The sequence below is a fragment of the Pteronotus mesoamericanus genome, unplaced genomic scaffold (assembly GCF_021234165.1).
Source record: "Pteronotus mesoamericanus isolate MK-2021 breed Mesoamerican mustached bat unplaced genomic scaffold, CSHL_Meso_final contig_94, whole genome shotgun sequence".
Lineage (NCBI taxonomy): Eukaryota > Metazoa > Chordata > Mammalia > Chiroptera > Mormoopidae > Pteronotus > Pteronotus mesoamericanus.
The window spans coordinates 52096915-52211603 of NW_026555285.1; the positions used below are offsets into that span (position 1 = coordinate 52096915).

The 114689-nt window shown below is 61.8% G+C and overlaps 8 protein-coding genes and 3 non-coding genes across 11 annotated transcripts; 5 read left to right on the forward strand and 6 right to left on the reverse strand.

The window, feature by feature from the left end:
• Positions 1-10173: 10173 nt before the first annotated feature.
• AMER3 (APC membrane recruitment protein 3) lies at positions 10174-18881 on the reverse strand. The gene is made up of 2 exons (XM_054586684.1): positions 18798-18881; positions 10174-13874 (listed from the first exon to the last, which is right to left on the reverse strand). Exon 2 carries the CDS (start codon positions 13853-13855, stop codon positions 11600-11602), a length of 2256 nt encoding a protein of 751 aa, XP_054442659.1. The 5' UTR covers positions 13856-13874; positions 18798-18881; the 3' UTR covers positions 10174-11599.
• Positions 18882-23537: 4656 nt separating this feature from the next.
• Positions 23538-31278, forward strand: LOC129081187 (inactive serine protease 39-like). The gene is made up of 6 exons (XM_054586711.1): positions 23538-23685; positions 24342-24504; positions 26132-26406; positions 28051-28205; positions 30449-30634; positions 30970-31278. The coding sequence occupies exons 1-6, from the start codon at positions 23538-23540 to the stop codon at positions 31276-31278; spliced, it is 1236 nt and encodes a 411-aa protein (XP_054442686.1).
• Positions 31279-32372: 1094 nt separating this feature from the next.
• Positions 32373-50958, reverse strand: LOC129081188 (cryptic protein-like). The gene is given in 7 exon segments (XM_054586712.1): positions 32373-32434; positions 37094-37237; positions 40018-40127; positions 40282-40396; positions 41080-41241; positions 41333-41402; positions 50878-50958. Coding segments are annotated over 7 exon segments (744 nt in total).
• Positions 50959-53725: 2767 nt separating this feature from the next.
• PTPN18 (protein tyrosine phosphatase non-receptor type 18) lies at positions 53726-54908 on the reverse strand. The gene is made up of 3 exons (XM_054586685.1): positions 54735-54908; positions 54329-54403; positions 53726-54160 (listed from the first exon to the last, which is right to left on the reverse strand). Exons 1-3 carry the CDS (start codon positions 54901-54903, stop codon positions 54093-54095), a joined length of 312 nt encoding a protein of 103 aa, XP_054442660.1. The 5' UTR covers positions 54904-54908; the 3' UTR covers positions 53726-54092.
• Positions 54909-59169: 4261 nt separating this feature from the next.
• Positions 59170-59333, reverse strand: LOC129081194 (U1 spliceosomal RNA). The gene has a single exon (XR_008530266.1). It is a non-coding gene; the product is annotated as a U1 spliceosomal RNA (small nuclear RNA).
• Positions 59334-61644: 2311 nt separating this feature from the next.
• Positions 61645-61734, forward strand: TRNAY-GUA (transfer RNA tyrosine (anticodon GUA)). Its single transcript is given in 2 exon segments — positions 61645-61681; positions 61699-61734. It is a non-coding gene; the product is annotated as a tRNA-Tyr (tRNA).
• A 2183-nt stretch (positions 61735-63917) lies between these two features.
• Positions 63918-64081, forward strand: LOC129081195 (U1 spliceosomal RNA). Its single transcript, XR_008530267.1, has one exon. It is a non-coding gene; the product is annotated as a U1 spliceosomal RNA (small nuclear RNA).
• Positions 64082-64824: 743 nt separating this feature from the next.
• Positions 64825-69795, reverse strand: IMP4 (IMP U3 small nucleolar ribonucleoprotein 4). The gene is made up of 9 exons (XM_054586686.1): positions 69584-69795; positions 69336-69444; positions 67499-67582; positions 66711-66820; positions 66505-66637; positions 66259-66413; positions 66078-66172; positions 65905-65978; positions 64825-65815 (listed from the first exon to the last, which is right to left on the reverse strand). Exons 1-9 carry the CDS (start codon positions 69584-69586, stop codon positions 65703-65705), a joined length of 876 nt encoding a protein of 291 aa, XP_054442661.1. The 5' UTR covers positions 69587-69795; the 3' UTR covers positions 64825-65702.
• A 638-nt stretch (positions 69796-70433) lies between these two features.
• CCDC115 (coiled-coil domain containing 115) lies at positions 70434-73975 on the forward strand. The gene is made up of 5 exons (XM_054586687.1): positions 70434-70553; positions 70634-70737; positions 70824-70906; positions 71450-71581; positions 73115-73975. The coding sequence occupies exons 1-5, from the start codon at positions 70443-70445 to the stop codon at positions 73225-73227; spliced, it is 543 nt and encodes a 180-aa protein (XP_054442662.1). The 5' UTR covers positions 70434-70442; the 3' UTR covers positions 73228-73975.
• A 7641-nt stretch (positions 73976-81616) lies between these two features.
• On the forward strand, positions 81617-97041 carry IL17RA (interleukin 17 receptor A). Its single transcript, XM_054586582.1, has 13 exons — positions 81617-81754; positions 86245-86269; positions 87082-87228; positions 88233-88345; positions 89278-89404; positions 89582-89629; positions 89717-89883; positions 90699-90782; positions 91061-91145; positions 91767-91778; positions 92033-92134; positions 93763-93804; positions 94462-97041. The coding sequence occupies exons 1-13, from the start codon at positions 81617-81619 to the stop codon at positions 95961-95963; spliced, it is 2592 nt and encodes an 863-aa protein (XP_054442557.1). The 3' UTR covers positions 95964-97041.
• Positions 97042-104709: 7668 nt separating this feature from the next.
• TMEM121B (transmembrane protein 121B) lies at positions 104710-106374 on the reverse strand. Its single transcript, XM_054586688.1, has one exon. The coding sequence runs from the start codon at positions 106372-106374 to the stop codon at positions 104710-104712; it is 1665 nt and encodes a 554-aa protein (XP_054442663.1).
• Between the last annotated feature and the right edge of the window lie 8315 nt (positions 106375-114689).

A 114689-nucleotide genomic window follows, 5' to 3' on the forward strand; every position in this document is an offset into this window, starting at 1 on the left:
CTCTGGAGTCTGGAAGGGCAAGGAGAGAGCGTCAGGGAGAGGCCGGAGGCCCTGTGCGCACGCGTCTCCGGGGAGGAGAAGGTTCGGAGACACCTCATTAGCTCCCCGCGTGCCCCTAGGAAAAGACTGGGGCTGATTCAACAGGAAGAGCGCTGTGTTACTAACAAAGAAGAGCGACCCAGCCAAACCCTACAGTAGGGGGCGTGGCGCACGCCGTCAAAGCGGCCCCGCGGCAGCGCAGACGGAACCGCAGGAGCCCGGCAGTTTGTAAATGTGGCGTGTGAGTCACGCCCAAGATCCTCTCTCTGCCTCAGGTTCCCAGCAAGAAAGAACAAAGTCGCGTTTGCTCTGTGTGCTGCCTGTTCTTATGCAACCAGCTGGATGGAAGTCAAGGCTCTTGCACGGAGAAGCGTTTTCCGAGTTAGCTTTGCTAGAGGCCCTGCGCCCCCCCGCCCCCGCAAAGAAAAGAAAAAGAAAAACAAGAATTCGTGAACTTGCAGACACGGGTGTAGACGTTATAAAAGCCCGAGACAGCTGTGAGCACAGAAAGAAAACCAGAACTGTGCCAGATTTGCAGGTTTTCCTTGTCTCGTTTCCTAATCACCCTGTTATGTACAAATGGATATGCGTGCCGGGTGACGGGGGAGCTGCAGATCGACCGGGCCGTAGCAGCATGAATAGGCACGTGTGCCAGATGCCTCCATCCGGGCACTTTGAGTGGATGCAGCGTCTGCCCTGGTGTGTGAGTGAACTCCAAGAAGCATCACTACCACCCTTACAATGTGCAAGTCAAATTAGCTTCAAATTCACAGCTTTGGGGGGGGGGGTCATGGGAGAGCTGAGGTGCAGAACGAACAAGGGGCCCGGCAGGTGAAGACAGAACGGCATCTGCAGGGAGAGGGAACCCCAGCGCCGTAGACCAGCGTCAAGTGATCTACGTGGGCATAACTGGAGCCCTGGGAGGGGGGGGGGGGAGAGAGAGAATAGGCAAGAAGAAATATTTGAAGCAGTGAGTCCAGGAAGGTCCCCAAACTGGCGACAGACATTAAACTACAGAGACGTGAAGTTCAGAGAGGGAATTGGCGTCCAGCAGACCCTGGGCATAAAGGACACCGAAGTTCTTCAGGCAGCAGGCACGGAGGGCGGCCTGGACCTTGGCTCCACACAAGGGAACGAAGAGCGTGAACGGGAGAGAGAAGCCGTGCAGCTGACCGCGGCGCCCGACAAAACCAGCCACCCGGCCAGCCACCCGGCCACCCACCCGGCCAGCCACCCAACCAGCCGGCCAGAGCTAACGCGGTGAAAACCGAACACTTTCTCCTGAAGACCGCGACAAGGCCAGGATGTTTTCTCTCACCGCTCTCTCTTCCTCAAGGCTGAACGTTGACATCCTAGTGGAATACAACGATTAAAAAAAAAAAAAAAGGAATACGGATTAAAGTGAAAGAAATGAAATAGTTTGTGTATGATTTTCTATGTAGAAAATCCCAAAAAAGCTTTAAAAAAAAAAACCCCGCTAGAATTAACAGGTGAGTTTAGTAAGGGTTGCAGGGCACAAGGTCAAGAAACAAACAGAAAATTGCATGTCTACATACGAGGGGTAAACAATTAGAATTTGAGATGAAAAATAGCCAAAAATATATCCCTAGGTATAAATCTCATGAAATATATTAGATCCGTATTCTGGTATTTCATCTGCGTGGGTTTTTGATCAGCGGTGGTAAAAAAAAATCAAAGACGACCTAAATAAATGAAGAGAATATGCTGCTTATGAACTTAAAGACTTAATAGTGCCTAATAATTACTCAATAGTAAGTAATACTATTGCTTAATATTACAAAGAATCCAATTCTTCCACTTCTTTACCCAAATTGTTTGTTTATAATTAATTTATTGAATTTTATTTACGCCAAATAATCATCGGGTTTTTGATAACACAAGAATCAAGAAGTTACCCATAAGCCCACACTGATAGGAGTAAGTGACTCATAATAAATAAAAAACAGGGAGAAGGGGAAACCCTTCCTCCCAGAATAGTTGCCGTTACCAAATGCGGAAAGAACGACAGACACAGAGACGGACCATGAGAACACGCACCACAGCAGCGGCCTCAGGGACGGCCCGCTGATGACCGCGAAAATCGTGTGTCCAGGAGGATCCAAGACCCCTATTCTGAGTCAGCTCACATGGGAGGCTCTCCCTTAAGGAAAGATTCTGCCAAGGAACGTGCTTTTTGAAGTTCTATTTGCAAAACTTAAACGAGGGCAAGTGTGTCCACCAGGAGGGCGACGGTGGAGCAAATGAAGCGCAGGCACTCCGTGGGGAATCAGACATCGGGTGACAGAGAGGAAACATACAAAAACGTGGACTAGAGAATTTCATGTGTCCTGTAATCACGAAACATTTTAAAAATGCGAAGAAGCCAAAATTAAACATACCAAAGAAACCGCGTCGTTATGGTCAAAACTACTTCTTTTCTACTTGCCACCTGAGGTGGTTACATTCCTGTAGAATAGGAAAATGTTTGGAAATAACTTAGTTCCTTATATAAGTACGGATTGTAGGTCGTGTTGTTAACAATTCCAGAAGGACGTCAACCCCAGGACAAGGGCCCAGGTCAGTGACTTCTCTGTTCTCCCGAAGCGCTCAACTTCAAGTCCTCATACGCAGGGCGATCGCGGGCAGTGTTTGCCTCCTGATAGATTTTCCACGATCACAGCTCTAGCTGTCACATCCAGGTACATGCAGTGTTTGTTTCTCTTCAGGAGACAGCTGTTATTTTACTAATGGGGAGCCGAGACCCCACCCCCGCCGGCCCCACCGCCCTGCGGGAGCAGCGCCCCAAAGGCCTCCGAGTCACCCGATTTAAATATGGCCCGGAGACCCGCACTGCGGTGGCAGAAGTGTGCGGGGTAAGACAGAAAATCGCTCCCCGGACCGAGAGGCAGGACGGTGGCTCCTGGAAGAGGAGCAGACAGTCCGACAGGCGCCGGCACAGTGCGGCGGGGGGAGCGGCACACCCGCGGGGCCGGCCTGGCGGTTGTTGGTAAGGTTGTACCGATGTTACCATGCGGCCCAGCGGCCCTGCTCCTGGGTTTTTATCAGGAAAATATAAAGCACGTGCCCACACAAAGATCTGCAAGCGAGTGTTCATAAGAGAAGAGCTGGGGAGCGAGCTGGCCCGATGGCAACGTGCTGCGCCTGGTGCGTGGTCGCCCCGAGCACCGAGGACAGCGTCCCTCCCGTCTGCCGTGGGGGAGGGGTCTGCCATGCAGGGACGCTCCTGAGCCTCCAGAGCCGCCTGCTAAGCGAGAGAACCCGGCACCAAAGGCTACGTGCTCCACCACCTCATTTATGTGAAACTCTCCTTTATTTTAAAATCCTGCCTCTGGGATGTGTTTATTGATTTGCGAGAGAGAGAAACATCGATCGGTCGTCTCCTGTAGGTCGATCCCCCAGCCTTTTGGTGCACGGGAGACACTCCACCCAACGGAGCCACCCTGCCAGGGCCATTCGTGGGAAAGTGTTGCGTAAAGGGAACCGGACGGGAAGCAGAGGCCTCGCTCCTGCAGGCGGGGGAGGGGACCCGCGCGGAAGAGGCCCAGGGGCGCTTCTGCAGGGAACAGACAGTGCTGTATAAAAACTGGGGTGCTAGTTCTACGGCTGCACAGTGCACATGCCCGAAAACTCCCGGACCCGAACCCGCGAAGGCAGTGAGTCCTGTTGGCGTGTGCAGGGCACCAGGATAAAGCCCATCTCAAACGGTCACGCTGTGGTCTCCAGGAGAACCGGGAAAAGAACCAGCGAGGAGGCTAAAGGATGGGGATAGAGACCCTCGGACAGCGGCACGCCCGGGAGGGGAGGCCGTGGGGGGCCAGCAGGGCGTGGGGGGAGCAGGATGTCCCCAGTTAGGGCTCTTACCAGCCTTCCCTCCAGAGAGATACCACTTTTTAAAAATATCAGAAAGGCAACAGAGGCTTCGTTATGCAAACAACGCGAAGGGCGTGGGGGGATATAAATCACCGTGCAAACCACCCCCGCCCCCGCACGCCCCCGTCCCCCGTCCCACCGCAGGCCCCCCCACCCGCCCTCGCCCACGCCGAGCTCCTGCGACCTCTTCAGGGGGCTCACGGTTCTGCAGTGAGAAGAGGCTGAAAGCCACTCCCCGCCCGTCTGAGCGGCGGGTGTTCAGAATTCACGCACTGGCCCTTTGTCTTTACAAAATCCCCTCCCTGGGGGGGCGGGGTGCCCCGCCTGGCCACGCGGTCGTGGACACCGAGCAGCCATCGGGGCGCAGACTGGCATCGTTCCCCGCATTTTGGCTGAAGCTCCACGAACAGCCTTCACCGAAAACCGTCACACCCATTGTGAGCAGACGGGCCCGTCCATCGCTTGAAGCTCACAGGCCAGGGTCAAAACGCTGACGCTATGCCCACAGATCAGACATGTCCACGGAGCGTCTGCCCGCGCCCTGCCACGACCCCAGGTCCAGCCCGGGCAGGGCGGGCTGTGTCCCGAGAACAGCGACAGGTCCACCCGGAGCTCATCGGAAAGTCCCTTCCCAGCCCTGGCTGGGTGACTCAGCGGGTCGAGTGTCAGCCCAAAGACTGAAAGGTCACAGGTTCGATTCCCTTCAGGGCATATACCCAAGCTGTGGGTTCAGTCCCTGGTCGAGGTGCATATGGGAGGCAACCGATCGCCGTTTCTCTCTCTCTCTGTCTCCCCCCGCACCCCCCCTCTCTCTAAGAGCAATGAAAACATGTCCTCGGCGAGGATTAAAACAAAAGTCCCTTCCCTGACAGAAGACTGCTCCCCCCGGTTACAAGTGCCACAGCCCTTCTTACCTGCGGGGCCGCTCTGTGCTGGGACACAGGGAAGCCAAGGTGCGGCTTCCCCTGGCGGAGTGTCTCCCCGGGGACGGAGGAACATGCCCGGACTGGGTTGGGAGGGAGGGCCCAGAGTGTGGAAAGAGGCTCCAGGTATTCGCAGCGCCGACATGTGCTTTCTTAGGCCCGCTCTGTTTGGGCTGATTCACCAGGTGGGGCCCGTGCACCTACAGAGCGGACCAGAAGCGCGGGCCTCCCTCCCTCCGCTCCACCCTCACGCTCCCTGGGCCGTGGGAAGGAGCCCGCGTCTTCCCAGCCTGCTCAGGGCGCCCTGGCCAACGAGGCCAACCAAGCAGCTCGGCACAACCCAACCGGCTCGTTCCCGTGGCCGCGCTCTGTCCCCCGCCCTGGGCCGGGCGGCACGAACGGCCAGCACAGAGCCAACCGCAGGAGCTGAGATTGGCACACAGCAAACTCTCAGAAAACAGTGCAAGAAAGCTTAGCCGGGAGGTCTGTGCATTCTCCCTTCTTCCAACATTTCTGTCTTGGGCGCCTCCTCTCAGCCTGGCTCTGTGCCGGGACTTGGAGACAAGACCGTGCTCACACTCAGGGAGGCTGGCCGGGAAGGTGACGCAGAAACAAGTGGAGTTCAGGCCCCTGGGGCGGGTGGGAAGGGCTTTCCGGAGGGGGAGAGGTGTGAGCTAACCTTTGCAAGGTGAGTCAAGGCCACCAGGCAGGAGGAGGGAGGCAGGACAGAGAGGGCGTCTGGTGTCAATGGTGTGCTTGCAAGATGAGACATGGCACGAAGCGATGGGCAATTAACCGCAGCTGAAGCCCTGGGCCCGACTCCAAACACGTCATTCCCAGGCCGCACCAGCCGGCAGGAACCCGGACGGAAAGGGCCGCACGTGCCACGCTCAGGCCTCTGGTCTTAGCCCACCGGCCGCTGACCAGGAAGCCGCCGCCTTTAAGCAGGGAAGTGATCCAACCCGGTGCTGAGCGAGAAGGTGAGCCCTGGCAGGGAAGGGCCCTCAGGACGCAGGGACAGAAGTGACCTCATGGCTGAGGAGGCTTCCCAGAGCGGGCGGCCAGCGGGCCATGAGTGCGGGTGGGGCCTGCAGCGGCGGAGGAGAGCCAGGGGCTGGGAGGGGCCGGGAGGGGCCGGGAGGGGCCGGCGGGCCGGCGGGCCTGGGCGCAGCTGCCTGTGTGCTGCTCCAGAGGCCAGAGGCGGGGGCGGGGGGGGGGTGCGGTGCGGGAGACAGACCGGCTGCAGGCAGGCTTCGCCCAGGCATCGTCCCCAGCCGGCCGCCGTGAGCAGGGCAGCTCCGGGTCAGCCTGCAGGCCCGGAGCTGGGTGTCCTCCTGAAAACCACAGGCTGGAGGCGACCGTAGTCAGTAACCTTCACCGTGTGACTCGGGTTCGGGCACAGTAAAGCCAGGAGAAGGGACTGGCTCAAAATCACCGCAGAGGGCAACGCTGGGAGGAAGAGACGGCTCTTCTGGGATCTGCCGATCTCTGCGCTGCATCCTAACAATATGTCCCCTGTGGTCTGCGGCCCGCTCCTCCCATGCCGCACGGGGTGACAGGGTGGGGCCACCTCTGCCCTACTGTCTCCTGGAGACACCAAGATGCGGAGCCTCCGCCTCTGCTGTCCTTCTCCTGATGCGCTGGGGCCACCTCAAGGGGACACCCTTTTCTCAAAGTGCTTTCCCAGGGACAGGGCGGCCAGCCTGTCAGAGCTGCCGGCACGTCCTCGTGAGCCCCTCTGTAGGCCTGTCCAGGCCCAGGCCAAGGCTGTCCCTGAGGATGACAGGTGCCTCTCCGTGTCTCTCTGTGCAGCCTTTGTCACCGAGGACACGTTTGCGGATTTGAGAGAGAGAGGAAGTGGCGGGGAGGGACTCTGACAAGGGTGTCTTTGTCTTGTTCCTGACCTTAGAGGACAAGCTTCCCATCTTTTGGCACCAAGAATGACACTAACTGTTGAGTTCTCAATCCATTATCATTTGGAGAAAGATTCCTTCTATTTCTACTTGACTAAGTATGTTTCATCATGAAAGCGTGGTGGGTTTTGTCAAGTACTTTTTCTGCCTTGAGATATTCATGTGCTCTTTTCCCTTCCTCTTATTCTTGTGATGGATTCCACTGTTGTGATCGTTGTGTGTTAAAGCAGCGAGAAGAACGCTTGGTTCGCAGGTGGCTCCCAGCGTTCTGAGCCACACCAGCCAGCGCTGGGCTCCGCAGCTTCACCCGGTCATTCCAGCGCCTGTGAGTCTGACTGTGGTGACCGCGTTAGGCTTCAGGCTTTGTTTCTTCTTGCCTTTAGCAGGTTGTTGGTTTTTTTTTTTTTAACAAAACATAATTATTTCAATGCCCAACTTCTGTCCAACCAAAAAATAAACCACCATACAAAAATAAGGAAAAAACATGGTATGTCATTTATGATGCACGACACATGGTTAACATCTTCGGTCCTCAATGAGCTCTTGGAAACCAGGGACACAGACACAAACAAGCCAAGGGAACCGGAGAGAAAGCAAAGGAAATAATACAAGCGACAGGTCGGCATGAAGGACACACGAGGGCCGAGCTGGACAAGGACAGCAGAACAATGTCCCCGTGACATCACGCTGGCAACGACCAGAAACACGGACGTCTAATGTCCTTCTGTTTTGAACAGCGTTGTCCAGTCTCACCTGCCAAACACACAGGAGGAGACAGGCCGACGAGTATCTACAATGAGGGGCAAAGTGACAGGTTTTGTAATTCTTTGGTTGAAACCAGACATGTTACCCAGGGTAATAGCCTCTGAAGTGAACAAGCGTCTGGTGCAAGAATTTAGGTTAAACTGGCTAAGAGCTGGGCTGTTTAACACCGGCTGTGGGTAGAAGCGCCAGAGGCTTCCCTGCCCTTGAGTGGGTTCCTTTTTCCCTTTCTTGTGGCTTTTGTCTTCGGGTCTCAGAGAGAATCTTTGTCTCTTTTGGTTGTGATCCAGCCTTGTTTTTACTGGAGGCTTGTGATGTGGGGACAGGTGAAGGCGCGGGCAGGGAGGGCCGGCCACTCCGTTGTCCTCGGCGGCCGACGTGCGCCTCAGTCTGCCCTGAGCCTGTGCCTTGGGGGCGGGGACAAGCCCTCAGGAGCCCGCGGGGTGTCGAACCCGGGTCCAAGGCCCCCTGCGGCCCAGGATGGCCCTCAAATTTACGATCGTAAATTTACATAAAACTTTATGAGGTTTTAAAATTTTTCGTTAGTGTTTGTGTGTTGAATGTGGGGCCCAAGACAACTCGCCTTCTTCCAGGGCGGCCCAGAGACGCCCCGGGGCCGGCGCGGTGGGGGACGCCCCTGCTCCTGCCGCTTCCAGCCCGTTCCCTGGGAGTGCCCCCCGCTGCCCACCCCCTGCGTGCTGACCCACCGATGTCCTCACGTGGGACAGGAGGGTTCAAAATGACTGTGGAGCGCGGGTGCCCATCAGTGGGAAAGGCCTCAGGACAGCCCTGCGGGACACCCCCTCGGCCCCTCCCATCAGGGCGCAGGCTCTGAGGGTGTCCCCGGGCTCACCTCGCGCGCCCCCTGCCAGGCCGGGGCGCGGGTCGTTTCTGTCCTCGCCCTGGACACGTGGCTTGGCTCCTGGAGGGGAAGCCTGTAACAGCACAAGCCCCACCCCCCGCCGTTTCCTGTCCAGCCCCCCGATTCTTACTCGGCCTGCACGGATGTTAAAGTGGGGGAGGGAAGGAGAGAAACGTCGGTGTGGGAAACACACGCACCCCGACCCGGGGCCGACCCTTCAGCCCTTCGGGGGTTCGCAGGAAGACATTCCAGGCGGCCGGGCGCGGCCTCTGGCCCCCGCGGCCCCTGCTCCCGGCCGCAGCTGTCGCGCTTCTCCGGGCGCGCCTGTCGCCCCAGGTTCCAGGGAAGCGCGTGCCCCGCAGCCTCAGACGGGCCGAGAAGAGCTGTTGATGTTCCGTTTTGTCCGGACTGTTCTTGTGGTAAGGACGGGAATGACCACATCTGAGGTCTCCCGTGCAACAAAAATAAATGAAAATAAAAATAAATACGAAATAAAAACCCACCTTTCCCCTCCCCCGCACGGAGGTGTGTGATCTGTCAGCCTGGACCCCAGGCCCCGAGAGTCAGAACTCTTCCGCCCGTGGGCCCGACCCGGCCCCACCCGGGTCCGCCCACAGCCCCGCCCCGCCCCGCCCGCGGCCCCGCCCCGCCCCGTCCGAGGCCCCGCCCCCGCCCGCGGCCCCGCCCCCCCCACTGCAGAGCCCAGGGCCCCACTGTTCACCGCCTACCCCGCTTCCCCAGCCGGACACTGGAGGCCTGGCTCCTGCCGGCGCCCCCCTGTCCCCAGCACAGCAGCGAACGCCTGGAAGGCCCAGCGCCCAGCCCCCAGCTGGCCCTGGTGTGACCCCGGGGTGAGTAGCCCAGGCTGCGGGGGGCAGCTGTGTGCCAGGGGTAACTTGTGGGATGGCCTTTACAGGCCACGAAACCTCCTGTGACCCCTAGGGCCATGTGGGAACGAGAGGGTCAGAGGTGACCAGAGTTACGGAAACGCCGGGGCCAGGCCCCTTCCCCTCCTGCCCGAGCAGGTCCTCAAGGCCGCGGAGCCCACCGCTGCCTGGACCCCTCTCGCGGAGGCGGGGAGGACGGGCAGCCTACGAAGTGGGTGTGAAGAGAGACGGACGAGGAGCTCGGCCCAGGGGATGCAGCGGAGGGTCGCAGTTCCGGCCTCATCCTCCCAGCAGGTGCCGGCCGGCTACTGCTAGGACCTCCCCGCCATCGCAGAGAACAAGAGCCTCCGGTGCTGTCTAAGGGGCTCCCGCGCCTGGGACCTCTGGGCCACTTCCCGGTGGACACGGCCGCTGCCGCCTGGTCCCCAGAGCGGGTCACCGCAGAGCAAGGCCCGGGCCACCTCGGCTGCCGCCCGTCCTGGTGCTCTGCCTGGCCCGGCTCTCCCGGCCCTCGCCGGTTGGGGACCCCGCGCCCCGACACGCTCCCAGAGAGTTGCCCCAAGGTGGACCCTGGACCCGCGACTCTGCGGACGCCAAGGCTCGCGGTCAAAAAGGAGTCACAAAACCACGCACCGCCTGTTGCCATTTCATTCTTTCCACCAGTGTTTACTGAACGCCTGCTTTGCTGGGCGCAGTGCAGAGGGACAGGGCCGCGCCTGGGCGAGGCGCGGCCCCTGCCCTCCGGGGTTTGAGCCTGCTCACGGGCAGACAGAGGGGCGCCCACGCCTGTTCTGCGGGAGGAGGGGGCAGGGGAGGCTCTGAGACAGGTGGTCGCAGCAGCCGGCGCTCCCACAGTCAGCTGTGAGGGGCCCGAGGGCCGGGGCCAGGTGGCTTCTGGGCAGGCTGGCCCTGGCTGTCGTCCTCGTGGTCCGGGTCTGGGTGGGCCTGCAGGGAGCCTTGATGGAAGCCTTTGCGGTGACCGGTGCCACCTGCGTCCCGCACACAGCCAGCCCCGCCAAGGACTTTCTACCGAGGGCTGCAGGCGTTTCCTCACCTGAAACAAAGCCTCGGGCGGGCCTTGGGTCTGCGGCGCCCCGCTGTGTCCCGGACCGGACCCACACCCCGGCCTGCGCTGGCCACCCTGGATAGAAACCCGCTCCCGGGCTGCCTGCGGCGGCGACCTACCCTTCACGTCCCACCGCGTGTGTTGGCCAAGGGGGGCTCCGTGCCTCGCATCCCAAACACAGGCCAGGACTGAGGCCTGCCCTCCCAGGGGCCCCGGACCCCCTTCCCTCCCCTGTTCTGAGGGCCCGGTGCCCTGTGTGTGTCGGGGCTTTTGGGGACGGGGGACGAGGGCAATGCCTGTTGTTCCCAAACAGCATTCTGTGTCGTGGCTCCCCTTGGAGCGCCGGCTGGGCGAAGACATTGTTTTCAGGGGTAGCCTTTGACAGACGCTTCGGCAACACCTGCTGGCCAGGACGGGAGGCCGGGCGGCGCAGAGACGGTGGGCCTGGCTCTGTCAAGGCTCTCACTGAGACGGAGCTGGTTCTGCTTCGTGTCCCCATGAAGAAGCCCCTTGAGGCTCCCAGGCCACTGCGGCTGCGGGGTCCGGGCGGAGAGCGGGCCGGCGGGCACTCCCAGGCTCACCCGCGGCCGCCCCTCACCTGGCGTCCACCCTGAGCATCCGCCACCCCGAGCCTCGGACCCCACACTCACCCACTGATGATTCCCGCCCCCCATCCAGCTCCTCGGCAGCTGCCCTCCCCGTTCCCGGCACGCAGAGTTTCCTTCCCGTCAGCTCCAAGCCCAGGCTCCTCTCCGGCCTGCGGTGGCGGCACCGCCAGGCGCAGCTGCTTCTCAGGCAGCCTGGCTCCGGGCTCCTCCATGCCTTGTGGGGACACCAGCGGGCACTTGGGAGGGCCCTTGGCCTTGGGCTGCTGAGCCTGCTCTGCCTGAGCCCAGGGGTTCCGGCGCAGTTTCCTCCGAGACAAAACACCGTGCCCCACTCTCCTGGGCTCTGCCCTGCCACCGTGTCCCCCAACACAGTTGTCACGTTGGGGACAAAAGATGAGATTTTGGTCTTAGGTTCTCCTGATGGTGGCCTTGAAGATGCAGCTCCTGGTGACCACAAGGCCAGCCTGAGAGCCCCTGCCTCGGGCTGGCTGCAGGGACGCCCCAGGGGGACAGGAAGCTGCTGCCGCTTTGCGGGGGGCTCTCTCCTCCTGCTTTGGAGGGGGTCCTGGCCGGCGGCCCCAGGGGCCCAGGCAGGGCGGCGGCTGAGGGCATTCCGAGTCCCCTGGCCCCCGGGGCCGTCCAGGGCAGCTACAGGTGCTGGCCCTGCGCGGAGGCCCGGGACTGGGCAGGCCGCTCTCCCGGCCGCGGCAGGTCCAGGACGAGGCCGGGGCGCTTGGGAGCCTGCGGGCCATGGGGCGGGCTGGCCACGGAGGGGCTGTCGGGCCACTGCGGCTGCACTGCGTGTGTGTCCCCGTCCTGAGGCCGCCCGCACGGTGGTCCACAGCAGCTGCTAGTGTCCGGCCGAGGGGGCTGCGCGGCCCGGGGCTCGCTATCCGGGCGGATCTGCAGGGCCGCGACCTGGGCCGCGCAGCCTGCCAGTGCGGCCTCCACCTGCGGAGGGCCTCCCCCGAGACCAGGCCTCCGCCAGTCTCGGGGACACCCCGCGTTCCCAGGTGGCTCCTGGGAGTGTGGCCAGGCGAGGGGAGTTATGACCTCGTCCTTGCTGGCAGCGTCTGGCGTCACCGAGGCTGCAGGCCCCGCGGGAGAGAACTGGCCTTCAAGGCCGCCTCGGGCCCCTGCTTCCCCAGAGACCCACACACACCTCGCCGGCGGGTCCCTGGGCGGAGAGCCGGCACCCCGCGCGGCCGCTGCTAGCGCCTCGCTCTCTCCAGCGAGGGGGCCCCTGGTACCCGAGCGCCCCCACGGCTCCTGCCCGCCCGGCGCCGAGCCCGCTGCGGCCGCACCTGCACCGGCGTCCGGGGCCCCAGCCGCCCCGCCCTCCCGCCCTGGACTCAGCCCTTTCTTCTCCGAGTCCGCTCCCGGCCTCGCCGCCGGCCGCCGCAGCAGGGGCGCCGCGCAGGTGGGCGGGGCCCGGAGCTCGGGGCCGCGTCGCAGCCAGTTGACCACGCCCATGGTGACTGCGAGCTCCGTGTCGCAGAGCTTCAGCAGGCACTCCTTGCCCCTCCAGGAGCTCTGCGAGAAGCCCTGGCTGAGCAGGTCGGGGCCCGGCCCTGGGGCCAGGTTCTCGTCCGCCCCCACGTGGAAGCTGCACATGGACCGCGGCGCCCCCAGGGCCGGCCCCGACAGGCTCTCCGACACACAGAGGTCCCCATCGTCCAGGCCGGGGCCCGCGGGGCCCTCACTGGGGTCGCAGAAGAGCTCGTAGAGGGCGTCTCCGCTGTAGCTCTCCCGCGGGAAGGCGGCGGCGGGGGTGCCGGGGCTCGGGGCGCCCTGCCTGTCCTCCTCCAGGCTCGGGGAGAAGGCGTCGTAGTAGCCCTCGTCACTCGTGGACAGGGACTCTGGCTGGTCGCTCTTGGGGGTGCCCGTGTCTGTGGAACTGGCTTTGGAGCCGCCCAGGAGGTCCCGGCAGGGCCACAGTGGGAGCTGGGCCAGTCCCGTCCCCGGGGGCCCCTCAGGCCGCGGGCCCAGCAGGGCACGCCGCTGCTGCCTCACGGAGTGATTCACGTTGTCCCAGAACTTGGCCAAGTCGGCCACCTCGTTCGGGGCGGGTGGCGGCAGCTGGTCCTGCGCGGGGCCCCTGGGCGCCTTGCTCTCCGCAGCCTGCGACGCCCGGGCTGCGCCCGGCAGGCCCCCGTCCAGCTCCAGCGGCGGCAGCGAGCTCTCGTCCGCGAAGATCTCCCCACAGCCCGTGAGGGAGTCGAAGCTCTTGAGCGAGGCCACGTCCTCACAGAGGGCCCTGCAGAGGTCATAAGGGGCGTCGGGCAGGACCTCGCCGTCGGACAGGTCCTGGCACAGGCCCTCGCCCCAGGGGAAGGCCTGGCCCCGCCGCCCTCCGGACCCCGAAGGGCTCCCGGGCGAGGGCGGGCTCTTTCCCGGCGAGGCCGGCGTCTCCGTCTTGCTTCTGCGGAGGTGGAACAGGCTCCGGAAGCACTTCTTGGGCCTTTTCAGGGAGACCCTCTTCCTCGGCAGGCTCTTGGCCACGGCCGGCACGAAGGGCGCCTGCGGCACCGAGTGGCGGTAATCGATCATGCGCTGGCTGCCCGAGGGCCCCGGGAAGCTGGCACTGCCCACCAGGTGCCCCGGCGGTGCTGCCCTGCCGGCCCCCGGCCCACTGTCGGGGGTCTTGCTCTTCCGCAGCAGTTTGAAAGGGGCTGCCCCCTCGGGGTCTGGCTGTGCCGCCTTGCTGGAGCCCCTGAGGCACGCGTGGGCGCTGGGACCGGCGTGGGGGCCTCGCCCGCCCGGGGCCTGCTGCTGCGTCCCCAGCGAGACCGAGTCGGGGCCTGCGTCGTGCCGGGCGGGGGCGGGGGCGGCTGGGCCCGCGGGCTGCTCGTGGGAGACGTGCAGGCTGGATTTGATGAAAGTCTTTCCCCTCTTCAGCTCCATGCTGCCTGCACCGCGGCTGCTGCGGGGGAAGCAGAGGCGCTTAGTATCCCTGGGTCCGGCCCGGCTGCTCCCACGCGGGGCTGGGCCCTCCCTGGCAGTGGGGGACAGGGGACCAAGCAGCCCACCCCTGCTGGCTTTCCAGCCTCTACAGGCAGCTGACGCCCAGAGAAGATCAGCCACATGACTAAAGGCAACAGCAGGGCCTGGGTGGGAGCCCAGCGTCCGGTGCCCCTGCACCGGGGGCCTCTAGGCCCACCCAAGCCCCCTCTCAGAGACTGTCTGGCCCGGCCGGACCCCTGTCTTCAGGCCCAGGCGCTGTGCCGGGGGCACCCCATCCTGACCGGGGCATACCATGGCCCCCGTACGTGTGTGGAGCAGAGAACTCGAACGTAAGTTGCCTCCTTCCCCTAAGAGACAAGTTCAAAGGGAAACCCAGCCTGCCTCCTGGCTGCCCCGAAGGACCAGCCGCACCCGCGGGAGCGGGGGCGGGGGCGGGGACGTAGGGCTCGGCCCACACAGACGCCACCAGGCAAGAGGCTGCCAAGCATCCGATGGCGTGTGCAGCGCTGGGCCCCTGAGGTGAGTGAGCGCTGTGGCAGAGGGTCAAGGACAGGCAGCAAGCCCAGGGCCCGGCAGATGGCAGAGACGCAGGACGTCGTGGGCGGGGAGCGCTGCCAGGTGTCACCTTTTGCTCGTGGCCTGACTGAGGATGCGGGTGCTTGGAGAGCCGGGCAGGGAGGGTCCCCGATGCCCAGCCTGGGCTCGGAGTGGGGGGAGGGCGCCCGGGGGCTCCCAGCGTCCATCCCCGGGGGTCCAGGCGGGCAGTGAGAGCCAGTAGAGGGAGCGTGTGTGCCTGGCCGGGGAGGGTGGCCGTGCCCCGAGATCAGGGGAGCTCTGCAGGGTTCCCCAGGTGAGGGGGTGGGAGCCGCACAGAAGGAGGTAGGTGGTCTCAGACCCCTCATCTGCCGTCTGCGTAGAGGACAGAATGAAGTAAGAGAGAGGCTCTGAGCAGAGGACTGGAAAGAGGCAGCAGAATGGGCTGTGTGTATCCACACACGTATGTTTATATATGTATATACACGCATATATGTTTGATGCATGGGTGTACGTGCATGTGTACCCACGCCCGGATGGAGCTGCAGCCCTGGGCACCGGAAGGGGAGTCCAGCTGCCGGGCCTCTCAAAGGAACAGACACCCGACTGGGCTCCTCGGTGGGAAGGAGAGGCCGGCCAGGAGCCACTGCGCGGGGACAAGGGGACAGGGGACAAGGGGAGGCGGCGGAGGGATCGGCGGGACAGGGCGGGGCCTGTGCTTGGAGTGGGTTTGAGGCAGAGAGAAGAGTCCCGTGTTCACGACGCAGCCTTTGGGGTGAGCCGGGAGACCCAGGGGACCCACACCCCTGAAGAAGGCAAAGCCCGAGGACAGCCCCCACCCCCGCGCTGCGTCCTCGCCCGCTCAGGCCATCCGGCCTCCTCCTCTCCCTCCGGGGCGGTGGCGACCTGCGGGCGGGACCCCTGTCAGTCGGGGGGGACCAGAGGAGAGCACCGGAGGCTGGTGTCCGACGCGGCACAGGGAGCCCTGGACGCACGAGGCCCAGGCGGCCTGCTCCCCGCGCACGCGCGCTGCCCAAGCTCCTGCCGGGCCCCAGGCGCTTTGATCTGAGGAGCCAGGTGTGGGCAGAGGGGCGGCCTCATCGCCCGGGGGTGACCCTAAAGCCGGAAGGACGAGCGGGGCGGACCGCGCTTGGGCCCCCCGCCCCGCGCCCATAGCAGGCTGCCCGCCCCCCACCCCCGGCAGCTGGGCACCCGGGACTCTCAACAGCAGCTCACCTCCGGGGGGTGAGGGGGCGCCCCCCAGGCAGGGGACAGGCCTCAGGCCACTTCCTCTTTCCTGCCGGGGGGCTGTGCAGACCCCGGTCCACTCCCCACAATCCTCTGTGGCCTTGACAAGGTCTCTCAGCTCGGGGGGATTTCACTGCACAAAACGTCGTCGTTACTGTCTGGGGTTTGGGGTAGGAGGACCCGGATTTGAGTTTTGATTGCTGCACCTCGCGAGGCAGAGCGCTTGGCCCCCCCTTCATCAGGGGCCCGTTTTATAAAGGGAAGGGAAGGCCCAGGAAAGTCAACGCACTGGCCTGGGCCACACACGTGGTAAGTCCGGGGCCGTGGCAGGAACCCACGTCTGTGAGACTCTGAGCCCTCGCTCTCAACCCTGACAGACATTTTATGAGCCAGTAGTTCAAACTCCCCTTCATGGCAAATCTACCGATCAAATACTAAATGTGTCTTCGTGAGGGATTTTGGAAAGCATAGTGGAAAGGAAGGTTAATAGCACACAGGGAGCTAACACAGATTTAGATGTTGTTATCGAAGGCCACGCCATTTCTGTGGCAATGAACTTTGGAGATTTCCATGACAAGAGCTCTACTGAACTTATTCTCTTCTGTTTTAGAAAAATGTGTTTATGACCATATTCTTGAGCCTAACTTGAACCAGGCACGATAAAGATGATTTGTGTGCAGAATTTTGCAGCCACGAGGACTAAGATGATTCATTTGCTATTGATCTCTACGAATAAACTTACTGGCTTATTAATGATTGGAACAGCTGATTTAAAACCATGAATAGCTGGACATTTCAGTGCCCTCTGAACTTGGAAAAGGATCACTCAAAATAGCTGGCACGGGTACACATGGCTGGATTGTCTCTAGCATGGACAGCGCTGTGTCCTGAGCTAACTAAACTTTGCGAGAGCGGCCAGTCGGCCCTAAGGCCCAGAGCAGTGACCCAGAGGCTTGCACAATCCTGGAGCGATCACGTGAAGCCCAGTGCGCGCTCCGCCCAGTAGGTCTCCCCGTTACATACAATACTCTCTCCAAGCCTGGCTCTTTGGAAACGTCCAGTCTGTGTGGGATGCGGGTGGGAACTCCCTGCGGGCTCAGAGGGTCCGCCCCTCAACAGACACGGGCTGAGCAGTCACCCTCCAGGACAGCTTCGGGGTCCGAGTGGGATTCGCCTGGACAGCCCGGCGCTGGCACAGCCGCTGCACCAGGAGGAGGCCAAACGTGACCAGGGTCTCGGCTGCCACCAGGCACGTTCCGCTTTGAGATCCTGTAGCAACAGCCCCATCAGTGGGGCCCAGCGTGAAACTACGTGGCGCATCCCTCCGCCAAGGACGGAGCCGACCTGCCCTGTCCCCGCGGGCGGCTCCTTGGCCGGAGCCCTCGCTGGCCCTGACGCTTCCCTCCACCACCTGCTCGGGCCTCTGGCTCCTTCGGGAGGCTGAAGACTCGCAAGGGCTCCGGACTCCAGCCATGGCAGACCAGAGCTACTGCTTCTCTAAGCAGAGGGTTCCGTGTTCGAGGCGCCTTAGCCACAGGGTTCCGTTTGCGCGTCCTAAACAAGATGCTGGCTCTGGGATTGTTCATTCTACCGCTGACGCGCGCCCGGTTCCCAGATGGGTCCCCGTGGCACAGAGGGCCCCGCCTGAGCCTCTTTCCTCTCTGCCCTGAGCTTGCATAGCCCATGAGAACAAGCCACTCCGTGTATTTATGTAACCAATTCTGATTCAGGGACGTGGTCCATGGAGACGTAAAAGACATGTGGAGACCGCCAGGCCCCAGAGGCGGGAAGCGCATTCCAGGCACAGGGAGCATCCGCGAGGAGCAAGGGAGGGAGAGCGAGCAGGGGAAGGTCTAACCGCAGCGCAGAGGCCAGGGCAGCGAGCGGCGGGATGGGGCTGGGCGGTGGGCAGGCAGCCGCACGCGGCAGGCAGGGTCCTGGCCTTCATCCTGTGTGCCACGGGGAGCCGGGCACGAAGGGTGAGAGGCAGGAGCCCACGTCCAGGTTTAACGGGTCGCTCCAGCTGTAGCTGAGAAGGGGCAGAGGCAGGAGCCCTAGGCAGGAGCCCGAGGCAGGAGCCCGAGGCAGGAGCCGCAGCCGTGGCCGGTGGGAAAAGAGGCGGCAGGGGAGTCCCACGTGCACAGGCCTTCCTTCCCGGGGCCTGACACGGCGAACGCGCGTGCGCGGATGCACTGCAAGGGGAGCGAGGCGGGTCATTGCGCTGGCTGCTTCTCTGTGGGGCGACGCATTGTCGCCTCCATGGGCTGGGGTTCTCTTTGCCCTGGGGCGGGGCGATTCTGTGCTCTTTTTTTCCTTTTTTAACACGAATGGGACTGGGCATCCCACCGAGCGAAATAAAAGGCTCAAGGTGCAGATATGCTCTGGAAATGGTTTCAAGGTACAAAAACCTGGACTCACAGGCTTGATGTTGGTCACGCTCTGCCTAGCCCCGCCCCCACCACCCAGGACCACCAGGAGCGGTGAAGTCCAAGGGGGTGGGTGGTGGTAAGAAAGCAGGGGTCGCTTAGGGGAGATGCCCCAGGCGCTGCCTGGGCACGGGGTCAGGGTGCGACAGTAGACAGGGGGCCAGAGGGTCCTTCTGCAGGCTGCCCAAAGCCTCGGACGGATGGCGTGAGCGCCACCGCGGGAGGGGACGCCTCCGTGGTTTGGGTGGGTGTGGGGTCGGGAACAAAGCAGGGACGGGACTTGCAGTGGGCATCGCTGGCCACTCAGCCCCCGCGCTGGGGAGACAAAGGGCCTTTGCGGCGCAAGGCTCTGGCCCAGCTCCCCTGCGGGAGCCTTGGGTGGTCCTGGCTGCGCAGGCAGGCGGGAGGGTCGGTCTCCCCTCCCACCCGTTCTCCGCCAGCTCCCGCACCCGCCACCGCGGGCCGCGCGTTCCTTCCCTTCCCAGCCCAGACCTGCGGGGGTCACCGCCCCCCGACTCCAGGCCCCGCCATCCGCGAAGGGCGCCACGCGGCAGAGAGCGTGGACCTTCGTCCCTCCACGCGGCCCTCCCGTGACGCCACAGGATGCACACAAATTCCCGAACCAGCGCCCACCCGTTCCCCCCGCCGACATCCTAGGGGCCCTGGCGACTCACCGCGGGGGCCGGGAGTGTCGCAAGACGCGGCCTCAGCCAGGCCTGGAGCCGCGCCGACGCCGAGCCGCGCGCTCAGCACCACGGCCAGCTCCCGGCGCCGCGCGCCCCCGCCCGCGCGCGGGTGGGGGACCGAGGGCCCGCGTCCGCGCGCCGCCGCCGCCGGGCCGGCTGAGCGGCCGGCCGGGCCGGGCTGGGCTGGGCTCCCGGCGGGAGGGCGGCGGGGCGGGGCGCGCGGTGACGCTCCCGGGGCCGGAACGCAGGAGACCGGGAGCCGCAGCTCGCGTGCGCCGCCGCCGCCGCTGCCTCAGTGGGTCTCGCTTTGTTCGTGTTGCTACGCGTCTCCGTGTCCGCGGGTCTCTGCCTCCTCTCAGGGGTGCGGTGCAGCCTCCCTCAGGCCCCTCCGCCCGTGCCGCCGACAAGGGCAGCCGCGCGGAGGCCTCCCGCCGCCCCGCCCGCGCCCCCGCGCCGCGGTCCGCGCTCCTGGGAGCGCATGGGTGCAGGGGTCCGTGCCCGCGGCCCCGAGCGCCGGGCCGAGTTAACCGCCACCCTCGCAAGGGCGCGGTCACCCGGGGCCTCGCCTCGAGTCCTACCCGGATTCGGAAAGGGCTTGGAAGACGGGGCAGGCCAACCTCGGGATGCAGGGCAGCCTTCCAGAACCTTCTTCCCAGGGTGCCTTTCTTGGACCCGATGATACTGTTAATGGGAACGAGGGAGGCGCTTCCCCTCCAGGTACGCGTTGGCCGGGGTCTGCGGGCGCGGAACCCTGCCGCAGTCTTGGGGGAGGAGCGGAGGACCGAGGGTCCGCGCGCTGGGGGACGGAGGGACCGGGGGCTGCCGTGTGTGGCCGGGGGAGCAAAGCAGGAGCAGGAGGCGGGGGAGCAGCGAGCGCGCAGAGCCGGTGCCAGTGAGGCGCCGACCCCAAAGGGCAGGTGGGGGGGGGGCGCTGATCCTGGAGAAGACGGAGAAGGGAGGGGTCGCGCGGTCGAGGCTGGGGCTGAGAGGGGCCGGACGCAGGCAGGTACTCGCTCAGGCGAATGACAAAGGCCACGCCTTCTCTTGAGCCTAAGGGGCTTCCTGCCTGTGCCCATCTCAAATTTAATTAATAATCAAAACAAAAAATAAAACACCTGGACACATAAGGTGTGCCACCTTGACTGGGACTGGCTTTGCCCTGACCTTTGTACAGAGTCCCCTCCTGGGGACTCGGCTGCAGGCCCCGCCTCCAGCGAGCACCGCCCTCCCTCGTCCAAGCCGCCTGACCTCATTTCTTGCAGCTGCACCGTTTCTGCCCCCTCCTGTTGGCTGCCCCTCTGTCCTGGTTTCGGTGTAGCCGGTAGATCTACGAGCCTCCCAGTCTTGGCGCGGTGGCCTTGGGCCATAGGCGTCCTGCGGGGCTCGGTGGCCAGGCGCTCCAGGAGGGTCCCTGTGGGGGTCACAGCAGCTTTCCTGTTGTACTTGAGTCTGGATTGGTGTTGACCCACACGTGCACGAGGATCGACCGCCAGCACCAGGTCCAAGCTGCGGGCGGGTGCTCACCACCCAAAGCGGAGCTCGCCCCAGCCGGGCCTGCCCCGGCCCGGAGCGCCCTTGTGCAACTAATTGGGTGCTGCGCTGCTGGGCTCTAACTGCCAGGCGTGTTGTTCCTAAACCCTCTTGGGAGGGACTCTGGTGCCGGTCTGTGTCAGGTGCTGCCCGTCACGGGCCCTGGGCTACCTGTGTGGAGACACAAAGGGGCCTGCAGTGCGTGGCTGCCCCTGAGGGCGAGCGTGGGAGCGGCTGGGCGCGCACCAAGGCAGCCGGAGATCTGCCCCCGCCTGCCCCCGCCCGCCAGCCGCCTGTTAGGCCCAGTCGCGGAGGAGCTGGGACGGAGCGCAAGTGTCTTGAGGTGGGTTCCCAGTGGGTCGCCAGGTGGGCAGAGGCTGTGTTCGCCAGACCGACGGGGCTTCACGTTTGTTGCTAGTGCGGGTCTGAGGCCACTCGGCAAAAGTCTCAGGGAACACCAAGGCCAGCTGCCACCTGCCAGGTGTCCGAAGACCTCTGTGGTTTGGCAAGGTCTCGGGGAGCGGTCACAGAGAGGCCAGCAGACATCATCAGGCCGAAAGAGACCACTGTTTGGCTGCGTGAAGCGAGGGCTGTGCAGGGGGACAGCGGCCTCAGCTGGGCTGCGAGGGGAACACGGCCCTGACTGAGAGCCGCACCACCCAGGCCCTCCTCACACGGCCCGAGGTGCCCTCCCTCCTCCGGAGCCCCAGGCAAGCGCTGGCCCTTGACGGCGGCACCCAGATTCCCAGCACAATCCTGCCTCGCCCTGGCAGACAGAGTCCCCGCTAATTTTCACAGCCAGATGTTATGTGGGCGCCTCTCCCAGCCCTGGTGCCCCGGGCTGGGAAGCTCTGTGTGGCGTTAAAACCCAACGCTCCTCATGGGGGGCCCTCGCAGCTGAGATACCTCCCCGGATTCTCGGCTGCCACTGTGGGGCGGGGCCGGCGCTTTTCACGGCTCTGCCCTTCCTACCGGCCTCCACGTGGCTTCTCCTGTGAATCCTCGGTGATAAGACTTCTGTTCCGCGGGTCCACGCTTCACTACTCAGGTTGATTTTTCTACATTTTAGCTGTAATTCCCGTTGGCCCTGGGAGGAGGGAGGTGTCACTTCCACCTACTCTGCCGCCCTCCTGAGCTCCCCCAGGGGGTGGAGAATTTCAGCCCCAGGCCCTGAGACCTAATCAAGTTTGCCCAGAAAGACAGAGACACTTCCTGCCAATTGTGGGGCGAAGGGGTCGTGGCCGCCATTACGAGGGGGATATTCAGACCCAAAGATGAAGCAGGCAACTTCGCGGGACGTAACTGAAGTTATCACCAGGCCACCCAAGGAAAGGCTGGGCCGGAGTGGACATGCGGCCTTGCGATAGATGATTACTTATAATTGATACGCTTACCGGTTGGATATGAGGCTGCGTTGCCATGCCATTCCGGCTGTGGCTAACAGCAATATTTGTGGCTACATTGCAAAGAACGCAGATTGTCCTCAACCGGAAGCCTTCCTAACTAAGGACAGTGAAGGTGGTCAAAGGTCACAGCATGAAACTTGAAGTCTGGGACACAGAGATAGAATTGGTTTTGTTCACATACACAGCTATACACTTATGAACCAGTGACTCCTTTTTTTTAAAAAAAGATTTCATTTATTTATTTTTAGAGAGAGGGGAAGGGAGCGAGAAAGAGGAAGAGAAAGACCCATGTGTGGTTACCTCTCGCACGCCCCCTACTGGGGACCAGCCCCACAACCCAGGCCTGTGCCCTGATTGGGAATCGAACCGGTGACCCTTTGGTTCACAGTCTGGCGCTCAGTCCACTGAGCCACACCAGCCAGGGCCCCTCCCCCCTTTTTTGTTAGTATTATTAGTTTTAATCCTCATCCTAGGATATGTTTATTGCTTTTAGCGAGAGAGGAAGAGGAAGAGAGACATCGATGTGAGAGAGAAACATTGATTGGTTGCCTCTCCTGCGCACCCCGACTGGGGACTGAACCTGAACCCAGGCCTGTGCCCCGCCCGGAATCAAACGCACAGCCTCCTGGTGTACGAGACAATGGTCCAACCACCTGAGCCACCCCGCCCACACACACTTTTTTAAGCAGAAATGTGTGTGGCTATTACCCCGGTCTGGCCCACCACTGTGTGCTGGGAATGGGGTGGGGTGCGCATTTCTGCAGTTTCAGGGGTCCGCAGATGGAGCTTCAGAACTATGTTTAAAGGGTCGCAGGTAGAAACATCACCCTCACTCTCCTCACCCGAGGCTGAGGCCTTGGGCTGCAGGCGACACTTTAGCCGGTGGCTCACAAAGCAGCTCGCGCAGGCAGAGCGCAGGAAGCGATGGAAGGCGGAGGCGGGGCACTCCAGCTCGGCCGGTGGTGGGTTCATCCGCCAGGCGCCTCCTTGGCAACCAGAAGGCGCGCGCCTGCCGGAACCTCTGCGGAGGCCTCACCCGAGCTCGAGCTCGGCGCTCACAGTCCGGGTGGTCCCAACGGCGCCTGTCTCGCACATGCGCATCCCTGGAGCAGCTGCCACTTGGGGGGAGCTGGGCAGAGCCACGAGGACGTGGCGGGGGGGGGGGGAGGCTGAGGACCCGCCCATGCAGGGGTCCAGCTTCGCGGCCATCGGGAAGTCACGTCCTACCGATGACCCCCACCAGCAGGTGGGAATTCGGATTTTGTCTTGATGTTGCCATGGGGGTGGGGGAATCGAGAACCGTGGGGCGCAGTGAAGGATCTTGCTTTGGGGAGGACAGCGGTTCTCCGAGGGCCGAGGGCCGACGCTTTCCCTGACCAGGCGCTTGTACATGGCCCTCGGCCCAGGCCCAGCTCCGCGGCCTCGGAGGCCGCACCGCTTCTCGCTCCCCTGCGGGCCGCTGCGCCGGCAGCTGAAGACGGTGGTGCTCCCTCATGGGCCCAGGAGCAGGAGGGGCGCGGAGGGCAGCCTCCGGCCTGGAAATCAAGCTGGCAGTGCACGGTGACACTATGTAAGCAACTGGCCTCTGACCCCCCCGAGTCTCATCCTGGGCGCAGGGCATTGTTCCTCCTGGAAGAGGAACCCTGCGGGCCTCCTGCTTCCCTATTAGCCCGGGGGCTCCCAAGGGGGGCGCCCTGTTGGACCTGCCCGGCCCCCGCTTCTGCAGCTGCCCGCGCGCAGGGCCGCCCCGCATCCGGGCGGCGGTTTCCCAGCTGCCCCGCGTCGGGCGGCGATGGCGAGTGCATGGGCGCGGGGCGCAGGCCCAGGCCGGCGGACGGCCCTCTCCCTGGCCGTGGCGCTGCTCTGGCTGTGGCCGCCGCTGCGCGCCCAGCGCCGCGGGGCCACGGCAACGCCCACGACCACCGTGAACACTTCAGCCGGTGAGCGGGCAAACAGCGCGTCCCGTCCTCGCCCCGCCCTCGGCCACGGCCAGGGGCACCCCGACCAGCTGGGGTGAGCTCTGGGGTCCAGGGCTTGGGCGGGGAGACCCAGGTGCCCCCGCTCCCGGGTGCCTTCCCACCGATGTCAGCCTCCCTGGGTCCTGCCCCCCACCCTCCTCATTTCAAGAATGGCAGGCGCTACTTTGGGAGCCCGACTGTCCAGCAAAGTGCGCTGCGTGGGGCCTCGGCTCCCTAGAATGTGGGGCTGAGGCACGACCGCTCTCCCTGAGCACACAGCACCCCCCCACCCCCCCGGAGCCCCCCAGAGCCCCCCGGAGCCGGGACCTCAAACCTGTTCAGAGGAGCAGGTCCCAGGAAGGGCCAGGACCGCGCTGGGCCCTGGTTTGGCCCCCTCGCTCCCTGCCCCCCCCGCCCCTCCCCCCCCACCGCTGCTGCCGGACCCACAGGCTGCGACCTCCCCGCTGCCACCTCCCGTGACGCCGGGCGGTCCCTTGTCGCAGGGGCCATGTCGCTTGCCCCGGGCCCTGGGTTCCCAGCCGTGAAGGGCGAGAAGGGGACACGGCGGCCCAGGCCCCCGCGACGCTGGCCCGCGGAGGGCGCCCTAACCCGGAGCCGTGGCTGGGCTGTCTCTGCAGGGTGCGGGAGGCCTGTGGGGTCCGGGAAGATCCTCGGTGGCAGCGACGCGCCGGACCAGCGGTGGCCGTGGCAGGCCAGCCTCCTCTACCACGGAGCGCACCTCTGCGGGGCGGCCCTGGTCGACGCCCTCTGGGTGGTCTCCGCTGCCCACTGCTTCCAGAAGTGAGCCTCGGCCGGGGGCACGGGGCGGCGGCACCAAGCGGCCAGACAGTGGGGCGGGGGGTGCTGGGGGCCACGGGCTTCCCCGCCCCGCAGGCTTCGTTCTGGGACAGCCGGCCGCCCCCGGGCAGCCCCGGCCGGGGTAGCAGCCCCACTACCGGCAGTCCCGTCGTGGCTCAGCGCCCGGCTCCAGTCTGGGTCGCCGGACACTCTGGGGAGTCCCTCCAGGCCCCGCCTCACACGGCAGCGCGGCCAGCGCGGCTCCATGCTCGTTGCTTTTAGGTAGCTCCACGGAAACCGGCTCTAAATATGACGATCAGTAAACTGGGGGGGTGCGGGGGGAAGACTTCAGTTCCAACGTCATTGCCTCCAGTTCTCTGCTTATCGTCCCTAAACGTCAGGCATCTAAGCCCTGCTCCCACCCCAGGTGGACTCTGGCTTCTGCACCTTGCAGAGCTTGAGGTAGCCCCGCAGGACCCCAGGAGGCCTCGGTTTCCCCTGGTGCACACGGTGCCCCTCGCCACACGCCCGGCTCAGGCTTCCGGCTCTCTGCCAGAGGGACGGTCTGGGGCCCCCACTCCCCAAGGCTGGGGGCGGGGAGCATTGGCCAGGGCCCCATGCCGCCGGGATGCCCAAAGGCCGTCTGAGCACGCGTGTGGAGGAGGCTTCTCTGGGTCCTGCGCACCTGCCCGCGCGGCAGCTCCCTCTCGCGAGGCTGCTGGGCTTCTGCAGAGCCAGCCTGCGCCCAGCTCTCCTTTCCCTTCCGGCGCGCTGAGTAAGGAACACGAGTAAAGCCAATAGCCCCTGTGCCGGGCGGCGGGCGCCAGACGGCAGGAGGGCGGCCTTCCTCTGTGCGGGGGGAGTGGCGAGGACAGCGCGCTCCGCAGCGAGCAGGCAGAGCGGCCGGCATCAGCCGGCTCCGAGACTCCACTTGGGTTCTCTTCGTTTATTCCACACCCCCGGCTGCCAGGCCCCACGTGAAGCCCACCGGGGGGGAGGGTGGAGATGCAAGACCCACCTTGAAACTTCTCATCTGACGAGGAAAGTGACGCCAGTGGCCCAGGACGGGGGGGGGGGGGCGGGGGCGAGGGGTGCGCCCTGAGCAGGTGCAGGAGGAGCTGCGGGTCCGCCCGCTGCAGGGCCTCAGGGAGGAAGGACTCAGGCGGGGCGGTCTGGGCGGGGGCGGCCCCGCGGGACATGTGAGCTGGGAAGCCGCCCACGAGGAGCCCTTGCTGCCCCCTCACGCTCCACCGAGACCTGCTGAGCACCTGTCCCCAGGCGAGGACCAGCCTTTCCAGGGGCTGGCGGGCGTGGACTGGGAAGGGCGGGGGAGGGGGCCTTGGCAGTCACTCCAGACTGGACCTTCCCAGGGTCCCGGCCCAGCCGGGACTGGGCCAAGCCTCCCGCCCTCTAAAATGAAGGGGTGGTTCTCTGCCCCTTTGCTTCCGGGTGTGCGGGGTGGGGACGGGGGACCCAGGGGGAACTTTCAAAGACACGTGTGCCGAGGCTTCGGACAGCGCCAGACGCCCTGGAGGGGACACCTGGGAGGAGGCAGACAGGAGCCCCCGGGATAGACAGTGGGGCGGCTGCTGAGGGGCAGCCGGGCGACCACGTGGCCTCTCCGCAACAGGTCCCACCACCCGGGCGACTACCGGGTCCTGCTGGGGTACCACAAGCTGCACGAAGCCACCCCGCACACCCTGCAGATGGCTGTGAACCGAGTCATCGTCCACAGGGACTTTAACAAGAACCACTACATGGCGAACGATGTGGCGCTGCTGCAGCTGCGGCAGCCGGTGACCTTCACGGCCCACGTCCTGCCCGCCTGCCTCCCCGGGCCGCGCGTGACGCTGCCCCCGCGAACTGCCTGCTGGATCACCGGCTGGGGGATGGTCACCGAGGACAGTGAGCAGGGCCGCCCCGCGGGACGGGGGGAGGGAGGCGGGGGGCGGGAGCTGTGGCGGAGCAGGGCCCTCCGGCTCTGAGGGCGTGTCCTCCTAAAATTTTGAGTTCCCTTTGGTTCGCGGCTCAAACACTCTGAGCGTCTCCAACTCTCCGAGTCAGGACCGTGGGCCATGTGACGCCACGCCAGTCGGGGCTCCACGCGGAGCCCACGCAGGTGCTCCTGGGGCCAGGCCCTTCAGAGCCCCCTTCGCCAGACACCCCGAGCTCCCACAGCCACCGCGGGGTCGGAGCTGCCCTCTGGCCTGGGGGCCGAAGTGGGGCGTCCATGGCTTCGGCACAGCCCCCTCTGTGACCTGCGCTTCCCTGGGCCCTAATCAATAACGGCAGCCCCTTCTGGCAGCTCGCTGAGCTTGTGCGTGTTTAGATGGAGCAGGGAGACACACGGGGCAAAGGTTTTGAGGCGTTTGCTCTGTGAAAACATACCATCGGGGGAAAACGCGGAGTGTAAATTCAGCAGGATGTGCGGGGCCGGGGCCGGGACCGGGCACTGGCGGCCGGGCGCCCTTTGCCGGGCAGCCCGGTGCCCACTTCCCCGCCCCGTCCTCCAGGTGCCCGGCCCCCCACCGCCAGCCAGGAGAACAGCGTGCCACCACTTCCAAAGACACCCCCCTGGGGGGGCTCCTTGAGAACCACCCCCTGGGCAGTGTGGCTCCGCCGGCCGGGGGGAGCATCCGCCCACGATCGAAGGGTTTCAGGTTCCACACCCAGGTGGGGCACAGACGGGTAAAGCAGCCGCCTCCCTTCCTCTCTCTAAAGGCGACGGACGCTTGTCCACGGGTGAGGACTGAACAAAAGAGCCACTGGGAGAGCCAAGAAGACTCTCCGGGAAGGGCCGGGGGCCGGGGCAGGGGCAGGAAGGGAGGGGAGGGGAGGGGCTGGAGCAGCCGCCCCAGGGAGACGCAGCCTGCGGAGGGGTCCTCCCCGGCCGCCCCACCTGGGCCTGGGTCTCCCTTGACGATGGGGACGGCGATGGTGACACCGGTGACGGCGTGTCAGAGCCACACCCGGCTCGCGGGCCGGACCCTGTGCTGCCACCCAGGGGCTGGGCCAGACTGCGGGGATCCACGTGGAGCCCATCTGCGCACCAGACGCCCCCGGGGGCCGGCCTCGCCTTTGCCAAAGCGCCCAGCGCCGCCTGCTCCTGTCAGGCGGTCCCTGCCGCACCCAGACCGAGCAGGCGGCGCCCGCCCCACACCCCGGTTCTGTGCCTCCGGAGCGGCCTAGTGAACTGTTCCCGAACGTGGGCAGCTTCCCGGGCGCTTGGGGTGCAGTGCAGACTCCACGCGCGGGAGGGGGCCCTGCTTGCTCGGGGTCCCGCAGGACGTTGGCCCCGTGGACACGCCGGACTCCCGCCCTGCCGCCCTCGCCGCGGCGCTGGCCTCCCTCCCGGTTCCGCCCACGGTGCGCTGCTCGCCGCGGCCCCTTGTCTGCCGCGAACAGCTTTCCCCTCATCCTCACACAAGCCCTGCGAGGCTGCCCAATCCTCTCGGCCAGAATCGGCGGCCCCTCCTCAGCCGGCAGGTCAGGGAGGGCGCTGGCGGCTCTCCAGCCTCCGCCCCGGCCTGACCCACCCCCACCCCGCAGCCCTCCTGCCTCGCCCTTTCCAGCTGCAGGAGGCGCAGGTCAGCGTGCTGGAGAGACGGATCTGCCAGATGTTGTACCCCAGCAACAGCCAGTACGGCGTCCACGATGACGCGCTGTGTGCGGGGACCATGACGGACAACAAGTCCATCTGCCGAGTAAGTGAGGGCTCCGGGCTCCGGGCTCCGGGCTCCGGGCGGGGCTGCCGCTCCCTCCTCTCCTGCGGCCTCTGTCCCTCCATCCCCTGTCTTCCCGAGACTCTTCCTCTGCGCCTGACCTCTCATTTCTAAGTCCCCCCCCCACCCCGGCCAGAAGTGTCAGAACCAAAGGGCAGACGCCACCATATTTTTTCAGAAAGCTTGGTTGAGCTCTGGCTGGTGGGGCCCAGGGGACTGAGCGCCGGCCTGCGAACCAAAGGGTCACCGGTTCGACTCCCAGTCAGGGCACCTGCCTCGGTGGCAGGCCAGGTCCCCAGCAGGGGGCGCGGGACAGGCAGCCATACAGCGCTGTTTCTCTCCCTCTCTTTGTCCTTCCCGTCCCCTCTCTCTAAAAATAAATAAATAAATACTATCAAAAAAAAAAAAAAAAAAGCTTTGTCGAAGTGCAGCGTCCCTAGGGGAGGGCGCCATTTACAGGCGCACGACGTGATGCACTTGAGAAATTGAGACACTCACGGAGCCAGCCCCCAGGGGCCCCCTGGCACCCCCACACTGCACCGCCTCCCCCCAGACGGCCTGGCCCGGCCTCTCGCGCCCCCTGAGCGGGAGCCGCGGCTCCTCCGCGCGGAACCCTAAGGGACGCCCGCGCCCCCGGCCTCCTTCAGGCTCCGTCGCGCTTCTGGCACGGAGCCCCCTGCTGCGTGGCTTTGTTGTCCATCCTGCCGCTGAAGAGGACGCACTGGCTGCCGTTGTATTTTCCACGCGGGTGTTGGTGGCCTTTAGGCAGTTTCCCCTGGGGACCCTCACAAACGGCATTTCTGTGACCGCCCGCCCCGTGCATGACCTTGGCTGCACGAACCCGGGACGGGGAGTCCCGTGCCCAATGACACAGACACAGAGACCCAGGCAGCAGGCTGGCCCGGCCGCGGGCACCGAGCGGACGCCCCCGGGGCGGGCAGAGCTGAGGCTGCAAGGCTGCTCCGCGGCCACAGTTCTCGCTGCAAACCCTGCAGCGGTTTTCGTTTGCGTCCCTCGGGGAGCCAGGGCCGCCAGGCGCCTTTGTTTCCTGTGCGTTGCCTTTTTATGTGGAGGGTGCACGCGAGCGTTTTGCCTTGGTTTCTGGGGAGCTGTCTGTCGTTCCCCCACGTCGCGAGGAGTGTGTGCGGGGTCTATATGCTGCATGAGGTCTCCTCTATCCTGTGCGATCCCTCCTGGCTCGGGGCAGAGGAGCCGAGGCCCAGAGGGGGAAGGAGCCAGCCCAGGTGAGGCCGCGAGGCCGTGGTCAAACTCAGGAAGCCAGGCCCCCTCCGTGGGGGCTGTGGCCGCCGCCCGCTTCCTCCCACAGCCTCCTCTTGCCTCCTGCGCGTTCTTTTTCACTCTTTCTCCCTTTCCCTGGTCACCTCCCGGCAGCTCAGAGACCCGCCGCCAGGACTCCCATCCCCTTCTCCCCTCCCCAAACCCCTGCCCAAGCAGGGCCCACCCGGGGCTGTGCGCCCCAGCCCCTCCCGCGCCCACACTTCCCTCTCTGGCCTCAGTCTGGCCCGCGAGGCTCCTGGGCCTCTGTGCACGGGGCTCCGGTCCGACCCCAGCCCTCCTCCCCTGCCCTGAGCGCTCAGCACCGCCCAGGGCTGCCCGCACGTAACTGGGGTCCACTCTCCTCCTCCGCTGACCCCCGCACACCAAGGACCCAGCCCTCGCTTGGCACTTGCTGGTTTGCTTGTCTTGCGCGGTTTTTCCCTTCGATGGAGAGAAGGCTTGGGTTTCGCCCTCTGGGCCTCGCCGCTCCTCGCCCCCGTCAGCCTCTCCGCTGCGACCCGTCTCCGGGCGCGGCTCCCAGCCCGGAGCCCTCCTGCTACCCTTTATTGTTTCCTTATTTTTCAGCCCTCACCCACGGAGGGTGCGCTGGCTGGTTTTAGGGGGCGAGGGAGGGAGAGAAGCGTGGGCCGGTGGCCTCCTGCATGAGCCCCAACCTGGGCCGGAGCCGCACCTCAGGTGCGCGCCCCCGACTGGGAATCAAACCCGCAACCGTTCACTCTGCGGGGCGACGCCCCAGCCCACGGAGCCACCCAGCCAGGGCCGCCCTACCTTTCTTCTAGAGCCGTATCAAGTCACATCACTTCCCTGCTGAGCGTCACTTTGTGTTCCCTCCACACGCGCACACACGCACCCCTGGGCAGGCCCGGCCCTCGCACCGCTCGGCCCCCCAAGCCAAGCGCGCCCGCCCCCTCGGCCTGTTCTCGCAGGGCCCGGCCTCGCCGACCTTCGGGCTGGACCCAGAGAAGCTCCCTGGGGGCCAGGAGAGCGGCCGGCCCGCCGCCCCCACCCCCGGGCGCTTCTGCTCCCCGCTGGCACCTGCAGAAGTGGGGGGCTGCCCGCCACCCCTCTGTGTCCTGCACACAGGGCGCTCGGCCTCGGTTATGAAACAGGAGGTTTGGGGGTGCTGCGTGGCTTTGCTCCCCACATGTTCGCCTTGGAGATGGCAGCCCCGGTCTGCGGCCGCCAGCCGGCAGGGATTCTCGGGGTGCCCTCCGAAACCTCGCGAACGGGCTCCAGGGCCCTCCCTGGACTTTTGGCCCCAAGAGGTCGGCGGTGGGGCCCGGCGTCCGCACTTTGCAAATTGCCCAGGTGACTCTGACTGGAACAACTTGCTCGTGACTCTGCCCAGGCTCGCCGCCGCCTGAGCCCCGCTCTGGGGGGGACGGGGGCGGCCTCTTGGCGCCGCCTGCGTCCCGCGGCCCACGAACCCGCCCCTCTTTTCGCTCAGGGAGACTCCGGGGGTCCCCTGAGCTGCCAGCTGAACGACACCTGGTTCGTGCTGGGGCTGGCCAGCTGGAGCCTGCCCTGCCGCACACCCGTGAGCCCCAGCGTCTTCACCAGCCTCTCCCACTTCTCCGGCTGGATCCGCCAGCAGCAGAGCGCCGCGCCGCCCCCCGCCCGGCCTCCGCACCAGCCGGCCGTCGGGCCCAGCAACCCCGCCCCGGGCACCGGCCACCGGCCCCGCAGCCGCGCGGCCCTGCTGCTGTCGCAGGCCTTCCCGCTGCTGATGCTGCTGCCGCCCCCCGGGGCTCCGTGAGGGACCCCCGGGGCCCTCCGCCCGCCCTGTGGGCCCCGCCTTCCCGAAACGTGGCGTCTCTGGGCCCCCCGGTCCATCGGAGGCCTGTCTGGGGCCAACAACAAAGTAAAAATAATTCAACAAGCTTCCTGCTCCTGTTTCTGACCAGCCGCGCCCACCCCCACCCGCTGGGCTGCAAGCTCCTCCCTGCAGGGCGGTCGCCCTCCGCCCGGGGCTAAAGAGGAGGAGCAGGATGAGGACTGCGAGGGGCTGGCCAGCTGCAGATGAGTCCCTGTCTTTGGGGAATCTTCTAGAAGACCTGGCTGCCTCGGGGGCCGGGGCCTCGCCGGGGAGGGGGGTGGCAGGCCCTGGGGCCCACGGGGCACTGCCGGCCAACACGATGGGACAGGGTCCTCCCGGACACAGGCCGGCCTCCCTGCAGGAAGTGGCCGTGCGGGGCCTGGCCCACCATTTGGAGAGCTCGGCTCGGGGGACCAGCTCGGAGCCAGCCGCCCCTCAGCGCGCAGCACCTTGTCCTCGCTGGTCCCCAGGGCCTGGCCACCGTCCCTGTGCACTGGTCCTAGCAGCCGAGGTGTAGCTCGCCCGGGACCTGCTGGTCCAGCACTGAGGCTGCAGCCACCTCCCGGGCTGCCCCCTGCAAACAGGCCTGCATGACGGTCCCCCCGCCCCCCGCCCCCTTGCCGATGAGGGAGCAGCCCCCAGCCGTTGCAGCATCCAATGTGCCACCGAGTGCAAATTCTCTGTGCAAATTCTCTCCCTTCCTGTTGACACCGAGACAAGGCAGACCCTTGCCCGGGGGCGAGGGCCAGCGAAGCCAGGGGTCCCCTCGAGGTTTGACGCCCCCCCCCCAGTCCCGCCCTGCCGCGCAGAGGCGCCCGCTCAGCTGCGTCTGGAAATGAGAAGAGACGCGTCCCTCCCTCGGTTCAGGCTCCGCAGCCGCGGGGCAGCACACGGGGCTGGGGCCGGGGCCGGGGTTGGGGCTGGGGGCGGTCACCGCTTGGTCACTTCAGATTTGGAGCATCAGCCTCATCGCCAGGGTACGACTCGGGGCGAGAAGGAGAGAAGGCCGGTGCAGGGCCTGGACCAAGTGTCGGTCACAGGGCGTCTGCCAGCCGGGGTCCCAGGGGCAGGGATGGGCGCTGTGGGGAGAAGGCTCCTGGAAAGATGTGGGGGCTCAGCAGGCTGAGGAAAACCGGCAGAAGGAGCCTCTGTGGATGGAAACGCCCTTATTCCCGTCCACATCTTGGGTGGGGGCTCCTGCTGGCGGGACCCCCGCAGCCAGTGGCCGGGGGGAGCCTGTGGGCCCCGTCCCACAGGTGGGGCGCCCGGCCGGAGAGCACCCCGGAGGGACCGAGGCACCCGAATGGCGGCAGGTGGTGTAGGTCACTTAGATCAACTCCCGGCTCTAAAAATAATAATAAACTAAGGTTTGGGGTTAATTCGTTTTTAAAACACCTTCCTGAAGGCAAGCCGGTGACGCCGCAGAAGCAGCCCTTCCGTCACCGGCCTCGGCGGGCGGCCGGATCCCGCCGTTCGAGTCAAAGCGCGGGGGTTCTTAGCGCCCCTCGCTCAGCCTGTGGTCCAGCCGCTGGGACTCGGCGCCTCCACAGCCACAGGCCTTCCTAAGGTCCGGCCGGCCCATCGGGGTCCCGCAGCTGGTCAGGAGCTCGGGGGGCGCCCGGCCGTTCTCAGCGGAGGAGACACTGCCCCTCGTTTCCCTTTCCCAAGAGCAGACAGTCCGTGTGAAAGGAGAGAAGCTTCTAGAACTTCAACTACTCGAAGCTGAACTCAGCGGGAAGGCAGTGCTGCCTGTGTGGCGCGGAGCCGGACTGATTCCCGCAGGCCACAGAGGCCCTGGGATGCCCCCGCCGGCCACGAGGGCACACGGCTCCCAGGCCAGAAGCGGGAGACGGCGGTATGGCAGGGGGCGGGGGGGGCGCGGGCTGTCTCCCCACAGGCATCCGGTGTGACCTCGGATGCGGGAGCGGGCTGGGAGGTCCGGGCAGACAGGGCGCAGAGCCCTGTGGCCTCCCCCGTTCCTCCTCAGTGTCCTGGGCAGTGGGGCCCCTCAGTGACAGCCCCGCTGGAAACAGTCGGACACCCAGAGCCCGTGACTGCCTCCTGCAAAGGCCGGCCCCCCGCTGTCCGCGTGAGCAAAGCCAGGCGGGGAGGAGGCGGGCGGGCGGGGACAGGGGACGGGAGCCAGGGGCCCCTCCAGGCTGCCTCCATCGGCCGGCCGCTCAGATAACATCGGCCACACGTTTGGGGGAAGGGCCCTCTCTTGCCGCCTGGGGAGTCTCTGCTCTTTATCGCTCTCTCTGGGCACCTGGGGGCGGTGGACAAGGGAAGTCCCTTTATCTGCAGCACAAGAGGAGCCAGCAGCTTCCTTTTCAGTTTGTGGGCGGGATTTTACGTCGTTCTTTCCAGAGACGGGCAGGTGAACGGTTCCCGGTTAGTTGGTTCCTTCGTTATGCAGGTGAATGGATGCGTAGGTTAGATAGACAGATACAGAAAGATAACGTGGTTATTTGGGCTTTTCCCTTATAACCAGGAATTATTCTCTTCGGAGGACCCATGATCCTGGCTCCTAATTTTCTACCTAAAGTGTGAACGCGTGTCTGCGGCCTGGATATATTCCCAGGAATAGTCAGCGTGTACTCGATTGTCCCTTGTGCCAGAACCGCGGCCCCTCAGGGGTGGGTGTCCCCGCAGCCCCGTTTCCTCGGTGCGGCCGCGGAAAAGAGGACAGCATGCCGCCGGCCCCGCGCCGCGTCTCAGCGCCTCACACTGGTATGAAGTGCAGGCGCGGTGACCCTTCTACACGGAGAACAAACACAGGCAGCGAGCTCTTAGGGTACATTCGCGAAGCCCCTCGGTGGTTTGTTTCCATAACGGTGAAGCCGCCATACAAGGTGCTGCTCAGAACGCACTGGAAACTACTCAAGACAACTGGGCTATCAACTAGGGCCCAGAAGTACTTGTCTCAAAATTGGAATAATTGTTTTTCACGCCGACCCTTTACTGGGTCTACCTTTCTTTCTCTTTAACACTTATTTAATACGACCCTGAATTCTCACTTTCATAACCAATGGTTGAAAAGTTTAAAGGGGCCAATAAACTATTTTACAACGTGGATTTTTAAAATAATTGTATTTCAGAGGCTTATGAACTAAAGTGGATTTAAAGAGCCGAAAAGGGCCCTGACAGGTGTGGCTCCGTTGGTGAACCCAAAGGTCCCCGGTTCGATTCCCGGTCGGGGCACGTGCCTGCGTTGCCAGTTTGGTCCATTTGGGAAGCAACAGCTCTTTCTCCCTCCCTCCTTCTCTCCCTAAAATCAGTAAACATATCCTCGGGATTTTATTGTTAAAAGCTGGAAAACCAAAGGGAAATGCCATCCATCCGAAGGGCGTGGCTCCGTCCACAGGCCCCTCTTCTGTCTCCTGGAGTCTCCCTGCCGCGCCCCCGCCCCGGGACGCCAAGCCGCCGCCAACGTTCGCGCCGGTGCACTTCTCTCCCTAGTGCCTGCTTAGCGGGTCTGCCGCCCAGCCCCGCCTCCAGCTGGGTGCGTTGAGTCATGCGTGCCCCCCGCCCCACGCGGCCCCCGCAGAGCGCAGAGGGAGCACGCAGCCCGCGGAGGCCGGCCTGACCTTCCCCTCGGCGCCGACGGTGAGCGCCCTCTGGTCGCCTGGAGGCCTGGTGGCCCGCACCCAGGCGCAGTCAAAACCACCCTCGCGGCAGCACGTCCCAGCTGAGCCCCGGACAGCTGCCCGCGGGCAGGCGGCTCCCAGGGTCGATGGGAAAACGCTTCCTGCCCGCAGACCCTGTCCGGTCCACGACGGGCTTCCTATCCCATGGGCGAGAACCCTGCATCGGCGTTTCCATGGAAGTCAGCGGTGAACATTTTTCTTTTGCTTTCTTTTTTTTTTTTAATCCTCACCTGAAGACATTTCTTCATTGCTTTTTTAGAGGGAGGAAGGAAGACAGAGAAACATTGATGTGAACGAGAAGCATCGACTGGTTGGCTCTGTGCCCGGCCGGATGGGGACGAGACCCTCAGTCCTTCCGTTGCAGGCCGACGCTCCAACCAACGGAGCCACCCGGCCCGGGCTCCGCTGCGAACGTTTTAAATGAAATCCTGTGAGGTTTGTAAAATATCAATATTCTGATCAGTTGGTGTGCGAATTCAGGCTGTGTTGTCTCTTTCAGAGCCCTTTTTTCTCTCTAGTTCACTCTTACTCGTCGTATTCTTGCCTTTGGGCCTCTCGGGCCCGTGTCCAAGCGGGGCTGACTGAGACACTTGACAGACGCCGCTCAGAAACGCCCGAGCCCAGTCACGGTGTGATGGGCGGGGAGGCCGGCCATTCAGGCCCCACACGTTTCCCGAGCTCTTCCCAGGGTCGGCCGCGGGCGGCAGCTCCCGGGCAGCGGCTGACCCGCTGCCGCAGGCCCGCCGGCCGACACAGTGGGGGGGCCGCGGGACCTCCTGGGTTGGCTTCTCCCTCCCTGTGTCGCCTTTCCTGCGGGTCCTGCTGTGTAGAATCTTCCCCTTTTAAGGGGGTGTTGGGGAGAACCCCCAGAACTGCTCCCTGTCCTGGAAGGGCATGACAGAGGAGCACCCGCAGAGGGAGCCGCAGAGAAGGAGGCAGGTCCCTCCGCCCCCCACCCGCACCGCCCCCTTCCCGCCTTCCTGCGTCTGTGAGGCATGGGGCGGGGCAGCCGCTCCTTGCCGGGCACGGAGCACAGCTGGGCACACCTGCGATGCTGGCCCTGGCCCTCTCCCGCCCCCGGACCTAGGCACTAGCGGGGAGATGGACAGTGAACCAACGAAAGACAGGCGGCGCTGCGGCGGCGTTAGCCAGGACCGCGTCCAGTGGCTCCGTGTCTCCGGCCAAGGGACAACCCCAAGATTTCAGGAGAAGGAATGCAGTTTACAGCCAGCCGACAGGTAAGGGTGCACGAGGGAGAGGAGGCGCTCCCCTCAAAGCCGCTGTCCCCGAACGAAGGGTCAGGTTTGTTTTTATCCAGGAGAGTCACGCATAACCCTGAGGGCAGCCTCCTCCCCGCAGCTGCGGTGGGGACATAGCAGCGTGTGCAGTTAGAACACAGGCCTAGAAATCTGACGTTCCAGCGCCGCGGAGAATCCCCGCCCCTGGGCTGGGAGGAGACCTTAGGATTATAAACGGGGTATAACGAGAATAGTTTGGGAAGAGTCAAGAGGTCGGTATAAAGTCCTCGGGGCCTCTCGGGCTGGCCCCTGGTGACGCGAATCACCTGGGGCTTGTCGCTGAGTCGCCGCAGGCAGAGCACAGGTGTGGAAGGAAGTTCAACCCGTGAAGTGGCTGCGGTTCAGTTCTTAGCAGAGCCTGGGACGCGGTTACACAAACCTTATGCAGCCTGGAGTGTTCCAAGTGGGTTTGCAGGTTAACCTAAGCCGGGTGACAAACCCTGAGTGAACCCATCAGCGCCAGGCTGCCTGCACGCTGAGCCCTCGACAGCCTCCCGGATCAGCCGCGTGTGGGGCAGGGGGGCTGGGAGGCGGGAGCTGGGGGAGGGGGCGCCGGCCCAGCCGGCCAGACGCCAGCACAGGCCCCGTGCGGTTGAGGCCGCCGGGCCGGCAGCATTTGCTCTTGTGCGGCCAGGTCGTGTGCCCTGAAGCAACGCTTAGGGAAGCAAGAAACGCTCTTTCCTGAAAACGTTTATTAACAAAAACACTGATGTGATGCTCAGTTCACAGAAAGGCAACAAATACATTACTTACAACATAGGGAACTAAAGAGGACGCACGGACACGTGGGCCCGGCAGCTCCGGGGCCACCGCGCGGGGTCCCCACGGGCCGGGCGGCGGGCTCAGCCTCGCGGCCCACGCCGGGCAGGAGGAGGCAGGGCAGGAGGCCGAGGAGCAGCAGCAGGCGGCCGGCGGGCAGGCCTGGCGAGCGGGAGGGCAGGAAGTCTCTCCGGTCTGAAAGAAAGCCCCGCGGCACGTGAGAAAGACACGCTCTAAGGGTGGCGCACACGCGTGCAGCTGCTCCCACAGAGGCCCTTCTCAGGCCGCCTCCTCCCGGGCTCTGCGCCCAGGCCCGCGGCCCCGCCTGGGGCGCGGCGCAGGGAAGGTGCGCGTGCCTTTCGCCTTTCTGTCCCTTTCTCTGCCGTCCCAAACGCGGGATGTTGGTGGACCCTGGAGCTGAAGGCTTTGCTGTCATTACGGCAGAGGAGACCTGGCCCCTCTCATTTAGCACCTGAGTGACCAAAGGGGCCTTTCTGAGCCCCACACCAAGTCCTGTGACAACAGGGGGCAAATATATCTGACTTAAAATAGAAGGCAGCCTTGCCCTGCCTGATGTCGCTCCGTGGGCAGAGCGCCGGCCTGCAAACCAAAGGGTGGCCGGTTCGATTCCCAGTCGGGGCACAGGCCTGGGTTGCAGGCCAGGTCCCCAGTTAGGGGCCTGCGAGAAGCACCCACACATGGATGTTTCTCTCCCTCTTTCTCCTTCCCTGCCCTTCTCTCTAAAAAAAGAAAATCTTTTAAAAAAGAAGGCATCAAGTTGTTAGCATCTACCTCGTTCAAGGAAGGACCACCTTTCCCCCATATTAGTCCTAACGCTATTATTTGACTGGGGACAGTTTATCAAACAGGAAAGCGCCCACCCCCAAAGCAATGGCAACAACCCCACAAGGAGGCTGGGAGCCTCCCCCCCCCGGGCTCACCCCCCCCTGCTCCACGGGGGCCTCACTCTGAGCTCCGAGCGCCCGCGGCTCCCGCCTCCCGCGTGGCTGGGCCGCTAGCCCAGATGCGCTGAGTAGGAAGGGCTGTCACTGCCCCTGGTCGGGGACACTGAGGCTGGGCAGGGGACGTGGCGAAAGCCCTGGCCACAAGCGAGTACCATCGGCCGCGCCCGGCGGGGACGTCCAGGCAGGGAGTACAGCTCTGCCACTGCGTTCTTGAGAGCATTCAGCGGGTTCTGCATGCTAACGGAATACTTAGCTGTTTGGGGCCACAGGTAGGAAGAACCGCCCTCCTAGTATAAGGAGATCTCGGGCTGGCTCAAGGGCTGGCAAAGACCCCTGCTCGCCGACCTGACCGCTTCCCTCTTTTTTTTTTGTACCCTAATTAACTTAGTGCCCACCAAGTATTAGCGGGTAGTGTTCACAACCTTCAAAAACACATTTCAGGAAATTGGCATAGACATGCTAGATAATGAAATAATTCTAACCTCACTGCATTAATTTGAATACTTTGGTGCAAAATGTAACGATTTATTTTTGTGCTTAACATGTAACAGATGCAGTGCCTTTTCATCTTAACAGGAGACCGGCAAATATGTGGAGTCCAACATGTGGAGTCCGAGTCCTCTAACCTTTCCTAAAGATCATAAACATTGTAACAAGTAATTGAGGGGATTTTTCTGCTTTTTCTATTATGACACATTGTCTCTTTAAATTTTCTTTTAATTTCTTTCTTTTAAAGATTTTGTTTATTTATTTTTAGAGAGAGGGGAAGAGAGAGAGAAAGAGAGGGAGAGAAACATCAATGTGCGAGAGATACATTGATTGATTGCCTCTCATGTGCCCCCAGCTGGGGACCTGGCCTGCAACCCAGGCCTGTGCCCTGACTGGGAATCGAACCCACAGCCCTTTGGTTCACAGGCCGGCGCTCAGTCCACTGAGCCCCCCAGCCAGGCCTCTGCTTAGTTTTATACTGATAATCACTCTTACAGGCAGAGCACAGAAATGGCGCAGTGGCTGAGAAGCGGACCCTGGGCCCTCCCGCACTGTTGGTGGGAATGTAAACTGATGCAGCCACTCTGGGAAACGATACGGAGAGTCCCCAGAAAATTAAAAGTAGAACTTCCATACAAACCAGCAATTCCACTTCTGGGTATTTAGCGCAAGAAATCCAAACCACTAATTCAAAAAAAGCTATGGGCATCCCTACGTTTATTGCAGCATTACGTACAAATAGCCAAGGTAGGTAAGCACCCAAGTGTACCTCGCTGGGTAAATGAATAAAGAAAATGTGATATATATGTAATTTTATATATACAGGGTCTGGCACTACGAACGCCCCTTTTTATTACAAAATCATGAGCATGTAATTCTGAACCATAACAATATCACGCTCAAGCAACACCGCATGACATTTTAGGTGAAATGTTCAGAGTTAAAACTATGAATTATTGCACCCATATTATTACCCTACCAACCACACTCAAGTAGGCCTTACTTCTGCCGGACCCTGTATAACACATTTATAATTATTCAGCTATTATAAAAGGGGAGTCTTGCCATCTTTAACAACATGGGTGGACTTTGAGGGCTTCGTGCTAAGTGAATTAAGTCAGACAGAAAAAATGCCATATGATGTCACTTATATGTAGAATCGTATATGAAGAAAGGAACTAAAACTTACACATACAGAAGACAGGTGTGTGGTTGGCAAACGTGCGGGGGGCGGTAGGGGGAGGGGTGAAACGGGTGAAGGCGCTCAAAAGGTGCAAGCTCCCAGGCGTGAAGGTCGTCCGTGGGAGGTAACATATGCTGGGCACTAATACTGTGTTGCAAGTTTTAAAAGGATAATACACTATGTGATTCACAGCTGACGTGACTTTCCTGAGGGATGACTCGACCCAGTTTGCTCATTTCTGTGTCGCCTGGCACAGGCGGATCTCTAAGGACCGAAGGGCATAAAGCAGCAACTGCATGCGTGTGTGGACTGTGCGCACAGGACGCGAGTCCCCTTACCGCAGCGGCCGGGTGTCTGGCGGGGGAGGCAGTGCAGGACCCCGAAGACGCACCTGCACAGCCGGCAGCCGCGGAAGGTCCAGGATCCGTGCACCAGGGCGCCGCACTCGCTATGAGGCCGAGACAGCGCGTGAGGGCAGCCGCCCCGCGCGCCCCCGCCCCGCCTCCCCGGCTCCGCGCGCCCCGCCCCCAGCTCCGCCCCGCGCGCCCCGGCTCCGCGCGCGCCCCCGCCCCGGGCCCGCCGGCCGCCGCGCCCGCGCCCACCTGTGCCTCTGGTCGTGCTCGCAGTAGCGGCCGGTGAAGTGGGCGGAGCACACGCAGAAGCTGCCCAGCACGCAGGTGCCGCCGTTCCTGCAGCAGAGCGGCCGCGGGAGCGCACCTGGGGGGGCGGCTCGGGCGTCAGCTCGGCGCGCGGGCGCCCCCTCCGCGCGCATCGGCCGGCGGAGGGCGGGGAGCCCGCCCCGCAGGCAATAACATTAGCCCCCTGCCGAGCGTGTTTGCTCGGGTAAACCCCGCTCGTTCCTTAGAGGAGGGAAGACGAGCTGCCGGGGCGGGGCGGGGCGGGGCGGACCGCGTCCGAGGACGGGACGTGAAACCCTGCCCCCAGCGAGGACGGTTTTCTTTCTTTCACATGTTAAGTCCAGGCTGTGACTTAGTGACAGTGACTGAAGACAGGCCTCCCGGGCGAGGACCACCCACGGGTGCAAGGACGCCCCCCTTCCCCCCGCCGCCCCCCTCCCCCGCCAAAGGACTCCATGGGGACGTGGGGTCTGGAGCCCGAGAGGGTTGAGATGTGTGTTTTAAATGCATTTCAGTCAGCTCTCTGGGCCATTGAAGAGCGGATGCAGCGTTTACCAAGGAAAGCAGGAAACTTCAGGGCACAAGAGCACCTCGCTAGGAAATAGTTTTGCTTTATAGTGTATCGCCCTTGGAAGATGATCGAATTTTCTCTTGGGTTTCTCGTTTGATCCTTGGCGTAGCCCAGGCTTTCCCGGGCCCTAACTTTGGAGTCTGGCGGCGGGGTGACGGGCCGCGAAGGGGTTAAGGCGGTGTGGGACTCACGCTCTCCTCGCGAAGCCCCCACGTGGGGAAGCAGGTCCTGCGCGCTCGCGTTCGCGCCCCGGAAACCGGGCCACGTCCCGCTGAACGTTTTCCGCGGGAGCCTCTGGTCTGTAGCGTTGCTGATTTCCTCACCGCCGCCTTCATGGTCCTCCCCCCAGCAGCCTTTTAAAAACATCGGAAATAGGCGACTGAGGATGACTGAAAAACAACTACGCAATAAAAACTAAACGACTGCTAGAAAAACGCTTCTTACTGTCTCCCAAAGGAATGGTCTGCAACGCCAAACCGATCACAAACAGAAGCCTAGAAATTTAAAGAAAAACCTTGAAATTTAAAATGAAAAAAAAAAAAGCATAAGCAGAAATGTACGTACGTGTGCAAGCAATGCAATCACACATAAATATAAAGGCATATACAATGTTTAAGGCATAATAACTATTATGCGATCATTGTGTAACCTGCAGACTTTGATTGCCATATTTTGCCATGTAAAATGCGCACCTTTCTGCCCAGATTGTTGAGGGAAAATAAGAATGCGCATTATACACGGGAATAATAGTGGGTGCAATAATCCCGTGTATAATGCGCACAAAACCGTGGGTGCACATCATACACGGGAGCAATTGTGTTGTCATCACTTGGAAGCATTTCGAGACCAAGGCGGCGCAGAGTGTCTCAATGAGGAGGAGCGCTCTTGCCTGCATCGCAACTTACTCTGGAGGCTTTTAACCTCCCCCTTGGCTCTAAGACCTGGAGGATTTCTGTCCTTACCTCACAGCGCAGCTCCGGGCCATTTTCTCCCCGACTCCGCTGGTAGGAGAGCCTGCTGCTCTCTCTCATCAATACATTCAAGATCGGTCTGCAGGGCCGTGGAGTCTGAGGTGCTCGTATTTGAAAGTTGGAATAACCGCCGGAGGAGACCGGACAGGGAAGAGCAGAAGATGCAGGTATTTCCCGCCTCGGCCTGGGCCACAGGAAACCGCCAGGAGAGGGACGCCTGTGCTCTGCCGTGGAAGCCGTTGGCAGTGGCCCGCGGTGACTGTCCCCTCAGGAGACTCCGCTGGGGGCAGGGGGTGGAGACACGGGGCGGATCCTGTCCCCAGCCCTGGCAGCCAGAGCAGCAGGACCGGTCAACCCTGACATAAAACATCGGTAACCAAGGCAACGGCTCTTCCCCTCACTGAAAAAAACAAAAAACAATTAAAATCCCAACAGGAACAAATATGTGTTGGTAGGAAAATGGAGATGCTATGTTGCTAACTGTATCCCGGGGGGTGGGCGGGGACCCAGCTGGCGAAGGGACGGCCCAGCAGACGCCGGCCCCAGAGGTCTTGAGTGGGGGCGCCGCTGGGCACCCCGTTCCCACAGGCAGAGCCTTTCCTCCCTGCCCAGCGGCGTGCTAAACACATCGTGCCCTGCGCTCAGGTCATAGAGCCCTGCTCCGGGGAGGCACTGGTCTCCGCCCCCACGTAGAGGCACAGAAGGCACAGAGATTAATGCCCTAGTGGCGGGTAGACCTTTGCAAAACACGAAGCGCACGGAGAGTGGGAGAAGGCCCAGGGTGCTGGGTGCCCAGAGCTCCGGGGCACAGGGGAACGGCGACCACGCCCCCGCCTTGGCCGAGCCACCCTGAGGCCAAGAGGGGGTTATTGGGGAGGCCTCTTCTGAGACTGTCTGAGTCTCTATTTTTCTTGTTGCCAAAGCAGCGCCTGGAGCCCTCTTCTGGGCACCAAAGAGGACCCCTCGGCAGGTGGGTACCTTCGGGCCTGAGATTTTAATATAAAAACTGCTTTCTAAAAATAGCATGCTTCCTCCAAGGACGGTACTGCCTCTGTTACCGATTTAAACTGTTAAGCCTTTAAAGGCGAGGTTGGCTGAGGAGGCTGTTAAAGAGACCAATGGCGCCTGACTCAGCCTGGCTGCAGGGAGGCCCCGGGGGCGGTTCTGGGAGCCGCCGGGACCTGAGAGGGACCTGAGCGGGACCCGCGGGACCCGCGGGCAGGGCAGGCAGAGCCGGACGCCCGGCCCGGCGCCTTCGCGAAGGCAGCTGGAATCAGGAGCAACACGCTTTCACCTTAGTGCCTCCTACCTGTTAATTCCACAAGTCGGTTACACGTAAAAGTGAGTGCACTTTATGACTTTAAATCACTAGAAACGTCTCGACGACCTAAATGGCTTATACATGAAAATGAAATCCTCTTTAAGCTCGAGGAACGTATTATTTGAGTAAGAAGTGTAAAAGCGGTTCAGTTCACAGGATGATACTGAATCCAAACCTTGCTAATAATATTTTAAAATGTTAAAGTGGTATCTAAAGTCTACCTTCCCCCACAGTCATTTTTAATTAAGGGTGCAGGGCGGACATTTTCAAACTTGCACAAAAGCTGGCGCCGTGACCGCGTCAACCTGCCTGGGTTCCACAATTAAATATCCACCTTTGCCAACCTTATCTCATTTATTTTCCCCCATACGTCTTTTCCTTGGAGTTGTTTTTTTTTTTTAAAGCAAATCCAAGGCATCATGATATTTTCTATGTCAAGTGAGGCTTTGAAAATAGGCACTTAATAAAGGGAAACTATAGACATCAGGAGGGAATGAGAGGCTAGAAGTAGCCGTGGAATGTCCCACCTCTGGCTGTTTGCTTAAGATCTAAGTCGGCTCAGAGAAAAGGCTGGGGGTAGGGGGTGGGGTGGGGGCGTCAGGGGGGTGGCGATAAAGTTGCTAAACCTCTTTCTCAGCAGCCTGTCACTTGCTCTCATTGACTTAAAGGTCGCATAAAGAACTTTGCATTTCACGGCGAGAGCCCAGGTTTGCTTGGCTAAGGAGGCCCAGCTGGCCGGGGGGCTCGGGAGCAGCTGGTGCCGGAGGCTGGACCCCGGCTCCAGGGCGCAGCCTCCTTCTCCTTATCAGCTGCGAACAGATAAGGCTGGAGCCAGGGCCGCCGCCGCCAGAACCTCCCGCTCCTCTCGAGCTGGGGAGCTGGGCCGCATGGAGGTGCGTGGGGACGGGACACCCTGTCTCAGGACGGGAGGCAGCCCCACCTCCGCGTCCTTCGTACATCAAACAGTCGCTGGTGAAAATGTTCTGCAACAAATTAGGTGCAAAGGAGTCATCCGAGAAGGACTTTGTTGCTCAATGTGCGCTGCCCCCTGCGTTCTCACCCCGGGCCTTTGGCTCAGAAACCGGGCGGGGCTGGGCGCCGAAGGGTGGTTGTGTTTTATTTCTCACCAGCCCAGGGGACCCTGGTGTGCAGCCGCAGCTGTGACCCTAAGCCTGTGTTCTGCGGGGCTGTGTGTCCCCAAGGATGGGACGCCCCTTTGGAGACGTTGCGCGCCACCTCCAAGCACAGAGCCGGATGCGCCTGCCACACAGCAAAGTGCTGTTTCTGTGAATGAAAGAATAAATGGATGATCCTGCTTACACCCCCTTTTCAGTGAGGAAAGTGAAATCAAAGAAGCCCCAGCTGGTGTGGCTCTGTGGGTTGAGCGCCGGCCTGCGAACCAAAGGGTCACTGGTTCGATTCCCAGTCAGGGCACAGGCCCGGGTTGCAGGCCAGGTCCCCAGCAGGGGGCGCGCGAGAGGCACCCACACATGGATGTTTCCCTCTTTCTCCCTCCCTTCTCCTCTCTCTAAAACCAAATAACATCTTTTAAAAAAAAGAAGACGACGAAGCTGGCTTCGGGATGTATGATCTGGGGGGAGGAACAACCTTCTCTCTCCCAAGTTCTTCTGTCTGCTTGAATCAAAAGGACAGGGAAGAGATGAGCAAGAGAAAAATGACCAAATTTAAGAATTTCGTCATGGGAATTGTGGGCAGGGCAGAGCCGGAGGCCCCACGCACCGGAGGAGCAGGGGTGGGAAGGGGATGGGGGTACCAGACGGCGGGAGCTGGGCCTGAGGCCACGCGCCCCGGGGTCACGGCAGCATCAGAGAGCAGATGCTCAGTAAGCAGGCGGCTGTTCTGCCTTCCATACAGATCCCAAGAGGTAACCTCTCTCTCCTCACGGCCTGTGGTGGACAGCGGGGGGCAGAAGTCCCCCCCGAGCGGAAAGCTGCCTTTAGCTCCAATCTGCCTCCACCGAGGGACACCGAGGGGTGACTCGTTCTGAACCCCCAACGTCCCCGCCTTGGAAACCCGCCTGGAAATTTCACATTTCAGAAGTTAGGTTGTTAGATTGTTCTTAAAAAAAAAAAAAGAAAAAGATTTTATTTATTTATTTTTAGACAGAGAGAAAGGGAGGGAGAGAGGGAGAGAAACCTCCGTGTGCGGCTGCCTCTCACGCGCCCCCTACTGAGGGCCCGGCCCGCAACCCAGGCCTGTGCCCCAACTGGGAATCGAACCAGCGACCCTTTGGTTTGCAGGCCGGCGCTCTGCCCACTGAGCCATGCCAGCCAGGGTGGGCCTTGTTTTCTTATCCACGCAGCCACCGTGGCTCTTCTGATGAGAACATTTCATTCATTTCCACTTAAAATGATTGTTGATAGATACGTATTTATTGCCACTGTATTATTCATGCATTTTTCCTTCTTAAACAAGACCCTTTAATATTTCTTGTAATGCCGGTTTGGTGGTGATGAACTCCTTTAGCTTTTTCTTGTCTGGGAAGCTCTTTACCTGTCCTTCAGTTCTAAACGACAGCTCTGCTGCGTAGAGCAGTCTTGGTTTGGGGCCCTTCCTTTTCCTCACTTCCAATATTTTGTGCCATTTCCTTCCGGCCGGAGAAGGTTCCGCTGAGAAATCAGCTGACAGTCTTATGGGCGCTCCCTCGTGGGCAGCGAACTGCTCGTCTCTTGCTGTTTTTAAGGTTCTCCCGTTCTCTTTAACCTTTGCCGTGTGGATTGCGGTGTGCCGTCGGGTTCACCTGGTTTAAAACTCTCTGCTCTCCCGCGACCTGTGTGTCTGTGTCCCTGCACCAGGTGAGGGGGTTCAGTCATCATTTCCCTCACACGGGTCCTCGATCCCTTGCTCGCTCCCCCTTCTCCCTCTGGGGCCCCTATGACGTGGGTGCCGTCACACCTGATGTCCCACAGGTCCCTTCAACTATCCTCATTGTTTTTTAAATCTTCACCTGACAATGTGTTTTTATTGATTTTAGAGAGAGGAAGGGGGAGAGAAAGAGAAGGGGAAAAACATTGATCAGTTGCCTCCCCTACACGCCCTGACCAGGGATCAAACCTAGAACCGAAGTATGTGCCCTGCCTGGAGAGCGAACCTGCAGCCTTTTTGGGGTGTGGGTCGATGCTTCAACCCACGGAGCCGCCCAGCGAGGACTAAACTATCCTCATTTTTTTTAAATTATTTTTTCTCTTCATTGTTCCAGTTGGGTATTTCTGCTACCTTATAACTTCAATAGCTCTGATTTGACCCTCTGCTTCTCCTCATCTGCTACTGATTTCGGTGGCATATTCGCCATCTCATTTAGCATATTCTGCGTTTCTGGACTGCGTCTCCATGGTTTCTCTGTCCTTCACCCTAATGCTGAAGCTCTAAGTTCCTCGCGCACCCTCATAACCACTGTTCTGAACCCTGTATCTGGTGGTTGGCTTGCCTCCCATTATAGTTGGCTCGGTTTTTTTGGCGCTCTCTCCTCTTCTCTCATCTGGGCCGTGTTTCTCTGTCTCCCCAAGCTGGCTGCCTCCCTGTGCACGTTTCTGTGTATTAGGTGGAGCTGCTGCGTCTCCAGTCCAGGCAGAGGGGCTGGGGGTTGAGCCATTGGCGCAGCCTTGCCGGTAACCCAAGCTGGTACAGCGCCCGCCTGGTGGCTCAGGGGGTTGGTGAGGAGCTCAGCAAAGGAGCAGCGGCCTCTGCCAGCTCTTCTGTCTGGGAGAAGGGTGCTCCCGCCCCGGCTCTCACCCTGACGTCTGATGCTTCAGTTCCTCCTGCAGGTCCCCGGTGCCTTCCGAGCTGCTGCCCCGGCACTGGGCTCAGAGGGGCCAGTCTGTCGGTAAGTCTGCGGCTCTTTAAGAAGGACGCCTGGGACCCCAGCCCTGGCCTGGCTCAGCCTCAGCCCTGCGGGCGTTCACAGCCAGGAGGGATGGGGACTCTCTTCCCGGCCCTCGAACCCTGGACTGGGGCCCAGCGTGGGGCCGGGACTTTCTGATCCTCGGGAGGGACTTGTGCAGCCGAGCCGTCCCTCCCAATTTTGGTCTGACACACGTGGGCGTGGGACCAGCCTGTGCTGCGTCTCCACCGCTCCTCCCGGCCTGGACGCGGCTAATTCTGTGCGTCCTTACCTACAGGCCTCCAGCGGCCAGGCCTCAGGTGGCCCTCTGTGGGGCCGGTCGGCAGGTTAGTTGCGACTCCTAGGTGATCATGGAGGCGGCGAGTACTGCGTCCTCCTAGGCGGCGCCTTGACCGCAAGCCGGGCGTGGATTGGATTGTCCTTCCTCCCGTTAAATCCCTTTCAGTCTTGAGACAGCGCAGTGTGAGGTCTTTCCTTCGTCTTCCAGTAGGTGGTACCAAAGCGCAAATCCAGTTCTATTCAATCCTATTCATTATTCTATTCTATTCTGTTCTGTTCTGTTCTATTCTATTCTATCCTATCCTATCCTATTCCATTCCATGTTTATTCTATTTTTACCCACACTGCTGGAGTCTTCGAGGTTCCTGTGGGGCGGTGTCCCTCCGGCTGTGGAAACGCTCCCATCCCCGGGCGCCTCGGGCACAGGGTACCGGGTGGGAAGGGCTGTCTTGGCCGCCCCTCTCCCTCCCCCTCCGTCCGGGGCTTTCCAGAACCCCCCCCTCCGCCACCCATGTTGTGTTTCCTCGGCTCGAGTCTGCACACGAGTCTGAGTGCGTCTGTGGTATTGGAGGGAAACAGAAATGTGGCTGAGTCTCCTCTGTGAGGCTGGCTGTCTGGTCCGGAAGGTCTCGCCTCCCCACAGAACAAACCCGCGGTGAGGGCCACTCAGTGGCAGGGGCGACAGTGTGGTGTGGGCCAGAGGGACGGGGGACCGGCGCCGGGGTGCGGGCAGAGGCGGGCAGAACGGGGGCATCTGTCATAGCGCAAACAATAAACATAAAGGGAAAAAAGCAACAAAAGGAAAATAAATAAAGAAATTGATGTGTAAAAATAAAAAGGTTGCAGTGATGACTTGAACCTGCCAAGCCCCGGAGGGCAGCCACCGATGTCAAAAAATAAGAAGAAGAAAATAAAAAGAAATAAAAACAAAGGGAGAAACCGGAAGCCCACTGAAATATCCAGGGTACTGTATTTTGCCATGAATAATGCACACGGTTTTGCTCACCCATTTGAAGGAAAAACAAGGAAAAACAAGGACCTGAAATACATGGTCTCTGTTCTTGTGTTTTGTAATTACTTGTTACATAAAATTCATTGTACCATAATATGTTCAAAAATAAATGTTAAAACTCCTTTATAGTACCAAAAACAAGGATCTAAATATAACTAAATAATTGAGTTTATAAATTAAAATGAAAGATTTTGTTTCTTGAGAGTTTGGCCCCAAAACATGGGCACACGGTATGCACAGCAAAACGCGTAAAGGGTCCCCAGGAGTTTTTCCCGCCAGCGCAGCCAGGCAGCCCCCAGCGCTCAGCAGACATTGATCGGGTGCCCCACAAACTTAGCTGCGCCCGGACATCGACCTTCTGGGAGCGCGCGGCCCCCAGGGCAAGGGCTCAGCCCCACAGCGCAGCTCCCACTTGGGACCCCAACCGCAAGTGCAGGTGCTTCTGAGCGGCTGGCTGCAGGCCGGGGGTCCCCACACCCCGCTCCTCGGGCTTCGCCGATTGGCTGGAGCGGCTCACAGGGCTCAGGAGACCCATCCCCATCCTCCACTGGCGGTTTATTACAAAGACTGTTGGGGGTGCAAACGAACTCTCAGTGGGGAGAGGCCTTGGGGGAGACCTGGAAACACAGGCGCCTCTGTCCGTCTGGGGTTGGCCGGGGCCCCTCCCGGCACGGTGGCTGCATTGGGGCACCAAGCTGGACACACTTCCCACGGGGAGTTCGGGGTCCGTGGAGGCCTCCTCACTGCCCACGACCAACGACGCCGCTGGCCCTGGTGACTGAGCTCCATCCGCAGGCCCCACCCCACACCCGAGGGGAGGGGGCATGAAGGGGCGCGTTCCCACCTCTAACCTTGGGGCGGGTTCCCCTGGCAACCAGGCTCCCCTCGGTGCTGTCCAGAAGTCGCCTCATTAACATAAACCAGGCAGAGCAGACAGGGGTTTGTATAAATGACAGGCTCTGAAGTGATTCAGGAATGGAGGACAAAGGTCAAATATAATAACAAAACACGCTTCAGAAATTCTGGGGGGAGGGTTGGGAGCTAGGAGCCAGGGACTGCAGACAAAGCCCGAAACATGTTTTATAAACCAGGATGTCTCACAGTGTGGGTAGCTTTTAAAATTGATTTAAAATGCAGGTTGAAAACACGACCTGGCCGCTTCCCCACACTCTGGGCTCTTGGGAGGGGGTCAGGGTGGAGAAAGGGTTACAGGACAGACAGAAATCATGCGCCCGGCGCCGCTGGACCAAACAGCACCCTCGAGGGTCTCAGGGGACTAAGACCAGCTATTTATTTGACTGTGATCGGCGCCGCCTGGGAGAACGGGAAGCTAATGCTCACAGTCCCAACTCCTGGATCCAGGGTGCAGGGAGGGCGGAAAGGGGTTGCGGGGAACACGCGTGTGGAAGCGCCGGCACCGCAACGTTCCACAGGAGGGAGCCTGGAGCTTGGCCGTTTAGGGCAAAGGGGCTCCAGCCCCGGCTCCCCGGACAGCAGGCGCTTCCGGCGTTCGCTGTTCGGCTCCGTCCTGGTCCTTGGATTCTGTGTGTTGGGGGTGGGAGGTGACTTTGGTTCCTGGCGCAGCTAGAGGTCGAAGTTCTCTCCTCTGCGCCTGCTTTGGCTACGCGGTTTGCGGTTTTGGTCGCTGCCTCTGAAAACCAGCTGCGTCTCTTTAAATGAGACGGGCCCATTCGGGCAGGTTCTGCAGTTATAAAAGCTCCACTTCAGGCTTCTGGGCATGCCACACGTTAAACTTTTAAAACAGATTTTATTTATTTACTTTCAGAGAGAGGGAGGGAGAGAGGGAGAGAGACATCCATGTGTGGCTGCCCCTCACACGCCCCGCGCTGGGGACCTGGCCCGCAGCCCAGGCCTGCGCTCTGACCGGGAATCAACCGGCCACGCTTTTCCACTGAGCTGCACCAGCTAGGGCTCCACATTAAATTTTTTTTTAATGATTTATTGTTAAATTCAACAAATAGTTACTGACCCAAAACTCTGCCAAATCCACGGGGGACCCCAAAGACTGTAAAAACTGGGCCCTGCTCCCAGAGGTCGCCGGGGATCGGGGCCGAGGGCGAATTCCTTGCTCTGCGCCCTGCGGGAGCGGGAGCGCGGCTCCGGCATCGCTGGGGGCGAGGAGACCCGTGTGCACGGGGCCCGTGGGAAGAGCCCCGAGTGACGGAGCTGAAACGATTTCATCGCGGCGCAAACGGCTCTGTGCCGCCGGCAGGGCCGTTTTCTCTCGAAGGCCGCGCAGTCCCGCGGCGGACAGGCCGGCTGCGCTGGGCCGGAGCCCGGCCGCCTGCAGCCCATCGGCCCGGGGGCTGAACGCGCTGCCGTCCGGGGGGGTTGACTCCGGTCGCGTGCCCTTTGCTCGCACATGTGCGACGACAGGACAGACTGTCCTTTCGGCGACCCTGCTGCATTTTACTGCCAAAAAACGAAGCCTTGGGTGGCTTAACACGCTAATGAGACGGGCGAAGCACGAAGACGCCTGTCGTTCCACCGCGCAGGCGCCGGAGAGCCCCAGCCTCTGCGCACTCGACGGCGCCGTTCCCGCTTCAGCAACTTTAAAGCGGCTCCCAGCCCTCGCTCGGGGAGCGGCCCGTTCTTCCTTTCCATCGCGCCTAACTCCCTCTTGCGCGCGAAGGTTTGCTTGTTTGTTTGTTTGTTTGTTTTTAGGATTTTATTGGTTTAAAGATTATTAGAAAGCAGGGAAGGGAGGGAGATAAATAAAACACTGATGTGGAAGAGAAGCATCAATCGGCCCCTTCCCGTACGTGCCCCAAACGGGGACCGAACCGCAGCCCAGGCCTGTGCCCTGGCCGGGGATCCAACCGCGGCCTTTCGCTTTGCAGGACGGCGCCCAACCAGCGAAGCCCCACCAGTCAGGGCGCACAAGAGTTTCTTAATAAGCCTCTTGCCTGGGTACTCATCCTAGGGGAACGCTCTTGATTTCCGTCTCGGGAGTTCCTCAGGGCCCTGGGCCCCGGTTGACAAAGCAAACGCCCTGTAGAGAAGAGAAGAAAGGCGGGAAACAGGGGCCAGGCCTCGCATTCTCCACACACCCAGCATATGCTGTAGCCGCCATAACAAATGATATAAGCCGGGTGTTTTCAAACAACATCTCAGGGAGCCAGAGGTCTTCCACTGAGGAGTCGGCAGGGCCGGCTCCTCCTGGAGGCTGGGGGGCGGCGGGCGGGCGGGCGGGGAGCCCTGTCCCAGGCTCTCGGCCAGCCTTGGGCGGTTTGCTGGCCGTGCCTGGGCCCCCACACCCCACGGGTGGCTGGGCGCAGCCCCTGCACCCATCCCCGCCGCCCTCCCCTCTGCCCCTGGGTCTCCAACGTTCTGCTACAAGTTCAAGGTTTGCGTGCCTGACACTTCAAAACAAAGGTTCAATGCATCACAGTTTGTAGCAAGAAGGAGGGGTTATTGATTAAAAGGCCTACCTCGAGAAGGTGAGAAAACTAGTTCTCAAATCCAGCTTAACAGACCTCAAAATCCAGGAGTCTCGTGAGCCAAGGAGAGGGAGGATGAGGGAGGTGGAGAGACAGCCAGGCCCCAAAAAGGGGTCCCAGAAAAGCTTGAAATTTCTACCTCCCTTTGTTCTTGGTGGACGCCCACTGATTGGTTTGGTTCTAGAGTCGCTCCTTTGTGCCTATTTCCCCACTTTGCCCACAAAGGGGCTGCGCGGCTCACGCCGGGGGCTGGGTTTCTCCAGCGAACGAGCATTTCAGCAGCAGGCGCTGTTGGCCTGAAAGTCGTCAGAGACCCCCAGCGCCTCACGCCCTCCTCTCTTTTATTAGGACCTAAGTCACTGGACGGGAGGCCCATCCTCAACGCAGGATGATCTCCGTGCGGAGGTCGGCAGTCCTTTTTCCCAAATTGGGTCACCGGCGCAACACCCCGGGGCCGAGACACCGGTGGGGGGCAACAGTGGACTCACCGTGGGAACAGCGGAGTCAGACCTCCGTCCTCGAGTTCGTAAGAATTGAGAGCCAAGAACTCTGGCCTAAGAAATTTATTTAGAAAGTCACGGAGGTAGGAGAGAGCCAGCTGAGCTGTGCAGACTCAGGGAATAAGTTACAGAAACAAAAGAAGGGCGCTGGGAGCTGAGGAGAAAGGCAAAGGTACGCACTGGAGGAGAGGAAGGGGGGAGGGAGAGAGCAAGCGCGAACACGGGAAGGCTGGGCTCTTCATCTTTTTTAAGATTTTGTTTTTTAGAGAGGGGGAGGCAGAGTTGCCTCTGTGTGGTCCCCCCTTGTGCACCCCCTACTGGGGACCTGGCCCACACCCCGGGCGGATGCCCCGACTGGGAATCGGACCGCTGACCCTTCTGTTCCCAGGCCGGCGCTCAGCCCACCGAGCCCCACCAGCCAGGGCTGGGTCCTTCATCTTATCGGCTCTGGTCCGTTTTCCAAAGGCAGGGATGTGAGGGGAGGTCTCAGGAATCTCGGGATACTCATCAGCTTTCCAGAGGTGTCCCCAAAAGGCCATGGTCTCTATTGGTTTGGGGTGTGTCTCGGCATCTAGCCGGTCAGTTGGCTTGGAGCTCATCTTTCCCCCTGCTGAGGATAGTCCCGCTGTCGAACTGGGGGGCCCACCTGTCTATTTAACGGTTCTTTCGTCTGACGGGGTCCGACCCGAGAGGCAGGAGGTCCACCCGGCCAGCAGGGAGCCTGTCCGAAGGACCTGCTGACCTGCACCGTACACCCAGCTGGCAGGTAGCCTGGGTTGCAGGGACTCTGCCTGGTCATCTCCAGCAAGAGGTGCAGCAATGTGTCTGCAAAACGTGGGCTCTGAGGGTGGCCACGTGGTGGAGTCTGTCCGCCTGTCTGGAGGTCCACCGACCTGCCTGGTCTGGCCGGCTGACTAGGGCGTGCAGCCAAGGACCTATGTGGCTGGTGTCTCTCTGGCCGAGGGGCCACCTAGCTAGCTGGGGGTCTGCCCATCTAGGAGAGGCTGGCTAGCCAGGAGGATGTTTGTTTGTCCACTCAGCTGGCGGGTCTGTCCAGCTAGTGACCCACCTGCCTGGAATCTGACTAGCTTCCTAGTGGGGCAGAAGGGGGGGGTGTCTATTGTTTTGCTGGTCTCTCTTACTTGGGGCGGGGGTCTGTCAGGTCGTTTGTTGGCCTGTCTCTGGCTGGAGATGGACCACCAGCTGCAAACTGTCCTCTGAAGGGTTGGCTGTTCGGGGGGACAGCCACCTGCCTAGCCACGTTGGGGGTCTGTCCGCATGTCCGTCTGAAGATCTTTCCACCTGTCTGCCCGACACCAGCCTACCTGGATGTTGTTGAGCCCAGTCTGGATCTGTCTGAATGGTGGGCGAGCCCATTTTTCCGTGGCATCAGCTGAATGAGGGAGAGAGGCTCAGATGTTGAGTGGAACTCATCTTTATTACGTGGTGATGGGGTCAGTTTCCACATCTGTGCCCATCTGTGCACCTTCCTCTTCACAACTGGGAGGCAGCTGGGGCTCCAAGCCATTCCTGGCGTTCGTCCCTGACCGCCTGGCGCAGCCTGGCCAACTCTCGGCTCCCAGCTCCCTCCCCTGGCTCCAGCCTTGAATTCTACAGTCACCGGGCGAAGTCCCCACTTTCCCACCCTGAGAAACTTTATTTTGGTCCAGGCCTAGCCTTTCCATTCCCAGCACTTCACACAGCAGAGCACAGCCTCCCATGGTCCAGGCGCCCGCGCGGAGCAGCAGGTGGGCTGGGCACAGCAGGCGGCGGACGCAGCAAGCGGGCGGTGCAGCCCTCACGCCTGGGTCCACTCCGCAGGAGGGTCGCGTGGCCCTTTAGGCTTCCCAACGCGCACGTTGAAGCCTGCGGAAGGAGGGGCGCCAGGGGTCTCAGGGAGGAGCTAAGATGCGCACAGGTAGGCGCCTTGGGTGAGGCCGCCCCGAGCCTTCAGGCTCTCCCGGTGCCCTGCAGCCCCTCCGGAATTCAGTCCGCGCTGCAGAGTCCCAGCCACCTGGGCTTTGTCTGACTTACCCAGGCCACCGGTCTGAGCTACACTGGCCACGTCCTCGTAGGTGCCAGGCCCAGCAAGGCCGGGGTCAGCAGGTGCTGCAGGCAGGAAGCCAGCCCCAACGCGTCAGCTCCGGCGGGGACTGGGGGAAAGGGTTAGGGAAGGGGAGGGGAGGGCAGGGGAGGGGAGGGGAGGAGGGCGGGAGGGCGGGTCCCCGACTTCGGCTGAGATGAGGCGGCTTCCCGGGGAAGCGCCCCCAGCCATGGGCCTGCAGTCTGAACTGGGACACTTCCTGTCGCGACTAGCGCGGGGGCAGCAGCCGGGCGGGGAGCCAGGCCGGCTGTTGCGGGGGGGGGGGGGGGGCGCGGAGGCCCGGCAGGGGGTCCCGAGAAGGAGGTGGGGTCGGCCCTCCCCAGCCTCCCGACTCACCGCAGCCCGGGAGCGCCCACTGCGCGTCCTCCGCGGGTGCCTGCGGCCGGCGGGCGCGCGGCATCACCTGGCTGTAGACCGGTCTCTCCTCCGGGCTGGGCGCCGCGGCCCCCGCCCCAGTGCTCGGAGGGGCCCTGCGCTTCTGCACCACCGCGTACGTGTCGGCCATGGCGAGGGCTGGGGGCACGGAGGAAGGCCTGCTCCTTCCCGAGACACGCCTGCCCGAGGGGCGGAGGGGAGGAAGTGAAACCGCTGCGGGAGGGAGGGCCTGGGGGGACCGCGCTAACCGCGGGCTTCCGCACCGCCGGGGCCGGCGAGCGGAGAAGGGGACGGTCCTTGAGGAGAGGGCGGGGTCTCCGGGTAGGGGCCTCGCCTTGGCGTGTCCCCACTGCGGCGGGGGCGAGGGGAAGGCTAGCCTAGAAGGGGGTGGGGGCGAGTGGTTGGTGTGCAGGGGCGATCATTCCGGGGTGCGAACCCTGAGAAAGCAGGCACATACTCAGACAGTCTCCCGGGGCCCAGACTTAAAAAGAACAAAGCCTAGCAACCGTCTCAGCCCCGGGGCCCCCTACAAACTGCACCGGGGGTGGGGCAGTTGAGTGGCCCTTATAGAGGACTTCCTGGAATCCTGTTTCAGCCAATGGGAGCGAGGCATCCCACAAACGGAGTGGCTCTATTTTACTGGTTCAGGTGGGTCCCCCTCTGAACCAATCCGAGAGTGAGGATTTGGAGCCCTCATTTGCATGAGGACCGACCCAGCACGGTCCGGGTGTGCGAGCTCCTGCGTGTAGAAGCCAGATGTCCGCCAGCCCTGGGAGCGCGTCTTTGCGCCGACGCTCAAGGCTGGCTCTCCCCAGGTGGCCTGAAGGCGCGGAGCGGAGCCACAACGTGCCACTGGGCCGAGTTCGCGACCTGGGGGCGAGAAAAGTGTCAGGGCGGGATCGCAGGGCGACCTCAGCCGCAGACGCAGTGGCACCTCTGCGGTTAAGGAGTCCCCGTGGCGCGTCGGTTCCCAAAGCTCAACGCAAAGAAAGGGCCAGTGAACTTGAACTAAACAGCAAGAAGGGCTCGGGTGTTTTCAGAGTGAGGGGAGGGTTAGCCTCCGAGCACGCAAGAGAAATGGGACAGGAGGCGTGAGGGCGGGAGCTGGCGACCTGGGGATGCTCCCCGTCCCGCGGGGCGCGAGTCTGGAGAGCGGGGCACAGCTGTGGGGACGGGCACGCGGCTTCGAGAGACTGGCCAGCCTCCTACTGGAGGTCCCGCTGGGCTCTGTGGGGTAAGGCGAAGAGGGGACAGTCTGGGAAGGGAGCGGGACAGAAGGAGACTACATGGTAGTGAGTGGGTCCTGCCGCCAGAGGAGGCCGGGGCTGGCTGTGCGAAGGTGCGGTCGTGCGCCTGTGCTCTGGATCCTGGTCTGAGCAGAGGCCTCAGAAGAGCCCGGACCTGCCAACCCCTTGGCCTTGGAGTTCCAGCCTCGGGAGCTAAGGGAGGATCCCGTCGAAGCCACAGCCCGTGGTGTTTCAGGGCAGGCCGAGCCAGCTTTGCAGTCCGGCCTAATGTTTTTTCAGCAGAAGAAGGGGAAGCTGTAGGCCATTCGTGCAAGAAGCCAGGGCGCTGGACGAAGCATTGCAGAAAGAGGCTGGAGAGTGTCGAAATTTCAGGAAGAGCGAATCACAACAAAACCCTCGGGCAGGGACCAACTGGCACATTGCTCGAGGTTGGCAGGTAGAGGGAACCTCAGGGGCGCGGCCGGGTGAGCCGACCACGTGTCAGAAACGTTCCTCCACCTAATCGTGGCCTTACCCTTTCTGGTACCTGCTGGCGCTTATTTTTCTCCGCGGTTCTTAGGTTCTCCGACGTAGGAACGTGTGTGCTTTCTCTCGCGTCTCCTGTAATGTGCGGGGGCGGGGGGCGGGGTGGGGACATGTCGTGCAAACGGAAGACTCTCGCTCTGTGCTGGACACGGGATGTGTGTGGCGCTTCCCGGAGAAAAAGGCCCGGGTTTGGCAGCTGCCCGCCTCTGGGAGTAATGACACCCATTTCCTTAGAGAACCAATGAAAATGACTCACCAAAAGGACAAGCCATGGTCAAGTGTAAGACATTATCATCGGTTGTAAAAAACTCAATGAGAAGGAATACAACCAGTCATGAAAGAATTAGAAAAAAGATTTTTTTAAAGAGCACTCAACTCGTCCTGTAAAGATAATGTATCTTTGATAAAATGACCAATATGCAGATTTGTACAAGATCTTAGAAAAATAAATAAGTGTGTTATTCCATTAACATTTATCACCGTAGTCCCTACCTCCGCAATTACCCTATTTCCTCCACCTGGTCATCGGCAGTTTCTCTCAGTAGTTGATCTACAGTCCGCTTTTTTTTTTTTCCTTTTCTATCCTTCTTGCAGATAAGTCTAAATTCTTGTTTGTTTTCATTTATGGAGTGCCATAGTTGTGGTGAAGGATTCCCCAAGGATTTGCGGCCTCTCCTTTTTCTCTAGGAATTTATAGGAAAACTGAGAGAAGTGAGTCTCACAGAGGACCCACATTACTCTGCACGTGGATTGGCTGGTAGCCGCCCAAACGAAAGCACAGTGTGAAATCCATGCCTTGGCTTTGTTCCAGTTCCTTGCTTTTCAGGGACGCAAGGCTTCTCCAAGCAGATTGCAGTACTGTGAAACCGAAGCAAAATACTTAGGGCATGTTGTCAGCTGAAGGCTGCAAAGTGCTACAGTCTTGAAGTCGCCTGGTGTTTAGTGAGCTGTCCTTAGACAATTGAGGGGACTAGTTGGGTATTGCAGGTGTCAGTTTTCACAGAAAGGCAAAGCTGCTGACGTCGCGGGACAGTGTCCCCAGATCTCTGGTTGGGTGCCCTAGAAAAAAAATATTTGAATAAATGAAGTCAGCCTCGGGGATTCCAAAATTTGGAAAACCTTCCCACTTTGTCATGGAAATAAAGATGCTGCTAGTGGAATTTTAACTCAAATACTGGGGTTAGAACATAAACCATTAGCAAATTTCTGTTGTGGATGCTGATGTCCACGGGTCATTTCTTTGCTATCGAAAGGAAAAAGGAGCTGGACCAATGCCCCCGGGGGGAGCCAGCACCTCAGGAGGACTGGACTGCGGTTGTCACAAGGGCTGGACCCCAGTTCCCACTTGCGCTCTTGCTGTATCGGCACGTCTGGACTCAGTCCAACAATTCAATTATTGGTAATTATTGGTAGAGCAAAAGCAGGACTATCTTTGTTACTGATTTTTTAAAAAAATAATACCAAGATAAAGCTAATATGTATCCAGGTATTCAGCCCCTAAAGTGGACAAAAGTATCTTGTTAACTGGCTTGACTGGAAGAATCTACAGGAGAAAGGAATCTATCCGTTCACTGTGCGAGAGAAGTGTAGGAGTAAACCCACTAGCAAATTCTCTTGCCTTCACCATGGTAGGAGTTTGAGTCCATAATCACATAGTTGTAAAGATGGTGATGACAAATTATATCCAAAGTGGTGGGGATTCTGTTGGGGCCTTTGCTTCTTTTTCACTTATTTATTTTTGTTACTTTTTAAAGTTATGCATTAGTTTCAGGTGTACAGGGTAGTGGTTACATACTTCACAAAGCCTTCCCCTTGGTATTTCCAGCCTCCCAGCCGCCACCGCATTTAGTCATCACGCTGTTACTGCCTCTATTTACTGTACTGTACTTCCTTCCCCAGGGCTGTTTGGGGACAAGCAGTTCGTGCCTCTCAGCCCCACACCCCTCGCCCAGTGCCCCACCGCGCCCTTCCTTTCGTTCGTTCCTTTTATTTTGTTCTTTTGGTTGCACATGTAAGTGAAATCATACGGCGCTTATCTTTCTATGACTGATTGCACCGGGCACCATACCCTCTGTGTCCATTCGTGCTGCTGCACGTAGTAGGATTTCCTCCGGGTGGAATAACCTTTAAGGCTGCTATGAACATCAGGCTGGTTATGCTCTCTTTCAAAGTAGTGTTTTTTCGGTTCCTTTGGAAATCCCCAAAAGCGCAACCCGTGGGTTGTAATAAGCTCGTTTTTAATTTTTCCGTGTAAACTCCGCACCGCGTTCTCGGCACAGTGGCTCTGCCAGTCTGCATTCCCACCAACGTGTCCCAAGAGATCCTCACCATCACGTGTCGCTTGTGAATGCATTGATCACAGCCGTTCCCGCAGGTGTTAAACAACACGTAACTGACTTTAGCTTACAATTCTCATGAATAACAAACCCCATTTTCGTATATTTTCGAGCCACTTTTCATTAAAAATTAGCGCGAAAAATGAAAAGACACGCTTCCCCAACCCCACCGTGTGGAATTGTACTGTAACTCCAACATGATTGATTAAGACATACCCCAAAACTGAACTCACTAAGATTAACATGTAAACCCCACAACTTTCAATCTGTCTTTGTGACCGTAAAAATCAGGGGAGAGCGCGAACGCAGTCCCCCACTACCACAAATTATGCAGTCGAGTTTCCCACATTTGGGGAAATCGCAGGGGTCAGCACATCCGGAGTGCAATGGATAAGCCTCGCCCTGGGAAAACCACCTTCGTGATCATGGTATCTCCCCTGCCAGGTAAGTATGAGTTGCTCGCTCGCCCTCCGCCGGACCCTCGCGCTCGCCTCACTTTGCACGCACGGCGACTGGCCTCGCGCCGCCGCCGCCCCGCCCCGCCGCCTCAGCGCCCCGCGCCGCAGCCTCGCCCGCCGCGGCCACAGCCTCGGGGCGTTTGCGTTCGGGACTCGGGGAGGGGGCGCGGGCGGAGCGGGCCCGTCAGCCTCTGCGCGCATGCTCATCTGCATACGCCACGCCCCCACCGTGACGTCCTCTTTGCACAGTCTCCCGGCGCCAGCGGCAGCCGCGGGCCCAGCGAAGGTGTGGGTCAGGGCTCCGGCTTGGCCTCGCCTTCCTTCCAGCAAAAGCAACTTCCCTCCCATTTTTGTCCTCGCCTGCTCAGCTCATCACGTAACCGAAAGTTCAGGAAAGGCGTTTTTGCAGGTTGACGTTAGTGCTGAGTGGCTCGATCAGAAATCGTGGTCCTGCTTATTCATGGGATCTTTTTGAGCCAAAGTGACACAACAGGCTTCGGAATACGTGGCGGCCTGACCTAGTAACGCGAACGAAAACCCAGGATGCTAAATTCTGTAGGAAGGAAACCAGGTCCCCCCGCAGCTGGGCGGGGTCGCCACGGAGGCCCGCGGTCCGCGCCAGGCGACCTCCCGTCTTCTCTGCGCGCCCTGCCTCGAGCCCCCAGTCCTCTCTGACTTGGACGGACTCCGTCAAGGGTGAAAGCAGCAGACAAGGGTGAAAGTGGTGGAGCAGATTCTGCCCAGTAACTACCGACAGAGTGGGAAAAGCTGCGCTCCGTTCGTGCAGCAGTGATGGGGGCGTTTTAGAGGAAGAATGCGGCGGGGGAGGTGCGCTCAATGGAGTCAGAGGAGTGAAAACCCGCAAAGGGTTGGTACGCATCAAAGCAGCCAGGCCAGCTGCATTTGTGGGCAGGCAGTGTGAAGTTAGGAGGTTGTCCCCACCCGCACCCCCAGCCTAGGAGGCGGGCTCTGTCCTCCTCGGCTCCATTTCAAAGGAATAAGCATTTCTAGGAAAGGTCAGGCGTTGACCTTTCTCAGGCCAGCATTTAGTGAGCTCAGGAGGTCGCTCCTAAGGACCTGACGCTGCTACCGCACGCTGGGGTCTGGCCCCGTCTCTGGGCACAGGGAGCGGCTTGGGTGGGTTGCTCCGTGCTTCGTGATAGTCCTGCAGTTGTCAACCTGAGAAATTCCGTCTCGTGATCCAACCAGATGACTGCACCGCCCCCCTCCCCGAACCCTGGCCCCTTCTTTTGTATCCTGATCTCTGCGAGGACAGTGAGCATTTCTCCATTCAGCAATGGCGCATTGAGGGCACACTCCGTGCCAGACAGCGCTCAGGAATTTGGGAACAAAAGCCTTCCTAGTGCTTCCAGGAGGAGTTGGGTGGGAGAAAATTGACAAGGGACACAGTAGGTAATTTTATTGGTATGCTAGGTGTTAGGACCTGGCGGGGGTGGGGAGTGGGGGATGGGGAGAAAAATAGGAAGGGGATGGGGACTCGCAGCAAGGGGCGGGGGCTGTGCCCAACAAGCAGGCGGGGAGGAGCCGTGCGAGCTGAGACCTGCGGGAGCGGAGGGGGCCGTCTCGGGTTCCTGAGGGAAGGGCGTCCTCGGCGCGCACTGCAGGGGGAGGAAAGCCCGGTGGGGCCGGGTGGGACTGCGTTCGTGGCCGGGTCGGGGCGCGGTCACGCGGGCCTTGCAGACACACTACTGTAAGGCTTTCAACCTGAGCGAGCCAGAGGTTCTGAGCAGAGGAATGGCGGGAGCGGATTCCTCGTCCCGCTCCCACCCAAGAAACCACTACGGTCGCCAGGGTGGCGAGGACTGCCGCGGGAAAATTGATCAGGAGACTTAAGGCTGGCTCACGCATTTTTGGCAGAAGAGTAATTTTGAACTAAAGACACTAAAAATCCAGCAGGCGGCCAGGCTGTTCGCCGCCACAGACCCGGTGCCGGTGATCCTCCCCAGCCTGCCCCGGACAGCCAGTTCGCCAGCGCCCCTCCCCTCCCCTTCCTACCCGCTTCCTGCCCACGCGTCGCTGTCATTTCCCCACCCCCGCACAGAGGGGCACAAGAAGGGCAAATGAGGCAACAGGTAAGGCCCGGACGGGCGTTCTGAAAATCACTGTCGCGGGCCGGGGCCACCGCCTACCCGCGTTAGTCCGCCCAGAAAGGGGGCGGTGGCGGCTGCCGGCGCCCATCAAAGGGGCCTTCGGCCACCCCAGTGCCTGTTTGCCTTCTGGGCACCAGCGTCTTGGCGTCGGTCATTTTAAGAAATAGCCAAGACCCAGACTTGGCAGCGTGCGCCCTTCGATAGCTCAGCTGGTAGAGCGGAGGACTGTAGGCCATGTGCACGCGGACATCCTTAGGTCGCTGGTTCGAGTCCGGCTCGAAGGAGGTGCCTGGCCCTTTTTGCGCTCCGCGGAAGGGCGCCCCCGCCTGGCGCCCAGGCCCGTTCTAGGCTGCGGCTTCCGCGAAGCCAACAGCGGGGCCTCAACGGGAGGATGCTGAGGCCCAACTGGAGAGAGCACCCGGGAAGTGAGGGGCCGGGCCGGGTGGTCAGCTGCTGAGAGCAGCGGTCCTACGCGCCTAGGTTGCGGGTTCCATCCTCGCTCAGGACACATACAAGAAGCAACCAAGGAATGCATCAGGAAGTGGGACAGCAAATAAACACCTGTTTCTTTCTCTCTCTCTCTCTCTCTCTCTCTCTCTCTCGTCAATCAATAAAATTTTTCAAAGAGAAAGGATTATTTTTTAAAAAAGAATATAAGGAGCCGTCTACACTTTGGGGACAAAGCCAAAGCGGGGCGAGCAGGGGCGGGACTGTGTATACACAAAAGGTGCCCGGGGAGGGTCCTTGCCCTCTTCCCTTCTAAGACTCCGGAGATTAGAGGCGCATGCGCGGGGAATCACCTCCCCTGCGGACTGGCGGGGAGCCGCCGCGGAGGTGGCCCTCTGAAGCCTCGGGTGCCCAGCGGGTGCCCTGCCCTGCCCCTGAGGCCGCAGTCACTTTTCCTGTCCGGTTCTGCCTCTCAAACTGGAAGCAGCGTGTCCCGTCTTCTGCCCTCGCCCTGCCCCCCGCCCCCGGCAGCGGGCGCTCCCGGTGCCCCCTCCCACGCCCCGCAGTGTCGGCCTCCCCCGGCTGTCCCCCATGAAGACCAGCAGCCCCGGGGCTGTGGTCCCCGGGTTCCCAGGAGGCCGGACCATGGCCGTCTGACGGGGGCCTTCGGGAAGATTCCATTCTGTGCAGCTGCAGAGAACCCCAGCCTCGAATGTCCCCATCTGCGGAGACCAGCAGCTCAGGACCAAAGAGAAACCTTAGACTATCATTGCCTTTGGCCCCCGAGGGACGTGGGGGTGTGGGGTCCTCGGAAACCGGGCTTGGGTTCTCGGGGAGAATGAGGGGCGGGGAGGCTGTGGGGTTTGGTGACCAGCGCACGTGCCCGTGAGCCCCAGTGTGGCCGACCCTTCCCGTCTGGGGTGCACCTCACTCTCAGAGGTGCCGGCGCCGAGCGTGGCGACATACTTCGCCGTGGCTTGCTGCGCTTCTGCGGGACTTTAGCCGGGCGAGTGGGCGGGCTGTGGTGGGGGGTCCACGCCAGGTGGGATAGGAAATGCTTGTGAAATACACGGGGCCGGAGCAAGGAGCCCAGCCCGGATGCCGGCGTTTCCTCCCTGTCCACCTTGGGCTCCAGTGCCTCCTGGGGAGGCCACGAAACCGGGCCCATTTCAGGAAGCTGCCGCCTCCGCCAAAGGAATCAGGGTGACTGGGCAAGGGGAGCATGGTGCCTGTCTGTCCGCCTCACGGAGCCCTGCAACTGGTCTCCCGTCTGGCCCCCTGTCCTCTCTCCGTCGCTTTCCAGTAAGCGTCGCTGCGCCACTGTGGGCAGGAGGGCGGAGCCGCTGCTTTCAGACGCTGGACCACAGGCAGGAGTGATCTCTGAGTCAGGGAAGACGGGGTTGGCACGCTGTGTCTGCCGCGCTCCCCACCGCGGGCTGCAGGACGCAAGACCCTGGGGAACCCACTGCGCTGAGCAGCGGACGCGGAGGCTCCGGGAGGCCATGGCAGCTGGGGGGCTGCGGGCAGAGTCCTGGAAGGAACAGCCTATGCTCACAAGAGCAAGCACAGAGGTTCCCCTGGAGTCTTTAGCTGGTTAAGAACGTGAAACCCCAGGAGGCAAGAATGACTTCCCATCAAAGGGCAGTAACTAGGGATTTGTAGAAGGAACATGTCCCAGAGCTCGCAATGAAACAGAAATGATGTACCTTCCAGCCATAGTGCACAGTCCCGCACGACTGCAAAACGGCATTCAGTAGGGAACGCCGGCGGAGCGCCGTGACATCACGGCGGGGCGGGGCGTATGCAGATGAGCATGCGCGCAGAGGCTGACGGGCCCGCTCCGCCCGCGCCCCCTCCCCGAGTCCCGAACGCAAACGCCCCGAGGCTGTGGCCGCGGCGGGCGAGGCTGCGGCGCGGGGCGCTGAGGCGGCGGGGCGGGGCGGCGGCGGCGCGAGGCCAGTCGCCGTGCGTGCAAAGTGAGGCGAGCGCGAGGGTCCGGCGGAGGGCGAGCGAGCAACTCATACTTACCTGGCAGGGGAGATACCATGATCACGAAGGTGGTTTTCCCAGGGCGAGGCTTATCCATTGCACTCCGGATGTGCTGACCCCTGCGATTTCCCCAAATGTGGGAAACTCGACTGCATAATTTGTGGTAGTGGGGGACTGCGTTCGCGCTCTCCCCTGATATCTAAGGTTCTTAATACTAGACAAAAAAATGAAGACTAGATTTGCGTGAAACTTAGTGAGTAGTACTAACAGTGAATTTGTATAATAACCAGTGCGACTGCAAAAAGTTCGTCGTAAGGTGTTTTTTTTTGGAATTTTGAAGAGGAACCTTGTTTTTCTACGTGTTGGTAGGTGGTTTTCGTCGTTCTTGATTTTGCTTTATCTGGTTTTGTGTTGTGGATTGTGTTCCGCTGGGTTGTGTATGAAATGCCTTGTCAAACCTGCGAGGTTGCGTTCTCCGGTCAAGTGTGGAGCTTAAAACAGTGGTGACCGGAAAAACCGAGCCTATTTTAAACGCACAACACGCTGCTGACTTACCACGAGCCAGAGTTTTACATCTCGTTCCCCCACGAGCATAGAGGGGGCTTTTTATACAAAAAAAAGCATTGATTCGTTTGGCGCAAGTGTGTCTTCAGTTCATGCTGGGGGCGGGGGCTCCAGCCACCCACCCACCCACCCGCGGCAGGTTCGGGCAGTGCCGTCACCAGCGGCGCTGCCGTCCCATTTACTTCCGGGAAGTGTTACTCCCGTGGAACCCCACCCGCCCTGCAGGCTGCAGGCAACCGCCGAGGAAGCCTGGGCGCTGGAATCCCACGGCGCCGCGGAGCCTCGCACGCGGGGTTCTTCAAGGACCCGGGAAGAATTAAATACTTAAAATGCTTCAACACAGTGGAGGCCGCGGGACAGTGCATAGTAAATCGTTTGTATGTTGCTTATTTTCTTTTTATTAAGATTTTCTTTTAGAGGGTGACGAGGAAGGGAGGAGGAGAAATATCCATCAGTTGCTGCTGTTTGTTTTACAAAAAACTTAACGGTGTCTTCATCGGTGAAGTGAGGCTGTGGGAGGCTGCAGGAGCCCCAGAACCAACTGGACTCGCGGGCATGTGCGAGGTCAGTTGGTCCCGTGGGTCTTGCCCCTGGGACCCCGATGAGACTGCCTGCCTCGGTCTTTGCGTGGGTCATCCAGGTGGCCCTGCTGCCCCATGTACCTGTCAGGCTCCTGCAGAGGCTTCCCCATCCCCCACCCGACCTTTGTCTTAAGAGCCCTGTCCCCACCTGCCCTTGCCCCCCATCAGCTTGTGCGCATTATACAGGCTGTCGACACCCACTCTGGGTGCCACCAGAGCCCGGGTGCAAGCGAGGCAAGCGGGCAGAGGAGGGGCAAAAGGAGCGAGTACGGGGAGTCCCTGCGCTGCCCCATGGCCTGCTGAATGGATGGGAGGCGCGCCGGGTGCTGGGCAGGCAGAGAGGCCTGGGAGCACCGACCAGGTCCTGCCCCTGCGTCAGCCCCCAGCAGATGGGCTCTCACGGGGCCCAGGTTCCCCGAGGACCGGGCCCCCCGCCCCCCACGGCCCTGGGGAAGGCCGGCACACCCTGCATTGTCTTGGGCGGTGTCCACACCAGGCCTGAGAGCGTCCAGCGCTGCAAGGTCGCTGCATGGGGAGACCCCGCGCACACTGTCCGGCACACGTCCCCAGACAGCAGAGCGGTCGGGCCACTCGGAGGCAGGTGGGCTGGGGTGGCAGGCTTCGTTCTGACCTGCCCAGGCCGGTCCACAGCAGAGGGCGCTCGCGCGGGCTCACTGGGCGCTCAGGAAGACCCTCTTGCGAGCGGTGTTGGTGTAGGGGTGCCAGCGCCACTCCACATCTGCAGTGGCCTCCTGCCCCAGTGTGCCGAGGCGGATCATGTACACTGGTGAAGTGGGGGAGGGGAGGGGGGCACCGTCACCCACACAGACAGCACGCACCCCCACCAGCCCTGGGTCGAGGCCCCAAACTCACACTTCAGCTCAAAGCGAGGCCCGACCTCTGTCAGCTCCACGTCGCGATGGCTGGTCTTCTTGTACACGTGGTGCCTGGGGCAAGGGCAGGCGGGCGCGGGCGCAGGTCAGCCACAGACAGCGCAGGGACACGGAGGTCAGGAGGCCAGCCCAGGGCCCAGCCCACACACTCACCGGAAGGAGATGTAGTCGTCCTGGTTGGCGAAGGTGATGACCCGGCGGCTGTCGTCTTTGGGCACGGGGAACAGATAACGAAGTATATCGGACACCTGGGGCAGAGCAGGGGAGAACGAGAATAACGGGAATGCCCGCCTGGCGCCCTGGCCCAGCCCGCGCCCCGCGGCCCCGCACTCACCCGCTTGCCCAGGCGGGAGGAGAAGCCATGCACGATGAGGTGAGGCTTGGCTTCCGACACGGTGCCGAGGTCAGGGACGTCATGCCGCATGACCACGTTGCACAGCGTGAAGTAAGCGGTGGGGCCGAAGGGCAGGTGGCTGACGATGAGCCCCACTGGGGGCCAGGCAGGCCGTCAGGGGCCATGCCCGCCCGCGGACGGCCGCCCCGGCCGCGGCTGCTCCCACCCCCTGCCCCCCCGCCTTACCGGGCGTGCCTCGGTGCTCGTGGACCACCAGCAGGTCGGTGACCCCGTTAGCTTTGCAGGCTTGCACCAGCGCCCCCACCTCATGTCGGCCGCGGTTCATGCGCTGGGCTCCCGGAAACACCAGCTTCAGCTCCTGCACCGGCACACGCACGGGTCAGGCTTGGGCCGCTGGTTCCCGGGCGCCGCGCACTCCCCGCTACGGGTACCTTTGCAAACATCTTGAGGCGGGAGCTGGGGTCTCGGGAAGTAGTGATCATGACCTTGGGGTCCTCGACCCCTGCCCATCGATACTCATCATCCACGTGGCTGGTTACACCTGTCAGCAGCAAGAGGGGCAAGAACGTCGGGACATTATCCTGGGAAGGGAAGTGCTAACGGGGGCGGTCAAACCCGCCCCGAGCTGCACCACCTGACCGCACCCTCGATGACAGGCCGCTCCGCGCCCACGCTGGGCTACAGGGTGCCACCCAAGCTACAGGGGCTACAAGGACAAGCGCAGACGAGGAACTGAATTTGTAAATTTAACTTCAGCTATTTGGACTGTGCCAGTCACACAAGGCTAGTGGCTATCGTGTTAGCGTTAATTCCAGGCCCTGTAAAGACCAGTGGTGACAGGCTCCCACCTCTCATGACAGTGCTCACAGCCTCTGTGATTCCTTAAACACGTGCATGCCAGGGAAGCGCTGAGAGCTGGGGACACAGCAGCGACCGCGGTGGACACTGTCCTGTCCCAGCAGCACTCACATTCCAGCAAGGGGGACAGTTAACAACCCAAAGTGGAAGCCAGCGGAGTCACACCGCACGTGCGCCGCGTCTCCGCCGAACCAGAGCGCTCAGGCCGGGCTCCCGAGGTGTGGTCGGTGCCGGTGCGAGCCAGGAGGGCGCACGGGGCGGGGGGGGGGGGCACCTTCCCTGCCATGTCTCAGGAAGGCTGTGGGGCCCGGCAGCTCGCGTGCAGGGAGAAGGGGTGGCCCCGAGCACCCAGGAAGGTTACCTTCACCGCCAGCGTCGTCAAACTCCAGGGAGCTCTGTAAGGCTAGGGCCTCCCGGCGTAACTCAGTGGGGATCAGGTGGTTCTCTGCAGGGAGAGACAGGAGCGACTGAGGCTCGGGCAGGGAGCCCTCAGCACAGCGCCGTGGCTGAGGAACCTGCCCAGGCTTGGTGGGAGAATACCTTTCTTCCTCCTTTCTGAGCAGGCAGACGATCCGTAACTATTAGGGGTGGGAGGTGGGGAACTCTTCCTGCCTACGGGCTACCCTGTTAACCATGGTTCCAGGAGACTTAATTTTCTGGGGTTCCGAGTCTCATGGCCTGAAGGCTTTAGGCTGCGCGTTCCATGAAAAGGTGGACCAGAAATCCGGAAGCCCTCGGACCACGAAACCGCTAATCATGATGCGCTGGGTAAGAGGCTCCCCCTGCGGACTGAAGCGAGGCCTGGCAGACGGGCTCTCAGCGCGGCCGCGCGGGGAATGCGGGCTCTTCCAAGGCGCCCCGCAGGAGATCCTGCCCGCGGGACACACCCCCCTGACTGAAGGAAACCTCCGCTATACGCAACAGACCTTAGAAATGATGCTGAACAAAAACACAAAGCTGCCAAGAATACGCACAACCTCATACCACCTCTAAAACTGAAAACTGACCAGTTTGAGTTAGGGATAAAATCAGTGCTGCATAAGCACACACAAAAGCTAGGAAACAGGTTACTTTTGAACAATATTCAATACTGTAGTTTCCTAAGTTGTGGAAAATATTCCTGAATTTCAATACGAGGGTGGGAGAAAGTAGGCTTACAGTTTCCTTGTGACGTTCTTTAGCGTTAATAAGGCTCCTTAATAATGCCCCACGTCTTTCTCCATACAAACTATAAACCACCCCAGAATCCTGACCATTTCATTTTTCTTTCTTTTTTTAAATTCCCACAGAGGATATGTTCATTGATTTTTGAGAGAGAGAGACATCGATCAGCTGCCTCCCATCCGCGTCCAGACCGGGGACTGACTGCGCAACCTCCTGATGCCCCAAACTGCGCTTCCACCACCGCGCCCGCGGCGTGGGCCTGACCGCTTCCGGGTTAAGGCGGGCGGAGAGGTCGCAGCTCTTCCCACGCTGCCCAGTATAAACATGCGCACGCGTGACCACAGACAAACCTCACACATCTGACACCCAGGAACGTCAGAGTGAGGTTAAAATAGCTGGAAGTACTAAGTGACGCCCCCTCCGATAAGAAACAGCTTCCCCGACACAAGCACTAACACAACAGGACAGAAAAACATGTCACTTCCAGTCAGGCATGTGGGACCCACTCTTCATGTGTAAGGCAAATGAAAAGCGGGGGAAACATTGCAAAGTTAGTTAGAATCCTCATTTATAACGGCAATTAAGTTCTACACAGATTAACACTCTAAAAATGAAAGGGACTCAGAATACCGCTAAAGGGCTGGAAGACGTGCGCGATCACTGCCTTGAACGAAAGACGGGAGCACGAGGGAAACCCACCGGGGGCGGGGATGCCTAGAGGACCACGGTGCAAGCTTTAAATCGGAACTAGGCGCACTATAAGCAACACTGAGAGTCAAGCTGTAAAACCTGGATACCGCAGCGTAAATGGCAAGTAATTTACCACCCTACGGAGGGGCACTTGCAGGCCAAGAGGAAAACGCAACAGGCAAGGAAAATGGACAGCAAGTACCGGAAAAGATGCCCAACCGCACTGCCAGAGAAATGCTAAGTAAACACGTTCTATACACCCCCCCCCCCCACGTCTTTACTTACGCTGGGTTTTAAAACGCCAACCCACAGCCCTAAATAAGCCTGGGCAGCTGGGGCCGTACCTTCGAGCGCGCGCCGCACCTTCTCCTTCTTCTCCTGGGCGGTGCGCTGCGCCTCCTCGCGGGCCTTGCGGTACAGGTACTCGCGGCGCAGGCGGGCCTCGCGGCGCAGCTGGGGGACAGTGGGGCCGGTCAGCGCCCCTCACCACGCGCACCCGGGGCCCGGGTACCACCCACCCCGAGCCCAGGGACCACGCCCCCTGCCCTTCGCGAGCCCCCAACCTCCCAAACAGGAGCTCAGACATCCCTACCATCCTGAGCGCCGCTACCACGAGGGTCTAGAACGTGTGACCGCCGCCTGCGCTACGCAGACCTCGCTTCCGCCCTCAACCAAGAAGGCGATTAGAGGCTTCGCTAAACTCAAGAAGGCGATTAGAAGCTGGGATGGTCGAGCATGACCAAAGTTAAGATGGCGGACAGCGGGTGGGAGCCGCGAGGCGACTGGCCAGTCCGGAAGCGCTGCCCTTAGAGCATCCAATAAGCGGAGGGAGTGTTAGGACGTTGTGACGACTGCCATCAACAAAGATGTCCGCCCTTGGCGTCACCCTCTGTCGCCGCTCTGCAGGATGTCCAATTTTAAGATGATGTACCGCTAAAATTGTAATGGGCGGCATGAAATAGTGCAGCAACTGTTTAAAAGCAGCACAACGGCTGACCGTAGGGTCGGCTACCGGCTCCTTCTCAAACTCAATTTAGAGCCACTTCTCCCTTAAAATGGTCGCTACGCCTCCTTCCATCACCGTAGCAATAGCCCTACTTCTAAAACGCGGCCGCTTCCAGAAGCGACTCCGAACCACCCACAGCCCTCGCCGACGCTCCAGCTGTGACCCGCTTCCGGGGGCTGAGCGCTGCGGGCTCCTCAGCCCCAACGCGTCCCTGGTCTAAAGACGCCAGCCCTGGGAGCCGAGACCCCGCTGCTTCAGCGCCCGCAGCTGGAAACGCCCATTGGCTAGAACCCGGCACGGTGGGAGGTGATTGGCGACCGGAAGGAGACCTGGGATCGCCCCTTGAGGGCGGACCTCGCGCGCCCATTGGCTATAACCTCAGCACCATAGGCGGTGATTGGGCAACCGGAAAGAGGCTGGCTCCGGACCAGAGAGCGGAGGAGCCATGGCGGCGGCTGACGTCCGGGCGGAGCTCGATTCGCTGCTCTTGCAGCTGCTCGGGGACCTGGAGGAGCTAGAGGCGAAGCGGGCGGCGCTGAACGCCCGGGTGGAGGAGGTGGGAGCCGGGGGCACGCGGGAGGGCGGGCGGGGACACGCCGGGTAAGCCGAGTCTCAGCGCTTCCCTCTCCTGCGCAGGGCTGGCTCTCGCTGTCCAAAGCTCGCTACGCCATGGGCGCCAAGTCGGTGGGGCCCCTGCAGTACGCCTCCCACATGGAGCCTCAGGTGTGCGTGTGCACCAGGTGAGGAGCCTTGCGCGCTGGGACGGGGGGGTCGGTGGTGTCCGGGCCGTGCTGTCAGCGATCCCCGTCCCCTTCTCGTTCTGCAGCGAGGAGCGGGATGGACTGCAGAAGTTCCGGGTGGTGAGAGCCGGGGCCCAGGCTCCGGAGGAGGTGGGGCCCCGCGAGGCAGGTGAGCCCCCCGCTTCCCTCCGGGGACCCCTCCCCATGTCGAAGACAAAGTACAGTCGTGGAGATTATTTTGTTCAGGCTGTTGCGGAAGAGAGAGCACCCCAGATATGGAGATCAGATGTCTCAGCACAGTGGCTTTGCCTTAGACTTTTAAAGTAGACGACTTGTAAGTGAAGTCTCTTACGTTGGGGGTTGGTGTGCAATCAGGGAAAGTCCCCGTCAGTTGAAAAGAAAATGTTTATGCTAGCTTCAGGGGGACAGACTTGCCAATCTCAGGTAGTCACTCATGAGACAGCGCGGGGAGGTGGAGAGTCCGGCCTTTCAGCATGTTCGGGGAAAACAGCGGTTGGTTTTATGAGAGTCACGAGAAACTGTGCAGAGACTCACACCTGAATCACAAGTGGAGGGAGAAGTGCCTTTTGTGGTCAGCTGGAGAGTTTCCAACCGTCAATATTTTCCAGGATCATGAGCTCAGAGTTCAGCATTGTCACTTGGAAGACAAGGCATGTGATAAGACCCCAACCTCTACCCTTTCTCTTTCCAGGTCTGCGCAGGCGCAAGGGCCTCACCAGGAGCCCAGAGCCAGAGCCCCCTTCCGCACCCCCGGACCCTCTGAACTGGTTTGGGATCCTGGTCCCTCACAGCCTGCGGCAGGCCCAAGCCAGCTTCCGGGAGGGTGAGTGGGCCCTGGGACCCTCCGCCTGCGGGAGCGCTCGCGCAGTCACGCGGAGCTGCGATGCGTCTGCAGGGGGCTCTGCAGGTTTCTCCTTTGCAGGCTTTGGTTGCATGGCTGCTTTTTTCCCCTGAAATTGTTAACGAGCTGTTGCTAGCGAGGTAGGAGCAATGTTCTGGGTTCATGGTAGGTGCTTGAGATACAGCAGGAAACGAAAGAGACCAGCCTCCCTCGTGCAGTGTTTTGCTGTGGAGGGAGAAAGGCAGCCTGCGAATTCGTAAGTGATGAGGACTGTGAGAAGAGAGAGCGCAGGGTGTGCTGGATGCAGTGGGACCAGGGGTGGGGGAGGCCCGCAGAGGCCTCTTGGTAGGAGGGAGTTCCATGGGCGCCCTGGGGCAGCAGTGTTCCAGGCAGAGGGGCCGGCAAGGACGGGAACCCAGAGGAGAGGCCAGTGGGCGGCAGGGAGAGCCAGGCACTGGGATCCGCGGGGTCCGGGCCCAGGAGGCCTGAGAGCACAGAGTGACGGGGTTGGCGCGCGGTTTGAGAGGAATCCCGTGGATCCCGGCTGGGCCAGACGGGAGCAGCCGGGCCTAGGCTACAGCTGGAGGAGTGAGCACGCGGTGGGACCTGCAGGCTTTGAGCGTAGAACCCCCAGCATTTGCTGACACGGCAGCTGGGGAGCAAGGCGAGGAGGGATGAAGACGGAGCCCACGTGGCCCGCACCTGGCGAGCGAGGGCATCCGGTGCTGGGTGTGGTGCGTCCCCCGTGAGCGTGGAGGAGTCGGAGTGAACAGTTGGGCGCGCACATCTGCAGCCTGGAGTCAGGAAGAGGCCTGAGCCGGGGCGAGAGAGGCGGGAGCCCAGCCACCGCGAAACTGGTGTTTCAGTTCCCGCGGTGCTGGCGTCTTAAAGCTGCAATGGGGTGAGGCCAGCGGAGCCCGGAGTGCGGGCAGAAGTGCGGGCAGGAAGGGGAGGAGACCAGGAGCTCAGCCCAGGGGCGCGGTGTCCCAGGAGCCAAAGGAGAGCACATTTCCTGGACAGAGCGGGTCAGACGTGTGGCCAGCTCCACTGTGGGACAGGCCGGTTGCAGACAGCGCTGGCCGGGGACTGGGCAGCAGCTGACCCAGCGGAGGCACTGGGGGAAAGCCACCAAGAGGTGGGCCCAGAGCATGGGATGCTGTTGGGGGTGAGGAAGCGGGTGGAAGGAAGGAGCGTGGGAGCCGTGAGGGACCGTGACAGTGAAGGACGGGGGAAGAGAGGGAGGGCGTGAGGCGGCAGAACCACCTGTGGGTTTTTAGTTCCTGGGGGGCAGTGCAACAGAAGGGGGTCTAGGAAGTCTCTAGGAGCGGCGATGCTTTAGCAAAGACCTGGCGGGGGTGGGTGGTTCGGAGCCACCATCACAGGGCTGACCCTGGGGTGTTGCAGGAGCAGCGGAAGAGCCCAGGGGCCGGGAGCCTCTTCGGGCTCTGGGATGTGCAGATGGGAGTCACGTGTCCCGCTGCAGGCCCGCGGTGACCCTCTCTCCCCCTCCCCTAGGCCTGCAGCTGGCCGCAGATATGGCCAGCCTTCAGAGCCACATCAGCTGGGGTCGCAGCCGGCTTCGGGAGCTCCAGGAGAAAGCCAAGCAGCTCGAGCCCGGGGCCGCCTGATGTGTGGCCAAGGGGGAGGCCCGCAGGTCGGCTGCTCTTTCTTCGCAGACTGTCCCTGCCCTGCCACCTCCGCCCCACCCCCACCGGCTAATCCCCGCCTTAAAGTTCCTGCGGTCACACGTTTTCAGCTTTGTCAGGTGTGAAAGTTTGTTTGAAGAGGAGAACGAGGTAATGTTCAGAGTCGCTCCTCCTGGGTCCCCCTCCCAGTCCTTGTTTGGGGACCTGCTGATGTGGGGAGGCCCAAAGCTGTCAGCTCAGTTCACGCTGGGGAGCAGCAGGGCCGTGTCCGCAGAGTCGCTGCCGGCGAAGCGCTGCAGAGCCTGCGGGCGGAAGGACAAGGCGCTGCTGCAGGTGCCCTCGATCCTGGGGGCTGATTTGAGGGGGAGGGGGCCGCCCACGGCTAACAGACCAGGTGAGAACGATCCCAGGTCGAAAACAGCAAACGCCTGTGTGGACGGGGGTCCTGGGCAGGTTTCAGGTGAAAAAGTAAAAAGGACCTGCCCTCGATTTTGAAGTGACCTCTGGGGAGAGAGCTCTCGGGGGTTTAACAGCCCACCTGGGTCCAGGAGGGAGGCTGGACCTTCGCGATTCGTGGAGCAGCCAGTTGTTTCCCTGGTCTGGGAGCCCCGTGTCCTCCTCGGTTGTCCTGCTGGGCTGCTGCCGTTCACAGTGGCTTCTAAGGAGCTGATTTTTATGCTGGGGGAAAATCGGTCCTTTGTTCATAGTATCGGTGATATAAATATTTTTTCCCAGTTTGTCTTTTAACTTTCTGGTGTTTTTTTAAAAAAACAAAACACTTTACTGTGAAATAAAACACATTCCATTACTGAACCACACAGAACAACTGAATAGCTCAATGAATAATTCAGGTGAAAGCCGTAGTGACCGTTGCCCAACTCGCGGTTTTTTAGTCAGTTTTCTTTTTCCCCCCCTAAATTTTCTTGGTAGTGTTGAACGCATGAGTCAGCTCTTCCCTGATTCCTGCAGTTGGGGTGGCGACTGACGCGATGGTAAGGGAGCCCTCCAGTTGTCTCAAGAGCTGGCGGGGTTTGGCGGAGGACTGGGCTGGGCCCCGCGTCCTGCCCGCGGATGCGGGGCGCCCTGTTCTCCTTTGGCCGCATCCCAGCGTCCTGTCCCACACCGTTGCCTTGATCTCGCTGTCAGGGAACACGCAGGTGCCACCCCCTCAAGCCTGGACCGTTCGCGTTCTCTGTCACCGCGGCCGGGCAGAGTGGCAGCTGGGTGGGGGGTCGTTTCTCAGGGAAGAGCCCGGTGGAGTCGCGCAGCGGAAACCACGTGACGAGGAAGAGAGGCCCTCCCCCCACGCAGGCCGAATCTCAGAACAGGCGCTGCTATCAGCGAAGCACTAACCGGTTTAGAAGTGCACCCCGGATTCTAGATGTGCACCCCGGATTCTAGACGTCAGCGGATCTCGAAGGCCAAGCAACAGCCTCTCGCGCTTCGCCACTCGAAGCCTCGGGCGCGGCCCCGCGCGCGGTGCCAAGGTCTGCCGGTGCGCACAGCGGCCACACGCCGCGCTCGGCCCCGCGCCAGGGCCCCAGGCTGGGGGCGCCGGCTGCGGTCGCGCGAGGCCCGCGTGCCCCCCCAGGCCCCGTCGGGGCGAGGGGGCCCGAGGCTGGGGCCCCCGCAGCCGCAGTCGGGACAGGTGTGCACTGGGGCAGAAGGAACAGGAGCGCGGCGCCCCGACCGGTGGGCGCTGCCGGCTCAGGCAGTGTTGTCCCGCACGGAGAAGCCCCGACTCCCAGGAGTTCCCGTGTGGCCCGGGGGCTGGGCTTCCTGGCTCGCCCAGGCAGCCCCGGTCAGACCCCGGGCCTGGGGGCAGAGGGGGATTGTCGTTTGGGCGCTTCGCCTAAGACCCAGGTCTATCCGCTGGAACCTAGAGGAACGGAGGCCTGGGAAGCCCAGCCCCCTTGCTCTGTGTTTTGATTGAAGTGTGAATTTTCACATGAACAATACTTCGGTTATGTTAGGTACCATACACATTATGCACGTAGGCAACATTATAAATATTTAAATGTTAAAGAAGAGCCCTGGTTGGTGCGGCTCAGCGGACTGAGCCCCGGCCTGTGAGCTTACAGGTCGGTGGCGCTGGTGCCCAGGCAGGGCACAGGCCCGGGTTGTGCGCCGGACCCCCAGCAGGGGGCGCGCGAGAGGCAGCCACACAGGGATGTTCCTCGCTTTCTGCCCCCCACCCCGCCCCCGTCTAAAAATAAAATCTTTTAAAAAAATATTGAAGAAGATATTTAAAATATTAAAACTGACCCAGGCTAGGTGGCTCAGTTGGTTGGCAAAGAAAACAACACCCGTACATAGACTGTCTGCAATAGACCCACCTCAGAACGAAGGATACACACAGACTAAAAGTAAAAGGATAAAAATAAACAGTCTAAAAAACAACCCAAGAGATCGGTGAGACCAAGAGCTGGTTCTTTGAAAAGATAAACAAGACTTAGAAACTTTTAACCACACTCCTGAAGGAAAAGAGAGGTGACCCAAATAAATCAGAAATGAAAGAAGACATAACAGCTGGCAGCACAGAGTACAAAGGACGGTAAGAATACGTTACAAACACCTCTTTGCCAACCAATGGGGCAATCCGGACAAAGCTGATGAAGTTGTAGAAAAATTCAGCGTTCAAAAACTGAAAGGAAGAACCAGAGAATCTGAATAGACATTACCAATAGTGAAATTGAAGCAGTAATTTTAAAACTCCCAGTAAACAAAAGCCCTGAACCAGATGGCTTCACAGGGAAATTTTACCAAACATTCAAAGAAGAACTAACACCCTCCTATCTCAAACTACTTCAAAAAATTTAGGAGAGAAGAGTCCCAAACTCATGAGGCCAGCAATATCAGAAGTTTAAAACTAGATACAGACACTACAAAGAAAATTACAGGCCCATATGCCTGATAAGCATGGGTGCTAAAATTCTAAACAAAATATTAGCAAATATTTTGGATTTATTTGGATTGAGCAACACATTAAAAAGATCATACACCATGATCAAGTCAGATTTATCCCAGGATGCAAGGCTGGTACAACATCTGCAAATCAATAAGTGTGATTTCACCACAGAAACAAAGATAAAAATCACATGATTGTATCAGTAGATGCAGAAAAAGCATTTGATAAAATCCACCACCTAGAGATAATTTCAAAAATTCTCAGGAAAGTGGGAATGGAGGGAACATATCTCAACATATTAAAGACCATACATGACAAGCCAATAGCCAACATACTGAATGAGCAAAAACTAAAAGCATTTCCCTTAAGATCAAAAGCAAGAAAGGGATGTCTGCTTTTACCACTCTTATTCAATATAGTACTGGAAGTGCTAGCACAGCAATTAGACAAGAAGAAATAGAAGACACCGAATTAGAAATGAAAAAGTAAAACTGTCATTACTTGCAGATGACATGGTACTCTATATAAAAACCTGAAGATTCCATCAGAAACCTACTAAAACGGATAAGTAAATTTATTGAAGTATCAGGAAACAAAATAAACATCCAGAAATAAGTTGCATTCTCACACACCAACAATAAACTATCAGAAAGAAAAACTCAGAAAACAAGCCCACTCACAGTTGCTTCCAAAAGAATAAAATACCTAGGGATGAATTTAGCCAAGGATGTAAAAGACCTGCACTCAGAAAATTATCAAACACCACAGAAAGAAACTAAAGAAGATATAAATGGGAGCGTATACCGTGCTCATAGACAGGAAGAACGAACACTGTTAAGATGCCCAGCCCTGGCTGGTGTGGCTCAGTGAATTAGACACCAGACTGTGAACCAAAGTGTTGCAGTTCTATTCCCAGTCAGGACACGTGCCTGGGTGCGGGCCAGGCCCCCAGCAGGGGGCGTGGGAGAGGCAACCGCAGGGATGTTTCTCTCTCTCTCTCCCTTCCCCTCTCTAAAAATAAATACAATTTTTTAAAAATGACCATACTACCCACAGCAATCTGTAGATTCAACACAGTTCCTATCCAGATACCAATGGCATATTTCACAGAATGAGAACAAATACTCCAAATGTGTATATGGAACCACAAAAGGCCCCACATAGCCACAGCAATCTCTACAATGGAGAACGAGGTTGGAGGAGTCACACTACCTGATACCAAACTACACTGCAAGGCTACGGTGATCAAAACAGCATGGTACTGGCACAAACACACACATAGAGCAGTACAACAGAATAGAGCGCCCAGAAATAAACCCATGCCGTTGTCAATTAATATTGGACAAAGGCAAGAACATACAATACGGTAAAGAGTCTATTCAATAAATGGTGAAATTGGACCACCTTTTTACACCGAGTGCAAGAGTAAACTCAAAATGGATTAAAGACTTCAAATCCTAGAAGAAAACACAGACAAGTAAAATCTTGGACATTTCTCATGGCAATATTCTGATGTATCGCCTTGGGCAAGGGAAACAAGAAAAGAACAAGCAGGACTACGTCGCACTAGGAAGCTTTCACACAGCAAAGGAAATCCAAGACAAAACGAAAAGACAACCCAGCGAATGGGAGAACACGTCGGCCCAGGATACCTCTGATGAGGGTTACTCTCCAAAGTTTATGAGGAGCTCATACAGCTGACGCCTAAAGAACAAACAATCCACCTTAAAAACGGGGCGAAGGCTTTTTTAGACTCTTCTCCAAAGAGGACTCGCAGGCGGACAACAGGCATATGAATAGATGCTCAACGTCCCCGATATCAGAGAGACGCAGACTAAAGCCACAGTGAGATAAGCGTCAACCCCCACGGGGAGCAGTGGACCCACTCCACGAGGGTGGGCTAGGAGCACTCAAAGAACTGCGTGGGAGCAGACCAAATCGTGCTAAGGGGCACGGCAGGGAAACCATCGGGCCACCGCCGCGCGGGCCAGGAGCCGCCGCCTGGTCCGCGGAGGGGGCACCACACCCGCGCGGCCCGGTCCTGCGGAGCCGAGGGCGGGCCCCGTCTGCCCGGCCGCCGCCTGGCCACCGCTGCCCCAGCTGACCGGTGCGTTCACTGGAGATGCATGCGAGAGAGGAGGCTCTGTGTCCCCGGGACCCGTGAGCCTCAAAGCGGCAGGCCTGTGCCCCCGGGTCCCCACGGCCTGGCACTCTGCGCACGCGGCGGGGAAGACGGAGCTGCAGACAGGCCCCGGTGAGGGGCAAGGACGCACCACGCGGCCAGGGCCCAGCGCGCTGGCTGTGACCTCCATCTCACGCGTGCCCTGCCCACGTCTTGTTTGCTGGTTCCATCCTGAAAAAAAGGAAAAAGGAGGGGAGGAGGGAGAAACCCAGCCGGGGCCCGGCGTTCAGGGGCTTGCGCTGTGCGCCGCGCACGCCAGGACACACGGCTCCTGCAGATTCCACACTGAACAGTGCGCAGCGCGGGCCCTGACCTGCGCGGGGCGCACGGGGGCGTGACCCAGCCCAGGCCCCGTCAGTGGGCTGGGCCTGCCTGGCTCGGTGTTGGGGCGGGTCCGTGTGCCCAGCCTGGATTCAGACTGAGTGGAGGCGCGAGGGAGGCCAAAAAGGGCCGTGAGACCCGGGAGAAAGGAAGAAGGGTTCCGGGACCGGAGACCCCCAGGAGGCCCAAGAACAGGGGTGGGGAGGGGCTCAGGGAGCAGGGAGAACTTTCCCACCGTCCTGAGAACCGACATTTAGGCCTAATTCTCGTGCACACACAACGCCTGCTGTATCATGTTGGGTAAATTACTTAATCTCTGCAGGCTTGTTTGCTCTGCTGTAAACCACCACCTCCCAGGTGGCTGTGAGGGTTCCGCCAGGTAACGCGCGCGAAGTCCGGCTGCGGCCTGGCGGCCGGTCGATGCTCAGCAAACACCGCTTCCCTCCCCTCCCCTCCCCTCTCACCTGGGCTTCCGATTTCCAGAGCTCGTCCGCCAAGCTGTTCGGAACAAACCCAGAGCCACAGTGCGGGCGGCTGGAAGGGGTGCGCGCGGGGCAGAGAGCGCGGGCACAGGCGTGCGGAGGGAGGGCACAGGCCACTCACCCCGCCGGCCCCGCTCGCCGTCCTAACCCTCACGCATCAAGCCTGCGCCCGGGGGACCGCGCTTGCCCACCGCCCGCTCCCTCCACGAGACCAGCCTTCAGCCCCACCCTCACCGGGCTGCGCTCTCGAAGTTCACGCGGGACCTCTTAAAACGCCCAGTCCCACTGCCTTTCCGACGCGTCGGATGCCCATCCAGGCTTTGGCTCATGGGGCGCGACACATGTTAACGACGTTCAAACGTCCCTCTCCTCTGGCGGCCACCACTGTGACCAGGTGACCAAGCAGTCGCGACAGTAGCGAGCGAGGTCGCCGTGGCCTGTTTCCGACCCTGTGACTGCCAAGCCACGTCGAGCTGTGCCCTTTCAACGGCAACTTGTGTGGCCTGTGAATGATACTTAAGGAAGAACAGGGAAAGTAAGTAGCCCTCCCTGGCGTGGCTCCGTGGGTTGAGTGTTGCCCAGCAAAGCAAAAGGTCGCAGGTTCAATTCCAGGGCAGGGCACAGGCCTGGGCTGTGGGTTAGGTCCCTGGCTGGGGTGTATGCGAGAGGCAACCAATCAATATTTCTCTCTCTTCCTTCTCATCTCTCTAAAAATAAATAAATAAAATCATTAACCAAAATAATAATAATAATAATAATAATAATAGTGGGAACAACCTGGCCATACAGGCGCTGGATGTGACGTCTTCTGAAACTTCCAGCAGCACCTGACGGGTGTTCCTGCCGAGAATGTTTCTCCTGAATCAGGCCAAGCCCCTAGACCGCACTTCAGGCTCCAGGACCTGCAGGGACGAGAAGGACTGATGCTAAAATACGCGTCCGGGAAAACGTGGTGCATTCAATGTCACTTTAAAAGAGGGAGCCCTGGCTGGTGCGGCTCAGCAGACTGAGCACCGGCCTGTGAACTTAAAGGTCGCGGCCCCGATTCCCAGCCAGGGCCCAGGCCCTGGTTGCGGGCCAGGCCCCCAGCAGGGGACACATGAGAGGCAGCCACACGTTGATGTTTCTCTCCCTCTCTTTCTCCCTCCCTTCCCTTCTCTCTAAAAATAAATAAAATCTTTTAAAAATTATATTTATTGATTTTCAGAGACAGAAACACTGATTTGTTGTTCTGCTTATTTGTGCATCTGTTGGCGGATGCTTGTATGTAGTCTGACCAGGAAGTGGAACCCCTGACCTTGACATATGGGGACCACGCTCTGCTGCGCCACGAGGCCAGGGTGGGTTGATTCTCCCGTGCGCCCTGATAGGGGATCCAACCCCGCAACCTTGGTGGGACAACGCTCTAGACAACTGAGCTACTCAGCCAGGGTTCCAAGGTCTTTTAGAAATAAACCAGTGAAGACGTTCGTAGGCCATGGAGCTTCAGGCCTCATGCGGGGGCGGGGCAGCGCGGTCGACCCGCAGAGATGGTCCCCAGAGTCTGCCAGCAGCTGGAAAAGCAGGGGGAGCTTGGGACAGTGAGACTCTCCACCGCCCAGACCGGGAGCTCCACCCCAGGCGTGTGGAACGCACAGGGAGAAGCCAAGTGCACCTAGGATTCCCCGGGAGTAACGGCGGGTGGTGGGTTTAGGATGGAGGGAGAAAGGCGATAAAAATGGTTTTCAAACGCGTGTTGTGTTTGGAGCGTGTAGGATGAAAAGGGCCGGCGTCCGGCAGGAGGGGTGGCGGGAACGCGGGACAGGGGAGGACAGGACGCAGGTGGCGCCCGTTCTAAGCGCGGCTGAGATATCGAGGCCCGAAGACAGCCCTTCAGCCGACGGGGAGGAAGTCTCTTGGGAAACACGGCACTCGGGGCGCCGTGGGGTCACAGAACAGCGCAACCCCGCGTCCAAGTTCGCGTAGCCAAGTAGCGTTAGGGAAAGGGCTGCTCCGGCCCCGCCGCTGGAGCGGGGCGGCGGGAGGCGCGGCGCCCGGTCCGCCGGAGACCGGGAGGAGGGCGCGCGGAGGGACCGGGACGGGGCGGCGCGGGGGGGCAGGCTTCCTCTGAGGCTCGAGTTGGGGCCTGATGTCGAAGGACCGAGAAAAAAGTCTGTGCAGCGGCGACGGCGAAGGCTGAAAAGTTCGGTTTTCCTCGCGTAAGAGGGCATGAAAGGCGGGGCGGCCTGGGGCTCCCAGAGGGGCGGGCGGCAGGCCCCCGGGCGGGGAGCGCGCACCTGGCCGCGCGGGCGGGGGCGGGGCGGGGCGGGGCGCGCCGGGCTCGGAGCCCTCCCCTCGGCGCGGCCCGCCCCCCGGCCGGGCTGGGAGCCGGAAGCGGGCGAAGTCGGCCGACTGGAGACCGCGGAGCCGGGCGAGGGCCGCGCGTTTCCCCGCTGCGCTCCCCGCTCCTGGACGCTCGCCCCGCCGCGGAGCCGGACCATGGGCGCCGCGCGCCGCCGGCCCCTCTGCCTCCTCGGGCCCCCGCTGGGGCTGCTGCTCCTGATCCTGAGCCGGCCGGCGCCGGGCTGCGCTACCCTGTGGCTCTTGGACCACCCGGCCCCCGTCTGCTCCCAGGAGGTGAGAGCCCTCCCCCTCCCCCCCCCCGCGGTGCCGCGCAGGGCGCGGGGCGGGCAGGAAGTACGTGCCGGGGTCCCCGAGGGCTCCGCGGCTCAGCACGAGGAGCGGGCGCCCGGGGGAGGACAGTCGGCGGGCGGGAGGGGCACTGTGGACCCGGCACAAGACGGAGTTTGCCGGGAAAAGAGGTCGCGCGGCGCATGTTGCACAACTGACCGGCGTCCCGGGCGGGCGGGGCACCTCCGCCGGGCCCCACTGTTTGGGGAAGTTGACCGAGGCCCGCGGCCCGGCCCGGGAGACGGGGTGGGCCTGGTTAGACGGCGGGTGCGGGAGGGGCTGGCGGGGAACCGGGCTGGGCCGCACCCCCCCCCCACCCCGCCCCGCGCCGTGCACCCTGCGGACCCCGCCTCGTCCGGGGCTTCCCCTCCCGAGGGGCCCGGCCAGCCCGCAGCAGCCAGGGCAGACGTGCGGTCCCGGCGGGTGTCAACCCGGCCCGAACCTCCGGAGAGACGTGGCGGACGGGCTTCCGGGCGGCCGCGCGGGGAGCGCGGCGCCATCTCCCCGCGAGGGCGAAGCCCCGGGAGTTGGCAGATGATGAGGACGCTGCGCCCTGCCCCGCACCGCCACCTCCGCCCTCTGAGGTCGCCACGGCTCGCTTCTGTCGAATGGGACTCGCGCGGTGACCACGGGAAGTGACACCTCGCCCTCGGGGTGGTGGCACCGGGGTGGGGGACCAGCCGAAGGGGAAAAAAGGAAACAGCAAAACAGCGTCCGCTCCGCAGCCTCTCTCTCCGCTCCACCTTCCCTCCGTTCGCGGCCCCTCGCGGTACCAGCGGCGCCCCGGGACCAGGGAGCGGTGTTTGAGTCAAAGGATGTGAGACACCCTCCCTCATCTAGTGCTGAGCCCGGTTTACCGAAGGGAGCCACAGAGCAGCGGCGCGGGGCTGGCAGGGGAAAGCGTTTCAGGGCGAACGTGTTCAGGGCCGCCCGCGGGGCACCGCTGGGGACAGAGCCCCGCAGGTCCTTCCTGCCGGCCGCCTGGCGCGGGGCTTCTCTGCCGCAGGATCCCGAGCTCACGCTTCGGTGGCCATTTGTCAGGTGTCTGCGAAGTGCGAAGCGCTGTTGCTGGGAACCGAGGCTGCAGAAACCCCGCTGTCCCAGCGACTGAAGCCGCCCCCAAGGGAAGGCGCTTGGAGGGGCAGCCGCGGCACAAGGTGGCCTGAAGCCAGCGCTCGCTTTGTACGACCACGGAGTGGGCAGACTTTGGGGGAAAAAGAAAACTCGCGCCCCCTGGGGAGTTCTTTGTGGCAGAGAGGACAGCAGGGAGCCCCGAGGCGGAGCAGTGGGCCCCGCCGTGGGGTGGAAGGGGCTGAGCCGCAGCCCTGGGGTGGGCAGGGAGAGAGGAGGCTGCAGAGCTGGGCGGGCACTCCCGTGGCTGGCGGGGGGAGCCGGGCGGAGAAGATGCCGTTGACTTGAGCAGGTAGGCGGGCCCCGTGCACCTGCGGCCTCCACGCTGTCCCTCCTCCCCCTCCCTCGGCCCCCACCGGCGCTCCGACAGGGCACCTGCCTGCCCAGCGCTGCCCTGTGCCACTGGCAGGTGCTTGGAAAGGAAGGAAACCACACCCCTCAGAGCTCTCTGTCCCTGTGGGTGCTTCAGGGAGGCAACACCCCGTAGTGATGAGGGCCCAGGTTCGCACCCTGACCCGGCCTTTTACGGTTTCTGCAGCCTTGGCCGTCCACGGCTGGGCAGAGCTCAGGGTCGGCGCGCTCGGCGGCAGAGGGCGCCTCCCCGCCCCGGTGGCACCGTGCTCCCTGAGAGGGCCCTGCCTGGGCTGCATCCCAGCTCCCCCTTGGCCGCCCGCCCAGAGGAAAGCCAGCAGAGACTTGGGCTTGGTCAGCGGCTGTGGAGACATGTGTGGCATCCGGACCTGGGCTTTGGCCTGAGCGCTCGCGGGTTTGACTTGCAGCAGAGCAAGCGGCCGCGCTTCCCTGGCGTGAAAGGGCGTGACCGGGGCCCCCGGGCGCCGCAAAGGCTCGTGGCGGCCCAGGGACAGCCCGCTGCCCCGGCTGCGAGCCGCGCTGAGGCTGCAGGCCCTGCCGGGGCTCCAGGGCTCGCGTCCCGCCACTGCGCCGTCGGTCGTGGGCATCGAGGGCGCACGGTGACAACAGGCGTTTGTTTCTTCCTTCTCGCCACTGAGGCTGGACCTGCTCTCCCGCCCCTTTATTCCGAGGCGCCGGACGCTGGCGATGCGGGGCCCTGAGCCCCTGCGCTGACCTGCCGGGGCCTCCGGTTTGCAGTCACTGAAAACGAGAGAATGGTCCGTGCCCCGGGGGCCGTTGTGGAGCTTCCGTGAGATGTGTGCGCACAGCACTGAGCACAAGGCCTGGACCCTCGACGGAGGGGAAAGGCCACGAGGTCACGCTGACCAGGGCTGCAGAGGCATCTGCTCAGATTCGGAGCTCTGGGGGGGAGGGGGGCGGTTAACACATTCTTTTTTTTATTATTATTATTTTTTATTTATTTAATTTTAAAGAGAGGGGAAGGGAGGGAGAAAGGGAGAGGAACATCGACGTGTCGTTGCCTCTCACGCCGCCCCTACTGGGGGCCTGGCCCCCCCTCCCAGGCGTGCGCCCCGACTGGGAATCGAACCGGCGGCCCTTGGTTTGCATGTCAGCATTCAGTCCACGGAGCCACACCCGCCAGGGCTTGGGACCTGTTTTATATGAAAACTATAAGGAAAATAATAACAGAAGGAAAATACGTGCATACAGCAACAGCTATCAAAAACCAGGATCAAAAACAGTACTAAATACCGAGGGGTTTCCATCCATCACAGCAACTAGAGGAGGAGCCCGGGGTGTCGGGGCGGGTCAGCTGAGTGCGCGCCCTCGGGGTCCCCGTGAAGACCGTGTGGGCCGCCTCGCCAGGGGTTTGAGGAGCTACCAGGGGGCTGTGGGGAGTCGCTCACAGCGGGTGTCTGTCCGCGTTTTCTAGCAGAGCTTCTGCATCTCAAGGAGGGAAAAGGTTCCCTCTCCATTCAGGAACCGGGGGACGCAAGTTGGCGCGCAGGGGCAGCGAGGGGGTCTTGCCAACGTGTGCGGAGCATGGGCAGGGCTGCGGCGCCTCTGCGGCCACACGGCAGACTCACCGGAGAAGCTGGGCAGGATGCGCGCAGCCCGGCCCCGGGGAACCGGCGTCCCCGCCAGGCGGGCTGCGGACGGCCGCCCGCTCAGACGCGCTCCTGGCGCCTGCCGGAGGGCACTGTCCCTTCCCCCGCCCCAGGGCACGGAGGGAGTAGGGCTGAGTAAGGATGGCGTCATCCCCGCGCGCTGCCCGCCCCGCCGCCCCGCCCTGAGGGAAGGCAGGTGCCGCCCTGGCGCCCCTTCACATGCGGACATCAGACCTCTCGGTCCGAAAACCCCGTTTCTCGCGCCCATCAGCGCAGGCTTTCTGCCCCGCAGGGTGCGTTTGGTCCCCTTGCTCCACTGCCCAGTGTGGACGTGCGGCGGTCACCCCGTGTAATAATAGCTCCCACTCACTGAGCACTTACTACACGCCAGGCTCTAAAGAAGGGGACCCCATAAGGCAAGGACAGCCGTTAGGGGCCAGACGCGGGACACAGCCTCGTCACCAGCTGCAGCAGCAGCAGCGAGGTGCCCTCTGGGCAGGGCAGCCGCCAGCGTCCCTCCTGCTGATCCTCCGGGGGCGGGGGGCCAGCACCCTGTCTCAGGGGGTGGGCGCGTGCGCTGTTTCTGCTGTCTCTCTTAATGGCATCAGCTGGTGCACGAGTCCACCGCCGTCGTTCGAAATTTTTCATGATATGGACACATCAGAAGCGACAGTGTCCCACACACACCGCCGTCCTGACCCCAAGATCACGGCTTCCCTTTGTGCTGTTCAATTCTCGACAACACGGGGATGTGGGCACTGTGGTTATTCTGATCTTGCAGCTGAGGAAACCGAGGCCTGGCCATGTTCGATGTCTCGGGGCGACTCAACGCCAGGGCCGTCGTGAGCATTCGCGAGACCGCGTATCAGGCGCCTCGTGTGGCCCAGGGTCTGGCCCGGCGACCCCGGGAACTCGTAGGCACTTTGTGAAACTTCGGGGGCAGGCGCGGGGTTTTGTTCCCCCTCTGCCAGCGCTGCTTCCAGGCTGAAGGTTGGGGGTCTCCGAGGCGAGAGGCCCGCCCCAGGGCCCCCATAGGGCCCTCCCAGCGTCGCCTAACGCTGGAGGTTCCCAGCTCTGAAGGCTACTCAGAAAGCACCAGTTCCCCTCGGCTGTCCACTGTCCCCGCGTCTCATCCGGATCCTCCTCCGTGGGGCAGGATGGGACAAGTGCAAGGATAATCTGGTCCCCTCCCCAGGTGGACCCCAAAAGTGGGAGGGCAGGGCTGGGGGGCCCTGTCCTTGAGAAGGAGGCAGAGAAGCGGGGCCCCCGCCTGTGAGTGGAAGCCCTCCCCATCGGTAATTCCCTCCTTCTTTTTTCCCGCAGGGGCTAAGCTGCCAAGTCAAGAACAGTAAGTGGTCTCTTTCGTGCTTGTTGCTGTTTTGATAGTGAAGCTCCAGCCTCGCGCTGATGGCCGATAGGCGAGGGCCACACCTCCAGCAGGAGGCGCCCCAGGGAAGCGAGCATGCGCACATCTGCACTTCCAGGCAAGGGTGTGCATCGCCCCGAGTCAGGCAGGGAGGACCAGAGCCCCCTTTGCTCTCAGAGAGGATCTTGGGGTGCTGCCTGTGCATTAGCAACCCTGCTGTGAAGTGAGACACGTCCGTGCTGTTGATTTTGTCCTGTGTTTTTTTAAAAAAAGATCTTACTTATTTTTAGAGAGGGGGAGGGAGGAGAAAGAGGGGGAGAAACATCCCTGTGTGGTTGCCTCTCGCGCGCCCCAGGCCTGTGCCCTGACTGGGACTCAAACCGGCGACCCTTGGGTTCACAAGCCGGTGCTCCGTCCTCTGACCTGCCCCAGCCTGGGCTGTTCTGTGTTTTAATTCAGGAAGGAGGCATCGTTTCAAATGTCTGTGCTCACTGGGGGCCCTGGCGTCTAAAATTAAAGCAGCTGCAACCAGTGCCCCGTCCTTCCGGGCCCCCGTTCCCAACCACTGCCTCATCTCCCAGCCAGGCCGTGCGCTTTGTGTCCCCCCTGAGGCGCCCTTTAGGCCTCAGAGCTTCGCAGGGGCCCCGGGCGAGTGCGAGGGTGGGGGGGCGGCTCCCAAGAGCCCCCCCGTCCGAGAGTCGAGGGCGGCTCGCTCGCACGCTCCCGCTCCTTGCGGTTTCCCCAGAGTCCCGCGGACCACGCACACCCCTGACTCTGCATTTCCTGGCCGCCAGGTACCTGCCTGGATGACAGCTGGATCCAACCTCGCAATCTGACCCCCTCGTCCCCGAAGGATGTCCAGGTGAAGGTGCAGGTGGCCCACACCGAGGACGGAGGCCGCGTCCCTGTGGTCCACGTCACGTGGGCCCTGCAGACAGATGGTGAGTGGGCCTGTCCGCGTGACCTGGGGGCCCCGCGCCCTCCAGGCGCACCCGCAGGCTGGGCCCTCGGGCCCCCCGCCCCAAACTCAGAGTGAGGCTCCCATCCTGTGCTCAGCACAAGGGCCCAGTTCAGTGCTGAAAGGGTCCCGCCTGTCGCTCAGCAGATGCTTTTTCCCATGGTTTTTTTTTTAAATGATTTATTTATTTTTAGAGAGAGGGGAGGGAAAAAGAAAGAAAGAGAAACATCCCTGTGTGGTTGCCTCCTGCACGCCCCCCACTGGGGACCTGGCCCCCAACCCAGGCCTCTGGCCCAACTGAGAATTGAACCAGCGACTCAGGTTCTCAGGCCGGCGCTCAGTCCACTGAGCTGCACCAGCCGGGGCTTTTTCAGTGTTTCAGGTGTCAGACCCCAACAGTATGTCCTCATCCCGCCGTTGGTGAAGGGCTGTTCCTTCAGCCCAACACCTTTATCACCCCAGGAGAAAAGGCCGTGTGGTGGACTCTGCGCCTGACCGCAGCACCAAATATTTACTGGAAGAAGGGCCACACATTGGCCAGTCTGCTTTGCCCCTTAACCTAGAGGCTGCCGCCCCTGAAATGACACCCCCAAACCTCTTAGGGATAGATGGTTGCATTACACACTCGAGAGGAGTGGGGCGAACAAGAGCCAGCCCTAGATGTGTGAACAAGGCGGGCCGGTGCGGTGGGGGGCTTCTCTCTCGATGGCCCTGGCTGCTCTTTCAGGACGGTGGCGGTGGCCCCGTTCGGCCCCCACACCTGTTGCCAGCGCCTCAGCCACACGCTGGCAGAGCCTTTGCTCCGGTGCAGGAGCCGCTCTGCAGGGCAGGCTCGGGCCCCGGAGCGAGCTGGGAGGAGCAGGAAGTGGAGGGTTGGGTGAGATGCTCTCTGCTCTCTATGAGCTTTGAGAGCCAGCAGCCTCGCCCCACGGAAGTGACACGCCCGCGCGGCTGGTCTTGCTCACCGGCTCCTCTGCTCGCCCGCAGCCAGCATCCTCTACTTGGAGGGGGCGGAGCTCTCTGTCCTGCAGCTGAACACCAACGAGCGCCTGTGTGTGAAGTTCGAGTTCCTCTCCAGGCTGCAGCACCACCGCCGGCCGGTGAGACCCTGGCTCCTGGGCGGCTCCCGCTGCCATGAGGAGCTGGGCGGGTTTTGGGGAACTCCCCTGTGCTGCACAACCCGTGTGTTTCCTTCCAACCTTGTGCAGCCGGTCATAGTGCAGGAAGTGGAAGGGACTGCGGGCTTCCCCGGCCCGGTCCCCTGCCACCTGGATTTGTTGCTGAGACTCTTTGCAGCCTCCGGAAGGAACCTGCTGTGCCCAGACCAGAGGACTGCAGCGGGCGGGGTACAGGCAGATGAGTTCTGCACCATTTTGGCTCCAAGGGATTCTGATGCCAGTTTGAAAGCCGCTGGTTTAAATCTGCAAAAAGCGGCCATTTGCGCATCTCCCACAGACAGGCCGCAAAGACAGGCCCCCTCCCGCGTGTGACCAGGGCCCCCAAACTTGAGTGGTAGGTGCACCCTGAGGACCGGGTGCCGAGGCACTTAGAAGCCAAGGACCCCACCCCCACCACCGCGGTAAGCACAACGGAAGTTGGTGTCAGTGTCTGTCGCCTGCACCGTGCAGAAGTCCCTCCCCTGAAACCGGCAGCTGTGCCACCAAGGGACCTGCAGGCCCAGGAGACAGCGCCTCTCTGGCCGTCCCCCTGCACTCGAGGGCTCCAGAACGTTCTTGGGAGGTCTCGGCTCTCCCAGGGAAAGAGGAAGAGTCATTTAACACATAGTTTTTAGCTGCCTCTTGGGAACCAGCTCTCCAATGACCCCAAGCCCCCAAGTCGGGTCCAGGCGCTTTGAAATAGGCAGGGGAGACCAGAGGCAACAGAGCCAAGAGACAGGAGCCGCTGATTTGGGATCTTGTTGCGATGGGTATTCCTTCTTCTTCACTGAACTTTAGGGGGTGGAGAGGATGGGGCACTCGGGGCGCAGCTGTGTGGGGCGACCTGCCCAACTGCCCTTCCCTCTTCTCTTCAGTGGCGCTTTAACTTCAGCCACTTTGTGGTGGAACCTGGCCGGGAGTACGAGGTGACTGTTCACCACCTGCCCAAACCCATCCCTGACGGGGACCCGAACCACCAGTCCAGGACCGTCCTCGTGCCGAGTACGTGCGCCTTGCCCTTCGCCGCAAGACCAGCCGGCCAGCCCGGGGCTCCCAGGACGTGGGGCCGCCCTTGACCAGGCTTCCCCAAAGGGAAAGGTGTTGCCTGGGGTGCCTGTGGCTGGGGCGAGGAGCCAAAGCGATGAGCACTAACGCTTGCGCGTGTCTCTGGGTCTGCAGGCTGCGGCGACCGCGTGATGAAGGAGACCCTGCCGTGCGTGCGCTCAGGTAAGGGAGGCAGGCTGCCCGGCGGGGGGCGCTCCCTGGGGGTGCAGGTGCGCCCCTCACGCCCCGCTCCTGTGTGCGCCGAGGCAGGCAGCCTGTGGGAGCCCGACATCGCCGTGGGCCTCCTGGAAGGCGCCCGGCAGCTGAAGCTCAGCTTCACCCCGTGGAGTGAGCCCGCCCACTACCAGATCCTGCTGGAGAGCTTCCCGCGCGAGGAGAACCAGACGTGCTTCCAGCACACGGCAGATGTGCCTGTGGTAACGCCCCCCGAGTCCCCCACGCAGCTGGGGGCCGCCCCCTGCCCCTCCCTGGTCCGCACTCAGAGCCTGGCCCCAGGGCTGCCCTCTTTTCCCTGCCTCTAGGGCATAGTTGATACAGAGTAGTTGTTCTGCGGTTGAGGTTTCCTTTGCTGTCACTCTCTGTAGATAGAATGTAGCCGCCTCTGCCCTGCTCAGCAACCCTGTCTTTTTTTTTTTTTTTTTCAAATCCTCACCCAAGGACATGCTCGTTGGTTTAGAGAGAGGGGAAGGGAGGGAGACAGAGAGGAACATCGATGGGTTGCCTCTCGTACACGCCCCGACTGGGGATCAAACCCGCAGCCTAGGCCCGTGCCCTGACCGGAAATCGAGCCCACTGCCCTTCAGTTAACGGGACGACGCTCCAACCCGCTGAACCACTCGACAGGTGTCCCCCCATCCTTCCCTCCCACACATCCACCCTCCCCCCTTGTTGGGTTTTGTTGATTCTGCTTATTTCAAAGAGGATCTGAAGGCCTGTAAAGTGTTGAAATGCAGATGAAGGGTAACTAAAGATGCAATGAGGTGAAGCCGTGGATGAGCACAGAGAACAGGGGCGCGGGGTGCGGGCACCGTCGGCCACCACCCCCGCAGCCGCCGAAGCCGCGAGGGAAGCGGGGTCGCTGGCTGTGTCCTGCATTCCCAGGAGGCCCAGGCGCCGGGAAACGCAGTTCTGTGGGCGCAGAGCCTGGGAGGCGACTGCCCAGGCCTCCCGGCCCCCCAGGCCCCCGGCCCCCCAGGCCCCCGGCCTCACAGCCTGTCCCCTACCCCCGCAGCCCGCCCCGGAGGACCTCCCCCTGCGGGCCAACGTCACGTTCCTGCTGCCCAGCGCGGACTGGTGCTGCCGCCACCGGCTGAAGGTGGGCGAGCGAGGAGCGGTGGGGAGGGCATGCACGGGCGGCGCCCCTCCCACAGGGACGGGGACGGGGACGGGGACGGGGATGGGGAAGGACGGCCCGACAGGCGCGCTCTGGAGACCCCGCGTCACTGGTCGCTGCCGCCTGGGACTCCCGGCCTCCGCCGGGCACGGGGCCCACCTGGCAGCCGGGCGCAGCACCCCGCAGTCGGAAGGGCGGCGGGGGAGCCCCGGGTCCCCAGCCTCTCAGCGCCCCCTCTCCTCCCTGCTCCCCGCTCTCAGATCCAGCCCTTCTTCAGCAGCTGCCTGAATGACTGTGACCGACGGACTGTGAACCTCAGCTGCCCGAAAACCCTAGACCTTCCAGGTGGGAGGCCACCCTGGCACCCGGTGGGGGTGGGGGCAGGTCCAGTCAAAAGCTTGCGCTGGACCCTGACCTGGTCCTGAGGGTGGGGCCCAACCGAGGTGAGTCAGGCCTGCGATGCGGGGCGTCACAGAGACTCTCGGCTGCGTGGGACTCCGGCCTGCCCGTCTTAGCCGTCCGTGCAGCCTTGGGCAAAGGACGTGGCCGCTCCGGCCTCCGCGTCTGTGCCGCGGGGTGGGGTTGTCACCCACACGCCCAGGGCCGAGCGCGCAGCCCACGCCGTCCCAGTCCTCACAAGTGGGGAACCATAGCACCAGGAAGGGGAGGCCCCTCCCCCGGGTTCACAGAGGAAGAAACTGAGGCACAGAGGTGGTGTAGCCCATCCGAGATCACTCCCCGGGGAGGCGGCAGCACCTGTCCACGGGTCTGGGGTCTGGGCCCCTCAGGAGACCAGAGGAAAACGCCATCTAGGCGTTTCGTGTGGACGGTCCCACCCAGCGTCCCCCGCGTCCAAAGTGCTCAGTGTTGGGCCACGGGCATCTGCAGGCCCTCGGCGGGTGGCGGCGGTGGTTCGGGAGTTCTTGTTAGCAAGTAACATGCGGTTCCCCTCTGTTCCCGTTGCAGGCCCGATAGCAGGTGAGGCCAGCTCTCCTTCCCAGCGCAGGCCGCCGGGGGCTGGGCGCCCACTTCGCGGAGCCAGGCTCACAGGCCAGGCCAGAGGCCTGCCCCTGGGGGAGGGCGGGGGGTGCGGATGAGGCCTCGGGCGTGTCACGGTGCAGGCTGGGCCTCGGTGCAGGCTGGGCCTCGGGCCTGGGGGGCCTCAGGGCAGGGCACCTTGGGCTGGCTTCGCAGGCCTCCCGACCGTACCCCACGCTGCTCTGCTCCCGCAGACTACGTGCCCCTGTGGGCCTACATATTCATCACAGGCGTCGCCATCCTGCTGGTGGGCTCCGCCATCCTGCTGATCCTGTGCATGACCTGGAGGCTGTCGGGTAAGGTCCGCGGCCGGGGTTTCCACTGTTCCTCTCTTCCTCCCCCGCCCCCGCTTGCCTCTGCTCCGAGGGCAGCCTTCCGCCTCTGTGGAGCTGCAACCTTGCCTCTGGCATCCAGAACTCTGAGCCTGAGCTTGGTTCCTTCTCTTACCCCTGGGGCACATCACTTAACCCTCCGAGCCTTGGTTTCCTCTTTTGTAAAAGAGAAATGATCTTGATTGCCAGGCCATGAACCTATCGCAAAGATTATGTGAGGTGATGCTCGTGGATTCTTAGTATCATGTCTGGCACATGTCTGCTCTCTCAGGTGCCAGCCACAGTGAGATTTTTTTTTTTTTTTTTAAGATTTTATTTACTTTCAGAGAGGAGGAGGGAGGGAAAGAAACATCCTTGTGTGGTTGCCTCTCGGGCACCCCCTGCTGGCGACCTGGTGCCACGATCCATGCAGGTGCCCTGACGAGGAATCAAACTGGCAACCCTTTGGTTCGCAGGTCGGCACTCAGTCCACTGGGCCGCACCAGCCAGGGCAGATTTTTTTTAAGACAAAGAAAATAAATAAACATTGGTCCCCGTCCGCATCACAGCCCTCTCTGGCCAGGCCCCAAGCAGAAGAGAGCGTGGTCTGTAGGTCAGGGCCCGGCTTTGCCCGGCCTGGCCCTGCACCGCCCCCGGCTCCTTCGCCGCTGCTGCCGGGGGCCGTGTGCACACTGGCGGGGCCCTCGGGATCAGGCCTCCGGTGCATGTTGGCGTTACTGGGTGGTGGGAAGGACCCCAGCCCAGGCGCCGGGAGACCACAGCGGGTGTCCTCCGCCGGAGGCCTCCGCCAGCACCCTGTAAACCGCAGAGCGCCCTGTGCACGTTGCAGATGCTCCTTGCCGCCTCTGAGCTGGCAGCGTGCGGTGCGGGGCGGACAGGAGCCCACGCTCGGCGGGCTGTGTCCCACAGTCCCGGGGAGGCCTGGTGGGGGCGGTGCAGGGGGCTGAAATGTAGGCTTTGCCACGCCCCTCCATGTCCCTGGGGCCCCTGCGAGGGGCTTTCTTCTTTGTGTCCCTGAGGGGAGCCGTTGCTCAAGGATGTTGCTTTCCTTTCCTCACCCCGAAACTGCCAGGAAAGATGTACACACACCGGGCCGAGCCTCCTTCCGCAGACATGCGGCTTCTGTTCCCGTGGGAACGTCTGTCAGGAAGAGCTTTGCCTCCAGTGCAGAGTCTCCTGGGCGGGGGGGGCCAGGCTGTGGGGGGGCCACTGGCACTGCCATGAGGGAGCAGAGGGGGCCTTGGCCACCGCTCTAGGGGCCCCAGCAGGGACAGCTCCCAAAACACCTGCCCCCCCTCCAACTGCGTGTGTCCAGTGCGCCGGCACGTCACACCCATGAGCTCATGGGCCCCCTCCCCCGGCCCATTTTACAGAGGAACAGGCTGATCTTCTAAGGCCTCAGTACCATCCCCAGGTCTCGGGGCTCCTCTGGCCGACCGGGGGGCGCAGCGGAGTGCCTGACCCCCACTCCGGCCGCCTTCCCTCCTCAGGGGCCCCGGGGGAGGGCTGGGGGCAGTGCTCCCCTCAGGTGCCTCTGTGAGCCGGTCCCTGTTTCTCTTCCGAAGAAGCCAGTCCAGTGTTGTTCCTTTCAGGGTCTCATCATGAGAAACGGGGCGCCGGCGCCGGGGACCCAGGTCAGTATTTCCTGATGCGGGCACACAGCTGGGGGGCGGGGGCCGGGAACGTGGGCTGGAGCGTTCTCCTGAGACACCTGGGTGGGTCACCTTCTGCAGCCTGACTCCTGCATCCCTCCAGGGGCCCTCACGTTTTGGGGGCCCGCCTTCTGTGCCCCCTTACAAGGCAAGGCCGGGGGAATGTTCTTTAAATCTCTCAGACCGGGGGAAGGATGCCAGGGACCCACCGTATTTTGTGAAAAGAGGTCCGCCCATAGCACTTCAGTCCCGTGGCTGGGCCTTTGCACCCTTTTCTTCTTTTAGAAAGATTTTATTTATTTTTAGAGAGGGGGGAAGAGAGGGAGAAAGAGGGAGAAAAACATCAACATGTGGTTGCCTCTCGTGCGCCCCCTGCTGGGGACCTGGCTCGCAGGCCAGCACCCAATCCACTGAGCCTCACCGCCCTTTTCTCCTTTTTGATAAGAAGTGGACTGAAGGCCAGAGAGCACGTGAGAGGCGGGGGTTCTCTCTCCTGGGAGGCTGCAGACTGGTTCTTTCCATGCAGCCAGGGCAGGTCAGACAGCAACACTTGCGCACACACACCCCCCCGACCCCCCACAGTGCGAGGGTCCGCGCAGACGCATATGACCCGGGCGCTGGGCCGGCCTTTTCCCCCAGGTGCCCTGCCCCCCGCCGGCCTGACGCCGCCGCCCCTGAAGCCCAGGAAGGTCTGGGTCGTCTACTCGGCCGACCACCCCCTCTACGTGGACGTGGTCCTGAAGTTCGCCCAGTTCCTGCTCACCGTCTGCGGCACCGAGGTGGCCCTCGACCTGCTGGAGGAGCAGGTCATTGCGGAGATGGGGGTCATGACCTGGGTGGGCCGCCAGAAGCAGGAGATGGTGGACAGCAACTCCAAGATCGTCATCCTGTGCTCCCGAGGCACCCGGGCCAAGTGGCAGGCCATCCTCGGCTGGGAGGAGCCGGCCGTCCAGCTCCGCTGCGACCACCAGCGGCTCGCCGGGGACCTCTTCACCGCCGCCATGAACATGATCCTGCCGGACTTCGAGAAGCCGGCCTGCTTCGGCACCTACATCGTCTGCTACTTCAGCACCATCAGCAGCGAGGACGACATCCCCGACCTGTTCCACATCGCGCCCCACTACCCGCTCATGGACCGGTTCGAGGAGGTCTACTTCCGGATCCAGGACCTGGAGATGTTTGAGCCGGGCCGAATGCACCGCGTCGGGGAGCTCGCCGGCGACGGCTACCTGCAGAGCCCCAGCGGCCGGCAGCTCAGGCAGGCCGTGGACCGCTTCCGCGACTGGCAGGCGCAGTGCCCCGACTGGTTCGAGCGCCAGAAGCTCTGCGCGGCGGACGACCAGGACGTCCAGTCTCTGGATGAAGAGGTGTTTGAGGAGCCGCTGCTGCCCCAGGGGAGTGGGATCACCAAGCAGACGCCGCTGGTGCGGGAGCCCGCCGCCGGGGGCCTCCTGGTGGTGGAGCCGCTGCTGGCCGGGGGGAGCCCGGGGGTGGCCCTGCTGCAGCCCCAGGGGCGGCTGGAGGCCCAGGCCCTGCAGACAGCGGTGCTGCCCCTGGAGGCGGCCCCTCCCGCCCAGGCCCTGGAGCCCGTCTGCCCCACGGTCGAGGTCGTGGGCAGCATGGCCCAGCAGGTGGCCGTGGTGGAGGGGGGTGAGGCCTGCCCGCTGCTGGAGGGCGCCGGCCCCCGGCGGAACAGTGTCCTCTTCCTCCCTGTGGCCCCGGAGGACCCCCTGCTCTGCAGCACCCCCCAGGCTCCATCAGGCGACCTCCCCAAGGCCGTCAGGGGGCAGCTGGAAAGCTTGATGCTCTCGCTCTTCCAGCAGAGCCTGAGCGGCCCGACCGCGGAGCCGTGGCAGCGGCCGGCACTGGCCGCCCCCGAGCCACACACGCCCTACGGGGAGGGGCAGCGGGAGTCCGTGCAGTCTGACCAGGGCTACATCTCCAGGAGCTCCCCGCAGCCCCCCGACGGGCTGCTGGAAGTCGGGGAGGAGGACGTGGCGCAGGACCTGGGGCCCCCGGCCAAGCAGCTGTCGCCGGAGGCGCTGGAGAGCCTGAGGGGCCTGCAGAGGCGGCTGCTGTTCGAGGAGCTTCAGAGGGACTCGGGCTGGGAGAGCATGGAGCCCGGGGAGCCAGCCACGTAAGGCCTGCGCCCGAGCACAGGCGCCCGGGTGTGCACGCGGGCTGTGTGTGTGTGTGTGCATGTGTATATACTCACGCGTAAGGTTCTTTTCCAATGTAGACGCCCTGAGTTTGACGCCTGGACGCCATCATTTCTTTCTGGGACCCTCTGCTCATCTGCCACCCCCACAAAAGTCTGCTGTTCCCAAGCTGGCGGCAGTGCCCTGGAGTCTCCATCATTCACTCATTTATCCAAAGTTGATTTTGTCCCTACTGTGCGCCAGGCGCCCGAGATACAGAGAGAAGTGGCACCTGTCATGGGCCCTGGCCGCTAAGGAGCAGGTTCGCAAGTAAAGGACGCAGTCGGGCTGGCTGTGAAGGCTGAACAGAGGCTGCCTGGGAGCCAGGACAGCCCCCGGGGGCCCCCGGCCCAGGGAGCAGTCCTGGAGTGGGAGCCGAGGGGGACGCTGGTGCCCTGGGCCGAGAACCTGTGCTGGGGGGGTGGGGGTGGCGCGGCTGGGAGGTGAGCGGGAGCCAGTCCACCCGCAAACTGCGAGCCGAGCCTGGAGCGCTGTGGGGGGGAGCTGGCCGCTGCCCGGGCTGGGAGCTGCCCGGGGCTGCTCTCGCTCTGCAGAGGCGATGGCTGAGGGCCAAGCATAGCTGGGAGCCACCACAGGTCACTTTGGAGGGACGGCTGCAATGTGAAAGCGACCGGCATCCACCGGAGAAGAGCCCGAAGCCCTGAGCCCCGTCAGCCCTGGGGGAGCACGCAGGCTGCGGGCGGCCACCCCTGCCCCGCGGGTCCTGCAACAAGGCGAATTGAGTGGGCTGCACAGGGTCCACACAGTGGGCAGCGAGATCCTGGGCAGGCCCTTTGGGGGACAGGGAGTGTGCCGTGCTGCTGTTACAGGTGTGGGGTTCAAAGGCAGCATTTGAGGAGGCGCTCGGGGCCAGCGTTTGAATGTGGCCCTGGGGGAGACCCTGGGGCTCCGTCGGCCCCTGTGGCGGGGGCTGCCCCTCGCCCGCAGCGTCCGTGTCGGGTGGGGGAGGGTTCAGCAACGGGACTGGAGACCGGGTACCAGAGGCCCCTGTGTGTGGCAGAGACGGTCAATAAAAGAGTGGATGAATTTGTTGACTCTGAGAAGACATCCTGGTCGTTATTTTTGGGTCCCATACTGCCTATAGGTCGTGAATTCTGTAGTGAGAATTTTCCGAGGAGAAGCACAACTATCAACGTCCCCGGCGGCTGCACAGGACCCGCGAGGGGCACTCTGGACGGGATATCTGTGTCCCCGCAAAACCCTTAAATGGAAATCCTGACCCCCACGGGGGTGGATCAGGGCCCTTACGAGACCCCAGAGAGCTCCCTCCTCCGGTCGCTGGAGGACGCAGCAAGGCGGGCACCTGGGCACCTGGCTGTCACCCGACCCGGCATCTGCTCGACACAGACCTGGGAGCCCGGACTGCAGGGCTCCGGAAAGCAAACTCTGCTGGTGATAACCTGCCCTGCCTGGGGGGCCGTCACAGCCCCCCGGGGGACTCAGGCGGGGAGAAGAGGCACGGAGCCGCCCCAGCCACCAGCCTCTCGGTCCGTCCCCTCCGTGGCAGGGAGGTGGGCCTCCTGGTGTTGGGACGCTCCCCACGCTCTCCAAGAACGAGCGCTTGTCAAGCGTGCGTGGCGTGGCGGCCACGCTGGCCCTGTCCCTTGCCGGAGCAGGGCGCGGCCTGGCAGCCGCGTGGCCCGGCCAGTGCGGTCCTGGCTCCCGCAGGCCGGCCGACGCCCGCAGCGCATACCCCAGCGTTGCTGCTTCCGTTGCCCACTCCGCCCCCTTGCTGACCAGGGCTGCTGCCTGTGTCGCTGACAGCTTGGTCACTGAGCTGTAACTCCCATACTGTACCATCCACAGCTGACCCCGCGCAGTGCAATGGCTTTTAGGAGTTCAGAGGTCAGCAATCATCAGCATAAGCGATTCTGGAACGTTTTCTTACCCACAGAGAAACATGGCACCGCTCGATCACCCCCGAACCCTCCCCGCCTACTCCCAGGCAGCCACCGACCTCCTCTCGGTCCACGGACTGGCCTGCAGCGGCCACGTCCTGTGTGAACGCAGTCAGGGAGTTCCTGGGGCTGCTTGGCCCCCCCTTTGCTGTCACTCCTTTGCTGCCTCCATACGCCCTTCCCCTTCCCCAGAGCTCCCCCCCACCCCCTTCTCACACAGTCACCCTAGGAAATCCCAGTGTGGTGTCTGCCATCGACCAAATGCCAGGAGCTTCCAGAGCCCGTACACAGCGCGCCAGGCCTTCTCACCGCATGGTTCTGAGCCAGGGCTAAGGGGCTCCTGCTTTTCCCAGGGGAGCCCCTCCAAGAACAGGGGTCCTGAGAGCTGTGACACCCCCCAGCCACCGGCCAGCAGCCTGCAGCAGAGGTGGCTCAGGGAGGCAGAGACGGCCCAGACACGCAGGGAGCAGCTGCCTGGGCCTCCCGCCCACGCAGCCTGCGCTCGGACCACCTGCTGCCTCCATCCTGGTCGGGAGTGAAAAAGAAAAAAGACCTGATGAGCTGGCGGGCCACTTGGACGCTGCTTGATACACCGCCGCTCACGCTGCAGTTTTAACCCAGATTCTCGTCCTGCCTGGAGGTTCCTCAGCGGCGTTTCCACCTTGAGGGCTTTGTTCACTCCGTGCGGGGATCTCCGAACGCCAGGATGTGACAGATTTCCCGTATTTCCCGCTGACCATGGGAGATTAAATAAAGCTGTGCCACGGGCGAGTTTCACTCAGCGGCCTTTAGGCCTGGGGCGGGGGGCGGTCTTCTCCTTCCCAGGGGAGCAAGGGCAGCGCCAGCGCCCCCAGAGACCTGCCGGGGAAGGGCCACGCGGGACAGCGGGGCCCAGGGAGGCGTGAGCTGAGAGTAGAGCACACAGCGGGCAGCCCAGCCCTGGCCACCAAGTCAGGCGTGCGCCGGAGTTTTCTTAAAAAGAGGCTGCGCCCGGCAACGCCACGTGGGACCCCGGCTCTGCTCCGGGCCAGCAGCGCGACCGGGACCGAGTTCCCTCCCTTAGGCCTGTCAACGGAGAGTCGGGGTCCTCGGCCCCAACTCAACACCCACGGGAGTCCCCGACGCGGGGCGTGGCGAAGAAGAAAACTGTATTCAGTGCAGAACAGCTCAGGCTGGGCAGCGCACCTCCCACTAGACGGCTCTGCTGCAGCAAGACAGCCTCGCGCCTCCGCTCAGCCAACTGTAAACCCGAGATTCAGCAGGAAAGGAAAGTGCGCCCCACCCCCGCGGAGAGCGGACTTACCCCGCGCAAGTCCCCGCCCCGTCTGCCGTCATGCAAATAAGGGCCTCAACCCTTGAAGTCTGATTGGTCCAAAGAGCGCTGCCCTCATGGGTGAAAATGGAAGTTCTGATTGGGTGGGGCTGCAGCTCTGATTGGGCGGGGGGTGAAGCCCCACTCCCATTGGCTGAAACAGGATCCCAGGCAGTCCTTTATAAGGGCCGCTCCGCGGGCGGAAGCCTAGTGTGTGCTGCTCCCCGAGTGTGGTTTGTGTTTGAGGTCTTTAGGCGGAAATGGTTGCCAGGTTCTTGTGTGTTGCTTTATTTTGTTGGTTTTGCCTTTTTCAATTTAAGCCCAGTTAGCGACCAGGAGACCGTCTGGGAAGGCGTCTTCTGTCCTGGGGTTCGCAGGCCTCACCGTGCTTGTCTGTGAAATGCGCCCAGCGGGAACTCCTGCATCCCCGAGGGCTGGGGCGAGCAGGTGCAGCGCACCTGTGAAGCGCCCAGGGCGCTCCGCGGCTCCAAGCGGGCCCGGGAGTTTCTGCCCCCCGCGCCCCGCCCACTGCTGCCTTCGTAGGGGCCCCGGGCTCCCTTAGGCCCCGCCTCAGCACGGCGGGGTACTCGCACCCGATTCTGCGCCAGGGCGGCTTAGGAAGCGGGCGCTGTTTGCCCTGCCCCCTTCTCTGTTCTCTCCGCTTTCCTCATCAACTATAAAGTAACGTGTGGTCCAACACTTGGCACATATTAAGAGCTCAATAAATGTGTCGTCTGAGTGAAGTGCCCATTTTAGGAGAATAGAAACACTATGCGTTCTATAGATTACAGGTTTGGAAGAAGGCAAAATAAAGAAACTGCCCCAGCTCATGGGGACAGGCTGTGAAGGCGGGGTGCCCCACTGCTCCCCACTCAGCGCCTCCGGCATTGCTCCCAGAAGGCTTCCAGGCCCCTCTGCTTCCTCTTGGCCTCTCCACAGCTCCCCAGGCCCTGCAGCCTCGCCCAGACCTTGGCGCACATCCTGTGCCTTTCGGTTGGCTCAGGCAGGCGGGGACCCTGCAAGCCAGCTTGCCTGCAGGAGGAACACAGAGTCCCCTCTCTCAGGATCTGAAGGATGCCAAGAAGTGGCATCCAGCTGCATTCTGCCGGGCCTGTTCCCCATATGCCTTTCCCGGGAGGAATAGCCCCTTGGGGTGTTAACCCTTGAGTACAAGTGAGTTTACTGGCTCCTTCCTTTGTGAACAGAGGAGAAGAAGACGCAACAGTGCCCTGGGAGGACAGGAGGGAGCAGGAAGCGGGGTGCGGGGGAAGCCCGCAGTTGGCCGGAACATGGCACCTCTCCCATGGCGCATGCCCCTGAAAACAATCCCCTGCTCTTTCGCCAGATGTGCTCCGCTTCAGTGAGGGCTACCTGAACCTGCTAACAGCTGGAGCCGGAGGGTGCCTGGGTCCAGGCTTCGGAAGCACACACACCTGGGTTGGGTCTGCATTCCCTTCCCGCCTACAGGCTGGCCTTCAGCGAGCGTCTCCATCTTTCCAGACCTCGGGCAATGAATGTGAAGCGACCTTGAGGTGGCTGTGAGGACGGCATGAACCAGGGAGCCCCAAGGGTGCAGCTGCCCTAGCCAAGCCCTGGACAGGATTCCTGCAGGGTCAGCCCCAGCCCCTGCAACACGGCCCGCGGGGCTCCCCACGCTGCCCGGTCACCCCGATCGTGCGGACACGTCTTCCTTGCCTTCCACAGGAGCCGTCCTGGGCACCGGAGCTGGCCGAGACCCGCGCCAGGTCTGGCTGGCTTGCTTAACCCTGAGATAGGTATGCATGTTTATGAAATGCTTAGTCAAATTTATCACCTCACCTTACACTCAGATTTAGGAAGAAACAAAATCACGGCCTTAGGCTGTTCTGCAACTATCTCCCATGTAAACTTTGTTCCCTCGTTATGACGATAAATGTCTTAAGGAAAAGGACCCCCTTAGGCTCATGTCATTCTCATCACAGGCTTGGCAGGCAGGCAACGTCTCTCCTGTTTTGTAAGTGAGGGAGGCGCCCCAGGAGGTCAGGCGAGGGCGCAAAGCCGCCGCGGGCTGGAGGCAAAGGCAGCCTGCGGCCGGTGCTGGTGGTGTGGACCTTCGGGAGACCAGAAGCCTCGTCGGGCAAGAGCACAGAGCGGGCGGGAGGTGCTGGCTGTCCCCGTGCTGAAGAAAAACGTACCCGCACATACAAAGCTTTATTCTGATGCCGACTCAATGCCCTGCCTCAGACGCCGCACTTCCCATTGCGTTAAAATAATAATGAGGAAAACAAAACCAAACCCCCACGGCTTTGCGCTTCTCATCCATACGTAAGAATTCATGCTTCTGAAGCAGTCAGAGCAATAGAAGAGGACAGAGTATTTAAAAATCAGATCTCAGCCCTGGCCGGTATGGCTCAGTGGATTGAGTGCTGCCTGCAAACGGAAAGGTCACAGGTTCGATCCCCAGTTGGGGCAGAGGCCTGGGTTGCCGGCCGGGCCCCCAGTTGGGGGCGTGCAAAAGACAACCAATCAATGTTTCTCTCCCTCACTTCCCCTCTCTAAAAATAAATAAAGAAAATGTTAAAAAAAAAAATTAGTTCTCAGTCTTTCCCCCTTTGGCGAGTTATTTTTAGAAAAAAATGGGTGAGAAAACTCTGGGCGGCTGGGAGCCTCCGGCCGCATCTGCGACCACCTGCCTGCAGAAGGCCTGGCCAGACCCCACCAGGTCCCGACCGCGGCCACGGCCTCCCTGAGTGGCACGCGCTGTCCCGGAGGACGTGCCCATGGTACACGCGTCATGTTAACACAGATACATAAAAAAATGGTGACAAATGTCACAGTGACATTTAAGAATTTAGTAAGGAAACCAGGACAGGAAAGATCTCAAAACAGACCGCACAGGAAGCCTGTCACAAGTCTCAAGTTTTTTATGTTCAGAACAGAAGCTGGTTTTATTTTTAAAAAGAGAAGGGGAGGAAAACGTGATAAATGCTAGTGAGGTGCCACTTCCCCCCTCCGGGCTCAGGCTGCCGCTCGCTCCCCCCAAAGCACAGTCAGGCCCGTCCTGCCGGGGCCGCTTCGCGGGGGCCTGGTCCAGCGCCTTCTGGAAGCAGAGGAGTCAGTGGCTGAGAGCAGGACTCGCGGACTTGCTCGCATGCTGGAGGCGGGCAGCCTCGATTCCGAAGCGCGTTCCTGCCTGCGAGCTGTGCTTCTGGCGGCAGCCTCACGAGGCAGCGCACCTGCTTCCTGACCCTCGGGCGCACCTCCAGTCTGACCCCCGCACTCCCGTCGCCCCTAGGAGGCAAGGGGAGTGAAGTTTTATAAAGGGGCCATTTCTTCTCATGCCCCGGGCAAAGGGACTCAAGGAGAACACAGCCGAAGGGGGGTGGGGCTGAGCCCCTGAGCAGGGGGGTCGCACGCAGTGTTTGGCAGATGACAGCAGGAGGGAGGGGCGAATCCACCTGAATGGCCCCGGCGCGGTGGCCAGGGCAGCGGTAGCTCCTGCAAGCCTCTCGCAGCCTCCCTCCAGGAAACCCGGCAGCACCAGACGGTCCCGGTCAGTCACCCAGCGGGGGGCGGGGGGGGCCGCCATCCAAACACACGCGGGGTGGGGCGGGGCCAGCCCGAACCCGAAGTCCTTTCCCATCAGGGACCCCAGGCAGCAGGGAAGCCGCAAAGCTGGAGGGAGGGTGTGGGAACAGATGGAGCAGCTCTGGGGGCCCCCTGGGCCTGGCCCCAGAACTCGGAGCGCAAGGGATTCCACAGGAAAGACGAGGAGTCTGCACAGGAGAGAGAAAAGGCAGGAAGCAGCCCAATTACCTGCTAAACTCAGGCGGCCTGCAAGGGACCTGGTGGGCGAGGGGCTGAGTGTGAATATTTTCCCTCCGTGGCTCCCACTGTGGGGGGCGGGGGGGAAGGCCCGAGGGAGCTCTGGCTAAGCCATCAGCCCCTCCTGGTCTCTGTTTACATGGATGTCTTTTGTCAGCAAGCCCCCAAAAGGCTGGGGCAGAGAACGGCCCAAGCAAAAAACGGAGGCCCAGGAAGCAAAAATGAGTGACAATCAAAACTAAACTCCACGACTTTTCTGGTCCTTTGTCCAGGGTTTATTACACCACACAAAACTCCCCGAGCATAAGAACGGAGAAGGGGAAGCAAAACAAAAATACTTACAAATTCACCACCCCACCCACCCAGGCGCCAGGCGGAAGGGTTACCTCCTGGTCCCGTTCCCAGCCGCACGCTTCCCTCCCTGAAAAGACCCACCACGCCTGCAAGGCTCCAGGGGGTGAGCAGGAGACCCTGGGTGTCCCCTCGTCAGGCTCAACAAGAGGCCCCGGGGGGCAGGCCGCGCAGCGCCGGCTTCGCCCCGGTCATGAACCTGCCCTTCCCCGGGAGAGGCTCCTGACCAGAGCACAGGGCAAGGGTCGGCGCCGCCATCGGTGAGGGCAGCTGGGCCCATGGAGGCCCAGCCTCACCTCTGTCCAGGAGCCCCACCAAAGCCGCTCTTCGGACCCAGCCAGCCACCAGCCTGAGGGAGGGTGAGGGCCCTGGGGGGGCGGGGAGGGCAGGCCAATGGCCGGCGCTCCACAGACCCTGCAGTAACCTTGACAGCGAACTCCAGGTGGATCCCGGGGCCGTGTCGAATGCAACTTCTGGGTAGTTTGTCTTTATTTTTTGCAAGCGGCATCGGTGCATGATGCAACCAAAGTCAAAAACATGGAGGTAGAAAAGTCCGCCACCCACGAAAGGGTGCGGTTTGGTCCTCGGGGCGCCAGCCCCCCCCTCGGAGAGGAGTCGGACTGAGGACGGTCCTGGGGAGCCTCTCGCGTGAAGAAGGGCCAGGGGCAGCTCCCAGGAGCCCAGCTCCTTCTGGGACTTCCCGGCCGCGGGTCTAGGCAGGAACGAGGAGAGCGGTGGCGTGGGGGGCGGGGCGGCAGGGCCTCCCCAGTTTCCTGCTGACTGCGAGGAGCCACACGGTGGACACGAGAGAACAACACGACACAGACATAGAGACGTGGACTTCGCATCTGCCACTTGGAAGAAATCCCGTTGAGACATCGGGGGTGGCTTCTGAGTCGATTTCAAGGCATGGGACAATGGCCACTAACCACAGCCTAAAAAAGCTGGCACTTCCGAGCAGGAGGGGAGGCCCAGGGCCCGGGACCCCATTCCTGGGCCTCTCCTTCCCTCCATCCCCTATACAGTGGACAGGAATTCGGGTGGAGGCGGGAGAGCCGGAAGCAGAGGCACCCAGACCCTTGGGGGCTGGGACGAGGGTCAGGCATGGAGAAGGGAGACGAGAGGGAGTGGACCTTCCTCCCTCACTTGTAGCTGCTGGTCTTCATCCAAGCCGGACACACCGGCCCATCGCCCTATGGCCATGACCTCTTCCAAACAGAGCTTCGTATCGTCAGGGTGAGAGAAGGTCAGAGGACAAGGGAGCGGAGGTCTCGCAACCGAAAAGCAAGCCCCCTTATTCCCCTCAACTCTGGGACGCCACAGCAAGGGTGTTGACATAGCCGTGGGCCCCCCCTTCATTCTCTGAGACGCAGTGAGTCAGCTGGGAGCCCCCCTGCAGCGGTGGCGGGGCCGGCGGGGCAGAGGGGGGAGCGCCATAGCCCCCTCTGGCCCGACTCGGGGACGCCCGGCTCCCCGCGTCCCAACAGCCCTCCAGGGCCTCCAGGCCGCGGCATCCGAGGAAGAAGAGGTTCTTGAGCATGAAAATGGAGAGGGGCTGCTGGTAGCTCACCACCAGGAGGCAGCGCAGCGCCAGCAGGGGCACGTCCACCAGGCAGCCACCCAGCAGGCGCAGGAGGCGGCTGCAGCTGCTGGGCCCCGGGGCCTGGCCCCAGGCCACGTTGAGCTCGTAGAGCCAGAGCACGGGCGACGAGAGCGTGAGGAAGTAGACGGCGATGAGCAGGTAGCGCAGGTGCGCGGGCAGCGGTACGCGGCCCTCAAGCATCAGCTCCACCAGGGTGAAGCTGTCCAGCAGGTCCAGGCACGTGCCCAGGAAGCAGCCGGCGGCGCGGTGCCGCTGGGGCTGCAGGACCAGCGGGCCCGCCGAGCCCGGCGGGGCGCCCGCCTCGCTGATGGCGCGCACCAGGCTGTAGAGCAGCGGCACCGACAGCGCCATGGTGAGGCGGAAGCCCGTGGTGCCGAAGGGCGCGCGCAGCTCGATGAGGTCCAGGATGGACGTGCCCAGGATGAGCACCACCTTGGGCGTGAAGGCGATGGAGTAGATGAGCCAGGCCAGGTAAGCGAAGGCGAACTCGCCCGCCGCCGCGGCCGCCCCCGGGCCGCCCCCAGGGCCTCCGGCGCCCCCGCGGGCCCCGCGCGCCTTGGCCCCGGCGGAGGCGGCGTGGTGGTGGTGCGGGGGGTGGCCGTGCGCGCCGCCCCGACGGCCCCGGCTGTTCTTAGCGAAGAAGATGGCCCAGCCGACCACCACCACCAGGTCGGTGGCGATCCAGGAGCACCAGTACAGGTCGGTGACGGCGATGAGGTACAGGTCCAGCAGCCCGCCCTGCGCCAGCAGCAGCACCACGGACAGCGCCTGGTAGCCCCAGCCGCACCCGGAGCCCGAGCGGCAGCCGGAGCGCCGACTTCTGCGGGCCGCCGGGGCCGGGCGGCCGCCGCAGCAGCAGCAGCAGGAGGCGCCGCCGCCGGTGCCCGTGCCGCCCGCCACCCCGGCCGTGCGGCCCGCGGCGCCCCCGACGCCCCCGGCCGCGGCGCCCCCGCCGAAGTCCGCCGCCGTCATGCTGCCGGAGGAGGTGGGCGTGGACGAGGGGGCGGCGGCGGCGAAGGCGGCGCGCGCGGGGTCGGCGGTCGGGGCGCCCCCTAAGGCCAGGGGCCCTGGGGTCCCCGCGGCGGCGGCGCCGGGCACCAGCGGCTTGCTAACACTGACGCTGTCGTCGTCGTCGTCGTCCTCCTCGCGCTCTGCTCCGGTGCTGCTGCCGCCGCCGCTGCTGCTGCCGTGGGAGCCGCCGCCCCCGCCGCGGCTGGCGCCGGCGCTGCTGTCGCCCGAGCCGCTGCCGCCACGGGGGGCGCCCCCCCGGAGGCTCAGGGGCTGCGCCCGCGCGGCGGCCGGGCGAGGCGGGCAGGAGCCGGACGAGGACGAGACAGAGCGGGGGTGGCCGCGCGCCGGGTGCATTGTCCTCCGGGGCCGCCCGCCCGCGGCTCCCCGCCCGCCGCCCCCGGGCTGGCGGGGCGGCCGAGGGAAGCCGGGCCGGCCACCGCCTCCTCCCCAGCGGCGGGAGCCGGACCGGGCCGGGCTGCAGCGAGATCCGGACTGGAGCCGCCGGACTGGACGAGCCGAGCCCGGGTGCCTGGGCGCCTGGGCGGTGCTGCGGGGCGGGGGCGCCGGCAGGAAGGAGGGCCGCCGGCTGCGGGGAAACCAGGACTGGATTCGCAGGGAAGGGGCGGAGGGGAGCGCCGAGCAGGGAAAGCGCGGCGGGCTGGATCCGCCGGGAAGCGGGGCAGGAGGTGCTGGGGGGCGTCCGGGGCGGGGCTGTCCCACCGAGCGGGGGCCGGGGGAGCGGCCCGACGCCCGGACCTGAAGGGGCGCCTGGTTCCCAGAGGCGCAGCGCGGGCCCCGCGCAGGATCCGCGGGACCAGGGGTTCGGGCCCACAGCCTCACGCGCGGGGCTGCGGGGTCGGGGGTGGTGCTCAGGGCCCTTCCCGCTCCGCTGGTCTCCGGCGCCCTTGCCACCGGGGCCTCCTGCCTCCCTTGCAGGGGGTCCAAACTGCGGCCCAGGAAGACCATGGATGCGGCCCAACACAAAATTGTAAATTTAGTTAAAACATGATGAGATTTTTTGTGATGATGTGTTGCAATGTGTTTCATGTGTGGCTCAAGAGGACTCTTCTTCCTCCAGTGTGGCCCAGAGGCGCCCAAAGGCTGGACGCCCCCGCGAGGCATTTAAAAACTGACGGGGGAGCCGGGTCCCTCTGAGCCCTGGGACCGGGACCGGAGGGCAGTGTGGCCTGAGTCCGTGCAGGTTCCCCGGGCGCCCTGGGGAGCAGCCCCCCCCCCCCCCCCCCCCCCCCGGAATCCTCTGTGCTTCTGGGAAACGGACTGTCAGCCGCCAGATTAACTTTCTGCAAGACCTTCTTCAGCCCAGTTTTCCCAGGTCCGAGGCCTTGACTAAAAAGGCCACAGGCGGCCCTGCCCAGGCAGCTCGGTTGGTTGGAGCATCATCTGGAGGAGTCGAGGTTGTGGGCTCAGTCCCTGGTCCGGGCACAGGCAGGAAGCAACGCACGAGCGCCTGGATGGGTGGAGTGACGGGTGGCTGCTTCTCTCCCTCTCTCATCAGTTAAATAAATAAACACAGAAGAAGGACCACAGACACAAAGGATGAGAAAAGCGGGTCCACAACGGAGTCAGTTGGTAGCCTGCGGGCTGAAGGGATGTCCCCTTTGCACGGGGTTCTTTTCTTGTCTTCTGAGCCCACGCGCACGTGGACAGCTTTGCGTTGGCCTGGAAAGTCTTCACAACGATGTGACGAGGATGAGAAGGAACACAAGAGATTTTCTCACCTATAAAGCAAGTTCACACATCCCAGAAGGGCCTAGAAGAGGGAGGACGCAGTCACTGAGCTCCCCGTAGGCACCTGGGGTGCACGCCAGGTGTCTTAGTTCGGTGACCCTGAGAGACACTGACTCTGACACTGAGAGACCGAGGCGAAGCGGATCACTCCGAGCCAGGCCGCTGCTTCAGGGCCCAGTTCGGGGGGTAGCTCGGCTCCCGGTGCTCCGTCCGGCACGCCTTCCCACCGGCCACTCCTTCCGCAAGCCTAGGGAGGCAGCAGCTCACAGGCATCCTGGGACACAGGGACAAGCCAAGCATGTTTTAACCCCCCGCGCCCCCCCCAAAAAAAACTTCCCTCAGCGCCTGTTAAGTGCTGGGCTCACTGGGGACCTAATACTCTCACTCCCCTGGGACCGCAAAGCCAAGGGTCCACGGCTCCTGGAGCAGCAGCCGGCAGACGCCAGGAGGGAGGAGGAGGAGCCCCTCTGGAGGGCCCGTCCTCTCCCTCAGCACCGCGTCTCTCGGCTCCCCAGCGAGCCCGAAGGGCAGTCCTCGGGAAGCTGTCGGAGGGCGCGTGGGGCCTCACGGGTGCACCCGGGAAAGACAACAGAGGCCTCTGGTGCGCCAGCACGTCGCCACGGCGACTCTCAGGACAGAGAGGGAGGTTGGCAGGGCGCAGTGCCGCGGCGGCAGGGGGCTGCCGTGCCTGTTGGGCACTTGGGCCTCTGAACTGAGGGCTCTGAAGACAGACACCGCCCCTGCCCCTGCCCCCTGTCCCCCCCATTCAGAGATCCTTGGATGCCCGGCGCCCGCCCTGCCCCCAGCTGCTCCAGAGGGCGATGCCGCCGCCCACCTGCAGAAAGCGGGAGCCTCCGTCAGTGCCCCCGGGGGCAGCCCCTGGAGGAGGCGCTGGGGCTCCAGAGGCTGAAGAAACGCCAGTCCTTTCCTGGAAGCCCAGGCCGCGGCGAGGGGGAGACAGGCAACAGGCATGTAAACAATAAAGTATTATGAAGTTTAGGGCCGCGTAGTCGGCGCTATTTGACTATGAAGTGCCAGGAGGAAGTGCAGTAAGAGACGAGACCAGGACGCAGGCGGAGGTCGGGCTGCGCGCTCAGAGAGCAGGGAGCTCTTGGAAGCCGGGGCGCGGCAGGGACAGGTTGCATTTGCAGAGATGACGGCTTGGAGGGGAGGAAACGGAAGGAGAGACCAGGTTCTAGTTCTGGCAATTTTGTAAACGAAATACTGTTAGCGCTGCCCCAGCTTCCGAAAAAAACACTAGATAAAATTAAAGTCTTTTATTTTTTATTTCCTTATTTTTGTATCCTCACCTGACTTTTTTGTTTTTTTTTTTCATTACTCTTAGGGAGAGAGGAAGGGAGAGAAACATCGACGTGAGAGAAAAACATTGATTGGTTGCCTTCTTGTATATGCCCGGACTGGGGATCAAACCCACAACCTTTTGGTTATGGGATGACGCTCCAACCCACCAGGGCATAAAACAACATTCTTTTAAACGAACAGTTAAGAGAATAAGATAAATTCTTGGGGCCATGACTGAAGAGGGAACTGAAACCCACAATGGAGAGTCGAATAAATAGCGCTGTGAACGCTTCCAGACGCACAGCCTGTCCGAGCAAGGACCACTGTCTCATAGGGTGAGGACTAACCACAAGCAGCTGTCTAAATTAAAATGTACTGAAATTAATAGTGACGGAAATGAATTGATATTGAAAACCCGACTCCTCGCTCTCACTAGCCGCATGATAAGGGCTCGAAAGCGCCGCGCGGCTGCGGTGAGGACGCCACGGAGCCGGGGCAGCCGGGCTTTCCCCTCCACGGAAGCTGGGGCCGGGGTCTTGGGTCCCAGCCTCGTCTCCGCCGCGCTCTCCCTCTGCTCATAGCACATGCGAGACGTCATGGCTCCTGGGGCTCGGGCCCAGGGACTCTCCAGGGTCTTGGGTTGCCGACGGCAGGCAGTTTGTGAGGCTCAAAAGCCACAGCTGTGTTGTTTAGAGGCTGCGGGTCAAGATGGCTGCGTAAGTGCACGCGGCACGGGCCTCCCCCCGCAGCCGCACCAGCGCCACAGCTGGATCGCGCGGGCCGTCGCTGAGGTCCATTCGAGGAGAGCGGGGTCTCCGGGCATCACCAGGACGGGTGACTGTCGGGCCCGCTGGCTCCTCGCGGGGGACGAAGGCGTCTGCCGGCACTGCCGCCCCGAGAGGCCTGTCCCCTGCCCGCCCAGCGCTCGCCCTGAAGCCAGGAGCTTCAGCTCCCCCGGGCGCCGCCGTCGGGAGGAGCCTCTGCCTCGCGCCGCCGCCACCGCCGCGGCTTTCACGGCCGCGGGCCGTGGGGACTCGTCTTCCGGGCACCAGGCCTTGGGCTACGAAGGCCGATGTGGCGCCGGGGCCCCTCGCCCCTCGGGGAGACCGCCAGAGCCCTCGCCCCCTCCAGGAGTGCGGCAGCCCCCGTCCCCCTGCCTGCGTGGCTTCCTCTCCGTGTCTTTGGCTCCAGGGCCGCGCTCAGCGGGCGTCAGGCGGTTCTCCTGTAACGGAGTCGCGGTCTTGCTGTGGTTCTGGGAGGAGACGAGAATGCTGCCGACTCCCTCCTTTCTCTGGACGGGAAGCCCTGAGACTCCCAGGTAAACCAACTGTCCCCGAAAGCGGGACACGGTGAAACGGGCCCCCGTTTATTTCGTGAGGCTAATAGACCATATCAAACCCACACAAATACAGGGGAAAATGGTTTAAAAATATAGGCCGGTCTCGCCCTGACGGGTGTGGGTCAGCGGGCTGGACATCGTCCCGCAAACCGAAAGGTCGCTGGTTCGATTCCCCGTCAGGGCACAGGCTGGGGTTAGGGGCCGGGCCCTGTCAGGATGCGTACGAGACGCAACCGACCCATGTTTCTGTCCCTCTAAAAATACGGTGCTTACAGGAGACACTTCCAACCGGAAGACACACATAGCCTGAAAATAAAGCAGTAGAAGAAGGTAATCCATGCAAATAGAAATGGAAGCTGAGGTAGCAAAGTTCATATCATTCAAAATAGATTTAAAACAGAAAAATGTAAAAAAAGGACAAAGAAGGACATTACATAATTATACAGGGGTCAGGCCAAGAGGGTGTAAAAATCATAAATATCTATGCACCCAACATAGGAGCTTCTAAATTTACAAAGTAATTATTAGTGGATATAAGGCAAGAAAGTCACAGTAATACAAAAATAGTAAAGGGACTTTAACGCCCCACGCATACCGATGAACGGATCATCAAGACAGAAATTATTTTTATATTTTTAAAATTTTATTTATTTTTAGACAGAGGGGAAGGGAGAAAGAGAGGGAGAGAAACATAAATGTGTGGTTGCCTCTCGTGCGCCCTGCCCCCGGGGACCTGGCCGCCACCTGCCTGGGACCTGCCTGGGAATCGCACCAGCGATGCTTCGATGTGCAGGCGGGCACTCAGTCCACTGACCCCACCAGCCAGGGCAAAAGCTAGCGATTCTAATACCCACTTTTCATTCATCGTGCTTGATCTCTTCATTGAAAAAAAAAAAAAAAAGAACTAAGCAAAACCATTTCTTTATCCTGGTCAATTGTAACATGGCGGCAGAGGTGGTCTAAACGCCGGCCGAGCCCGGCCCTTTTGCCTGGGCCCCGCTGCCCCGGGCCCCGGGCGGGGCTGCGCCTCCTTCCCGGTGGCCCACCTCACGCCCTCTCCCTCCCTCAGAGGCTGTGGAGACAATGGGAGGCTGGGGGCGCTGAGGAGAGCCGCCTCCCCCACATCAGACGGCGGCTATTTCCGTGTTCCACGGGTGTTTCCGAGCGCCGTTCTGCCCGCGGTTTGGCCCTTCCCTCTGAATGACTGTAACTCCATAAACCTGTTTGCTCAGGGCCCAGAGCCTGAGGTGCTCCTCCAGGGCAAGGGCGGTTTCTCCCGCCTTATCCTGGGGCTTAGCAGGTGCTCAGCCGGTGCTCAGCAGTCATTTGTAGAAGGAGTCATGGAAGCCAGAAGCGGAGATTAGTAAGACTGAGGGGGCCCTCGCTGGTGGGGCTCAGCGGACTGAGCGCTGGCCTGCGTACCAAAGAGTCACCAGTTCAGGTCCCCGTCAGGGCACCTGCCTGGGCTGCGGGCCAGGCCCCCGGCGGGGGGCGCACGAGAGCCAACCACACATGGATGTTTCTCTCCCTCTCTCCCTCCCTTCCCCCCTTTCTATAAATAAATAAAATCTTTTTTCAAAAGAGAAAGGCCCAGGGGAAAGCAGACGAGAAGGGACACGCCCCTGCCCTCTCCCAAGCGTGGCCCCGGGGGTGCGAAGGCCGCTCCGGAAGGTGGAAGCCCGAAGGCTCCCGTCAGCGTGGGGGCGGGCGGGCGGGTTTCAAGCCAGACAGCTCTGCTTTGCCTCCCGAAAAAGAAACTTTCGGAGGCTCTCAGAGGCGAGAGCTGGAGGAGCCTGGAAGCAAAAGCTGAAGCTCTGTCACCTCCCTGGCAGTTCACACCCTGAGACAAGGCTCCCACCTCCAGATCCGAAAAAGCTGCCGCGAGCCCGGAGCAGAGAGGCAGGCGCCCCCGTGTGGCCCGGCCCCAGCGGCCCCACGCAGCGCCGGGGCGGCACAGGACGGCTGCGGGGGCAGCGGTGACGGCTCCGATGCTGGAAAGGCTGCCGGTCGCTATGGCAACCCTAGCTCTGCCGGGAGTCCCCGTCACCGACCAGCCAAGGGCCCCCGTACCTGCCCGGGGCCGCCGAGAGGGGTCCCACCCCCCGCAGGACACTCAGCAAGCGCCCCTGTCCCCGCTCCGTTCAATGTGACCGTCCGACGGTGCAGGTCTGCTCCAGGTCACTCACTTTGTTGTGAATGAGGGCTGACTTCCTGTTCAAATGGGCTCACAATGTCTCTTTCGTTTTGTCCTCACTTGGCTCCATCAACCCACAGAAATATAACATTTTCGTTCCTTCTGGGGCCTGGGCTGAGCTAATGCAGCCAAAGCCAGGGAGAGGCCAGCCCGGCGCTGAAGCCAAGGGCCCGGCCCTGCCCTCTGCTGTGCACCGGGACGGGCTGGCAATCCTCTTAGGAAACCCAGACAAGAAAGGGACGGGGTGGGGGGCCACAGAGCCCAGGGGCAGAGCCAGAGGCGGAAGCTCTGGAAGCTCCGTGCGTCGGGAGCTGAGGGTGCGTAGGTTTCAGTAACCGTTTCTAATCGACGCTCTGCCTAGGTGCCCTCCTCTGGGAGTGGCCAGGCGAGGGTGGTCTCTCTCCATCAGGGGCTTTGTGAGGCTCTAACAAAGTTTGAGCAAATGTCTGCTGTAAAATGCTTTGGGAAAGGTTCCCAGATGAGCCAGTGTCAGCTGGCCAGGCTGTCCCCCAGGCCAGTGGCTCAGAGCACAGACAAGGGGCTTTGGCAGCCAGGGTGTCGCCCGACAGTCCCAGTTCGGTGCCTCCTGGACCCGGGCACTGGGGCTGGGCTGCTGGCTGCCCGCCCACTGTCCAGCCCCCCGGCCCCGTCCCGTCTGGGCAGCGGGCGCCCACCCGCCTCCTCGCCGCTCCCGCCGCCGGGGGCCCAGCTGGAGCCGATCATCCAGAGCTGCATGTCCGCAGCTGGACCTCCTTCCAAGTTCCTTAAAAGGCCTTGGCGGCGCCTTCCTCCTCCCCCGGGAACGTGGGTGAGGCCTGAAACTACCGGTATGTCCTGCAACCAGACGGACCGCACACGGGGGCCGGTGGGTGGCCACCCGAGGCCTTGGCCAAACCCTGAGCCACCTCCGCAGCCTGAAGTGCCGACCTCAGAACTTCCTGTTGTTCAGGACAACTACCACCTATTTGTTTGAGCCGCTGTAGCCCGATTTCTGTAACAAGCAGCTGAGCAAAACCCTAAATGCCACAGGATGGTCCTTAAAATAGCTCGTCTTGGAAATACGCTTTGCCAGGTTTCCCAGCGAGCACACAGGAGCCTGGAGAGGGAGGACACTGCCGCAGGCCGTCGGGGTGGCGAGCGACGGACCTGGATTCGATGCCAGGCCAGCCGGACTCCAGGACCCGGGCCCCCCACTTTGCCAGACTGTCCTGGGGAAGGAAGAGAAGAGAAAGCCACATTGTCTCCGAGGACCTACGGGAACTGCAACCCTGCCACGCAGCAGGCAGGTATGGGGAGACCAGAGCGAATCCATGCGGACGAAGGCCGCGGAGCTAAGGCTGTAGAAGACACCGAATAAGGCGTCCATGTAAGTCTTACTTGGGGCGATAAGGACTAGGGAAAAGTAAACAGGATGAGAGGGACTTTTTTAATAGCAAGTTGAGGGATCTCTTTGAGGTGACGTAGGCACCCTCTTTTTCCCCATCTTTAAGAAGTGATGAAAGAAAAAAGAGGGAAGGAGCGAGCCTGGTAGATGTTGGAAATGAGGCCCCAGGGAAGGAGGGCGGTGAGACAGGGGCCGGACGTGAGGCCGCGGCGGCCGTCCAGGCGCGCGGGCAGCAGCCGGCCCGGCGGCGCTGAGCTGGAAGCGCGCAGGCGAGGCTGCCTGGCTCTGCCGACCAACAAGAGAGGAAGGGAAGACGAGGGCGAGTCCCAGCCCCGCTGCATGGGAAGGGAGGGGCCGCTGCTGTCTGAAGTGGGGGCACGGCAGCCCCATGCGACTCTCTGGGTGCGAGTGGCCTGGGGCCGCAGCTCCTACACCTCCTGCGTGAAAGGTTCTCCCTTCCGCCTCTGACACCAGCTCCCGAGTCCCTCCCGTCTCCCGGCCACTCTCTCACCCTCCTGTGCTCCCCGCTCTGCACCACCACACGCGGGTCAGGAGGCCCGGCAGGCGCAGCCGAGGGCAGCATCTGAAGAGGGGCCCGGAGGGTGGGCGGGGCCCAGGCAGCCCGGGGAGCCGAACGGACCCCTCCCGGAGGGCGGGGGAGAGGGACACATGCTCCCGAGGGTCCCTGCAGGACGAGCTGC

Excerpts from the sequence above, each read along its gene's own strand:
- AMER3 (XM_054586684.1), bottom strand. The coding sequence starts at position 13,855 with ATGGAGCTGAAGAGGGGAAAGACTTTCATCAAATCCAGCCTGCACGTC.
- LOC129081187 (XM_054586711.1), top strand. The coding sequence starts at position 23,538 with ATGGCGAGTGCATGGGCGCGGGGCGCAGGCCCAGGCCGGCGGACGGCC. Across the intron at positions 23,686-24,341 it reads CACCGTGAACACTTCAGCCG|GGTGCGGGAGGCCTGTGGGG; the intron begins GTGAGCGGGCAA and ends CTGTCTCTGCAG. Across the intron at positions 28,206-30,448 it reads ACAACAAGTCCATCTGCCGA|GGCCCGGCCTCGCCGACCTT; the intron begins GTAAGTGAGGGC and ends CTGTTCTCGCAG.
- PTPN18 (XM_054586685.1), bottom strand. The coding sequence starts at position 54,903 with ATGGCCGACACGTACGCGGTGGTGCAGAAGCGCAGGGCCCCTCCGAGC. Across the intron at positions 54,404-54,734 it reads GTGGGCGCTCCCGGGCTGCG|CACCTGCTGACCCCGGCCTT; the intron begins GTGAGTCGGGAG and ends TCCTGCCTGCAG. Across the intron at positions 54,161-54,328 it reads AGCTCAGACCGGTGGCCTGG|GCTTCAACGTGCGCGTTGGG; the intron begins GTAAGTCAGACA and ends CTCCTTCCGCAG.
- IMP4 (XM_054586686.1), bottom strand. Across the intron at positions 66,821-67,498 it reads TGACGACGCTGGCGGTGAAG|GTGTAACCAGCCACGTGGAT; the intron begins GTAACCTTCCTG and ends TGCTGCTGACAG. Across the intron at positions 65,816-65,904 it reads GCCTCGCTTTGAGCTGAAGT|TGTACATGATCCGCCTCGGC; the intron begins GTGAGTTTGGGG and ends CCACTTCACCAG.
- CCDC115 (XM_054586687.1), top strand. The coding sequence starts at position 70,443 with ATGGCGGCGGCTGACGTCCGGGCGGAGCTCGATTCGCTGCTCTTGCAG. Across the intron at positions 70,554-70,633 it reads TGAACGCCCGGGTGGAGGAG|GGCTGGCTCTCGCTGTCCAA; the intron begins GTGGGAGCCGGG and ends TCTCCTGCGCAG. Across the intron at positions 71,582-73,114 it reads CCAAGCCAGCTTCCGGGAGG|GCCTGCAGCTGGCCGCAGAT; the intron begins GTGAGTGGGCCC and ends CCCCTCCCCTAG.
- IL17RA (XM_054586582.1), top strand. The coding sequence starts at position 81,617 with ATGGGCGCCGCGCGCCGCCGGCCCCTCTGCCTCCTCGGGCCCCCGCTG. Across the intron at positions 88,346-89,277 it reads TGCAGCACCACCGCCGGCCG|TGGCGCTTTAACTTCAGCCA; the intron begins GTGAGACCCTGG and ends TCTTCTCTTCAG. Across the intron at positions 93,805-94,461 it reads CGCCGGCGCCGGGGACCCAG|GTGCCCTGCCCCCCGCCGGC; the intron begins GTCAGTATTTCC and ends CTTTTCCCCCAG.
- TMEM121B (XM_054586688.1), bottom strand. The coding sequence starts at position 106,374 with ATGCACCCGGCGCGCGGCCACCCCCGCTCTGTCTCGTCCTCGTCCGGC.